The sequence below is a fragment of the Histomonas meleagridis genome, assembly GCF_020186115.1.
Source record: "Histomonas meleagridis strain 2922-C6/04-10x chromosome Unknown contig_44, whole genome shotgun sequence".
Classification (NCBI taxonomy): domain Eukaryota; phylum Parabasalia; order Tritrichomonadida; family Dientamoebidae; genus Histomonas; species Histomonas meleagridis.
This window is the reverse complement of record NW_027150887.1, coordinates 1-143,820: the sequence shown is the minus strand read 5'-3', so window position 1 is coordinate 143,820 and position 143,820 is coordinate 1. Positions and strand designations below refer to the sequence as shown.

General features: G+C 27.7%; 30 protein-coding genes across 30 annotated transcripts; 16 read left to right on the top strand and 14 right to left on the bottom strand.

Moving 5' to 3' along the window:
* Window positions 1-6,049: 6,049 nt before the first annotated feature.
* On the bottom strand, window positions 6,050-11,074 carry GO595_006368 (selective LIM binding factor; the record flags this gene model as incomplete). The annotated part of the gene is made up of 1 exon (XM_067919713.1): window positions 6,050-11,074. One exon carries the CDS (start codon window positions 11,072-11,074, stop codon window positions 6,050-6,052), a length of 5,025 nt encoding a protein of 1,674 aa, XP_067773246.1.
* A 12,077-nt stretch (window positions 11,075-23,151) lies between these two features.
* On the top strand, window positions 23,152-24,672 carry GO595_006367 (RhoGAP domain containing protein; the record flags this gene model as incomplete). Its single annotated transcript, XM_067919712.1, has 1 exon — window positions 23,152-24,672. One exon carries the CDS (start codon window positions 23,152-23,154, stop codon window positions 24,670-24,672), a length of 1,521 nt encoding a protein of 506 aa, XP_067773245.1.
* Window positions 24,673-28,179: 3,507 nt separating this feature from the next.
* GO595_006366 (uncharacterized protein) lies at window positions 28,180-29,454 on the top strand (the record flags this gene model as incomplete). Its single annotated transcript, XM_067919711.1, has 1 exon — window positions 28,180-29,454. The coding sequence occupies one exon, from the start codon at window positions 28,180-28,182 to the stop codon at window positions 29,452-29,454; it is 1,275 nt and encodes a 424-aa protein (XP_067773244.1).
* Window positions 29,455-29,671: 217 nt separating this feature from the next.
* GO595_006365 (uncharacterized protein) lies at window positions 29,672-30,091 on the top strand (the record flags this gene model as incomplete). The annotated part of the gene is made up of 1 exon (XM_067919710.1): window positions 29,672-30,091. The coding sequence occupies one exon, from the start codon at window positions 29,672-29,674 to the stop codon at window positions 30,089-30,091; it is 420 nt and encodes a 139-aa protein (XP_067773243.1).
* A 138-nt stretch (window positions 30,092-30,229) lies between these two features.
* On the bottom strand, window positions 30,230-33,019 carry GO595_006364 (cilia- and flagella-associated protein 70; the record flags this gene model as incomplete). The annotated part of the gene is made up of 1 exon (XM_067919709.1): window positions 30,230-33,019. The coding sequence occupies one exon, from the start codon at window positions 33,017-33,019 to the stop codon at window positions 30,230-30,232; it is 2,790 nt and encodes a 929-aa protein (XP_067773242.1).
* A 3,560-nt stretch (window positions 33,020-36,579) lies between these two features.
* On the top strand, window positions 36,580-37,761 carry GO595_006363 (chitobiosyldiphosphodolichol beta-mannosyltransferase; the record flags this gene model as incomplete). Its single annotated transcript, XM_067919708.1, has 1 exon — window positions 36,580-37,761. The coding sequence occupies one exon, from the start codon at window positions 36,580-36,582 to the stop codon at window positions 37,759-37,761; it is 1,182 nt and encodes a 393-aa protein (XP_067773241.1).
* Window positions 37,762-44,249: 6,488 nt separating this feature from the next.
* GO595_006362 (MIZ zinc finger family protein) lies at window positions 44,250-45,371 on the bottom strand (the record flags this gene model as incomplete). Its single annotated transcript, XM_067919706.1, has 1 exon — window positions 44,250-45,371. The coding sequence occupies one exon, from the start codon at window positions 45,369-45,371 to the stop codon at window positions 44,250-44,252; it is 1,122 nt and encodes a 373-aa protein (XP_067773240.1).
* Window positions 45,372-51,733: 6,362 nt separating this feature from the next.
* GO595_006361 (DNA-directed RNA polymerase I II and III subunit RPABC5) lies at window positions 51,734-51,967 on the top strand (the record flags this gene model as incomplete). The annotated part of the gene is made up of 1 exon (XM_067919705.1): window positions 51,734-51,967. One exon carries the CDS (start codon window positions 51,734-51,736, stop codon window positions 51,965-51,967), a length of 234 nt encoding a protein of 77 aa, XP_067773239.1.
* Window positions 51,968-52,139: 172 nt separating this feature from the next.
* Window positions 52,140-52,433, top strand: GO595_006360 (activated RNA polymerase II transcriptional coactivator p15-like; the record flags this gene model as incomplete). The annotated part of the gene is made up of 1 exon (XM_067919704.1): window positions 52,140-52,433. One exon carries the CDS (start codon window positions 52,140-52,142, stop codon window positions 52,431-52,433), a length of 294 nt encoding a protein of 97 aa, XP_067773238.1.
* A 1,050-nt stretch (window positions 52,434-53,483) lies between these two features.
* GO595_006359 (uncharacterized protein) lies at window positions 53,484-54,665 on the bottom strand (the record flags this gene model as incomplete). Its single annotated transcript, XM_067919703.1, has 1 exon — window positions 53,484-54,665. The coding sequence occupies one exon, from the start codon at window positions 54,663-54,665 to the stop codon at window positions 53,484-53,486; it is 1,182 nt and encodes a 393-aa protein (XP_067773237.1).
* A 223-nt stretch (window positions 54,666-54,888) lies between these two features.
* On the top strand, window positions 54,889-55,350 carry GO595_006358 (D-tyrosyl-tRNA(Tyr) deacylase; the record flags this gene model as incomplete). Its single annotated transcript, XM_067919702.1, has 1 exon — window positions 54,889-55,350. One exon carries the CDS (start codon window positions 54,889-54,891, stop codon window positions 55,348-55,350), a length of 462 nt encoding a protein of 153 aa, XP_067773236.1.
* A 381-nt stretch (window positions 55,351-55,731) lies between these two features.
* Window positions 55,732-56,094, bottom strand: GO595_006357 (Thioredoxin family protein; the record flags this gene model as incomplete). Its single annotated transcript, XM_067919701.1, has 1 exon — window positions 55,732-56,094. One exon carries the CDS (start codon window positions 56,092-56,094, stop codon window positions 55,732-55,734), a length of 363 nt encoding a protein of 120 aa, XP_067773235.1.
* Window positions 56,095-56,342: 248 nt separating this feature from the next.
* GO595_006356 (Ubiquitin-40S ribosomal protein S27a) lies at window positions 56,343-56,771 on the bottom strand (the record flags this gene model as incomplete). Its single annotated transcript, XM_067919700.1, has 1 exon — window positions 56,343-56,771. One exon carries the CDS (start codon window positions 56,769-56,771, stop codon window positions 56,343-56,345), a length of 429 nt encoding a protein of 142 aa, XP_067773234.1.
* A 9,258-nt stretch (window positions 56,772-66,029) lies between these two features.
* On the top strand, window positions 66,030-66,623 carry GO595_006355 (vacuolar protein sorting-associated protein 8-like; the record flags this gene model as incomplete). The annotated part of the gene is made up of 1 exon (XM_067919699.1): window positions 66,030-66,623. One exon carries the CDS (start codon window positions 66,030-66,032, stop codon window positions 66,621-66,623), a length of 594 nt encoding a protein of 197 aa, XP_067773233.1.
* A 697-nt stretch (window positions 66,624-67,320) lies between these two features.
* Window positions 67,321-68,202, top strand: GO595_006354 (uncharacterized protein; the record flags this gene model as incomplete). Its single annotated transcript, XM_067919698.1, has 1 exon — window positions 67,321-68,202. The coding sequence occupies one exon, from the start codon at window positions 67,321-67,323 to the stop codon at window positions 68,200-68,202; it is 882 nt and encodes a 293-aa protein (XP_067773232.1).
* Window positions 68,203-69,065: 863 nt separating this feature from the next.
* Window positions 69,066-70,754, bottom strand: GO595_006353 (dnaK protein; the record flags this gene model as incomplete). Its single annotated transcript, XM_067919697.1, has 1 exon — window positions 69,066-70,754. One exon carries the CDS (start codon window positions 70,752-70,754, stop codon window positions 69,066-69,068), a length of 1,689 nt encoding a protein of 562 aa, XP_067773231.1.
* An 8,633-nt stretch (window positions 70,755-79,387) lies between these two features.
* GO595_006352 (uncharacterized protein) lies at window positions 79,388-79,822 on the top strand (the record flags this gene model as incomplete). Its single annotated transcript, XM_067919695.1, has 1 exon — window positions 79,388-79,822. One exon carries the CDS (start codon window positions 79,388-79,390, stop codon window positions 79,820-79,822), a length of 435 nt encoding a protein of 144 aa, XP_067773230.1.
* Window positions 79,823-82,859: 3,037 nt separating this feature from the next.
* On the bottom strand, window positions 82,860-83,615 carry GO595_006351 (40S ribosomal protein S3a; the record flags this gene model as incomplete). Its single annotated transcript, XM_067919694.1, has 1 exon — window positions 82,860-83,615. One exon carries the CDS (start codon window positions 83,613-83,615, stop codon window positions 82,860-82,862), a length of 756 nt encoding a protein of 251 aa, XP_067773229.1.
* Window positions 83,616-94,231: 10,616 nt separating this feature from the next.
* On the top strand, window positions 94,232-94,552 carry GO595_006350 (60S ribosomal protein L22-1; the record flags this gene model as incomplete). Its single annotated transcript, XM_067919693.1, has 1 exon — window positions 94,232-94,552. The coding sequence occupies one exon, from the start codon at window positions 94,232-94,234 to the stop codon at window positions 94,550-94,552; it is 321 nt and encodes a 106-aa protein (XP_067773228.1).
* Window positions 94,553-107,978: 13,426 nt separating this feature from the next.
* GO595_006349 (Glucose-6-phosphate isomerase) lies at window positions 107,979-109,598 on the bottom strand (the record flags this gene model as incomplete). The annotated part of the gene is made up of 1 exon (XM_067919692.1): window positions 107,979-109,598. The coding sequence occupies one exon, from the start codon at window positions 109,596-109,598 to the stop codon at window positions 107,979-107,981; it is 1,620 nt and encodes a 539-aa protein (XP_067773227.1).
* Window positions 109,599-110,076: 478 nt separating this feature from the next.
* Window positions 110,077-112,333, top strand: GO595_006348 (uncharacterized protein; the record flags this gene model as incomplete). The annotated part of the gene is made up of 2 exons (XM_067919691.1): window positions 110,077-112,182; window positions 112,313-112,333. 2 exons carry the CDS (start codon window positions 110,077-110,079, stop codon window positions 112,331-112,333), a joined length of 2,127 nt encoding a protein of 708 aa, XP_067773226.1.
* A 6,371-nt stretch (window positions 112,334-118,704) lies between these two features.
* Window positions 118,705-119,727, top strand: GO595_006347 (vacuolar protein sorting-associated protein vps13; the record flags this gene model as incomplete). Its single annotated transcript, XM_067919690.1, has 1 exon — window positions 118,705-119,727. One exon carries the CDS (start codon window positions 118,705-118,707, stop codon window positions 119,725-119,727), a length of 1,023 nt encoding a protein of 340 aa, XP_067773225.1.
* Window positions 119,728-119,894: 167 nt separating this feature from the next.
* On the bottom strand, window positions 119,895-121,070 carry GO595_006346 (methionine gamma-lyase; the record flags this gene model as incomplete). Its single annotated transcript, XM_067919689.1, has 1 exon — window positions 119,895-121,070. The coding sequence occupies one exon, from the start codon at window positions 121,068-121,070 to the stop codon at window positions 119,895-119,897; it is 1,176 nt and encodes a 391-aa protein (XP_067773224.1).
* A 676-nt stretch (window positions 121,071-121,746) lies between these two features.
* GO595_006345 (transcription elongation factor SPT4) lies at window positions 121,747-122,112 on the bottom strand (the record flags this gene model as incomplete). Its single annotated transcript, XM_067919688.1, has 1 exon — window positions 121,747-122,112. One exon carries the CDS (start codon window positions 122,110-122,112, stop codon window positions 121,747-121,749), a length of 366 nt encoding a protein of 121 aa, XP_067773223.1.
* A 998-nt stretch (window positions 122,113-123,110) lies between these two features.
* Window positions 123,111-123,443, bottom strand: GO595_006344 (dynein light chain Tctex-type 1; the record flags this gene model as incomplete). Its single annotated transcript, XM_067919687.1, has 1 exon — window positions 123,111-123,443. The coding sequence occupies one exon, from the start codon at window positions 123,441-123,443 to the stop codon at window positions 123,111-123,113; it is 333 nt and encodes a 110-aa protein (XP_067773222.1).
* A 315-nt stretch (window positions 123,444-123,758) lies between these two features.
* GO595_006343 (small GTP-binding protein) lies at window positions 123,759-124,343 on the bottom strand (the record flags this gene model as incomplete). The annotated part of the gene is made up of 1 exon (XM_067919686.1): window positions 123,759-124,343. One exon carries the CDS (start codon window positions 124,341-124,343, stop codon window positions 123,759-123,761), a length of 585 nt encoding a protein of 194 aa, XP_067773221.1.
* Window positions 124,344-125,045: 702 nt separating this feature from the next.
* Window positions 125,046-126,086, bottom strand: GO595_006342 (CAMK family protein kinase; the record flags this gene model as incomplete). Its single annotated transcript, XM_067919684.1, has 1 exon — window positions 125,046-126,086. The coding sequence occupies one exon, from the start codon at window positions 126,084-126,086 to the stop codon at window positions 125,046-125,048; it is 1,041 nt and encodes a 346-aa protein (XP_067773220.1).
* Window positions 126,087-126,653: 567 nt separating this feature from the next.
* On the top strand, window positions 126,654-127,691 carry GO595_006341 (uncharacterized protein; the record flags this gene model as incomplete). Its single annotated transcript, XM_067919683.1, has 1 exon — window positions 126,654-127,691. One exon carries the CDS (start codon window positions 126,654-126,656, stop codon window positions 127,689-127,691), a length of 1,038 nt encoding a protein of 345 aa, XP_067773219.1.
* An 865-nt stretch (window positions 127,692-128,556) lies between these two features.
* Window positions 128,557-129,075, top strand: GO595_006340 (uncharacterized protein; the record flags this gene model as incomplete). The annotated part of the gene is made up of 1 exon (XM_067919682.1): window positions 128,557-129,075. The coding sequence occupies one exon, from the start codon at window positions 128,557-128,559 to the stop codon at window positions 129,073-129,075; it is 519 nt and encodes a 172-aa protein (XP_067773218.1).
* Window positions 129,076-133,793: 4,718 nt separating this feature from the next.
* On the top strand, window positions 133,794-136,673 carry GO595_006339 (uncharacterized protein; the record flags this gene model as incomplete). Its single annotated transcript, XM_067919681.1, has 1 exon — window positions 133,794-136,673. The coding sequence occupies one exon, from the start codon at window positions 133,794-133,796 to the stop codon at window positions 136,671-136,673; it is 2,880 nt and encodes a 959-aa protein (XP_067773217.1).
* Window positions 136,674-143,820: the final 7,147 nt, after the last annotated feature.

The following is a 143,820-nucleotide window of genomic DNA, read 5'->3' as shown; positions in this document are numbered from 1 at the left end:
TCCATCAGCATCAGAATTTTGTTCATTAATATTTTCAGCAGTTAAATCGAAATATATAAAAACTTATTTAAACTTTTTGACGTCAACATTAATTGAAAGTAATATTAACCCAAAAATTTATTATCCAATTGGTAAAAATGAACCGATTTATCAAACAACATTACCAAAGAATTGTTTTAATAATAATAATGGGTTTTTAATAAAATTCATATTAAAAGTTGACACTAATATATTATCATTAAATAATTCTCTTATACAAGTTCTTTCATTAGAAAGTTCTAATAATACATCGTTTTCATTGTTTTTATGTTTAAACTCTTTATATGCAAAATATGAGTATTCAAGTTTAAGAACAATTGTTCGACTTTGTGATTGTTTTCGTTGGGATAAATGGACAACAGTAATGATAAATGTAAAAACAGTTAATGAAAACTCTGTAACTTTAACAACGTTTTTAAATAATAATTTAAAAGCTGATTCTGATTTTTGTCCAATTCATTTGAAAAATAACATTAATTTAATAATTGGTGGTATTAATGTAAATAATAAAGAAAATAAATATAAAAATCGAATTTTTGGATTAATTGGTGATATAAAAATTTATCCGGAAAGTTATAATGTTAAAAACTTTAAAGAATCAAATTTAAGTAATAATTATATTTTTGATTTACAAACAATTAAAACTAATAATGAAATCCATTCAATTAAATCATTACCTTTAGCAATTATAGAATGTAAATGTATTAAAACATTTATCGAATTCTTTAAAGAACCTAAAAATATTACAAAAGAAACTTCACGATGTGTATTCACTATATTAAAAGAATTATTAATTTATAATGAAGAAGCACAATTAACATTTGAATATACAAAAGAATTATATCAATATTTATTAAATTCACCTGAACTTTTAGATTATTATTTATTCCATTCATTATTAATGATTTATGATGTAATAACATATGAAAACCTTAAAATCGAATGGTTCGATCAATTAATATTTAATTGTCTTTTATGGTCACAAAGTAATATAACTACGTTTTCTAAAATATTACTTTTATATTCCATTGAAATTATACCACAGAATTTAAAACATTTAAAAAATAAATCATATTTTAAGTTATTTTTAAGTGATTATTTAAATAATTATTCTAAATTTAATGATAATATTAAGAAATTATATATTATCATATTAAAGAAACTTGCATTAATTTATTTGGATGATAATGATATAATTGACTTATTCCAAGAATGTGCTTCTTGTACTATAAAAGAACAAATATTTTCATTACTTGATATCATTAATATAATTTCATCTAAATTAAAAACAATTCCAACAATTTCAAATCAAATTGTTCCATTATTTAAATTATTAGAGTTTTCTGATTCAGATATTTATGAACCATTAATAATAACAATTCATGAATTAGTACCAAATTTATTCCATACTTATAGTTATGTAATTTATGATATGATTAATAATAATATTAAAAAACAATTATTTAATTCATTGTTAACGAAAATTAAACTTTATCCAAATCTTTATATATTATTATGTATATTAGCTAATGAAATATCAAAAGAAAGCAAAGAAAAAATTTCGGAAAAATTGCCGAAATTAATTAATAAAGATATTTATTTATGTAAAGATTGGTTTGTATGGCCAATAACTTTATGTTTTAATGTAGATGAAATATATAAACATCATGTTTGTATATTCTTAGCACATTTTGCTATTAATGAAATGAATAGTATATCAAAAATTGTTAATTTTTTATCATTATTTTCGAATAACAATGATTTAATTTATAAGTTCTTAAATAATATTTTTGCTATAATTAATAAAAAACAAACTTCGTTATCACAAGAATGTTGTATAAATTGTGCCGAGAATGTTTTCTTTCATTTATATTCAACAAATTATACAAATGAATTAATTAAAGAATATAATAATTCTTTGTTTTGTGATGAAATAATTAAAAATGATCAAAAACAAAATAATTTATTTGTTTTTAATAACATTGAACAACTTTATAATATAACACAATATGATATTAATCAATTAAAACATAAATTTCAATTAACTTTAACAGAAAACAAAACTTATAAAGATATAAACTTAATGAGATTATGTTTACAATTTGCACAACAAAAACAAACAAATAAAACTTTAAACATCCAAATGATAATTGAGTTTTTACTTAATAAAAATAATTCACAAGAAATTAAATTCATAAATGAAATTGATCAAATCATCGATCAAATGTTTAATACCTTTCGAACTAAATTCGTGACAAATTTCGAAGATTTTAAAGCAGAAACAATACGAAAAATTAATTTCGCAAAACATTTTCTTGAGAAACTTCAAACAGAAAAAATTGCATCAACAATTAACTTAATGAAATTCCAAAACAATTCTAAAATTATTAAAACTAATTCCACATTACTTAGAGATTATACATTTTGTCAATATTACACACAACCAAAACTTAAATTAAAGAATTTCCATCAACATTATCAATTTGATGAGAATAATAATATAATATATGAACAAAAATGTATATTATATACATTCTCAACAATTAAAGAATGTAAATTTATTTTGGACTCACAAAAGATTCAACTTTTACATAAATTTAATTGTGATATTATCCAAATAAAAGACATTGAAATGATATTAAAGAAAGCTCAGCCTTCTTTTCTAGAGATATTTTGTAAGTCAGGAAAATCATTTTTAATTGATTTTTCACCAACTTCGACTAAAAAGATTTGTCAATTAATAAATATAACACCAAAACAATTTTTCCAAAATTGGACACGTTCATTACAATCTAATTTCGAATATATTATGTTATTAAATTTGTTTTCAGGACGTACATTAAACAATCCTGATATATATCCAATATTTCCATCAGTAATTTCATCATTTGATGTCTATAAACCTAAAACGAATATTAAAGCTTCAATATCAAATCCGAAAATTGATTTACATTCAATTGATATTGAGAATGTAATAAATGATAAATCGTTAGCGCCCGAATATTTTTATATGCCCGAAATAATTAAAGGCAAATTACCGAAATGGGCTCCGACAATGTTTCATTTTGTGTATATGCATCGTAAAATTCTCGAATCTTCTGAGATATCTTCACAATTACCGAATTGGATTGATTCTGTTTTTGGTATAAATTCGAAACCTTTAATGCATAAAATTTTGTTTAATAAATTACATGGAAATAAATTCGTTTCTAAGTCTATTAAACGTTTACAATATCATTTAAACTTAAGAAAGAAAATTATTAAATCATTCATAATCCCAAATAATAATAATAATGAAATCATTTTAATCATAATTACGAATATGAATACAATTCGTTTCTTTTCTTTATTAAATAATAGATTACAAAAACTTTCGAAATTTAAATCTGTTTTTATATCTAAAGATTCGAAATATTTTCTATTAAATGATTCTTTGATAATAATAAAAAATAATGAAATTAATATATATAATAAAAATGGACTTAAAAAAACTTTTTTGTTAAATTATTCGATAATAAATCATTCGAATAATACATTAATTTATAGTAAAAATTATAACATTTATTTATATAATTTATTAGATAATAATGTTCCGAATATAATTTATAGAGCGAAATCACAAATTTCTTGTATCGAATTAAATAACATATTTCATGTTATCGCGTTTGGTACTTTCGATTGTTTGATTCATATCATTAATAGTGAAAATGGTTCTGATGTTACAACATTCGATTTAAATGGAGAACTCGCCGAAGATATTATAATCACTGATTGTTGGGGCTTCATAGTAATACGAACTGATAAACATTTAATTGTTTTGAACATAAATGGAAATTTGATCCAAAAAATTTCAATTTCATATAAAATTATGAATTGGTTTAAGATTTCGTCTGTCGACGGATTCGATTACATTTGCGTCCAAAACGAAAACGGCGACTTCGGAGTGTTCGAAGTGATTGAGCCTGCGATTGTTTCCTTCTTATGTAAAGAAGAAAATAAGAAAATTGTCGGAATTTGCTACAACAGCATTTTAAAGTGTTTCGTGTTGTTGGATGATAGTAACGAACTGATATTTTTGCCGTTTGAACTTCCGAATGCATTTCCATTTGAACAATAATTTATAAATATTAATATTTTTTTTTTTTCATTTAATAAGTCTTAAAAAAATTCATAAAAATTAAAGTAAATAAAAATTTTTTGGATTTTCTTTTAGATAAAAGAAAAAAAGTTCAGAAAATTATTAGTAAGTGAAAGTTTATTTCAGAGAAAAATATTTTTCAATAAAATAACAAAAATATATTTTTACTTTTTCAATTATTTCATTTATCTTCATCCACGCCATTTGTTATTCCAAACCAAGAAATTGAAGTCTGGAGTTGTCAATCCGTATACCCACGGATTCCACAAGAAATAACCAAACAAAGCAGCTGTCATCACAGCGCATAGCATAAAGCCTCTAATTTTCGGTGGCAATTCTTTTTCTATTATATTACATAAGTTATAAATACCAAACAACAAAGGAATTGCATAATGATACAAAAACATATCTCTTTTAATCAACGAAAACGGCAAATACGAAAACAAATAACCCATCAACAACGAAAACGTTATACTATCGAAGTCTTTTCTCAAAGCACATCTCAAAAGATTTAAAACAATACCTATAAAAACAGGATACCACAACAACACATTGCCCATACACATTATATGTTTACCATTTTGCGTCCAATACAATACCCATTTACTTGTGAACAATGGCCACGTATACCATTTAGACGCATAAGGATGTGTATTACCGACATTCATATTCGTGCGATGCATTTGAAGAATTAATGATATAATACGTATGAAAAGTGGTGACGCAGAATGACGTTGTTCCCAATTTGGATTAGTTCGATTTACTAACCCAGTACGAACATAACTTGGAATATCTAAATCAGAATTTGGTAAATATGGTAAAACTGATAAATGAATTGTATAACATATTAAATGTATTATACCAACTAATAAAACAAGAACGATACATCTGAAAATTGAACTGTAGAATTGAATTGTTCTGAATTCTTTGACGCGAAATTGGTGAAGAAGAGAAAGTAAGACAATGCCTCCTGACGTGTATTTACAGGAAGCTACACAACCAAGACATATGCCTTCGAAAATTAGACAGAAAAGATTGGGATAACGATCAAATAAATAAATTGAAAAAATTGCTAAACATGAAAAGAAATGTAAAATACCATCACTAAGAATATGACGTGCTTCAACTATAAGCATAAGGTCAGATGTAACTAATGCTGCACCTACAAACGATGTAAAATGTGAACACCCTATAGTACGCATAATTATATATGATAACGGAACACAAAGACCACCAAAGAAAGCTGGTGTCATTCGAAGGGAAACATATATCATAGAAGGATAACGATTATCTCCTATTTCTCCAAAATTAAAACTACCATCATAACCTGCATATTTGGCTACACCAGCCATAATGAGTTTGGCGAGAGGTGGATGGATATCAAAGAAATATTCTCCTTTAATATAATAATTAGTAAAACTTCCAAAATGAAATTCATCAAAAACTACGCAGTTAGGAAATTGTATTCTAAATACACGTGTGAGCATACCAATAGCTGTGAAAAATAGAACAGCAACGGCATCAGTTGCATCTAAATTTAAAGGCTTTGATTTTTTTGGGAAAATATTTGATAATATTCTTCTAGCTGTTTTAATGTTTATGTCACGGATACCAGGACGTCCAGAATCTAAGTTTATTGAAGTGGGGAGATCTGAACCCTCGCTTGAAGACATTTGACTTTTTCAGTTATTATCTGGTCACCGAAAACAACATTTTACAAATGAAGGAATTCATATACACATTGATATCATCATAAAATTTTATTTCCAGAAGACAATTTCTAAATTATGAATTTCAAATAAAAGAATCAAATGATTTAAAACAATTTCTTTCTTTGCATGAAATTTCAAATGTTTACTTTTTACATCAAAATTATGCGCCAGCGGTTTGAGGCGAATTACAACAAGGACATCTTCCAACTTTTGCAATATATTTACCCCAATCACTTCTGTTCGCTACAGCACCGCATGCAGTACATCTTGTCGGGTTAATGACCGGCAAACCCGTAATACAACAACATTCGAAATTTGATTTACAATATACACAAGATAAACATGCAACAAAAATATTTTTCCCGCATTTTGGACATTTTGTCAAAGGTAATTTAGGTTCATATTCACCACTTACTGCCTTTTCCAAAACCAAATCATTTGCATGATTTAGATCATCTGAATTGATCGAAACATTTTTCCTTAAACAGAATTCTTTCGGTATGTCAGTTTGGTCATATTTACTGTGGTCAATTCCATCACTATTTGAAATATCTCCAGTATTAATAACTTCAACAATATCAACAAAAGTATTATAAAAAACTAAAGCAGCTTCCAAATTGTTTTGTCTTTCCATTGTATTACCCGCTTTGAAAAACAAGAAATCTGCTGGTAATACATCGCAATATCTTAATAATGACAAAACAACATTTGAATAAATCTGATTTAATTGGTATTTTTGACATGTATCTTGTTGACATAATAAGTGTATAGCGTATGTGAAATGTTTTAATTTGTTATAATTTGAGTTATTTGCAGAATAATTATTTAATATCTTAAAGAACATTTGTCGTAACAAATAAAACGAGTTATTAATTTCATCATAATTAGGCACGTTATAAATGATTGTTTGACACAAGATTATATAAGATGGGATATTATTTGAATTAGCACTTGGAGAATATTTTGCCAATATTGATATTGCTTCATAATACTTCTCCTGGTTAATTAATTCTTGTGCATATAACATTGTATATTTTTCTAAATATTGTTCTCCTTCTTTCTGTGCATTACTTAAGCACGTTTGCCAATCGCCTTTTTGAGCCAGAATATTCAATGCTTTATCGATCTGCCCGATTTCAATCAAACCGCTTGTGTTTTGGTTCTGTGCCAAATACTGCTGATATTCGATTTGGAATTGTTTTTGTTCGTCGGGTTCCAAATAACCTGACAAACGAGCAGCGTCATCCCACATTCCGCCAGCCTTATAAATTTCGAAGGCATCTGGGTATAATTCGATACCTTCTAATATCTTTGCTAAAGAAGCATGTCTTTTCTCGTTAAGAAGTATTTGTGCAACTTCATTCACTACATCAGCCAAACGATTTTGTCGAAATGTTAAAGTGATTTTAACAACGCGTTCTAATACTTGATCATATTGAGCTAACCCACCACAATCGTCAGGTGTTAAAGATAAATAAGTATCAATAGCTTCATCATATTTTCCATTTTGTTCTAATTTAACAGCGATTTCAAGTTTATTACTGTTATTATTATCTAACGATTTCTTTAATGATTTTGTGTTATTATTTATAGGTATATCATTAATACCATATTTTAATGCAATTTTTTGTGCATCTGAATACATATTATTATGTATATACATTTCGATTACTTCACGTGGTTGATCAGCTAATAGATAATGTTCTTCTGCTTCTTTTAATTTACCTTGCGCTTCTAAATTAACAGCGAATTTCATATGCGCTTGTTTTAATGTGTTTTGATTTAATGCCTTACAATATTGCATAATGTTTTGCGCTAATTCATTTAATCCATTTTCACATGAATATATTAAGACTTCATTAACAAGTTTAAGCTTTTGTAATAAGTTAACACCTGATTGTCCGCCATTATCGATAGCCCAATGTGCTGCGACTTTAATTTCCGATTCTTTTGTGCCATTTTGTTTGGCTACACGTAATGCATCTTTCCATTTCTTTTCTTGCTCATACATAAATAATGCTTTCTCCCATTCGCCTGAACGTATATAATAAGATTCGGCATCTGTTAATCGGCCATCTCTTTCAGATTGTTGAGCTAATGTAATTAATTGACTTTTATCATTACTAAACTTGTTTGTTAATCTTAAAACATTCGAATTATCGCCGATTTTTTGATACATTTCAATTGCTAATTCAGGCTTATTAATTGAAACATAAATGTTTTCGGCCGTTTTTCTTGTTTGTGATTTCTTTTCTAATTTCTTGGCTGTTTCTATAAAGATTTGTTCCATTTGATTATATTTAAATTGTTTCTTACCAATTCGTAAAGCTTCATCAATTTTATTATGTGTTAAATATAATTCGATTAATTCTTTATGTGCGTCAACAGTTAAAAATAAATCTTCAGCTGTATTAACATCATTAATTGAAGCAAAATATCGGCCAACACGTAAATATTGTAATTTAAGTTCTTGTCGTAATTGAACATTAGATGCTATTGATTGTAATATGTTCGCTGCTTGATTCCATTGTTGTGATCTTAAACTACAATTTAACGCTAATGAATAATCACCACTTTCAATATAATGTTGAATCGCCACATCATTTTGTCCTTGTGATACTAAATAATCAGCCCATTCTTTTTCTATTTCTATTACTGTTTCAGGACTTGATACTTTCGATAATTCTAATGCGCGATAATATGAATGACCTTTACGATATGCTTCTAATGCCTCTTTAACTTTACCAAGTTTCTCAAAGATTTGTCCTGCGTAATCGAATTTATTTGATTTAATTAATGAGTTTGCAACTTGATTTAATATTTGTGGATTAACTTTATCATTATTCGATGAATTTAATAATATATCAGCTGCTAATTGAGGTTTATCTCCTTGTAAACATAAATCAATAGCTTCATTAATTTCACCAAAACGAACTTTTAATCGCGCAGCAATTTGATATTGTCCAGTAGATATTAAATGTTTGAAATATTCTTCACGTAATTCATTTGATTTAGAAGGACAACGAGTTTCTACTAAATCAAATAATTCATTCCACATATGCATTGTTTTATACATATTAATTGCTTCATTTAATTGATCATGTTCTATATAACAATATTCAGCTTGTTTAAAATTACTTTGTAACATTGCAATTTTAGCTTGAACATTATAATCATTAATTCCATATTTTTTAATTAATTTATTAATCTTATGTAAGAATCTTGATTTAGGTAAATTACCTAAATTAGAATATGAGATTTCAGCTATGAAATAATCATGATTTAACATTGATATATTAGCTAATTCTTCCCATAATGAATTAAAATCATTTTTGTTCTCCATTTTTAATAAGATTTTTGCAGCTTTTAATAATTCATTGTTTTCCATTGCTGATGAAAATGCTATAAATGTTCCATCTAATGGGAAATTTTGTGTGTTTCCATTGTTTTGTATTATAACTGAAGTCTTTATACCTTTTCGTATAATATCTACAACATCACCATCAATTTCATAAGTTTTAACTTCATCTGGTGATGTAGGTGAATACCATACATAAAGAGTTTTCTTACTTTGTGCTACAATTACATTCCCTTGTGGTACCCATTGAGCATAAACGCAAGAATTAATTAAACTACTTAAAGATTTTGTTGTTAAATTATATAAATAAAGTGAACGTTTCGAATCTCTAAATAATATCATTGTACCAGTAATATTTAATTCAAGGAAATCAATTTTATTATTAATTTGAATGTTTGCTATATTTAACATTGATTCTAAATTCATAATTCGAATTGTTTTAGAATCTATTAAATACGCAATGATTTTCGAGTTATTTTTCCCTATTTTAGAATTAAAACATAATGATAGTAAATAAGGACTTGCATATTGTGTAGATATTGTAGTTAATGGTAAACTTTTACCAAATTCGATTATAATTAATTCTCCTAAATTCCAAACTAATACTGCAATATCATCAATAAAGATAAACTTCTCTTTTATAACATCAGAATCAGTTAATGAAGCAGATAATTCGCATATTTTCCCAGATTCAGTATCACCAAATAAAAAAGATTGCGTAGTTCGTGATATTACATAACGATCATGTTGGAAGATCGTATTTAAGATTCGATAATCACTTTTTAATGATAATTCTTTTTTATCATTTAATTTAATGATTTTGATTTGTGAACTTGTAACATGAATTACTTCAAATAAATTCTTATATCGAAATGATCCAATTGAAGCAGTTATAATATATAATCCTCCAGTTACAGATGAAACAGCAATTTTAGATCCATCAGGTGACCATTCGATATCAGGAATAGAATATAATCCTTCAAATTCGAGTTTGGATTGTTGTTGCCATGTCTGTAAATTATTGGAATACGTAAATGTTAATAATACATCTTTCCCTGCAACTATAGCTGTGTTGCCACTTGGATCAAATGAAGCTGCGGTAAAACTTCGATATTCTGTCTGATTAGAAAAGTCTACATGTGATATAGAACTTCCATTAGAATCACAAAAATTAATTTGTAAATCAGATCCTGTTGATAGTATTTGTGATCCCCATGCTAATGCAATTGGTGGTACTGTGGTTTGCATTGCTACTATACGTGAATGTGTTTCTAAGTTGACAATAAATATATTTCCATCAAGATGTCCAATGACAACGGAATTCATTCGTGGTGCATTGACAATCTTAATGGTAGCACTCCCATGACGATAAAGTTCGGTGCTCTTCTTTAACTTGGTTAAGCCACATAATACTGTTCCATCACTTAAACTATAGACAAAATCAGTGGGATTATTTAATGGCCAACATACACATAAGACTGGACACTTTTGAGAAAAACGTAACGTGATTTTCTTGCGAGAATCTGGCGAATTGGATGGCCCAACATCATATACAGCAACTGCATAGTCTGATTGTGAAATTGCAAAACGACAACTATCGGGTGCCCATGATAAATCAGTAATTGAAAATGTACGTGTGGAATTTTCGTCGCGTGGTTTAATGGGAAAACGACTAAGTTCATTGGTTGAAGTTTTGACTAATGTAACAAATCTATCTGCAGTTGCAACCGCAAGACGTTCACAATCTGGTGACCATCTTATACAAATAATACGCTTTTCATTTGAATTTGACGCAGGAATTACTGGGGAATTAATATCAAACTTCATGGTATTATTTGGGGCCGTTAGTTGCTACTAACGAATTTATTGTAATAAACGGTCGAATGAAAAAAGTGACAATATCATTTCATATAAAATGTGTGAAGAAAAATTTTATCAAGCATTAAAAGCATTTGTTCAATGGCAAATCAAACACAAAATTTTTAATATCAATGCAAAATATGTTCATGTAAAAAATTGGGTGTTTTATATTCTATTTTGGAGTTTTACAAAAATTATTGTTAATGCACTTCATTGGGCTTCAAGTAAAGGTTACACAGAAATTACAAAAGTATTTCTTGAACAAGAAGGAATTAATATAAATGAGAAAGATATTGATTTCCTTTCTTTGAAATTTGCTTTATTTACTTAATTTTTTCAAATAATATTTGGAAATTATTTAAATTATTTTGGACAGCTCTTATGCATGCATCTTATAAAGGTCACATAGAAATAGTTAAATTACTTCTTGAGCAAACAGGAATTGATATTAATATTAAAAATATTTATTTGTTTTGTTTAATTTTTGTTTTGATTATTGAATATTTCAAAATAATATTTGGAAATTGTTCAAGTTATTTAACATAGCACTTGTTTTAGCATCTGAAAAAGGTAATACAGAAATTGTTAAATTACTTCTTGAAAAAGAAAAAAATGTTCATAATACGAATAATATATTTTTGTTTTGTTCAATATTGTTTTCTGTAAATTGATGTTTATAAATAATATTTGGCAATTATTTATGAAATTTTGGGCTTCATTTATTTTGTCATCTCAAAATGGGCATACTGAAATAGTTAAGTTGCTTATTGAATATGAAAAAGTTGATATCAAAACTTTAACTAATGTTTGTTATTTTTGTTTGTCTTTTTCAAAGTTTTTGGATTTTAAAATTATATTTAGTGTATATTCATTTATTGTTGCATGTAGTAATGGACATACTGAAATAGTCAAATTATTTATTGAGCAAAATGAAAATTATATTAATGTTAAAGATAAATTTTGTTTCTTTCATTTAAAATTTATTTCATCATTTTTATATTTCAAAAAAATATTTGGAAATATCTCAAAATATTTGTTACGGCACTTATAATTGCATCTCAAAATGGATATATTGAAATTGTTAAATTACTTCTTAATCATCAAAGTATTAACATTAATGCCCAAGATGTTAATTTATTTTGTTTTACATTTATTTCAATTCTTCGAGATTTAAAAATAATTTTTGGAAATTATTGACATTATTAGCAACAGCACTTATGAGAGCATCCACAAATAATCACATAGAAATTGTTCAATTACTACTTAAACAAGAAGGAATTGATATTAATATTAAAAATAATAAATATTTTAATCATTTAATATATCAAAATAAGATTTGGATATTGTTATTAATATTTCAAACAGCACTTATGATTGCGTCTCAAAATGGTTACTCAGAAATAGTAAAATTACTTCTTCCAAAAGAAGAAAAATAAACAAAAAAAATTATTGAAATAAGAAACAAAACAATTAAAAAATTTTGTTTTATTTAAGGTAACTCGCAGAAATTACTGATTAAAAACTATTTTTATATATTTCGTATTTTCATATGAAATAATTTGCTCTAAAATATTATTCATTGATCCATTGATCATCTTCATTCGCAATATATTCATCGAATTTTCCATTAATGATTGCATTTTCACTTGATTTATCCGTTTGATCACTTAAAAATTCTTTCGAATTTGATGATTTCGATTTCGAATTTTGAATTTTGTTTTTGTTTTTACGAACAACAAATATAATAATTCCAATAATTATAAGTATTATAATAACAGAACAGCAAATGATTCCAATCAAAACATTCGTCGGAATTGATTTATCACTTGTTGATGTTTCATTAGGAGAAAAAGTAAAGAAGTTAGAATAATATATATAATACGTGGAAAATATATAAATCGTATAATCATAATAAACAAATTCGGTATAAACACGTGTAAATATCGAATCAATTATAGTATTAAATACCGTATTCGAAATAAATGCTCCAAATGTTTGCGTTTGAGTAATAGTTAATGTATACGTAAATGAAAATGCTTCACTTAAAATATTTGACGTAGCAAATGTACTTGATTTGGTATATGTATTGCTTTGTGTGTATGTATTTGATTGTGAATATATATTCGATTTAGTATATGTATTATTTTGTGTGTATGTATTTGACTGTGAATATGTATTTGTTTGTGAATATGTATTCGATTTAGTATATGTATTACTTTGTGTGTATGTATTTGACTGTGAATATGTGTGCGTTGGCCATAGATATTGTTCGCATTCTCCATCTGGTGTTCCTTTGGATACACTAAGTGCTCCGAATGATGATCCGTTATATAAATCTGATGTCATTACACTTCGTGTTTGTACATTACTAAAAGCATCTGAACCGAAATTTGGCGCTTTATTACCCATAAAATAAATACAATTTAAACTACTGCAGTTTGAAAATGCATATTGTCCAATTGATATTACACCTTCGCCAATGATAACTGTTTCCAATTGTGTACATAAATAAAATGCAGAAGTTCCAATTGACATAACTGAATTTGGAATTTTAATATTTGTTAATGACGAACAAGAATAAAATGCAGAATCTGAAATTATTATTACACTTTCGCCAATGATAACTGTTTCCAATTGTGAACATTCATAAAATGCAGAAGCACCAATTGACATAACTGAATTTGGAATTGTAATATTTGTTAATGACTTACATCCATAAAATGCATAATCATTAATTGATGTAACTGAATCTGGAATTGTAAACGATGAAAGAGAAATTGCTCTTGGACAACAAATAACTGTTGCAAAATATTTGTCATAAAGAATTTCATTATCATCACTTGAATAACACCTGTTTTCTTTTGATACTATAATCATTTGAAGATTCACACATTCTCTAAAAGCGCCAGATTCAATTGAAGTAACTTGATCACCAATTTCTATTGTTTTTAATGAATTCCATCCAGAAAAATCATTAGATTTAATTTCTTCAACACCACTCTCAATTATAATAATTTCTGCTTCATCTTTATATGTATCTTTTTCTGTATATTCTGCTGAAGAAGATATTGAAAGTGTTCTGGTTCCTGTATTATATATTTCAAATGTTTGAACAAAAAAGAAAACAAATAAAAAAAGAAAAATTTTATGTTCAAACTTTTCTTGATTTCTAATATTTTGAAAAATTGTTTTTATTAAAGAAATAAAAACAAATAACAAAATATTCGAAATATTTGAAAACCTTTTAACGATTTCATAAATTAAAGAAAAACATTTCATAGAAATATTCGAATGAAATTGTTTTGAAGTTTTAATGAATGAAAATGCTGAATCATAAGAAAATGAAATTTTTTTATCCATAAAGAAAGAAAAATGTTCCATTGGTGATAAACAACTTGAAAAACTTTCAAAAATTTTGTGGTTAGCTTGTGTTAAACCATCAAAAAAATAATGTTTTTGAAAAAGTAAGATGGAATTGCTTGTTTCATGAAAAACTGGAAGACATAATACATTCCCATAAGAACTTGGAGATGGCTCAGTCTTAAATTTTTGCTTTTGTGAAAATATTTTTTTATTATTTAATATTGAATTTTCTGATTGACTTGGTAAACTGTTTAGAAGATCTATTAACGTTGGTGGGAAGGACAATATCCAAATAAACATGGGTGTAGAGTCCTGGGCAAATTAAGATATATTTCGAACGTTAATTCACCATTTTAACGTTTTTTTGTTGAAAGTTTTTTTGCTTAATTCTTCAAAATTATGCTCTACTAATGTAAGGACGAGTTCTTACCGGTATTTATATAAGAAACGTTTCAGCATAAAATATATAATGCTTGATATCTGATTATTTTAATGATTCTTTAAAAGTGAATGTGGCATTTCATAAACTCTAAGTGTATGTCAATGCCACCTGGTTGCTGTTCCTAAAATTTTGAAAAATGGAGAAGGCAAAAGGCTGGAGAATAGAACTTCGGAGATATATTTATATAATCAAAATTGTATTATACATTCAATATTTTCAATTCAGATCTTATCTACGATACAAAAAGTTACTTTTTAGCCATGTTTGAATGCTCATGAGCATCGTATACGACATGTGATATGGAAATGCGTTACCAATTTAAATACTTTATATTTTATAACAAGGTGGGTTGGCTTTGCAGACAATCAAAACAATGAACATTTTACAAAAATTTTTTATTTAACAAATTAAACAAATGTATTATTAATAAGAACAGTTCCAGAAACAAATCTTTCTTTTGCCATTTGTGCCACGAAATCACCGAGAGAATTCCGGAACTTAATTGCTTCTTCTGTTTCTTTTGGTGATGCAAATGCCACTTCAGCACTTAATGTTTCATTTGTATCCAATCCCAAATCGATATTAAATCCGTCAAATATTGGTGTAAATCTAATTACTGCAACGTCGTTAATATATCCAATGTTAGTAAAGTTACCACCAATTCTTTTTATACATTTCTTATTATCTTCTTTGCAATGTATTAACACATGGACGCTATCGAATGATTCCGGAACTTTTTCTATGATAAACCGTCTCACGTCATTGAATTTTTCGAATTTGAATTTCGGCCAATTTTCCACGAAATTTGGCTTTGAAATGTTATTAAATGTTTGAGTAAAAGCAAAACCTTTATATAAAAGCCGTTCAAAGTTTGGAGTTCCTTCAGATTTAATGATACTTTTAATACGTTTTCCAGCACCAGGTGCAAATGATATAACAGAAGTACCATTTCCATAAAAGTCTTGTGCTTCACATCCTTGTACTAAGAATTCCTTAGAGAATGGATGCGGCAAGACAACCACATAAATTAATATCATTAACATAAATAATAAACAAAACATTTTATGTTTTAATTGGATTTTTATATTTGTTATATGATGTATATTAAATGAAATATATAAAACGAAAACAAACACAACAAATAAAGGCAAAAATTCGCCAAGAATTCCAGGTGAATAACATGCAAAGCCGACAATGAATTTATACGTAAATGAGACAAAGAAAGTCATTGGTAATGTTTGTAATAATGTGATGAATATTTTGATTTGCTTTGGAATGAATTTGATGAATATCTTAGGAATAAGGCCTAAAAAGAATATTATTGATATATCAAATTTAGATGTTAATAAAAGTATTAATGACTCAATGATAATTGATGACATAAAACGTTCTTCATCTTTAATATTAGAAAACCCAAATAAAAACATCGATGAAAATCCATAAAAACATAAAAAGAAGAAATTAATTAATAAAGAATTTGCATAACTTAAAGTGTTAAACTTATATAATATTAATGCCATTATAAAATAACAAATGAAAACTAATAAAATGATAAAAATGGATTTAAACAAACTTCTTAAAATATTCAAAAATTTCATCTTAAGAATTGGTATAATTAAAAGAATTATTAATGTAAATATCATTATTTTATATGTATCTTTTTCTATAGCAATTATAAAAGGTGAAATACCAAATCCAATTACATCTTTTCCTTGTGTATTTGTTGGTTTATACTTATAAATAAAATCTGATAGTATATTTCCAACATAATCTATATCTCCAAAACGTGAAACATTATCCATTACTGTGTGATAATAAGTAGGATTACCAAAAAAGACTCCTTGTAGTCCAGATATACCAACTTTTTCGTAAACATCAATATCACTATAAGATTTCACTAGTGAAGTATGATAAATGTCAGTGAAAAGTGTACATATTATTGAGCCATATACTTTTGACATGGCTTTAACTATATTAGATGAGTTCTTTGTGTGCGTTATGAAGACGAATGGTCGAAATGTGCCTAAAGCTTCAAGATTAATGACTTCACCTTTTAAATCTAAATCATTAACAAATTTGGATGAACCATGCAAACCTAATTCTTCAGAACCACATATAAGGAAACAGATGTTATATGTGAGTGGGTCAGTGGAAGAAATAATGGTATTTATTAGTTCAAGAATTATTGCACAATTGATTCCATCATCATAAGAACCAATTGCATGAGGATGGGAGTCGATGTGGGCTGAAAAAAGTAGTGGAGGTGATGTGCAATTCCTTACAGTAACATTAATTAGAATATTGGGAAAATATGTAAGATATTCATTAACATGAGTTTGTGAGTTAAGAGCAAATTCACCATCATATATGTTGTATGAGAAAATAACTTCAGGATGATTACTCATTTTTTTTGAAATTTGTTGAAGTTCTTCGATAAAATATGATATAGAATAATTGTAATGTTTCGTGCCAATACCGCGTGACCCAGAAGCTAGAATTTTATGGTAATTGTATGCTCTTGTAGAATTAAATTGTGATTTAGGTTTGAAATTATTTAGTATTTTTCCCTCCGTTATTAAATGAATAAATGTAAAAATATTAAAAATCATCAATAAAGTTAAAAAGTATGTAATGTAGATTTTCATTTCGGAATTTATGCCGATCGTAAAATTAACGGTCATGGATCAGGGCGGCCTGGTAATGAATTATGCGGAATTCCAAATGAACCAAAGACCAATCACAAAAGAACGTATATCAAAAAATGCTATTGCTCCAAAAATGCGTAAAATTAATAATTATCCAAAAATTAAAAAAATATCTTACCAATTTAAATGGAAGTCAATTCCAGTTTATATTTATTTTCCACTATTACTTGTTTTTGCATACATTTTCTTTTACTTTGCAAAGCAAAAAAATTCTTTTTCATTTGAAAAATCAGATCCAAATGTATTCAAGTTATCTTCTTTAATTGATGAAAATTTAAAAAAAATTCCAATTGATTCACAAGTGATAACTCTTGTAATAAATTGGATACAAGAGAGTCTTCTTTTTTCTTTTTTAATTAAATTTAATGGAAGTCATTTTTCTTCATTTCTTCTATCATTTTCCATTTTATCCGATGCCCTCATAACAAGCAATTCCTTTTCATATTCAATAATCTATTTACTTTTTGAAATTTACCTACTTTGTTTACAATCATTTTTCCAACGACAAAACATTGAAAACAAATCAACTTTTTTAATGTTTATAATCACATCTTTTCTCACCTCTTTGAGGATAGAATTTATTTATTTATTTATTCCAATTATTGTTATGTTTTTTGGATGTGCATTTACACTTTATAATATAATTTTCTTGATTTGCTGTATAATAATAAGCTTTTCCATTGTAATGATATTTGATCATACAATTGGTGTTCCTCCAATTTCACTTGATTCCATCAACAAAAATAAACTTTTTTATCTGTTTGAAAATATGGATTCGAATTCAATCATAATTTTATTTTGTTTAATTCCAATTCTTTGGTGTTTTATGAGATTGGTACCAAAAAAGATTCATATATTACTATTTTCTTTAGTTTTGACTGCTTTTATGCTTTTGATTATTCCAATTTCTTCTGTTTCCGAAAGATATATAACACGAATTGTATTAATTCGTTTACTATTAACACAAACTTCAATGTTCATAATTTCCCATCAAAAACAAATAATATCATTAATATTTTCGAGTTTAGTTATTTCATTAATGTTTCTTTCATTTTTTTCTGAATTTTCGAAATTTTCTATCTACAATTTAGCAGATAAATTAATTATATTGTATCGAAAACGAATTAAATAAATTTTTGCTCTTTGTTAAAATTCAAAAGTTTTATCTTATGTTGCATGATTCATTTGTATCGGATCATAAGCATAATTTGTGATATTATTAAAAGATTTGCAAAATGAAAAATGGGATTTAATAAATTTTTATACAAATTGATCAATTTGTTCATATAAAATTGTTGCTTTTATTGCAAAAATATGTTTATGCCACATTAATTCTCTTTACTTTTTACAATAAATTGTGCAAAACAAATTGTTATCAATTAATAATTTTTGCAAATTAAAATAATTTAAAACTCTCTTTAGTTCGATTTTGATTATTAACAGTATATGCTTCATTTCCATTTCTTCTTGAAAATGAAGATCTGATGTTTATAGAAGATAATTAGAATTTTCGTTCGTACTTTTTTCACGAATTATTTTTATTATTTCTGTGTAAACTTCTTGTCGTGCAATTTGTTTTGCTGTCAAATATTGTGAAAGCATATTCCAAATTATTAAAACATATTATAAATTATTAAAACATATTTTAAATTATTCAAATGAATATATTTTGCATTAACATCAATTCCTTTATCTAAAAGTAATTTTACTATTTCTATATTATTATTTCTAACTGCTATATGAAGTGCTGTTTCAAATTATTAAAACATATTTCAAATTATTAAAACATATATAAAATTATTGAAATAAATATTTTTTGCATTAACATCAATTCCTTTTTGTTCTAAAACATATTTCACAAGTTCAATATTTTCTGATTCTAAAGCAAATAATATAATATTTTTTGGAATTTGATTCTTTCGAAGAAAACATTTAACGAGATACAAATTTCCATTTATTGCTGATTCATTTATATTATCAGCATTAACATTAATTCCTTTTTCTTCCAAAAATGCTAAAATTTCATAATTATCTTTTTTAATACAAAAACTTATCAAATCATTTGTATCTTCAGACATTTTTGGATATGATTGTATTTTTTTCTAATTTATTATCATAAAGATATTTAAAGATATCATTTAGATGAAATTCAATTGCTGTTTCATATGCACCTTCAAATGATGAATGATTTTGTTCACATAAATGAATGATTTCTTCATTCCTACCAGCAACTGCATATTTACCTGTTTTATATACATTTGCACCATTCATAAGTAGATATTTAAAACATTTAACAGAAGAAAAAAATGCTGTATAATCAATTAATGTAACATTTTCTTTATTAATAAATGAACATATTTCATAAAGTGATTGTTCAATTGTTTGATTAAAATCAAAATTACTTTGTGATGATATTTCTTGAAGTTTTTCGATTTCATCATTTCGAATTATTTGTGCAATTTCATTTGGATTATGTCCTTCTTTAATTAATTTCTTATGTAGTGCAAAATCATTTTTTGATAGTTCTTCATAATTTTTAAAAAAGTATTTTTCTATTGGATCGTTTCTATTAAACCTAAATGCCAAATGATTTTGGTTTTTGTTTTCTTCTTCTGTTTTATAATGTGCAAAATATTGTGAATTAATATTTTTAGTAATATTTTTATCAATTAAATTTTGTTCGATTAGTTGCTCGATTAAATAATATGATTCTTGTGTGTTATTTGTAGATATACGTTTGATAAAAATTGATATTAGTTTAACAATATTTTGATTAATTTCTTCTTCTTTAGTTTGAAGTGCTTTTAAAAAATTTATGTAAATATCAAATATGTGTGTTCGTGATGAAGATGCATTATATACGATGTTACTTATTATAGTATTAATTTGAATCGAATAATTCCAATATTTTTTAACGGACGGCTGAAAGTTTTCTTTTGTCAAACTGAATACGGCTTTCTCAAGCTCAATTAGGAATTTCAAGCAGGTGGATGCACCATTCAACTTTTTATCTCCTGTGCTTATGGTAGTAATATCATTATTAGACATGTGTTCAGGAAAGAACTTAACCGACTTTTTTTTACAACGTTTTTTTCTATTTTCCATCGTTTTCTCATTTCATTTGATGCCAAAAGTAATTTTTATGATAAAGTTATGCACTGCATTGTGATTACAATTAAATGTAAAACTTAATATATTTGAAATTTGAAAGCACATGAGTAATATGAAATAAAAAGAATTGATAAATGTATCTCAAGTCTGTATTTTAAAGATAATTTGCAAATTGTATTTGTGTATATATTCATTCGATAAAATTGAAGATTTCGCTAAAATACACGAATTAAAAAAAAATCATCACATAAATTCAATGATTGAGAATCGTTTTAATCAGAAAAAAATGTATCGTTTGTCCCAATATACCCTGATGTCTTTCCAATTCGCGATTTTTACGACCGTTAAAAACCGTTTCTCTCAATATGAATACTTTCTGTCTGAAAGAAAATAAATGAATAAATGTTTTATCCATAGATTGACCAAGACTCTTGGATTATATTGGGTTGCAGGTGTTCCCATGCCCAAACCATGCATTGTGCTGCTTGTAATTTGGTAAATTTTTTTTCATTGTTTTGATTGTACTCTTTTCGAAACAGATAACGTGCTGTAGCCTTCAAACACCCGAAGACCCTTCAATCTAATGGTTGAAATTCATCAGTCATACCGGGTGGTATGAAATATAATTTATTCTTCAGAGTTTCTGCCAAATCGATAATTGATTGACATTTGTGGGCTTTATATGAGTCAAGTAACAAATGTATAGGATCTTCGTCATTGAAGTGTTGCCGGAGGAACAGTAAATACTCATAAAACGTTTCCTCAGTGGTCCATCTGTTTTTTGAGTGGGTGGACATGTGAGGTGAAACATCACTAATTTGTGTTGTTTCTACAAGATCAGTCTTTCCTTTTGCTATAAAGTAAAGGGGAATTTTGGTTCCATCTGAACGTATGCTCGCCATAACAGTTATCGATGCCTTCGGTGAAGAATTTAAGTTGATCGATATTCCATCAGATCCTTTTTCTGCCCAAGTTACCATACCATTTGGAAAACACTTCCAGCATGTTTCATCCACATTGACAATTCTACTATGATCAACAGAAGTAAGAAGGGTTATGTATTGTATCGATCCAATTAGATTTTTTCTTTATCAGTCACATTTGGTCTCCTTTTAGGATGTAAAACCATAGAAGAGAGATGGTTTCTCTTCTTAAAATCTGCGATAAATTGGTGTGAAACTAGAAAATCTTTCGTTTCTTTAAAATTAGTTATATCTTGATATTTTGTTAGATATGCATTCATAGCGATTATTATGAAGTCTTCATTGGTAAATACAAAACTTGGTTGTAAAAAACAATCGACAATAAAATCCTTAATTGATTGTTCTTCTATGGCTGTAAATATCCTATGACCACTTCCATGATCATTATTCCATGGTCTCCAAGCAGGATTATGCTTTAATTTATCTTTCCAGGATCTTAGTGTGGAATCAGGAATTTTACTTGTTTGTGCAATCTTAGAAATTCTTGGGTATCCTCTTGAAATTTGAGTTATAACACATTCGAGCATTGGCCTTTTTTTGTAATTCGTGTAGTCTTTATGGGGTTTTCCTGGAAATATATTGCTGTGCATAGTGGCCACACTAGGCCGTTTACTATTTTTTGAATACTATAAACGGTCGTAAAAATCGCGAATTGGAAAGACATCAGGGTATTTCAAGAATATGTACATAAAAAACAGAAACTATTTTATTGAATATAAATTATTAATCAGGTTAAATAAGTATTAAGGTATTACGAAAATTATTATATCATTTATTTTTTCATTAAATTAATAAATAAATTAATCATAATTAATTGGAATAAATAACAAAAAGCGATTCTATGATAAAATTTCAATATTTCTATTTCTTATCAACCCAAAAATCATTTAATTTGGCTGTTTTCAAGGATGCAAAACGAAAGTTAATGTTCTATATATGTATTAATATATAAATAAGTGTTTCGGTAATTTTGTTTATTGATTTCACATAAAATTGACAGTTTTTATGCACAATTACTTTTTAGATGTAATATTTTCAAACTTTGCAATTTAAAACTATATAGAAATAAGTCTAATAACTCGACCAGAATTGATATGTTTATGCAAAAATTAATAAAATTTAAATAGAATTAAAAAATATACATATTTTACAATTTATTTAAATTGATTTTATTTCAATTATTGTTTATTTATGTTTTCATAAATTTTTTATTTCCAGGACAAAAAGTTCGTTAACAAAAGCAAACTCAATTTTTTTGTCTTTTTAAGCTGACAATTTTATTTTCATTGAATAATTGGTAACAATTCAGAAAAAATTCAATATAGAACTATGTAAACAATTGAATATATCTCCAACGTTCCAACAGGGATTTGATCCCAAATGGCTGTTTCAACAGTGACCATCCATTTCCCCTTTGCTTCAAGCAAGCACTTAAGCAAAATGAGAGTACATGTTACAAGTAATACTCTTGTTAGTGATGTTATACAAGCATCCATTAATTTTCTAGGAGAATCCTTCACTTCTGATCCAACCCTTTACGGCTTATTTTTAAAACCACACAACAAATGGCTTTTCCCGTCAATTCGTTTTTCAGAGTATAGAGATTCTTTCAAACCAGATCATTCTTCAATTATTGAATTTCGTTATAGAAATCCAAGGAAAGTCATAATAACATTTATCACATACCGTGTTAGTCTTCTTTGTGATCCAGACATGAAAATAGAAAATCTTGTTTATCGGTGCCTCCATATTCTTCGCAAGAAACACCCTGCAGCCTCTAACTGTTTATCCAATTCACTTTTTAAAGGCAGGAATAAGATCGATCAGTCTCAGAAAGCTCATACGTTATTTTCCAATGATACTGAAGAACCTAATCTTCTTTTAAAAAGAGAAATTATTCCAACTGAAAGTGGAGCTCAGAACACCATTTTTGAGGGCAATATATCCACAGCGCTAGAAATTGATAATAATCAATATGAAGTTCCCTTCTTTTTCACCAAACTTCTTGAACTTATTAATGAAAAGCGTGATCAGGTTGGCATATACAGGCGTTCTAGCACTGGTGAAGTTGTTTCATCAATTGTCTCAAAGATTGAATCAATTCGAGATCATGACGAACTTACAGAATTCCTCAAAACGCAGCAAGCGCATGATCTTGCGAGCATTGTTAAGTATTATCTTCGTCACATCACGGAGCCACTTTTCCCATCGTACCTATCGTCCGCGTTCAAAACGGCACTTCGACAAAACAAAGTTGAAACTCTTATGATTCTCAAAGTCTTAATTCATTCTTTACCTACCGCTCATTATAATCTTCTTAAAGCCCTTTCTGAGCATCTTAACTATGTATCAATGTCACCACTCAATCAGATGCCATTAAAAAATCTTGCGATATGTATTGGCCCCACATTTATCCGCACCAAAGTCCATGGCGCAGTTATCTTAGCCGAAACCACAGCGATCCAAACCATTGCGCAATTGATTTTCGAGAACTGGCGACATATCTTCTTTAATGAGCCATGTTTCTTAGATACACATCGTGGAACACTTACTACTAATTATGAAGCAAGTGATGGAAACATCATCGAAAAAGGAAAAGAAGTAAATCTGATAAAAACAGAAGCGGAAATGTGGTCGATCGAATACGAAGGACGAAATTATCTTATACCGCAAAAGATAGTGAAAGTTACGCCGAAAGTACTCGTCGGACCTTTTCGGAATTGGACAAACATAGGCTCAATGAAGATGCATTCGTTTAAATATTTGGAGCCTGATCAAAACCAATTGTTCAATGAAAAAGCAAACGAGAAAACTTTGGACTTGTTGAAGAACAAAATGAACGAGTTGGACGATATAGAAAAAAGATTAATGGAAATGTTGGAGGTAATAGATGAGGACCCTGGAAATGAGGAGAAAAGAAAAGAAATAGCACAAATTATAGAGCATTTATGTAAAATATAAAATGTCGATGTTTGTGAATAAAAACAATTTGGTATACACATAAGATTGGGAAATCAGGATCATCGTTGACGTATCGTTTGCCATTTTTCATCATCGATGATATTTTACCGTTATTTAATGATGAACCATCGATCAATGATATTGAACGTTCTACATTTTTATATCGTACATATCAAAAAGTGGATGAACAAAAACGATATAACTTTAAAATGTACGTTAATTCCTGTTAACGTTTGAGCTGGTGACATTTGTTGCATAAAAGTACATACTTTTTGAATTTAAACAGTCGATGATTTGTATTCAATACCAAAATTGAAAACAATTCAGAAGTCCAACGATCAAAAACAAACAAAAAAATTTTTTAGAATAGAAAGACTTTCAATGGTCAACTGGTAAAACCGCTGAGAAGCAAATTTCTTCAAATCTTTTTTTTTTTCATGGACTCTATATTTTTTGTTCTTAAAAGCTTAGTGGCCTTTTTGTATGCGTATCCGTTTTCCACAATGTATTTAGATATTCTTTTATCGAGTTTTTCTGTCCAATTTGGTTCTTATTCAATTTTCGTATGCATTTTCTTCTTCTTCAGTAAATCTAATAAGTACGACACTTTGAAATTAATGAAACTCTTTTAAATATAATTATTTCATAACTTCTTTAAAAATCTTGAGTGTTCGGGGGTGGGGGGGTGGGGGTGGTTTCGAATAAATTACTAACAATTTCTTTATTAAATTCTGTTTTTAATGGACTTGCGATAACCACATCAAACATTTGTAATAAGTGAGTAAAGTGACCAGGAAAAGAAATTACATCTACATTAAATAGCCAAAAAATAAGATTTGCTTCGAAATTCCAGCGCGAAGAGTGTCTCATCAACAAATAATAATAATGGCTCTTCTTTTAACTCATCAGGTAAACGAAGCCTATGTATTGAAACCTCTGAAACAAAAGTTATGGCATAATAAGTATATAATTTTTTGTCATGACACCTGTATTGTTACTTCCAAAATATACAAAATCAAAAAGTTGTGTTGGATCTTTCAATGTTTTTTTGCGTGGTAATATAATTGGTGGTTTTTGCTATTCCCCATGACCATTTACTGTAATTCCACCGGTGATTGATACATATTATACATAATCTCTCTTAAGCATTATCTCAAAATGAATAAACCATGATAAAATGGTATTTCGATCAATGTAACCTTCAAGCTATATGTAGTTCTTGACTTCTGACGATTTTTTTGATAAATTATTCCGATTACTAATAATCAAAATGATTTCAATCATTGATGTAATTTTGAAATTATAGGCCGGCCCTTAAATTTTTGATTGCCAAATCCGAAATTAATAATAATGAAATGATCAAATTTGCTTATTTTTTTGTGCCATTATTGAATTATACATACTAATTTTGCTATCAGTATCATATGTCATTCGATATGTTAGAATTACTTAATTAGTATTCTAAGTTGAGCTACAATGTAATTCGTTTGGTGGTACCACGCCCATTCGTGCCAAATTTAAATATCATTCAATTAGATAACTATCATATTGTTGCCCAAAACGGTTATGTTCAGAAAAACGTGACCGATACTCATTTTTGATATAAAGTATTGAATTTGGCTTTACCCATGGATTGGGTTTTCATTATCCCATTAAAGTGGGAAAAATTGGCATCATTATATTGATTCTCAACTCAATAGTTACAGGAAAAATATAAATTTTTCAAATGAAAATAATTTAAATATATATATATAATTACAACACACCAGATATTCATACACAACAGATTAAACAATGTGGCTTTGTCGATAACTATCTTACATTTTTGTTGATCCAATATTTAAAATGAAAAGATATCCTTTTGAAAATTCAAATTAAACTAAACTTTAGTTTTTACTTGATGTAGCATTGCGGCGATTGCAGCACTCACGAAATTCGGTCATTGATTCAAATAGTTTTTGAATATCATCTGTTGATTCCATCCAAAATTCTTGAGGAGATGAAGTTGTAGAGAAAGTAATTCTTACTAAAAAGTGGTCCTTTTCATCAACTTCATATGATTTTATCATATTTCCGCGACATTCAAAAACTGTTCCTTCAAAATTACCTTTAATAGTCATTCTTTTACGGTAAAAATCAAGGTTGAGAGTCCTTTTGACATTTCCGACAATGAATTGCTTCTGTGTTATCTCAAAAGTGATTAAATGAGATCCAAGTTTATCAGTTGGCCTTTCGTAAAGATCCAAATTTTGCGATGCAATTTTAGATCCTTCCAGTGCCTTTTCAGCATTAAAAGCATCTGGAAAAGGAACAAAAGGACAGGTTTTCATCATAGACATCACCAAAGTAACCCATTTTGGCAATAAAAATTGAATAAAAATAATTTGTCATCTTTGTTTATTATCAAATATTTCCTACAACTTCTATCGTATTTGTATTTCTAACAATCCCTATAAAAAGATAGAAAAATATATATAAATATTGCAATATTGATTTATAATCATAAAAATAATTCATCAAATTAATGAAAAAAATCAAGGCATGAAGTATCTTTCATTTTTTTTTATATGTGATTGAATGAATTAAGTTACTCCTTTGAGTTGCTTACTTCGATCTCTGAGAAAGCAAAAAACGAAACAAATGAAATTACCCAAAGAATCAAAAAGATAAAGAAGGTTTCAAAAGAATTTTGTCCGTATGAAAAGCAGTAAGTCATTTTTTGATAATCAGAAGCGTAATCTTGATTGTATCCTTGTGTAACTGAATCATTATTGAAAAGGACATAACGTTGAATTTTCAGATTATTAATTTGTTGATGTTCAATAGATGTTGCAATCAAAGCAACGCCGTTTAGAATAAAACTAATGAATGTTGAAACAATATATACTGAAAAAAAATAGTCTTCATAATGAATTTGGAGATTAAATAATGATTTAAACCCAAACGAAGCAGAAACCAATGAAGATATTATTATCAAAAGGCCTAAAATTAAATTTCCAGCACCATTAGCATTTAAAAAAATTTTTTGAGAAACAAGAACAATCCAGTAAATTGTGTAAGCAGTAACTCCAACTGGAAGTAAAAGCAATATCATCCAAATAAATCTTCTAATATAATGTACATTCAAAGTTCTGATTTCCATGTGAAAAGATCACAGATAACATTAAACGTTCTTTTCATAAAAAAGAAAAAAAAAAAAAAAACTTTTGGAAATCACAGTATACTAAACAAAACAGCTACCACGACAATTGATTCTAAAAATATTTCTTATTATATATTTTTGCGAATTTGAAATTTCTTTGATTTTTTTAATTAATCACATTAAAGTTAGGAAACTTAAAGAATAGAATAAAATGAATAAACTTAAGGTCAACATTATTATATATAGGGATATTAAATTATTTCGGAGAAAAAGTATCATGTTTTGATACCCAATTGCCACCAGAATTTTGACAGTTGTTTATATTCAAAAATACCACTTTTTGTCAGACCATAAAAGAATTCAAAATGTCCAACGAGGACTTTGAGATCTTCGACTCTTCACTCAACGTGCATTACGAAGGAAAACACCTTACTTTCAAGTGCCCTGTAAAAATTTCAGAAGAAACAAAAAATGGAATTCGAAAAATTCAAAACAATATAAATAGTGTAATTATTGCTCCAAAACTCAAGGCTAACAAAGAATGGCAACTTAGAGGTGGAAACTCCCAACAACGTCTTGAAGTTTTAAAATATATTTTAAGTCATACACTAAATAGAGATGGCAAACCTTTATTCGACCCAAGCAAAGTATATCCATTTCCTATTAAATACCTAAAATATATGAATTATGGAATTACAAGTAGCACTGTTCCGGATGATTTATCGAAACCAGAATTTGCAGACTTAAATATTGATAAATGGAGCAAAATTCAAAAGCAACCAACACCAGACCTAAGCCAATACACACTTCCTCTGGTTTTAGATTTTATGTATTCCACTATTATTATCTCATTATTTGGAAACGAAGAAGATCTCGATCAATTCGAAGAACTAAAGCGAGAACAAGAAGTAGACAAGAAAATAATCATTGAGCTAAACATTCCTATCCGCGTTCCAGTTGTCATCAAGCGCATTCCCGGATACAAATATGAATTTACATTTGCTGACTATTGTCAACACAAAGCCCAAGAAATTTGTGATCAAATTACAAAGCTAATAATACCTACAGTTAACAAATACACCACATTAGTTACCGTATATTCAAATGTTGATCAAGCCGAGAAAAAAGCCATTGAAAAGCTGACAACATCACTTAAAGATGTAGATGTGGTTGTTGTTCAAGACGAGACCACAATCGAAGAAGATCTTGCTAAATCTTATGTGCTTTTTATTTCACATGACATGTCGGAGGAAGTCAAAAGTGAAATTCAAAAAATTTCAAAGGATTACTTCGAAAATATTCGTCTTTTACAATGCTCGAGATGCCAATGTTTCTACTCACCAACGCAAACTGGCGAGGAATGTATAACAGGAAGGCATAAAGGACACCAAATTCCATTTGATAATGGTGAAATGGAAATGTTCGATGTTAACGAAGAAACAGGTGAACCAGAAACATATATCAATATGTCATGTTGTGGAGAGGTTCTTAAGGATTGTAGTGATCCTGAAATGTGTTGCGAAACGGTAAATAATGGAAAACATATCGAATCTCCAAACCCAGAAATTAAATCTGAAATGATATTCCTGGACAAGATCCCTGATGTTTCGTCATCAATCAATGACGAACCAAATAACTAAACACAACAAAATTATTTTTTTTAACAAGAACAAATTCAAAATTAACGTTAATTTCTTGTCTTAAAATTGAATGTGAATAGCTGTTGAGAAAAAGTTTATTGCCTCAAAAACTTCAATGACCGGGATCCACTTTTTGGGGCGAATTTTTTTCCCCGTTTTGAATTTTGATATAAAAAAAGTCGGTTTCAATCGTTTTGTATATTGACGGTTTTCCAAAATGTTTTTCTTGTCTTTCGCAATTCTTACTTTGTCATTATCAAATTCGAAGGAAAAGGATGAAATATCGGTAAAGAAAGAAAAGATCAAAAAGAGAGAACTTCTTGAAGAAATTTATAAAAAAGAATCAAAAGACGATAAAGATAAAGAAGATGAAAAATCACATAAAAGCGACGACGACGACGACAAAGAAGGATTTACTGGTTTTATGAAGTCAACACCTGGAGTAATTATGATAATTATTGCTGCTTTATTAATCTTGTTTGGCATCGGAATAACAATCTATTGCTTGTTCCGAAAGAACATAATATCTTTTCAGTCTTGTCATTGTTGCAAAAAGAAAGTTGATTCAATGGATCAATATGGGCAAGTTATTTTGGATGACTCTGATGATCAAGAATTTATCCTTCAACCACTCTAAAGCTTATTCACTAAATCAAACCATAGTATGTAAATTTTGATTTTAAATTCAAATCAATTTGCATTTCCATTTCATAAAGTGAAGTTGATTAATTCCTCAAAAATTTCATATTTCGTATATATATAAACAATTTACTCATTAATTGATTTTTTCTTCCAATGATTTATGACAATCGTTTTCAATGATTTCCTTTAATTCATTTATACAATCATTTGTTGTCTCATTCAATTCCAATTTTTCATATTTTTCTACAATTTCACCGATTAGCATAAAATCTCTTAGCTTTAGTCTTGTTGCCAAACACACTGCTTGTTGGCCCTCTACAAATCTCTTTTCCAAAGCGCACACTAAAGCGATGTAACCCCAAGTGATTGGCTCCCATTTATCCAATATGTTTGCTTGTGTAAACGAAGCCTCTGCCTCATTTAGGTCATTATTTCTTAGACAACAAATTCCTAAGCATATCCACGCGATTGATATTTCCATATTTTGGACAACATACATTAATAAGTTATATGCCTTCTCATAATATTCTTTCTTAATGTATATGATACTTAACATTAGACATACTTCTGGATCAGGCTTATTCGAAACAGCTAAAATTTGTTCGAAATTTGTTTGCGCTTTATTATAATCAGTTGACTCATAATAAAATTTCCCAATTGTTTTCATGATATTAATATCTTCGCAATCAATTTCAAGTGCTTCTTTTAAGTATTCTTGTGAGCGTTGATATTCTTTATTAAGTTGTGTAAGTTTCGCTAATAGTATTAATAATTCTTTGGAGCGTTGGTTTTGTAATTGTTCTTTAACTAACATTATCTCCGATAAATATGTGTCATTAACTGATAATAAATTACGAGCAGCAATTAAATATGGTGACGTAGAGAGTTGTGATGATAAATGTGATACTTTAGCTAAGTATTCATCACTTTTGGTGGACTCAATTAATTGATATAAAATGGATAAACAAACTATGATGGTTGGATCATTTGGATCTCGTTCTAATAACATATTAAGTAAAACAATGCAATCTTCTTTGTTATCATTCTTGGCTAAATTTGCACAAAAACCTAAAATAGAGGGTGGAAAGTTATAATTAATAGAAATGGACTTAGCAAAATAGTCTAATGATTTGGGTGAATGAATACTATTATAATATAATGCTACTTCAAATGCCCATTGTGAATTAAGTGGCTCTAATTCACATCGGCGAAGATATAATGATTCAATATCATATAACGAAAAATAAAAACTGGATTCAATTCGTTTCGTAATATGATATACATCAATAGCAGGAGGAAGAGGTAAAGGTCTGGGATACGTTAAGTGGAACCTATCGTTGACGGTTTTGTTGAGGTTTACAATTAAAAATGATCGGAGTTCGGATAGAAAAGCATCAGTAATCTTGAAGTCTGTGTCGCTTTTGGAATGATATACTTGTTTGACTATTTCAACTATGGAAGGTTTGAGTTCTTCTTTAATAACTGTTCGTAATGAATCGAAATTTGATCCTTCATTATGAGCAATTGTAAGTCTTTCAATGGCTCTTTTGATTTGATGACAAAATTCTTCAGTAGCATTAGCAAGTCGATCTTTATGAAATTTTGGTAAAGGTTTAATGATTTCTTCAGGCGTTTTAGTTGATGCTGGCGTAGCAGGTCTAGGAATTAATGGCTTTGAAAATGTAATTTCAAGTTTAACTTGAGTTGTAGATTCTTCAAAATAATCTGTATTAGGATCAAAGTTAAGAATTGATTGTAACTGTGCTAAAATCTTTTTGTCTTTAGCTGTTAGAGCTTTTGGTTTTTTGTTGCTAGTAATGTTATTCGAAGAACTACTTGGAAAGATATTACTTTTGCTTTTGGTAGCTGAGGTGCCCCTACGAAGCGACACTTTTTTCCTGGAATCCGTTTGTTCTGGCGGGAAACCGTTTGGTGTAAATGAGGGTGCCTCGAAATTATGTTCTTCAAATTGTTTGTCTCTCAGAAGTGGAATTGTTAATGGGAAATGTGATCTTCCTGGCTTAATAAAATTAGAAATTGGTACTTCAGCAACGCCAAAAAGTGCTCCATATTGTTCTTGTTGGATACCAAGTGGTTGAAGAAGAGCATTTATTTCAGGTCTCAAGTAAAATTTAAGCGTTTGTTCTTCTTCAGCTTCTTTTTTAACCTTTTCTACTCCTTCAGAAGAAACAAAAATTTTTTGTATGGAATTAAATTGAATTGATGCATCAGATGCATCCGGTGTATTCGATACAAACCTCCCATTTTCCCAAACTAATACTTGGCCATCAGGAAATTGGGTTGCAAGAGAATATGTGAAAATATGAGTTGCATAATTATTCGGTTGAGTTGTACTATTTATAATTGCCAGAGGAGGCATATTTATTGATGATATGTTAAATGTTGTTATCATCGAGTTATCACATTCTTCTTGTGTAAAAAGTGGTGTCAGCCATGTACATTCTATGTTTAGCTTAATTCCTTCTGGAGATAAAACGTTTTGACCTTCTGGTAATAATTTCCCCTCTATTGATGATGAATATGAATTATTAAAAATGAGTTCATCAAAGTTAAAAATAAAATTTGCAATTTGTGTTTGCTTCCTCATATCATAAGAGCAAATGTACAAAAAGAATTCGAGTGGATTGGATAAGAGACAATTGATTGTTTGAGGATAAATTGATATTTGATATGTTTCCGAAAAATCAAATTTTACTTTCTCATTTGGTTTGAATAATGGAGAAAGTGAATCTGATAAATGTGTTGGAAATAGAATTGATGCTGCTAAAAATTGTTGAGTGCCAAGTTCTGTAAGAAATTTTAAACCTTCGACAAAATTGATTGTCACCCTTAAATCAACTGTTTTTTGTTCAATGATAAGTGGAGATATCTCAGAGGTTGAACCAGAAGGAGATTGAATCATTGAGAAATAAACGTTATTTGATTTGATAAGGTTACTAAAAAATGGAGAACGTTAAATTCTTTTTTCACCATAAACCACTGAAAGAGGCATCCTTTTGGAATCGACCAAATTGTTATAGAAAATTCATTGTATACTTTACAAAAATCCTTAAGACCAAATTTGTAAATGCGTTCATTAATTAACATTCACAGCGATAATTGAAGTAACACAATAGCTACACCAGAACTAAATACTGAGCAGAAGCCTAAGTCTACCTTAGAAAACATGAGATTGAAAATTATTATTCATAACCAACAATTAGAAATGAAATCGCAGTAAAAAAAGCAGCGAAGCATTTCTTGCATTATAAGTATGAGATTACTATTTTATAATTTCAGTGCAAAATAAAAAGAATTTAAAATTAATTCCCTAAAATGTTCAAAATCTTGAAATAAACAAATAAATTTGCTTAAAGTCCGATTTAGTTGTATTCTTAAATTGTGAACATTGTCAATCAATTTAAGGAAAATGAAAGATACGATAAATATTAGCATAAATTTTATAATGAAATCAATGCCTTAAAGGCACAGTAATAAAACATATGATCAAGGTGGTAATCCAAATTATAATTAAAATTTATATCATATTACCAAAAAATAAAGAACTTAATAAAATGAAAAACATGTTATAAAACAAGCCTCTGAAGGGAAATTAAAAACATATTCTAAATAAAATAAAGTATATTTTAAATTTTCAATTTTTTTGTCATACTCAAAATCTGACTATTAAATGACATGGTTTGTTAATAACTGGCACTTCAATGGAAGTCATTTGAGTTTAGCATTGGTTGATTTCCTGATGTGTCTTTTCCGCTGAAATAACCGCTGATATAATCCTTTTTTACTGTTAAACGGTTTTCAATGATTCTACGGCCGTAGAAAAATTCCTCTGAAATGGCTTTTTAATTATCTGGTCTGCCCTTCAATAATTGAGCTGATTTTTTGGGGTTGAAAGGATAACCTCCAAAATATATTCAAATCAAAAAAATTAACCACACCCTCTAAACATGTCTTAAAATAAATTTTATTTGTCATGAACAAATCAATATCATAAAATACTGTGGAATTATTCTCAATATTTGGTAATATAATTAAATTTAAAAAAGATTAATATGAAATCATTTAGAAAAAAAGATATTAATATTGATGTTTTTTGACAAATTTGAATAATTCCCTTCAAATAACTTTAATGAGCAAACCATTGCGCAAGAACCCTTTCTCTGTTGCAGAAGATATTCAGATATACAATCACGTGTCCAAAAATGGGCCATGCAATTGGGGTATAGTTGCAGCACAACTTTCAAGAACTCCAAAACAATGTCGAGAAAGATGGAACGGGCATTTGAATCCATCAATAAATAAGGGACCTTGGACTCATATGGAAGATTGCATTTTAGCTGAAAAGCAAAGAATTCTCGGAAACAAATGGGCAGAAATTGCAAAATTCCTCCCTGGAAGAACAGATACAATTGTGAAAAACAGATGGAATACATCTGTTAAGCATCGGCTTGCTGAATTTCGTTCTGTTAGTGAACCAAATCGTTTTCAAGTCACCCAAGATATATCTAGGTGGCTTGAGCAATTCCAAAAAGGAAGCTTTGCATCAGCTGAATTTTCTCCAAGCTTGTCATGTGTCACAATTGCTCCTTTGATCACTCAAAAAAAATGAAAAATGCGATAAACTAAAAATGGATCCTCCTTAATCGCTTGTTAATATTCTTTTCGTTGGCGTTGATTTTTAAAATTTATGTGAAAATTTAGTTTAAATTTATCTTATGTAATGACAAAATATTTTGTTTAGCAAATGTTTGTATTTTACGCTCAATGTCTTGTAAGATAAAAAAAAATTGTATACAAGGATAGAGCATATTGTCAATAATTTTATGGAGTTCCAAAGAAGGACTTAAATTTTTTAATAATGACTATGCTTAAAATTTGCTAATATACTACAGTGTTTAAAAAGTGATTTTAGGAGAAATCAATTTTTATCATCTTTTTTATATATAATTTAAAATTTGATTTATCCCATGCTTGAGATTAAATGAATAATAGAAACAGTAGAAGTGTGCTTAAATACATTCTCTTTTACTAATAATCACCTACATGTATAAATAAAAACGACATGTAGTACAATGTTTTTGTACGTTAATTTGTCACTTTCTTATTGCTTTTGCCCTTTGAGTGTTTATCTTCAATCCCATTTTTAAAAAGACTGTTTCATTATTATTATTTATTTTATAAATACTAATAATCATTATAAAAAAAAAGTAAAAATGTAAAGTAAATATAACCTTCTATTAAATATGAATACAATGCATTAATTTATTGGTTTTAGATAATAAAATACAAAATTGTTTTAATAAGAAGAAACATTTATTTTATTAATATATGAGTAAATATTATATGTAATTTCTTCTGAATCAAAGATTAAATATTTCATACATGAAAACCGTTTAGATCTAGACACTTTTTTAATACATTTTAATGAAGACAGTTTCCAAATACATTAATAAACTTTTACATTTTTTTCGAATTTAATGAAACACAAGTTTTTCAGATATCTGTTCCATATCAACAACATAAATTTTTAACGACATTTGAACGACAAAATTCAAGAGATCTTCGAGGAGAATTTGAAAGTACGATCACATTTCCATATTCACGAATAATTGGGAAAATTTATAGTGATGAAACGCCCAAAATTATATATATTGTTAATAATTTTATTCCACGTCTTAAAACAATTTTTTCTATTTCATTTGAAGAACATTTTCCAATATCAATTAAAACGAGTTATTTTACTACATTTAATAAATATACATTTAAAGAAAATTTCTATTTTACTACAGGTACATCAAATGATCAATTTCGTCGTATTTTTCATAGTTCGACGACAATTTTTAATAATAAATATTCTATTCGATTTGAAACATTTCATGGATTAAATTTAATTTTGGTTGAAACATTTCTTCATCACCCGATTAATATTGGATTTAATAGTATTTATAATTGGAAAGACAAACGAATTTCAGATTCACGATTTTTTTAGTAATTTTCACATTAAAAAATATTGAAATTATTCCAATTTTCTCATATCTTGATCGATCGATTGAATTCGTCATGAAACATCAAATTCAAGACAAACTTCAATATGGAATTCTTGTTGGTTTTGAAAATATTGGATATGAAACAGATTTTAATAGTGTTATTGGTATTAAATATCAACATAATGATCGAACTAATTTCAAATTTATAGGGAATAATCAAAAAAAATTTCACTTGAAATTCGAATGAAATATCAAGAAATTCTTTCAATGAAATTTATGAGTTCATTTGATTTCAAAGAGTTTGAAAGTAAATATGGAGCTAATATTATTTTTGAATTAAAGAGATCATAAATTCAAAATAAAAAAATATTTTCTAATTTTCTAATTTTTTCATTTTTTGATTTTTTTTTTTAATTTTTCATTTTGTCACTTTTCACCAATTCATAAACTTCGAAATAAAAAAAATCAATTTTTCATGCCAAATTATGTCGTTATAGTTTTAGGAGATATTGGACGAAGTCCTCGTATGCAAAATCATTGTGTTTGTCTTTCACATCTTCCAGAGTCAGAAGTTCATGTTGTTGGCTATACTGAAAGTCAAATTTTTTCAGAACTATCAGAATCTAAAAATGTTCACATTCATCGAATTCGTCCATTTATTGATTTACCACGTTATTTATTTCCGATATATGCACCAATTAAAATTTTATGGTTATTTTTACAATTACTTACATTATTTATTCGACTTCCAAGATTTGAGTTAATAGTTTCACAAAATCCACCGAGTATTCCGACCATTCCATTTTGTCTTTTATTAAAGTTCTTTAAAGGCCAACGTTATGTCATTGACTGGCACAATCTTGGATATTCGTTATTAAAAGTTCACAAAGTTCCAAATATTATTATTAAAATTTCTAAATATTTAGAAATCTTTTTTGGACGTTTTGCAGATGGACATATTACAGTTACTAAATCACTTCAAGAATTTTTACTGAATGAAAACATTCAAAGCACAGTTGTCTATGATCGTCCGTCGCCACTGTTTCGTTATTGTCCCGAGTTACGAACGCGTTATTCTGAAGAATTAAATATTAATTCAGAAGACATTTGGGTCATCACATCTACATCGTGGACGCCAGACGAAGATATTAACATTTTATTAACAGCATCTGATTATTTAGAAGAAATTCTCGAAGGTAATTCGCGAAGTCTTTCATTCATCATCACCGGGATTGGTCCCGGGCGTCGCTCATTCGAAAGCGAAGTTAAAGGACGTAATTACCGAAACATTTCATTTTATTTTGAATTTCTTCAATATGAAAAATATGCAGAGCTACTTGGTACGTGCGATGTTGGAGTTTCTCTTCATAAGTCATCATCAGGGATCGATTTACCTATGAAAGGCCTCGATATGATTGGTGCAGGTTTACCGCTTTTGTCGATTGAATATCAAAGCATCAGAGAACTTGTTGAAGAAGGCGAAAACGGACTTCTTTTCAACGATGGGAAAGAACTAAGTGAAATCATTCGGAAGCTTTTTGTTAGTAACGAAATTTCTATTGAAGGACTACGCGAAGGAAGCATCAAATCAGGACGAAAGAAATGGACCGAAGAATGGAACTTACACGCAAAAGGAGTTTTCTTTGTTAAGGATTAAATAAACAAAAATTATATCATTCAAAGGAAACTTTATAAAATTATTTGATTTTTTTTTTTCTTTTTTTTTTTTTATACATAAAAGTGGCATTTTAAATGGAATCTCAAGCAAAAAGCGAAATTCATGAAAACGAATTGGAAAATTAATATATATTAAAAATTTAATTTTTAATTTAAACAAAGAAAATATTATTCAAACTTCAAAATCAATTATGAGCAAATTTGATAATATTTATCCATTTTGTTAAAACTAATCAAATTTCAAATAATATTTTACCTTATGCATCAGAATCTGGAAACATTGAAATTGTTAAATATATTTTAAATCAAAAAGGAAATGATATTAATGGTAAAGAAATTTATTTATTTTATTTGAAATTTATTTAAATAATTTTTTATTTTGAAACAATATTTGGAGATTATTTAAATTATTTAATACAGCACTTATGAAAGCATCTGAATATGGTCATATTGAAGTAGTTAAATTGCTTCTTGAACAAAAAGGTATTGATATTAATGCTAAAAATATATATTTGTTTTATTTTAATATTTCAAATTTTTATAATCTCTTCGATACAGCATCCTTAACCTAAAAATATTGTTGAAAAATATAATATTTTAAATATTGCAAGATTTGGAGTTTGAGGAACTTTTTTAACATTCTTCAAAATCTTATGATTTTTCAATTATAATCTTGATAGCAGCCATACTGTTGAGGACGATATGGTAAAGGTGCTTATGTCTAGTAATAATTTTTTGCTATTTATTCAAGAAGGAATTGATATTAATGCTAACTTCTATCTTAATCTTTAAATAAAAATCTTTCACAAAAAGATTTTGTTTCTGCTAGAATCAGCAGTTGTTCTGCATTTATAGGTGTTAAATATTGGGAAATAGTTTGACTGAAGTAAATTTAAGACCTCATTTTCACCAAGCTGTGAACTATCTTCAAAATGGAGCACCCCATAGTTAAATATGAACGACACCCAAAAAAGGGCGGCACTCAAAATTACAAAAAAAATCACAAATTTTTCAATATCTGCATATTTTTTGAGGCCCGTTGACCCTATTTTGGATAATGTTCCTGATTATTTAGATAAAATCAAAAAACCAATGGACCTCCAAACAGTAATTACACACTTGGAAGATGGAACATATCAGACAATAGACGAGTGGAAAAAAGACGTAAATTTAATTTGGAAAAATGCCATGAGTTATCATCTTGAAGGATCATACATATTCTCTATTGCAAAAGAACTTTCTGATGTATTCAAAAAATTATGTGAAGGAATACCAAAATCTGAAATAGAAATGTGGACAAACAAAATTCGAAAGACACAAGCAAAATTGGTTAAATTGATAAATTCAAAACCAGGTTTAATTGAAAAATCTGCATCACTCAATGCTTCGAAGCAGCGCCCAACCAAAATACTTCTTAGACAAAAAACAAATTAATATATTAATAAATTTTTTTTTAATTTTTTATCGACCAATCCAACTTATTTGGCCCAATAGCCCAAGCATGCATGAACAATATATTCTCATATTTTATTATGTTCTTCTTTTTTTTTGGAATCTGAATAAGTTTTATTTTTCTGCGTTTTGGCGGAAAATAGAAAAGAGCTGTGAAAGGCACTTTTAATTGGGTTACTAATAGTATTTATCAAGCATTACCATACATTAATTGTTTTTTGCTTCGTTTTTGGCGCTAAAAGAACCCGTTTATTTTCTGCATGACCAATAATATTACAACCCTATTTCAACAGAGTTTGTTTGGATAGAGAATGGAAGTGCTTCATGCTTTATACAACGAAATTCCGATTATTTATGGTTCAATTGAAGCCGAATCACTTCTTAAAATCATTAAACAGATATATTTCATCAGAGAACCAATAGAAAATATTGATGATTATGTGCTTCCATTAAAGTTTATCCAAGTATTATCTCAATTGAAAAACAAAAAACCAACATTACAGCCATCAAGTGAATCATCACCCAGCGAAATAGAAGAAAAAAGTAAGTATGAAATTATTGAAGATTTTTTTAAATCAAGTCTTATACTTACAACTGAATTTCTTACAACTTTCATTAAGGCTAATCAATCACCTATTGTTATTGAGACAATTTATTGTTTTGCTGATTGGATTTCTTCAGAAGGACAGAATGTCGAGAGTGGTAAAAAAGATAATAGTAATCTCATTACTATTTTAAAATCACTCATCCGCATAGCCAACTCTTCAGATGTTCAAATCAAAGTTCTTCTTTGTCAAACCATTTTACATTATTTAATCACATTAGATTCTCCAGATCTACTTAATTCAATAACATCCAATTTCCATGATGAAGCTTTTGCACCCATTTACTTTTTCATTAATGATTCTTCTTCTCAAGAGAAGAAAACCAAATCCAAATCCCAATTTAACAAAATATCATTGTTAAAACATTTTGACATATTTGGGATATTACTTAACCAATGGCTTCCAATAACACAAAGGTACTTTTCTAAAAGTATTTATAGCTATTGTTGTACCGTTATGTTCCAGCAAAACATAAAATTCATCGAAGAATATCATCAATCATTTCATTCGACCTTAACGTTCTTCACTGGCACTTTTTGGGACTTTTTAATTAAATTATATCAAAACACACAAAAATCAACATTATTAGAGCAAAAAAAGATAACAAAATATATTATTGAAGAAGCTAAAGATCAAGCAGTTTATGACTTCTTTCAAAACCTTAATAATGAAAATCCAGAAACCAATTCTAAATCACGATATTATCAACTTATTTATTATTTAGAGAAATCCTTAGGTAATCAAAATGATTTTATTAATCAAAACAATGAAAGTCGTGATTTAACAATTAATAATTTAAATTTATTAAACTTTGATTTAAAAGAATTATCTAAAAAATTAGTATCTAATATAATTGATGAGAATTATATTGGACCAATTTCATTATTAACATTAAAAGCCAAAAACGATGATGATATCTTTGATAACATGAATGATTTGATAACATTTTTAGAAGATTTTATATGGAATCCAATTTATAGTGTCTATGCTGTAAAGATATTAAATTCGGTTGTCAAACGTAATCATATTGAACCCATTTTTTATATCGACCAATGTTTTAAGAATAAATATCATCAAATATCACAAATTATCCTTAACTCAAGTAACAATTATAAAATAATAATCGAAATGATTGAATTTGCGAAATTAACAATTTCATGTTACTTTAAATATCAATCACAAATCGAAAATATTCCGGAATTTGTATCGATTTTAGTTTTCGATTATTTTCCGAAAGCAGTTTTTCGTAAGTTTGAATCAAACATTGTTAAATGGAAAGTTTTGACAAAGTTAATTGAATTATTATTAGATTTTTCAATTGTTAATAAGGAATCAGTTGAAAGAATTCATGAAGATCAACATTTCATTAATTCATTGTTAACTATAATTTGTCATGCAGCTTCTTCTATCGGTCAAATCACTACATCAAAAGAAATAATTACTTTCGAAGACAAAGAATTAGAATATAAAAAAGCAATTATTTTCGAAACATCGGCTTTAAAGCTTCTTCAATATATATTAACAGCTAATATCCAAAATGGTAATAAAGTAACACTTTTATATAAGAAATTATTTGATGAAAAATCGTTTTCATCAACTTTATGTCAATATTTAATACATTTCTTAACATATCAACAAAAAGAAGCAACAGAATTACGTTCATTTTCATTAATGGTCATTAACTTATTATGTGTTTTGGCATCAACAATTGGATCAGTATCAATCAATGCATTTTATCCTGAAGAATGTCAAAAGATACTTGAAAGTAATATAAAGAATAATCTTTTTAATTCCAAAAATGACAATGAAAGTCTTCAAGAATTTTGTAATGAAATCGAATTCATTTCATCAGCTATTGAAACACAGCCTACTTTTGCTTATGGCTTTATACAAAAACAAGCGCGTTTTATATTAGATGTCTTTTTTGATAATATTATTGATCAAGATAATTTATTAAATTTATCTTTATCAAGGTTTTTAGCACAAATATATATTAATCTTAATTCTAATTCTGATTTAATCATACAAGAAAAATTATTAAAAACCGCTGATGTTTCAAAAACTTTAAACACTGATAAAAATTGGGATAAAATTAAAGAATATATGGAAACTAAAGTTGTTGATGAAAAAGAAGATATAAAAATAATTGGAATTAAATCCAATTTTTTAAATGCTTTTATATGTTCAATATTAAATGATCCAAGATTTATAAAATCAGATGGTAATGAATTAAATGAAACTTTATTAAATCCATTTTCGAAAACTAAACCAATATCACAATCAATTTCCGAACAATTAATAGAAATTATAAATAGTTTTTACTTTTTGGATATTGATGAAAGTTTTGAGCCTTATAAAATTGATTTCCAAAAGTTCCGAAGTATTTCTATGAATTTAAATGAAAATAATTTTTATCTTGATACTGAATTAATGCAATGGTATTTCTTAAATGAGCCAACATTTAATATCCAATTCATTAAATCAGTAAATAATTCACTTTATTATACTGATATATTAACGAAATATATATCATCTATTTATTCATATCTAAAAGCAATTGAATATATCTCAAACAAAAGCAAAAATGACAAAATTTTAAAAGATATATTAACATATATCGGGGATCCATTATTTGGACTCCTTAATGCTATTTTTGATTATTCATTTATACCAGAATCAACAATTAATTTAGTTTGTGAATTTACTGAATATTGTTTTAAGTTATGTTCTAAATTTGATATATCAAATATCGATTCAATGTTAAAATCAGACTTTTTAATTATCATAACTCGTTATATTCCTACGACAACGAATTCGATGATATTTAAAATACTTACATTATTCTTCCATAATCAAAAAGATTGTACTATATTTGATAGAGAAATATTATCAGTTTTATTAAATAATTGTTTAGATTATATCATGAAAACACAAAACTCTGATGCAATCGAAACCTTATTAGAGATCACGTTATTATTTAAAGATCAATTAAAACTTCATAAGAATTATACAGTGAAGTTAATATCCGCTTTAAGAATGTATATATCAACACCAATTGGGCCGAACTTATTAAATTTAATAACATATCATTGTAAATATTCACATGAATTTAATGTCGATGAAATCTTATATATCATTGAATCATTTTCTAATCTTAACGATAAGAAATCGATACTATGGCCTTATATCTATTCATTTTTCTTAGTTTTGCCTAATGATTATAATGGCACATGGCGTTATATCATAAATCACTTTCATATTATTTCATTCTTCTTGAATGAAATAACAGTAAAAGATTCGCTTTTACCAATATATCGAACTAAGTATATATTAACTGAATTATTTGCGCATATTATTGACTCATTTTATATTTTGGAATCTCAAAGTTCTTCTTTATTACAATCATTATATGAATTAATATATAACACAATGAAAAACGCAATTTCTTATTTGACAGATACTTCCGAAAAAATTAATGAGCATTTATATCATTGGGAGAAATTAAACGCAACAACTTATTGTATTTTGATTCTCCAAAATTGTTATTTGATATTAAACTCAATTATCGAAGGTCCGAATTCATCAATTCCTGAGTTTAAAGATACGGATAAAAGTATTTTCGATTATACAGCAAATTTGTTCGACATCTTCGACAAGATTTTGTCGGATATGAATAAGAAAGAAAAACCTGATAAAGAAATATTCGTAATAATAGTTACAACTTACGATATGGCATATAGAGTGTTCCAAATGAACTTGACAATAGAAAATAGACGTACAGACGCAATAAGCAGAAATTTGGACGAAATAGAAAAGAAAATTGGGGAAATAGAAGGAAAATTGGGAGATGAAGTAAAGAAATTCGTGGATGGGCTTTTCTTCCAAAATAAAGCAAGACAAGAATAAAATATTAATTTAATAAGTTATGTCATAAAAATCTGAATGTGCTCACTGAGAACATGTGTGTCGTATGCAATACATTCTCATAATGATGTGAAATGGATTTGTATGATTTTCCTTATCGAAATTTCGATTAATTCAATAGTTTATTATAAATGTGATGTTGCTTTTGATATTTCAAATTCATAAATGAATTAATGTTTGCAAACATTCATGGTACAGAGATAAAGTTTCTTGGCTTTGTATACCAAATTCGTACGTGTAACTATTGATTTTTTTTTTTTTTTTTTTTTTGCTCGAATGGTGATTTTAGATCAGTTTTAAAATTTTACTAAAATATCAATTTGCATTCATCAACAATATGTAATATGTATTAAATCTTTTCTCAGTTTGCAATTTATGTAAAAAATATATATAAAATTCACATTCAAACAAAACAAAATTTTGATAATTATTTATTAAGAAATTCTTCAACTAGAAATTTATCTCACACATCCGTTTTATTTTACCATCATCTGTTCATTGGTGACACAATTCCAAGGAAATTTGTATCGATTCTTAAATCTTCGGCGGTCATTATCTTTCTGCAGATTGGGCACTGCCAATTATTTGTTCTTATTGCGCTGCATAAGAAACCAGACAGATCAAAGCATTCCGCATGCGTACAATTAATACCTCTCGCGGGATGTGTTATGATCTTCCTTGTGAGCGGGCATATACCGTTTGGCGGCTGAGCGTTTATAAGAGTCGCTTGGGCGAACTCTGGGGTGACTTCCCTCTCATTGATTATTTGTCGGATCAAATGTGGTATGGAAACGCGCCTCATCCACTTGACAATGGCAACCATCGGCATCATTGGCTCAACGGAGATGATCTTTATGGTCTCTTTCCGATTTATGAAATTTGACATATCATGCCAAGGTGTTCGGCTCTGAAGGGAAATAACGATGTCGTCAAGCTGGAACACAACGCGGTGGATCTCATCTTGGCGATAAAATGGTATAAATTGAAGAATTGGTACTGATGATACTGGAGGAGCGGAAAGAGAAATAACATATGGAGTTTGGAGTGAATTACCTTGGACTATAATAGGCCCAAATGGATTGGATAAATCTGTTGATACTTCAAATAAACATGATGGCGAATAATCATTAACAAATTGTTTGACATCTGGTGGAAGTTGATGAACTTGGACAGGTTCTTCTGGAAGTCCTACCTGTTGTGGTTCTTCACTTTCAACTGATAATAGTTTTTTTAACTTAGCTGAAAATTGAATTAATAAATTATGTTGATTTTGTCCAAACGTTTCTAAAAAAATTATGAGGCGATTCACAAGAATGTGTTTGTTTCCACCAGTAGGGAGTGAATAGTCACGAAGAAGCTCACGAAGTTGAGTAATTGACAAAAGTGAAATTCCGCGTGCAAGTAATGGTATATTATTGGCTTGATGTGATGCTTTAAAACTTCCAAAAATGTCTTCGATTTGGTTGGCTTTTGGTTGATTTGCGTGATGGTCAAATGGAGGAGGGGAATAAGTTCGTGGTAATATATTACTTCTATGTACTTGTGGCATAGGAGTGATAGAAACAACACGATTTCGAGCGCTAACTGGTACAGGCCTTTTTACTTGCATTTTTATTTACGATTTCAATTTTGAAACAATAAACGGTGTATTCCACTTTTTGATTGGCCAAACGCTTCAACCTTCTCAAAGCTTTTCGCCAGAAATTTGACACAAAATTTTGGAATCTGGGATTATTTCTGAGATGCTTCGAAATTATGAATTAATTATGAAAAAAATTTAGATGAGAACTAGTTGGTCTAACATGAAAAAATGGTATTTTAATGACAAGTTATGAAATTTATAATTCACTTTATAAGACTAGAAACCATCAAATAAATTTATATTATTCTTCTATATTTTATTTAATTAGCATTGTTTGTAAATTTATTAAAACTACATTATGAAAATTCATTATGCTAAAAAGATATTTAAATTTTTTATTATCTAAATTTTCAGAACATTACAATAAATTGAATAGTTTATATTATCGGGTGTCTTTCATTTGTATAGTTTATTTTAAAGTGGTACCGATTTTCAAGATTGGCTTTTAAGAGAAGAAAATCAAAGTTCTCTTTTGGGATGATTTTAATCATTAAATGTCCAAAATAAGGTTGGAAAGATGGGGAAGAAGTTGTCTTGGTTTGAACATAAAGTTTTTTATGTTTGTCATAAATCGTTCATAAATATGAAATCAATAATTCATTTATCAACAAGTATATAAAAGATAAAATTAATTCGCTTCTAATAAATTCTTAAAATGTGTTTGATTTAGTAAATGTATTTATTATCTATATGTATTAGTATTCTTACTAATATTCCTTTAGGTACATTACGTTCATCAAATGTCGTTTCATTAGATAAATCTGAAGTCATCAAATATTGGACTCCTCAGCCTTTAAAGGTATTTGAACCAACCCACAAAATAAATACATTTTAAATTAATGAATAATGTGGAATCCTAAAATTTTTTTTGATATTCATTTTGAAAACCGTTAACTTGTTCCACTCATAAATCAAATAATGGAAAGCACCACTTTGCCTCCATCGACAATGTTAAAAATATATGACCAATCAGTATGTGAGAACCAATATATTGACATTGATGTGCCTCTTGATCAATTTGGAAAATTTGCAAACTTTTTCATCCCAAATTTAAAATCATTAATTCAGATTTATAACAAGGAAAAAAACAACTTTCCTCAAGCAGTAGAAAATTGCAAATCAATGATGCTTCATCTTAAATCTTTTCTTCATGATCAAACATTTGATAAGTTAATTGACAAAACAACAGAATTACTTGAAAGGATCAACACAGATCAAGAAAAGAAGATGGAAGAAATACGTGAAATAACATATAAAATTTTTAATCTTTATGATATGAGAATTCGAAGGGCTCAAATTCAGTTGACATTGATTACAAACAGACAGAACAAAACAAGGGAAGTTATACAAGCACAAGAAGCAATCAACAAACATGTCAGTGGGTATTTACAGACAATGAGTTTATCAGATGAAAATACACACGATCCTCTTTTAGTCACAGTAAATGCTTGTAAAGAGTTTGAAAAGTATTTGAAAGTACATAACAAACTTTGTTCATGTGCTAAGGAAGCTGTGGTTTATGCAGTTCCATGTAATTGTCCTTGCTATTGTTTGCAATGTTGGAATAATGCAAATAAAAATGAAAATATTTGTCCAACATGTGCAAAACCAATAACACAATTTGTTGAATTAAAACAATAAACAAAATTATGATCATAACTTTTTGTTTAATCTAATTTTAGATTTATTTGGTTATTCAGTCATAAAATGATTTTTCACAATATGCACAAGTAAATAATAAATATTTGCAAGACGTGGATTATTTATCATGTTGTCCTTCAAAAAGAATGGTTGCTGTATTTGTGATGGAAAAATCAATAAGATTGCTAAATGATAAAAGTTCCAAATCGTGTATTATTTTTAGGTTAAGGATGCTATATATAAGAGATTATAAAAATGTTGATGTCATGAATTTTTGACTGATTTCAATAATACTTTTTTGGAATTGTTGGAATATTTCCTATGTGGTAATGTTATGTATTAGAATATTTGTAATTACAGTGAAATGTTGAATAAAATATGAAGGTGCAATAAAAGTATTTTTTAAAAAAAATTCCAAAATGTGTTTAATTTGCTTTAATATTAATTTTCAATATTGAAAAAAGTAGTAAAATGTTGTTTCTTTTAGAAATTTTATTTATCCAAAAACTGATAATTTCAGTTGCTCAACTCTAGTTAATTTCTTTTTTGCTCAAGAAGTAATTTAACTATTTCTGTATATCCTCCATTTGATGCCCAAATAAGTGCTGTATTAAATAATTTAAATAATTTCTAAATATTATTTTGAAATATAAAATTATTAAAATAAAAATTATCTTTAGTATTAACATCAATTGATTCCCTTTTGTTCAAGAAGTAATTTAACGATTTCTATGTGATTATGTAAAGTTGCTAACATAAGTGCTGTTCTAAATATTATAAGTAATTTCCAAATATTATTTTGAAATAGAAAATTATTAAAATAAATTTTATATAAAACAAATAAATATCTTTAGCATTAGTATCAATACCTTCTTGTTTAAGAAGCAATTTAACTATGTCTACGTGACCAGACAATGCTGCATTCATAAGTGCTGTTCTAAATATTATAAGTAATTTCCAAATATTATTTGGAAATATCAAATGATTAAGTTAAATATTAAATCAAACAAATAAATATCTTTAGCATTAGTATCAATTCCTTCTTTTTCAAGAAGTAATTTAACTATTTCTATATGACCTTTTTGAGATGCATACATAAGTGGTGGATAAAATAATTTAAATAATCTCCAAATGTTATTTTGAAATTCTAAATTAATAAAATAAATATTAAATAAAACAAATAAATATCTTTAGTATTAATATCAATTCCTTCATGTTCAAGAAGTAATTTAACCATTTCAATTTGATTACATGAAGTTGCTTCCGTAAGTGCTGACCAAAATAATTTAAATAATCTCCAAATGTTATTTTGAAATTCTAAATTAATAAAAAAATATTAAATAAAACAAATAAATATCTTTACTATTAATATCAATTCCTTTTTGTTCAAGAAGTAATTTAACTACTTCAATATGACCATATTCAGATGCTTTCATAAGTGCTGTATTAAATAATTTAAATAATCTCCAAATATTGTTTCAAAATAAAAAATTATTTAAATAAATTTCAAATAAAATAAATAAATTTCTTTACCATTAATATCATTTCCTTTTTGATTTAAAATATATTTAACAATTTCAATGTTTCCAGATTCTGATGCATAAGGTAAAATATTATTTGAAATTTGATTAGTTTTAACAAAATGGATAAATATTATCAAATTTGCTCATAATTGATTTTGAAGTTTGAATAATATTTTCTTTATTTAAATTAAAAATTAAATTTTTAATATATATTAATTTTCCAATTCGTTTTCATGAATTTCGCTTTTTGCTTGAGATTCCATTTAAAATGCCACTTTTATGTATAATGTATAGTTTACATAATCGTTATCATCATCAAGATCAAATTTATCAATAAGAAATTTTTGAGTTGAATTGGAAATTTAATCTTTTATATATTTGTGGATATTATTACTTTAAAATTTATGTTATCAATTTTGAATCAATTAAGAATAATACAAAAATTTCATTCATCATCATAAGTATTTTTATAAAATGAAAAAAAGAGAAAAAAAAAAATCAAATAATTTTATAAAGTTTCCTTTGAATGATATAATTTTTGTTTATTTAATCCTTAACAAAGAAAACTCCTTTTGCGTGTAAGTTCCATTCTTCGGTCCATTTCTTTCGTCCTGATTTGATGCTTCCTTCGCGTAGTCCTTCAATAGAAATTTCGTTACTAACAAAAAAGCTTCCGAATGATTTCACTTAGTTCTTTCCCATCGTTGAAAAGAAGTCCGTTTTCGCCTTCTTCAACAAGTTCTCTGATGCTTTGATATTCAATCGACAAAAGCGGTAAACCTGCACCAATCATATCGAGGCCTTTCATAGGTAAATCGATCCCTGATGATGACTTATGAAGAGAAACTCCAACATCGCACGTACCAAGTAGCTCTGCATATTTTTTCATATTGAAGAAATTCAAAATAAAATGAAATGTTTCGGTAATTACGTCCTTTAACTTCGCTTTCGAATGAGCGACGCCCGGGACCAATCCCGGTGATGATGAATGAAAGACTTCGCGAATTACCTTCGAGAATTTCTTCTAAATAATCAGATGCTGTTAATAAAATGTTAATATCTTCGTCTGGCGTCCACGATGTAGATGTGATGACCCAAATGTCTTCTGAATTAATATTTAATTCTTCAGAATAACGCGTTCGTAACTCGGGACAATAACGAAACAGTGGCGACGGACGATCATAGACAACTGTGCTTTGAATGTTTTCATTCAGTAAAAATTCTTGAAGTGATTTAGTAACTGTAATATGTCCATCTGCAAAACGTCCAAAAAAGATTTCTAAATATTTAGAAATTTTAATAATAATATTTGGAACTTTGTGAACTTTTAATAACGAATATCCAAGATTGTGCCAGTCAATGACATAACGTTGGCCTTTAAAGAACTTTAATAAAAGACAAAATGGAATGGTCGGAATACTCGGTGGATTTTGTGAAACTATTAACTCAAATCTTGGAAGTCGAATAAATAATGTAAGTAATTGTAAAAATAACCATAAAATTTTAATTGGTGCATATATCGGAAATAAATAACGTGGTAAATCAATAAATGGACGAATTCGATGAATGTGAACATTTTTAGATTCTGATAGTTCTGAAAAAATTTGACTTTCAGTATAGCCAACAACATGAACTTCTGACTCTGGAAGATGTGAAAGACAAACACAATGATTTTGCATACGAGGACTTCGTCCAATATCTCCTAAAACTATAACGACATAATTTGGCATGAAAAATTGATTTTTTTTATTTCGAAGTTTATGAATTGGTGAAAAGTGACAAAATGAAAAATTAAAAAAAAAAATTAAAAAATGAAAAAATTAGAAAATTAGAAAATATTTTTTTATTTTGAATTTATGATCTCTTTAATTCAAAAATAATATTAGCTCCATATTTACTTTCAAACTCTTTGAAATCAAATGAACTCATAAATTTCATTGAAAGAATTTCTTGATATTTCATTCGAATTTCAAGTGAAATTTTTTTTTGATTATTCCCTATAAATTTGAAATTAGTTCGATCATTATGTTGATATTTAATACCAATAACACTATTAAAATCTGTTTCATATCCAATATTTTCAAAACCAACAAGAATTCCATATTGAAGTTTGTCTTGAATTTGATGTTTCATGACGAATTCAATCGATCGATCAAGATATGAGAAAATTGGAATAATTTCAATATTTTTAATGTGAAAATTACTAAAAAATCGTGAATCTGAAATTCGTTTGTCTTTCCAATTATAAATACTATTAAATCCAATATTAATCGGGTGATGAAGAAATGTTTCAACCAAAATTAAATTTAATCCATGAAATGTTTCAAATCGAATAGAATATTTATTATTAAAAATTGTCGTCGAACTATGAAAAAATACGACGAAATTGATCATTTGATGTACCTGTAGTAAAATAGAAATTTTCTTTAAATGTATATTTATTAAATGTAGTAAAATAACTCGTTTTAATTGATATTGGAAAATGTTCTTCAAATGAAATAGAAAAAATTGTTTTAAGACGTGGAATAAAATTATTAACAATATATATAATTTTGGGCGTTTCATCACTATAAATTTTTCCCAATTATTCGTGAATATGGAAATGTGATCGTACTTTCAAATTCTCCTCGAAGATCTCTTGAATTTTGTCGTTCAAATGTCGTTAAAAATTTATGTTGTTGATATGGAACAGATATCTGAAAAACTTGTGTTTCATTAAATTCGAAAAAATGTAAAAGTTTATTAATGTATTTGGAAACTGTCTTCATTAAAATGTATTAAAAAAGTGTCTAGATCTAAACGGTTTTCATGTATGAAATATTTTATCTTTGATTCAGAAGAAATTACATATAATATTTACTCATATATTAATAAAATAAATGTTTCTTCTTATTAAAACAATTTTGTATTTTATTATCTAAAACCAATAAATTAATGCATTGTATTCATATTTAATAGAAGGTTTCTTTTACTTTACATTTTTACTTTTTTTTTGATATTTACATTCAGAATTTATATTTTGATATTAACTAAAGAATTAATATTGGTGTCAATTTCTCCTAAGGTTTTGGTGGTGTTTTTTGGATAATTAAGGGTACCCCGAAAGGGTAAAAATTGTGAATTAAGGGAAAAAATTGTTCGTTGGTCAATCATTCAAAATCTTCAATGATCATTCCAGTAAGGTGCTTCACATGCGGTAACATCATCGGAAATAAGTGGGACGAATATCTCCGTCTTGTACAAGAAAATCCAAATAACAAGGGAGCAGCTCTTGATAAGCTCGGTTTAAAACGCTATTGTTGCCGTAGGATGCTTCTTGCTCACGTTGACCTTATAGATCGTATGCTTCATTACACAAGAACTGATGCAAGTGTTGGAAATGATGTTGATTCTGAATAAAACCGATCTTTTGTGATTCTTTTTTTTATTAATGATGCTTTAGTTGGGCCAACAAAACATGCTTTCGTAAATAAGAAAACCTTTAAAGACAAGTTAAATTCGAAATTTGCGCATTTTCATAATACGTTGAGTTTTCCGGGGGTAATTTTTACCCTTTGGAGGAGATAGCACGATGTCTGATAAAGAAGAAGCTGAAGGAGTGAAATCAGTTCGTGATTATTCAAAAAAGGTCAAGAAAGAAACACAGTTTGTAATTCCAATTGCAGAAACGTCAAATAGTAAAAAGCTGGTCACAATATCTCAATTCCATGGAAAGACAAGAATAGACATCAGAGAACATTATCTCAAAGATGATGAATGGCTTCCAACAAAGAAGGGCATCAATCTTGACGTTGATCAATGGAAGAAACTTCGTGAAATAATGCCTTTGGTTGATGAAGGAATTGAAGAATTTGAAAATAATTAAAGCATTTATTGATTTTTGAAATTAAACATTCCATCTAGAATACTCTTTTGTTTTTTAATTTCTGTAGCAACTTGTGATCTATTACACCAATCCAAAAGATCGGTATCTTTTTCCAACATACATTTATACTTTGCAATGAGGAAATCAGCGGTTTCCTTTGACTTGTTTTCCAGGGCTTTTAAGTAAAATCTGCTAAAATTGACTAATGGCAATTCAAGAATTTTTTCGCATTTCAAAGACTCTGGAATGGATTCTCCAATGTTTTGTATAAAAGCTTTCGCATGCTTCAGACCGGTGTTTGAAATTGTTGAAAGAATTAACATACATCTGCAAATTATATATTGTGAAATTTTGATCATTTGTTCTTTGTTTTCTTGGTAATAAAGGATCCATTTCCATTGCAAACGAATAAGATTTGAAATTGTTTCTTCCCATTCAGATACATCATCGCTATTCGTAAGAATTTGGATTAAGAAAGATTGGGAATTTGAAAAATAATTTGCTTTACTCGCTATATATGCTTCTTTTTTCAAGATAGTATTGGTGCTTTTTGAGAATAAATAAGATAAATTTTGGCAAAACTTAAAATATTCTGGACAAGCTGCATCAGGAGTAGATAAATCAAAAAACGAGAAAAATAATTCTTTCAATACTGTTTTGATGGTTGTTGCATCTTGTGGGAAAAGGTCGATTGATCTTGAAGCGCAAACAGAAGCATATTTCCAGTGATTATTTTGAGCAAGTAAAATTGCTAATTTCATGTAAAGAATCATTGCATCGTCAATCCTATTTTCTTTTTTTAATTTACGAATTATTACTTGCATTCTTTCTACTGCAGCATATGCATCACCAGATTGTACAAGCTGAACAACCTGTTCCATTGCTAGAAACCGTTTAAATCCAAAGACAGAAGAAAATGCTGAAGAATCATTATTTTATAATTTTATTAAATGAACATAAAAACTGAGCATAAAATTTCGTATAATTTCATAAATTGCGAGTTCCATCATTAAAAAACAAATTATATTTAATAACTTTACTAACAAAACATCAGAAAATATGATATCTCTTATTAATCACATAAATCAATGCTACCAAAAACAATAAGAATATACATCTAAAACTGGAATTACTTAATTCCAACTTCATTGCCGACAAGTACGCTAAGTCTCCTCCTTTCTTTAAGTCTTCCAACGGGAACTTATTAATGAAGTCGTCTGGTAAACAACTAAAAACACTTGTCAAGTATCTCATCGAAGCTTCTTTATGCTTCGAATGTACTTCGACCCAACCATCTAAGAAGGAAGCGCTTGTTTCTCTTCTTTTCGATGATTCTCGTATTATTATTCCGCATGCAAAAGGCGGAGCGTTCGGAAATATTTCGAATATTTGCGAAGCTAAATCTTTAACATCAACAACAGTAAGTTTCTTGACTATTGGAAATAGAACTGAAGCAACATGTTTATCGCGATGCGTTTTAATGCGTAACAAAAGTTCTTGAAGTCGAACATAATGCGCTGCTGTCGTTCGATATATCTTTTGGCGATTAAACGCATTGGCAATTAAATGAGATGAACAAATTGATACATTCGTAGATGTGACATCGAAATTTAATAATTCGGGTAAAAATAATTCAAGAAGTTGATGACTCATAAGTGGATCTAAGTGCGAAATACTGTTACTCAGTGTGGCTTCGCCCGATAAAAAACATATAATAGGTCCAACTTGTGATATTTGTGAATGTGTAAATGTAAATAATTCGGGAATTAGAAGATCTGGACGATTCTTAATAATGATGGATGCAAGTAACAAAGGACCTGTTGAAAATAGATTGTCGTCTGTTGATGATTCAATTAATTTGGATGTCAAAGGTTGAATGTCAATGGGATCAAAGGTGGACACAACACGTTGAATCGAACTGACAAATTCGGAATCAACTTTGTCTTGAATAAAATTTAGTTGCTTTTGAAGTTCGGATTCATATTTTTCGGTGGAAAGTTTGTTTTTTTCTTCAAAAAACTTTTTAAAATCTGGTAATATGTTTTGGTCTGTTTCTTTAACAACTTCGTTTATGATTTCGGCAAGTTCTGTTATGGATGAAATTTGAGTATTTTCAATTCTTTGAAGAAAACTTTTTACAAGAGGACTTTGATGGTTTTCTTTTTGATCAACTTCTTCCTCGGCTTCTTTAGTTTCGTCATGAAGTGAATCAAACCGATTTACATGAGCCATATTTCGTGGAGAAGAATAAATTTTTGTAATCGCCCGACCAAATAAAAACACAAAGACAAAAAAAATCGAAGATCCTCTGGTTTTATTTATGTTTAATAACTAACATTGTGGAAATGTTGAAAGCAAGAATAGTTTCAACTATGAGTTAATGTGTTTATAGCATAAGTTTGAAATCAATTTTTTTTTCTTCCATGAAAAAATAAACGTTCTCTGGCCGATCTAAATGAAGTTGATTCTTCAATTTGCTGAAACTGGGTCTGTTGTTGTTGGTGAAGAAACTGTTGGACAGATTGGTCGTGGTGTCGTATGTTTGGTTGGAATTCACAAAGATGACACTGATGAAGATTTAGAATGGACAGTGAATAAACTATTATCATTTAAGTGCTTTGATGGAGATGATGGCACACCAAATCAAAAAACAATCAGGGATATAAATGGAGAAATTCTATTAGTTTCACAATTTACTTTGCATGCTCGTCTGGGTTCTGGAAGAAGACCAGACTTTAGCCATTCTATGGGCGGCGAAAAAGCAAGGGCAGAGTTTCAAAAATTTGTGGACAAAGTTAAGGAAGCTTATGCACCAGAAAAGGTTCAAACTGGTGAATTCGGCGCAATGATGAAAGTTCACATAGTTAATGATGGCCCTATTACGTATACATTCGACTCGTTCAATAAGGCACAATAAAAGTTTTGATTATCTAAAAAAAAATTGAGTTTCTAATTTATGTTATATTAAAATTAATTTAAAAGAAGTATTTTAGTGGATAAATGCATTTTAATTTTTATAAATTTCTAAAAAACGCGAAATGAATTAAAAAAATAATGATGTTTCTCAAGTTTAACATGATACAAAAGAAATAAAATACATACCATAAAGAAACCAGCTAAAAGCTATTGGTAATTTCTGATTGTTTTTTGTGTTAGTAACAATTTAAATTTTCAGCGTTTAAGGTTTTTCTTCTAAAGATGTAAAAAATGGCGAAAAAGTAAACTTAATGCACTTCAAATAAGAGTGTTTACGTTTGGCGATTTTGTTAAAAAAAAAATCAAGAGGCAGGAATAAAATTTACTTGGAATGCTTAAGAATAACATCACGAAGTGCGGTGTTATCAAGCCCCTGGATTTCGTCAACTTGGATTGGACCCTTTTGGCTATCAACTCCTTTGAAAAGTCGAACATTAGGAATTCCGGAAATTCCGTAATATTCAGCAAGCTCAGGGTTGTCGTCAACGTCTATCTTGATAAACTTAACTTTTGGATTTTCAGAAGCCATTTGTGGTAACATACCAGCTAGACGACGGCATGGAGCGCACCATTGTGCCCAAAAGTTTGCGACAACGAGATCATTAGACTGCTCAACAAGTGTTTTGAAGGCTTCAAAGTTTCCTTGAAAGTTGGTGATGTTTTCGCTTTCAGGTTTGGATGACATTCGTTTTTGACAAACCGCTGAAACCGTTTATTTGGACCTCATCTGACAAATTCATAAAATGGTGTCATCTTTATATTTTCCTTTTAAAACCCATTAAAACATATCCAAATCTTCAAAACAAAACTAATTAAAGTGAAACAAATTAGTATAATTTATTTAACAAAATTAATTTTATAATATCGATTTAAGAATTAACCTTAGCCAAAAAAAACAACATGAAAATAATAGATTTTAATATATGTGGCTATTTACTTTGTAATTGTAAGGTGGCAATTGCCGCAATAGAGACGGCCATCTTTATGTTTGGCCATGAAACAACCCTTGCAGTTTTCACATTCTTTGCGTTGTGGTTCAACAGAGCCATCCTTACCAATCTTGAATAACTTGAGGAGCTTCATCTTTTCCTTCTTGCGTGTATGTGGAACCCTCTTCTTTGTTGTGAAACTCTTCTTCTTCCTCTTCTTCTTCTTACCACCATCACATTCTGGGATGTCATAAAGAATTGAGTCTTCTTCAATTTCGTAATCTTGAAGAGTGAATTCATTTTCTAATTCTTGGCCAGCAAAAACAAGGAAGCCATCTGTATGAATCATTGACTTGATCTCCTCGACTGAGCTTGAGGATTCAACATTCAAACAGATTTGCTTTCCTTCGTTTGTCTTGACGAACAACCTCATCGAAAAGGTCGATTTCACAAGCTTTGTTTGGTCTAACCTTGTGGCCTTACGACATGTGATATTAAAAATAATGATTTTTTACTGGCTGTTATATTTAAGTATCTTGTTGATTATAAACCATATGCAATAATTGAAATACTCCATACTATAATGTAGGGAAATCAATATTTATTTATATTAAAATTTGCAAGAGAACCGGGTCAACACGGACACGTACTTGCAAAACAGCATCAAATTTGTAATTATTCCCTGTATAACAAAATTCTCTATGAATAGTGCTATTTTTATGTCAAGTTTTTGTGTTACGTTTAAATGCTTTTTTGATATTTTTGAAGTAATTGAATTAATTCGTCATAATTTTTAGAGGTTGCAATCACAAGTGCTGTTTGAAATGTTTTATATAATTTCCAAATATTATTTAGAAATATCAAATTATTCACATAAATTTTAAAAAAAATAAATAATTATCACTAGCATTAATATCAATTCCTTCTTGTTCAATAAGTAATTTAACTGTTTCGATTTTATTATTTCTAGCTGCCCACATAAGTGCTGTATTAAATAATATAAATAAACTCCAAATATTAGATTGAAATATCAAATTATTAAAACAAATTTTAAATAAAACAATAAAATATCTTTAGTATTAATATCAATTCCTTTTAGTTCAAGAAGTAAATGAACTATTTCTCTGTGGTCACACATCGATGCATACATAAGTGCTGTTCTAAATAATTTAAATAATTTCCAAATATTATTTTCAAATATTAAAATATTAAAATAAATTCTTTCAAATAAAACAAATAAATATCCTTAACATTAATATCAATTCCTTTCTTCTCAAGAAGTAATTTAACAATTTCTGTATTACCTTTATAAGATGCCCTCATAAGAGGTGTTTCAAATTATTTGAATAATTTCCAAATATTATTTAGAAATAAAAAATTATTAAATTAAATATCAAAAAAACCCAATAAACATCTATAGTATTAATATCAATTCCTTCTTGATCAAGAAGTAATTTAACAATATCTTTGTGACCAAATTGAGATGCAGCAATTAATGGAGTCCAAAATTATTTAAACAAATTCCAAATATAATTATGAAATATATGTTCCAAATAAAATATATTAATCTCTTTAGCATTAATATCAATTCCTTCGTGCTTAAGCAGTAATTTCGCAATTTCAGGTTCTTTTTCAATAGCTGTTGAAAGGGCAGTATGAAGTTTTATAAACAAATCATGAATAATATATTATAACGAATTATTATTAAAATAAAATTTAAATAAAACAAATAAACATCTTTTGCATTTATATCAATACCTTCTTGTTCAAGTAGTAATTTAGCAATGTCAATATGACCACATTCTGATGCTAAAATAAGAGGTGTTCTAAACAATTTGAGAAGAATTCACAAATGATTATATAAAGCAAAATTTTTTGAAAATTCTTTATCTCTTGTATTAATATCAATTCCTTTTTGTTCAAGAAGTAATTTAATACCATAAAAGTTTTGATTTATTACAGCAATTGTTAATGGAGCCCAAAACAATTTATATAAATTCCAAATTATTATTATAAATATCATATTATTATTATAAAATTTTTATAGACAAAATAAATATCAAACAAAATAATAAAATATCTTTCGCATTTATATCAATGTTTTTTTGATTGAGAAGAAATTTAACAAGTTTATTGTCATGTGATTCTTCTGCCATCCATAGTAATGTTTGAAATTATATCAACAAAATCCAAATTATTTAATTAAATTTCAAGTTATTAATATATACATTATATAAAGTGAACAAAAGTCTTTTGCATTAACATCAATATTTTTTTGTTCAAGAAGTAATGCAACACATTCAATAAAATGTATTTGGACAGCTTTCATAAGTGGTGTATATTATAAATTTAATAAATTCCATATTTAAAAAATAAAATTTATAAAATCAATAAAAACAGCATCTCTTTCATTAATATCAACATCTTCTATTTGGAGAATGAATTTTATTGTTTCAATATTTCCTGATTCAATAGCTTTAAATAATAAATTTTTATACATTTTTTTATTCTCAATGAAATATTTTAAAAGATATGTATTTCCTAAGTATGCAATTTCTTTTAATATATTCTCATTAACTTTTTTATTGTTTTGTATTAAAAATATAAAAATTTCATAATTATTATATTTGATACAAATCTTTTTCAGCATTTCATCCAACATTTCATTTTTATTTGAGACATCATCGCTTTGTATTATATCCTCTAGATCTTGAATTTTTTTATCATAAAAATAATGGAAAATATTATTTTTACGAAACTTAATTGCTGTTTTATAAGCTTTTTTATATGAAGCTTTATTATTTTCACACAAATGAATAATTTCTATATTTCCTCCGACAATTGCATATTTTAATGTAACTGCAATATTTGCACCATTTATTAATAAATATTTGAAACATTGTACTGATCCGAAAAATGCTGCATAATCAATTAATGTAACATTTTCATGATTAATAAAGTCACACTTTTCATAAAGTGATGGTTCAATTGTTTGATTAAAATTAAAATTCGCTTGTGTTGATATTTCTTGAAATTTTTCTATTTCATCATTTCGTATTATTTTGGTAATTTCATTTGTGTTGACTCCTTCTTTTATTAATTGCTTATGAAGTTTCCAATTATCTTTTGATAACTCATTGATGTTAGCCAAAAATTGATATTGAAATGGAAGAGGTATAACTTGTGACATAATAAGTGTTTCTTCTATAGTAAGATGATGTGAAAAATAGTATGATAACCTTTGATAACCATTGAAATCAAACTCATACTGAACCAATCCTTGTTCAATCATTTGTTCATATAAACAAAATGATTCTTGGGAAAAAATGTTGAATAAATAGTTTGCAAAAACTTCTATAATTTTTATGTCATTTTGTATTTGTTTATCAATGTAACAAATAAACTTTATATATAAACTTGGATTTAACTTCCTTATTACAAACGTTATATAAATTAATTTACAAAGAAGAACATCAAAAGTAAGTGGTAAACTAGAATCAAATAGATTTATGATAGATTGAGCAGAAGTTTCAAAATTTTCTTCATTCAACCCATAAATAGTGGATTCCAAGCTTGTTAGCATTTGTAGTTCGTCCATTAGAAAAAAATGCTTTGAGATGTAAACAATTTATTTTTGAAAAGTAAAAAAGTTCGTACAAAAAAAATTTAAAACGAATATTTTTTGTGGGATTCAACTATATATATATATATATGTATGAAGTCATATTTTTAACTTTCTTATATATACATTTTTGATAAAGAGTAAAATTACTAAAAATAGGAAAGCTTCTCTCTTCATTTCTTTTTCCTGAGAAATGAAACTATTTTCATAATGATATACATATATTATAAAAAGTTAATTTAAACTCACTTAGATATATTCAACTTAAATATTTAACATTTTTATATCATTGTTATTAATTTTCTTGCTAATAAAACTAAAAATAAAAAGGTGTATTATCAAATTTCTTAGTTAAACATAATAATTTTTGAATTTGTAATATATATATTGTTAATATAAAGATATTTTAAATTCTAATTTAATGCAATTGTAAATCAAGTCTAGTTAATTCATAATGTGATTGTAGGGAAAACATAGTTAATAATGATGGAAACAGAAGGCTCAGATCAGATTTTTTTCTTTGTTCCTCATTCTTTTCCAATGGATTCTCCGAAAAAATATAATATACCAGACATATACTCTAGTTCATTATGTGTTGATCCAAATATATAGTTTATCAGTTATCTGATATTACCATATGGTACAGAACAATTAAATTGTCTTCATAGGTATGGCAATCTGGTACAAAACCATGCTGATATAATTGTTGCTCATATTCGAATTTAAAATATTACAAATTTTTATATTTTTTGAAAAACCTATAGATTTTAAAATTGGATGAGAAATTTTAGTAGAAAAGAAAAAATCAATAAAAAAACTATAAAAAAATCTTCGAGACTTTTATCGTGTATTGAGTACATGGAAACAATACAGAAACTAGAAGAAATCATTTATATTTTAGACAAAGATAATTTTGCTCAAACAATTGCATCAATTAAAGATCTTATTCATGATGACTTTTCACCTTACACTAAACTAACTCTTTGCCGCCTTATATATTTTGCTTTTCTAACACAAATGCAAGATTATCAACTATATTTAAGAAATATAAAAGAATTTGAAGAAACAACAAATCACAAAATATTTGAAAGGTTTGTACATTATATTCTTGGATTAAAATCACAAGAATCAGATTTTCTTTTAGAAAAAATGGTTCAATTAAACATATTTTCGCCAAGTTCAGTTATTAAAAAAGCAACTTTTTTTTTTGCACATTATATAGGAATTAAATTTAAGAGAGTACATAAAATTTTATGGTAATTATGAAGAACTTTCAAAGAATGATTGGGAATTACATAAAAAATTAATTAGAGAAGGACATAATCCAAATGAAATTGCGAAAATAATTCGAAATGATGAAATAGAAAAACTTCAAGAAATATCATCACAAACAAATTTTGATTTTAATCAAACAATTAAACCATCAGTTTATGAAAAATGTTCATTTATTAATAATGAATATGTTACATTAATTGTTTATGCAGTATTTTTTGGATCAGTTAAATGTTTTAAATATTTACTTATGAATGGTGCAAATATTGAAAATACATTAAACTATGCAATTGAAGGTGGAAATGTGGAAATTATTCATTTATGTGAACAAAATCATTCATATGCATATGAAGCTGCAATCCAATTTCATCGAAATGATATCTTTAAATATCTTTATGAAAACAAAATTGTTGAATTTTCTTCTGTAAGACATTAATTAATAATTTTATATTTTTTTCAGTTACAGAACTTACAAATTTTGAAATATTTAATAATAAATATAAAAAAAAAATGTTGTTTTAAATAAAATTTATTTTAATAATTTGATATTTCCAAATAATATTTGAAAACTATTTGAATTATTTAATACAGCACTTATTTGTGCATCTGAAAATGGTTATATAGAAATCGTTAAATTACTTCTTGAACAAGAAGGAATTGATGTTAATGTGAAAAATATTTATTCGTTTTATTTGATTTTTATTTAAATAATTTGATATTTCAAAATAATATTTGGAGATTATTTGAATTATTTAATACAGCACTTATGAATGCATCATCTTCAATTTATTATTATAATATAAGTATAGTTCAATTTCTTCTTGAACAAGAGGGAATTGATATTAATGCTAGGGATATTTATTTATTTTATATAATATTTGTTTTTATTATTTGGCATATTAAAACAATTTATGGAAAACATCTATTACATTTAGAACAGCACTTATGAAAGTAGTTTGGCACGTAAGGTCAGAAATGCTTCAATTACTTTTTAAACAAAAAATTATTGACATCAATGCTAAAGATATTCATATGATTTATTTAATATTATTTCCTATAATTTTATAATTAAATATAATATTTGGAAATTATTTTATAAAGCGTTAATATTTACAGTATTTCAGAATAGAAGAAGTACACTTAAGATACTTCTTGAACAAGAAGGAATTGATGTGAATTCCAAAGATATTAATTAATTTTACTTAAGATTTATTTTACATGTTTTATATTTCAAAGTCAAATTTGGAATCTATCATTATTTATTAGAACAGGACTTATGATTGCGTCTGAGAATAATAACACGTATGCTATAAAATTGCTTCTTGAACAAAAAGGAATTGATGTCAATGCTAAAAATGATTTCTTGTTTTTCTTAATATTGATTTTAGCCATTTTACTTTTCAAAATAAAATTTGGAAATTATTGAAACAATTTAAAACAGCTCTTATGCTAGCATCTGAAAAACGTTATGATTGGATTTATTAAATTTTAATAAAATTATGACAAAATTAACATCAGGTGATCTTCCTTAAAGAAAGCATCAGCTGAACTGTCCAATCCTTTACATTAGCAGGATTATATTGCCCATTAAAAATTTCTATCCATTTATAAAACGATCATATGATCATATGAAAAAACATAGAAAATGTGGAATTACAAAAATTGATCCATCCGATACTTATCACTGAAACTTTAAATGATCCATATTGGAAAAGAAAATAGAAAAAATTAAAAATAAAAATGAAAAATAACATTAAAAATATAATGATAGAAAGAATAATAAAACAAAAGAGAAAAAATATTTTTAATTTCGTTTAATATCATATTTTAAACTAAGGAAAGAGAAAATAGATTTTCATTTATAATAACATATCTAATTTTTTTAGAATCTTGAAAGTAAATAATTTTTTTAATACTTGCTATCATTAGATAATGCCCTAGAACATGCTAAAGGGATTTTTTATAGTGAAAAGTTTTCTAAAACATGAGAAGTTTTTTGATTTTGTCTTTTTCAACATTAATATTATAATATTTTGTGGTTTTTGCCTGCATAAAATTGTGAAGAAAAAAATCCGTCAGCAGATGAATGAAGAAAATGTTTTTGTTCAAACAGAATTAAAGGGCATCCAATTTAAAGACCCGCCTCTCTTATCTTGTTGTTCGTGTGGTTATTTTCTTTTCCTTTTTCCTGATGGTACAATTCAAGGTTTTGATTCAATGACTAATAAATCTATAATTCTTCCAAAAAATAATAGCAAAATTAAATTAGGATCTGTTACAGCAATTGCTGTAAATCCAGCTCACACTTTTGCCGCAACTGGTTACGAAGATGGTTCATTATTTTTTTATGATCTTACTGAAAACAAACTATTAAAATCACTAATCAAAGAAAGAAATGGTACCATAATTTTTTCTTCATTTATGAATGATACTACATACTTATGTTATGATTCAAATAGAGTAATTTCTGCATATAAGATTTCTTTATTTTCAACAATTTTTTCGAACGTCGCTACAATAAAAGAATCAATTTCCATTACAGCGCACAATGACATATTTCATTTTTCAATTCCTCGAATTTTCCAATGTATTGCACCACCAGCAAATACCAATGCTTTTTCACGATGTAATTCTCAAATATTTAAGGATTACATTGGTATTTCAACTCCAAAATCATTTACAATTGCAAGCATTACAAACACATTCAATCCAATAGTTGATTATCCTGTTTCAAATGCATATTTTGATTTTAATCTTATTTCACAAGAAAACATGGTTTGTGCTTTTGCAGGAGACAACAATCTTAAAGTTGTTAGTCTTATTTCAAATTCACAAATAGTTGAAATTCATAATCAACCACTCGAGAAAAAAGTCATCTTCTTATCATTTATATCAGGGTCCACTCTCGCGATTGTTTTTAATGATTACAGTTGTCTTCTTCTTCGTCCATTTGATAAAGTTGAACTCACGACGGTTATTAACGTTCAAGGCCGCTTTTTGAGTGACATTTCACGGTTTTATGTTGTCACAGATGAAAAAGTATGGAAGATCTCTATGGCCACCTTTGATGAGAAACTCGAAACCTTTTATAATTCTGGTAATTTCCATGGTGCAGTTGAGTTTTGTAAGCGAGCTATGAAAGATGAATTATTTGGAATTGTTGGGTTATCACAAAATTTACTTCAACGATGTTTATTTATCGAGAACAAAATCAGTGAGTTTTTATCCAAAATGTTACAAGAGCAATTGAAAGACGAGAGTAAAGTTAATGAAACAACTGATTTCATAATACAAGTTTCGAAAGATTTATCGTTATATAATTTTCTTATTGAAGAAGCATTACCTATCTATGAATCATATGGGTATTTAAAGACATTTTTATTAGCAGTGGTTAAAGCAGATTCGGATGCGAAATTCTTTATATATACTGAAAAGTTCGTCGGATCATTAATCGAAAATATAAACGATTCGACGATTATCGACTTTTTGTTAAAGCTTCCATCGTCGATCGTTCCCTTTGAAACGTTATTCAATTTTTGTATGAAGATTGAGAACTATTCGTTAATTTCAAGTTTGTGTTTACAACGGTTAAACGATCCTATTTCATGTTTATCTATTTTAGCCAATTTAAATGAATATCAAAAAATCAATGAAATTATCCTTAAAATCATACCACAAAATATACCATATTCTAATTTAATAATAAATTGGTTATTTTCATCTACTAAAGAAACTAAATATATATATTTTAGAGGACTAATGAAATTAAATAACATCGAATTCATTGAACGAATTTATGAATTTTTACGAAGTCAACAACAACAAATAATACCATTAGAACAATTTATTAACACATATATTTATATATTAGATTTAGAAAACATATCAGCGAAAAATGAGTTTTATAAATTAGCAGAAAAGTTTATCTTAAACACAAATATCCAATTATTAAATGTATCAATCAAATATTTAATCTCACGAATATTTACATTTGATTATATCGAACCTGATCAACGTGAATCGATATTATTATCGATATTAAACTCTGGCTTAAAAGTTGATGTCAAAGAAGAATTAATACCATTATGTCAACAATTTAAGTTTAATAATGTTAAACAATTTATATATACACAATCAGCTAAATATGAGAACATTATTCGTAATAATTTAATTGATGGTGGTGAAGATCCATTTTCATTTATCTTGAAGATATTACGACAAAACGATAGTTCTAAAGAAGGAATTAAAAACGCAATAATATTAAATGCGCCATTATTAATTACTAAAGACATCGATTCATTTATTGACATAATAATAAATAATTTCCCTGATATTCATAATCAAATTATAAATTCATTAACAGACTCATCAATTAAGAATTATTATTTAAAGTCATTATTTTCGAAGACAGTAAATCCAAACATTAATTATAATAGTGAAGATATTCATAATTATTTGGATTTCCTTTGTTGTTATTTCCCAAATGATTTCGTTTCATTTGTTTCTAATCATCCCGAAATTAATATTTCGGATTATTTAAACACATGTTTGAAATATGCAATGTTTGATGCATGCGCTGAAATTTATTATATCATTGGCGACTTCGAAAATAGTTGTTTATATCTTCGTAAATATTTCGAGTTTAAATTGATCGATTTCGTCGAACAAGATAATGATAATAATAATTCAGACGATGTTAATAAGGCAACGGATTTCGTTTTGTATTTCTTAACAAAGTATAAACATTTGGATTTCCAACAATTAATATTTTTATTAATAGAATCATTCGTTTTACCAATGTATAGTTGCCAAAATAATGAAAAACGTGAAATACTTTCAGAGGCTTTACGGAGAATTTGTAACTTCTCAACGGATAAATTACCATTCGAAGTTATCCTTCATAAAATTATTCGTGAATTCGCTCTTCTAAAAATCGATGTCGTTAGAAGTGCTCTCTGCGGGATTATCAATGACGTGAATTATGATATTGATACTATTACTGCACTCGCAAATTTGTTCGATAATGACGAAAGAAGATCTCAAGAAAAATATATATTACAAGCAATCGCAGGATGTAATTATAATGATACAAGATGCGGTACGTGCCATAAGTCGTTGATGGCTGGTTCGGATATAGTGACAACATTTCCTTGTGGTCATACTTTTCATCAAAATGATGAATGTTTGCCTGCTCAAATGTGCCCAATTTGTAACCCTGAGGTAAGATTGGATAAGGAACAAGTGGAACAACCAACAAAACGTACAAACATGATGCAAACTATGAGAGAATTAAGAATGTTCGAACATAGATTAAAACCAAGAGAATCTGGGTTGCCTTATGTTGAAAAGAAAGGGAACATTCAATTCGTGGGATCGGTGGAAGTCCTTTGAGAAGTAAAATTTTATTTTTCATCCTCCCTTTCAAATTTAGACATTTTTGTGTAAACTACTGAAAACAGTTTTCATTACTTGGTCGACCACTCTGTGCCAACCAACGGCAGTTGTTTTGATTCAAATGTGGCAAGGCCAAGCCCAATCTGACAACGATTATACACAAAAAGTCCCCACTTTTGAGGTATACCTCGTAACTACTTTATAACACTTTTCAGCAGCGATGTTTCTTTTAATGTTATAACATCCGATGTTACACCCGGTGATAATATTGAAAAAAAGAATAAAAATTGATATTTAAAATTAAAAAATGTTCATAAAAATTTTTATGATATAAAGAAATATTTTCGTTTTTAATATTGTGGTCGTTGTATAGCGTTCATTTAAATTTTGAAAAGGTGAAAGGATGATGATAAAAAACATAAAAAACAATTTTTTCCGAAAAAATACTTCTTTATAATAAAAATATTTATTTCTATTTCATGTCTCATGGTTAATATTTTATCTTTATCGTCAATTTTGAAGAAATTAATTGCCGCAGTTAAAACATAAATAATTTGGCCGAACGTTCTTCATTCAATAATTTATTGATGAGGTTTTCATCGTTTTCCGGTCAAATTTTGTGAACATTTCTGGTGTGGGGTCTAATGTGAAGTGATCTCAGATTAACGTTCTCTAGTTCAAAAGTGATTATAAAATGGAAGAATTCAACACGGTGACAGATGCAATTTCTTATGCTTTCAAGCATGAGGAAACCTCAATACTAAGTTTGGACAGGATCATTAATGTCCTTTCAGCACCAAACTTATTTTTGCGCCACAAATCCCAAACCCCCGTTGAACTCAGCAAAGTAATCACAAGGCGTAAAATATCTAGCACCCTATCCAGTTCAGACTTATTTGTTCGCGCAGGGCCGCCAAGGACTTGCTTATGGGCCCTTCGACCAAATAATCCTTTAATGCTTAGTAATAGCGCCATTTTAAACGCAATAGAGGAAGCCCTTATACAAAACGGTCCTCTAAACATCCAACAAATTGCAGAATTGACAGAACTTTCGGGATCAAATGTTTCTCTATTTCAAACATTTTTAGACGCTCATCCCAATGAATTCACTGCAGATGAGAATAAAGTCTATTGGTTTGCAAATCAGCCGCATCCAATTCAAATGAATTTTGATAATATTAACCAAGCACTTCTTTATGCACTTTCCTCGTTCCCTAATGGAGCTTCTGTAGAAGAGCTTCACTGGTATTTGTGCCTTTGCACTGTTGGTGGCGAGAAAAGGATTAAACGTCGATGCATATCACGCGAATTATCTCGAAGACAAGACCTCTTTGTACGTCTTTCACGAGCTCGTTACACTACTGTCAACAGCAAATACAACGTTCCATCCTCCTGCAACGTTGGCTACGACAATCAAAATTCATTTTTCCACATCACCTTACCAGAGAATATGGAACCATCTTCTTACTCATCATACACTGATGCGCCAGAGATAGAGTTCCAAGGTGCAACCGATGAACCATTTGATCCAATTAGTTTCTTTGATTGCAGTGATCCTTTCCAATTCTCTTTCTGAATTATAACAAACACAAAAACTTTTTGTCCACTTAAATGGATTAAATTAATTAAAGGTCTATACAAGCAAGAATTTGAGTTTTTAAATATTTTTTTTGTCTGTGTAATTTCCCAATACATTTTCATAAAAAAGCGGTTATTCTATTCAATTCCACCACATCCTTTGAAATTTCACTTGACAATTAACTGCATATTGAGCAGAATTTTTTGTATTAATTTCTGTACTTTATTTATTGTAAAAATATTTTCTGGTGCGGTTAAAAACATTCGGTTTTTTATTGTACCTTACAACTATTACTGAATAAGAATTGGAACGAGCATTTCGTTTCAGAGACAGATATTCAAAATTGTTAATAGTAAAGTTCATTTGGCGTGGATTAAACTGATTACGAACTTTGGAATCATTTCACAAAAAAATAAATAATTGAGTTTTTTATCAAGAAATAAATAATTAAATGATATTCGATAAAAAAATAATTAAATTTTATTTCAAAAAGTAAATAATTAAATCATTATATCAAGAAATAAATCTTATTTTTAGATATAAACAATTAAGCTTATTTCAAGAAATAAATAATTAAATATTATTTCAAGAAATAAATAATTAAATATTATTTTAAGAAATAAATAATTAAATCTTATTTCAAGAAATAAATAATTAAATCTTATATCAAGAAATAAATAATTAAATCTTATATTAAGAAATAAATAAATTGAATATCAAGAAATAAACAATAAAATCTTATTTTAAGAAATAAAAATTAAGCTTATTTCAGTAAAAATTAAACTTATTTTAGTTTGCCAAACCCTATTAACTCATTTTACGCAACCAAAAAATTCCACATATACAAATCAGTTACTATTTTATTTTTTACTTGTTTTCTTTTCCTGTTCTCTCATTGTTTTCACCAAACCGTCTATTAATTCGTAACCTTCGTTCACTTCGTTATCTGTCAATTCATTCAAAGATTTGCCTTCGAATCTTTCCGACAATTTCTTCACAGCGTCCAATTGCTTAGCAACTTCTCCATCTTCTATTTTGCTTGCTCCCAACACAACTTCCAAGTCCATCAAGAACGATCTAATTTTTTCTATTTTCTTCATTTTCAAATCGCGCGAATGGATAACTCTTAAAATTGCACTTGTTTGCGCGGCAATCATTTGATATGTATATTTATCATATGACATATCAATTATTCCGATGTTTTCGCATTTGTTTTCGTTCTTACACCATTCGACGGATTCGATTTGAGTTGTCCGTTGATGAATTCGAACAATTCCAAATGGTTTATCTGTATCTTCGAACGTCATGTTTGTTAAATTGGTTAACATGACTTTCTGGAGAATATTCGATGTGCCACGTGGAAGATCATTAAAGTCTCCTTTGATAGTTATCGTACGCGAACCTTGCGAATATTCACGAATGAATGGAAGGATTTCTCCATTACGTTCAGAAAGTTTATGATCTTCGGCAATAGTAATGTTGAGATTATAAAGATATGTCTTGGTTAAATACATTGGTGGATATGGAAGGGAATCAATAAGTTGAAGTCCAAAGTAAACAGTTCCAAATGCTATCGAATTTGTTGAGCTGAATTCTTTACGAATTACTGCACTACTGTTCTTGGAAGCAGAACGAATGACTTCCATAACAAATGGATATGCAGAACATCCTCCAATAACTTGGATTTCATTGAGTTCTCCAAGTGATTGCATTTGATTGATTCCGGTGTTGATAAGAGAAAATAAATCATTCAAATTTTCTGAGAGAATTTCAGAAAGATTTAAACGGTCGTATGATGTCTTGAGAAGTTTTTCTGACTTCTTAAGAGAGATGCCTTTCTTTTCTGAAACAAGTTTCTTGAAGTGATAGCCTCCAATGTGCTCATTCCAGAGGGTGACTTCTTGAGTGACATTAGTTTGGTTGTTATTCCAAACAAATGAAAATCCGTAAACTTTTGTAGAAGTGGAACCAACATCAATAAAAAGAACACGATATGGAGTACTTGAATTTAATTTCATGTAACGTGAATATTTGGTGGCTGAATATAATTGCGATAAAGCTTCTGTATCATCAACAATACCAAGAAGTGGAATGTCATGAATGGCACAAGCATTTGTAATGAACGATCGTTGTGGCGTAGTCCAAAATGCTGGAACAGTGATTAATAATCCATCTTGGATTGACTTCTTTTTAAAAATATGATCAATAAAAATTGCAAAAGCTTGGATAGGATGAACAATGCGCGAGGTCATAAATTCAGCAATGTTTCGTCCAAAGGTCATTGGTAAAAGAGAGAAACCTAATGATTCTTTTTTACACAAGATTCCAGCAGCAGATTTACCAAACTTTATTTCTGTGCTATTGAGTTGTTGTGGTGTTAAAGGACTTTCTGTATTATTTTGTGTTTTGAATGCAATTGATGTAGGCATGAGATCCTTATTATTAGGGAATTTGATTGGCATTGGATTACCATCTAACCCTACTTCTGCTGCTTTAAAGAATTCTGTACCAATATCGAGTGTGTAGAAATTGATCAGAAAGAAAAGCATTTATTTGGTCGAAGACCGTTAATTTCTATCCAAATCGGTTATTAACGGTTTCCCGGTTATCATCTCATAAATAGTAAAAATGAAATATTAGTTTTTAGTAAGTTGTATTATATTGGTGAAAGTACATGTATTTTTGAATTTGAATACAATATCTTTAAAAAATATAATTAATAACATTACTTTTATTTTGGTTTTATGGAACTTTGTACTTCCATTTCGTGCAGAAAATTAGCACATTCAGTGTGTCCACATAAAGAGGCAATTATGCTTGCTGTTATAAATTAAATGATCAAAAATAATCATTTAACAAAATAAATAAATATTACTTATGTTCGGATTAGCACCATGTTCGATAAGTAATTTTGCACATTTAATATTTCCTTTTCTAGCAGCCCACATCAATGCTGTTTGAAATAATTTAAATAAATATGAAATATTGCATTGAAATATCAAAAAATTGAAATAAACAATTAAGAAAACAAAAGAACATCTTTAACATCTAATTGAATTTCTTTTCGTTCAAGAAGTAATTTAAGTACTTCAATATGAGAATTTCCAGCTGCTAACATAAGTGAAGTCCAAAACAAAACACAAAAATTCCAAACATAAATTAAAAACTATATTAAAAATAATATATTAACATTTTTGGCATTTATATTAATTCCTTTTTGCTCAAGAAGAAATTTTACTATATCAACATAACCATTTTGAGATGCATATATTAGTGGAGTCGAAAATTATTTGAAAAAAATCCAAATGTTAAAATGAATCACCAAACAATTTATAATAACTGAAAACAAAATGAATTAATATCAGCAGAATTCACATTATGAATATGTTCATTTTTTCCAATAAAATATTTTACAAGTTCAATATTACCTGAATCAGCAGCATAAGCTATAACAGATTCATTTTCTATTTTATTTTCTAAAATACATTTAACAAGGAACAAATTACCAGAAATTAATGCATATTTTAATTCTTCATCACTTATTCCATATTTATTTCCACTCAAAAATTTTAAAATTTCGAAATTACAAAAATTTATACACATTACACGAAATGAAATTATATCTCTTTTTATATCACCATAAGAAAATAATAGATGAGCACTTAACACATCTTTATCTTTATATTCTTGATTAATATTTTCTAATTTATTCTCATAAATATAATGAAAGATATCATTTCGATGAAATTTAATAGCTACTTCATAAGAACCTTCAAAAGATAAATGACTTTGTTCACAAATTTTCACAATTTCAATGTTTCCACCAGCAACAGCATATTTACTTGTGTTTTCTAATATAGCATTATTCAGTAACAAATATTTAAAACATTTAATAGATCCAAAAAATGCAGCATAATTAACAAGAGAAATATTTCGATTACTAATGTATGAATATCTCTCATAAAGTGATGGTTGAATTTTTTGATTAAATTCAAATGATGGAGTTGATGAAATAATTTTTTGTAATTTCTCAATATTATCTTTCCGAATAACTTTTGCTATTTTTGATGGATTAACTCCTTTAGAAACAAACTTCTTATGAAGTTCCCAATTATTTTTTGAAAGCCTTTCGAGATTTGCTTTAAAATATTCGTAAAATGGATCAAAAATCAATTGTTGACTTTCTTTGATAGTATGATAATGCGCAAAATATATCGAATTTATACTTTCGGCTATTTTTGAATCAAGTAAATTTCGTTCAATCATTTTCTCAATTAGATAATAAGATTCTTGAGTCCGATTTTTAATGATAATTCGTCCAAAAACTTCAAAAATCATTGGATCGCCTTTGTTAATTTCTTCTGACTTTTTTTGGATAGATTGTAAATATGTAAAATATGTGGATTCAGTTTCCCTTTGAGCTGAAAATGCAGAATAAATAAAAATGCAAATAGTAAATTTTGATGAACAAGGAAAATTTTCGTCAAATAAATTCATTGTCCGTTGAACAGAAGATTCAATATTTATTGTATCAAGATTGAAAATTATATTTTCAAGTTCTTCTAGGATGAAATGGTTGCTATTCTTACTTTTTTCATTTTCCATTCGAATGGCTGTATGATTCAAAATTCATGTAAAACCGTAATTTTAATTAAAATCGATCACAAAACAGGAATAACACATATATAAATATTTTGTATCAAAGTTTATGTTTATATATGAATAAAAAGAATTATGATTACATTCATGACCATAAAAATTTGGCTGAAACGAAATGGTTTATGATGTTTTTGGTGACGAGCTCGTTGTGTGAAACCCCCATTTTGCGGTTTTTGAACGATAGGAAATTTGATGCGGAGCGATTGTTTTATAATCAAAAAGTTGGAGGCTATAGATGAAAATTCATTGATTCTCCCATTTGTAAAGTATTTAAAAAGTGACTTATTTACAAAAAACAAAGCTCAAATAATCAGACATTGAGTCAATTCATTTAATATTTTGAATTGCGACCGTTTATAAAAACAGCCAACTTTCTATCGGCACATATCGTTACGGTTAATTAGCACAAATCCCAAACAAAAAAAAACATGGACACAGGCAATGTTAGATACACCCAATTACCCAACTAATCCTTGAAGAATAAGTATTTCTGCTGTAGCAAAGACATAGAACAAAGGTACTGGAGCTCAACTTTTGTTCAAACAAAATTCATGATATTCTGATAAATGAAACCAATATGACAAGTATATGAACTTAATCAAAAATGATGAATGCTTAGGTTCTAAGTTCATTTTTTAATGTTTAAGTTTTGTATTTGCTTTCCTACCAAAAATGTTTTTTAAATATCGATTTTTTATTCCTAATTGAATACTTTACATTCTTTTATAAAAACTTTTTAAGTAAAAAAATAATTGCTTAATGGAATCTAATAAAGCTATTCAAGACATTGGGGATCAATGGATTTCCCTTCTTGCTATCAACGCCTGTAATCAGACAGGTATGAATGGTGAATCTATCAATTCTCGTTTATCATCTATCAAAGATTTCAAAGAAGGAAAAGCTATTATTTCAAAAGCAATAAAATCAATGTACGATTATACACCACAAATTGCAGCACAAGCGTTTCAATCATTAAACAAAATAATTTTTGAATTTGCGAATAATCATTATTTTCCTTCACTTTTTTCAAAGATTCTTAAAGCAGCGCATACAATTTTTACATTTCCTTTTACAGCCCACAATAAAAGCAAAACACTTCATACTCAATCAATTTCAAATACACAGGAGATCACAAAACTTGAAAAGTTAAGTTGTGAAGTTTTCGAACATCTTTCCAACATTCTTGAAATAGCAGTTAAATCACCTGATGTAAATCTTCAATTAATATCACAAGATTCAATAACCATTACTTTCCGAATGCTTCAACATGATCAACCATCACAAGTTCGTAGTTCAGCAGCACGTATTATCACAGCATTTTCGCTTTCGACTCAAAATTGTAACATCATCATTGACACTTTTTGGCAAGAATTTTCGAAATGTAAAAAAGATGATGACTTTCGTAATTTTTCCTCGATCATTGATGGCATTGTCAACATCCATTTATCACTTACATCCACTGAGAATTCTGCTGTTGCAAATTCATTTCTCAAATCATTTATTAATTCATCAAAAAAGATGACACGTGGTGTTCTTCGAATGCAATTTCTTGATGCCTTAATATCCATTATTCGACGTTTAAACTCAAGTTCATGTTCAGCAGATTCAAATGTTGCTTATAACCAAAATTTAATTGAAATTTGGAATATTGTTGACAAATGGTCAACCAAGTCCAAACACACCAATTTCTGCTATAAGTTTATGCAAAATTTACTTAATTGTTCGACCAATTCATTTTATGAATTTGATCGAGTTAATCATTTTCTTGAACAATTATTAATATATGGCTCTAAAAGTAGCGGCGAATTTTTAAGTTTAATCATTGATTTTGTTAAATCAGCAAAACAACAATACATTGATTCCGATGATTTTAAGAATTCGGTTTCGACAATGATATTACCATTTATGTTTCCTCTTAAAGATCAAGTTAAAGGCGTTCGGTTTAAGAATAATGAAGGAATCAATTCATCATCCAAATTAATATATGAGATTGGGTTAAAAGACATTAATTTAATGATTGAATTCATTGATTCGATATTTAATAATTCGATACAAAACTTAAAAGTTACTGAAAGTCAAAAACATTTAAAGCAAATATGTTATAAATCATTAAGTTTAATCACACAAAAAGAACCTGAAATCATAAAAAATTATAATGAAAAATTCAACAAATTAACACAACCAATTTTATTTGATATAAATAATGAGAATTTTATTAATGTAATTGGAACATTTCCTATTATTCATCCAATAGAATCCAAAAACTGTTTAATTATATGTGAAAACTTATTGAATTTTATTTTAATGAATAAGAATAAAAAAGAAGAAATTGATTCTGCTATAAAATCATTAAATGATTATATAATAAATTATATTAATTTAAATGAAAATATTTTAATGCCAATTAAATTTATCAAACAAATAATTAAAACAATTCCAATTTTCGATAATAATAATTTGGATATATTTTTATTAAATATTAAATATGTAACTAAATTAACAAAATCATTTATCCAAATGTTAAATAATGAAAATAATAACATTGATAATATTGATAATAATTCTTTATTAACAGAAAAAGAATGGCTTAAGTTTAGACATAAAATCGATAAATATTGTTTCCCTTGTTTATTAGTTGATATTAATGAAATTAAATCTAAAACATTAAAATATTTGAATTTATTTGATTGTGAAATTATTAATAAATTAGAAACAAAAATTTTATCGACTGAATATTATTCATTAAATAAATTATGTAAAAATAATAATAATATATTACAATTAATTGATACATTATATGAAGAACATAAAATGTTATCGAACATGTTATTTAATTTCTTTATTGATTTTTATGTTAAAAATAATATGAAATTTTCACAAACTTTAAATAAAACTTCATTAATATGTTTAAGTAAATTATGTAAAGAAGAAAATGAAAAATCGGAATTATTCTTTAAACAATTATTTAATATATTAATTAATTATCCAAATTCAAATGACGTAATTTTCGTATTTGAAAATTTAACATCAAAGTTATGGATATTATTATTTAATACATTAAATAAATGGATTGAATCAAGTAATAAAACTTATAATAATTATTGGAAACAAATTGTTACAATTTATTATCATATCTCAAAACAAAAAGAATTTAAAGATGAATTACAAAGCAACAAAGAACTCCAACAATTTTATATTAATTTCTTTAAATATTTCTTAAATAATAATTCGAATTTAAATGAAGATTTTAATATAAATGAAAAAATATTTCAAACAATACAAATTTATATTGAAAATGTATCTAATCATATAATAATTAATAATGAAAATGAATTTGATCAATTTATTAATTCATTAAATATTATTGCACCTTATCAAAAGTCTAATGAATTCACTCCGTCATTTCCTTATTCATTTTTATCATCATTAAATTCGATCTTTAAATATCATTTCATAAAAGAAATTTCGAATTTTATTAAATTACTTCAATATATAATTAACTTTTCTAAGTCATTAAATAATGATGAACATGTACAATATATAATATGTCAATTATTTACTACGATCATTATTAATAATCCAATTTTTATTGAAGAAATGTTTAAATTAAACTTTATAAATAATGAAATAATATTAACTTCTTATATATTATCTATAACAAATTCATATGAATATTATAAAAATGATTTTAATGATAAATATCAAAAAGGTTTATCAATACTATTTGCTATATTATTATTAAATATTACAAATGAAAAGTTTTTACCAAGACAAGCAATCTTTAAATTAATGTCTTTAATGATTATTAATCGAAATGATTTCTTTTTATCTGAAATACCAAAAGGTTTAATAATGCCATTAACATCACAAACTAAAACAGGTCAAATTATTCAAACAAAACAATTTATAAATTTCGCATCTAAAAATATTAAAGATTTTATAATATTTGAAGCGTTTGAATTATTATCAAATAATTTCCAACATATTAATTCATCGAAAATCCCAATTTTAACAAACTTAATTGAATTTATTCCAATATTTTATTCTAATACTAAACTTAAAGAATGTGTTTTAATATTATTAACAATATCAACAAAATGTGATAATAATGATATATTAATATCAGAACTTATAAAGAAATTATGGATAAGTTTTATAACACAATTAAAGTTAAAGAACAAAAATAAAATCATAAAAATTATTAAATATATAATAAAATTTTCAACTAAACAAAAAGAATTTAAATCAATTGAAACAGAAATATCTATTATAGTATTAAGTTATATATTTAATATATTTCCTAAAGAAACTTCGGAATATTTAATTGATATAATATTAAAGAAATTTGATTTTAAATTACCAAATTTAACACAATTTAATGAATTCTTAAATGAGGCAAAAGTTGATTTTAATCCAACTAAAGAAGAAATTATTTCATCGAATGCATTAAGTCAAATATTATTAATGATAAATGATCGAAATGAATTTTTAGAATTATTTTCAACACAAATTCCATTATTATTAATATATTCGATTATTAATAAATCAAATGAGTTATTTTATATTGGAAAATTCCATCCATTATTAGACTCTTTATTAGATTCAACATTATTTCGATTTACTAAAAACATTTCGGAGTTTTCGACGAAGAATTTAGAATTATTACAACAAAAGAATTTAATGTTAAATGCTTCAACATTAAATAAGTCATATATTATTAAATTAGAAGAAAAAGAAAACATTCGAAATGTATTATCATATGATAATGATTTAATACAATTAATCATTAATTTGTTTAATGAAATATTTCCGAATTTCATTGAGAACTTTTTATCTAAATTAATTCCTTTAACATTTCAAATAAAACCAAATTATGACCGAATCATTGAACCATTTTTAATATTAATAACATTAACGAAATCATTATCAATTAATTCATATTATTATTTATTATTATATTTATTAAATGTCTTTAAGAATAAAGAAACTATAGTTATTGATTGTTGTATTGATTGTATATATAAACATTTAATAACTACAAATGATATAAATGATGAAAAAACATTTCCAACGTTAATAATATTTATAATATTATTATCAATGAATGATTTAAAGTCAAGTTTAATCATCCATATAATGAAATTAATTAAAAAAATCATTAATTTAATCATTCAAAACAATAACAAAAATGAATTAATCGAAAAAATCATAAATTATTTAAATAAATTTAGTGGAGAAAATTATATAATTTCTATATTCATACATTATATCTCTGAATCATTAACTTTCGGAGATAATTTCATCAAAGAAATTATTTTATGTTTATATTCATTCTCTAAAATTTATAAAAGTGATGATAATTTATGTGAACTTTTATCATTGTTACTTGACGCTACTCGTTATTTCATAGGTCAAAAATGTGGAAGACCTATCGATAAAGTTTTGGATGAAATAAAATTCGAAACTTTCGATGAATTTGCGGAAATTTTCGTTTCCAAATTTGATAATGAGAAACAAATTGTTTTCGCATTAAGTTTTATATGTAATATGATCAAATGTTATAAGAACGTCGACTTAAATAAAGATACAACTTCGATATTAATGATAAACTCAATCATAAAATATTCGAAAGTTAAACTAAATAATATTTTCATACAAAATTTAATAAAATTCATTTCGTTGGTTTCATTGACATGTAATGATATAGGAAAAGAATTGGCCCCTTTGATAATCGTCGAGTTGATGAAGAAAAACGATTTCGATGTTGCGCCGGAAATATTTTGTTATTCTTTGTTGACGCCGAAATTCGTCACCGCAAAGTTTAAACAATATAACTATTACTTGGATCACGAGAAGACAATTGTGGACCCGTCATGTTTGCCACAGTTCCAAACTTATAACTTGCCCGGAATTGAGGAATCGATCGTAAATGACTTGTGGAAGTTAATCGAAAAAATGATTAACAAAAATGAAATGAAATTTTCTATAAATAAAGAAACAAAATAAGTTGTGGATTAGAAATTGAATCTTTGTTGTGATTTTTAGTAATTTATTGATGTTAAATGCAATCGATATAACTTGTGACAACTTAAATTATGCATTTGTTTATGAATAATTTTTTTTATTCGTTTCAAGAAAATGGTCAAATTATTTTATGAAGTATTGAATTTTTGAATGTTTAATCGGCCAGTATCAATTCAAATATAAACTTTTTCAATGACAAAAAAATGAGTCTTCAAAATCATTGCTCACTTAATGCTTTGAAGCCTAATAAAAAATAAAATTGGCAATATTTATTTGTATGTTTATGATTCATATCAAATGTTTATGAAAAGGAATATTAAAAAAACGTTGGACATTTTGCTGCTAGAGTCATTGAAAATGATTGTCAATTTTCAAAACATAAACGTCCATTTTTACACAAATTTGTCATAAAAATACGATACTTTTTCATTCAATTTATCACCGTTGAATTGATAACCGCTGAATTTTTGCCTAAATTTTTGTAATTTTTTTATTTACAATGAATCAAACTCTTCTCACGAATTCAGCAAAAAATATAGAATCAGAAGACGTGCTCATACAAAATGATAATGAGTCAAATCCTTTCAATAAAGCTTATGATCCAGAAGTCCATTTTGATCCTCCAATCAACGACTTATCTTCTTCAATAGAACCACTTTCACAAAACTTTGAACCAGATACAGAGTATGTTGATGTGGAACAACTTGAACAACAACAACAATCAGGAACTTTGGGAACATTGAAAAAAGGAATCAAAAATGGATTTGAAATTGCTGATTACGTTACTGGAACTGTAGTTTCTAAAACTGGTGAAGTACTTGCTCCAGTAACTTCAGCTGTTGCTCCAGTAATCAATGATATTGGAAAAATGATTGTTGACACTTCTTCTAAAGTCAACAAAGCTGTTTGGGACTTCTTGTCAGGTTTAAATTAATGCCCAATATAGGAAATCAAATTTATCATAAATAATTAATTTTTTCAATCGTTTTTTAATAAATATCTTATTTAAAAAATATCCATGAATCAATGATTTTTACCAATCAAAGAGATTAAGGTCAAAGAGATTAAATTTTACATAAAATTAACCTGATGACTTACCATATAATAATTGGCTGTTCATCAAAACAAATTTCCACTAAATTTCTCTATAGGGAAAACATAAAAATATATATTACATTTAACCAAAATCAAGACTATAGGGAAAACCAAGAACATTATATTGCCAGAAATGATTATTTCACATCATATATTAATCCGATGAAAATCACAATAGTTGAAGCAGCTATATAAACTTTAGTGAAATTATTTAAATCAGCTCATTAAAAATGTATGAATATGAGCTTGAAAGTAATGCGTTCAGAGAATGGCCTTTATTAACATCAGTAATAATTGGAAAGTCAGTGGTAAATATAAATAATGGCGCATTTGCATCATGTAAAAAATTAGAATATGTACAATTTCCAGAAAAATTAATGAGAGGAATTGGAGAAATTGCATTTTATGAATGTATTTCATTAGTTAATATTACAATTCGTTTTCACTTCTATTATGAATTAAATTATGCATTTGCTTATTGTAATAATTTAGAAACAATTTTTATTGGTGAAAATGTTAATTATATTGGCTCTTGTGCATTTATTAATTATATATCACTTAAATGTATTCATTTTAATGGAGAAATTTCACCAGAAAACAAAATGATATATTTGTTAAAATAAATGCGACAATAGTTATGACATTAGAAACATATCAAAATGAAACATTTGGAAATATGAATGTTGCTAAGGGAACAACACTTGACGAATGTATCCCGCCAACACTCACATTCACATAAAGTGATACATTTCGTCTTATTGGTGTTTTTCTGACTTTTATACATTAGTTGTCACTGATGTTGCACCAAAAGATAATTCGATATCAAATGAATTGTTAATTGGTATTATATCTTTATAAACCGAAAAAAGTCGGTCATAATTTTTCTTTGATTAAAAAGTGCGCCGTAAACATTTAAATTTTGAAAAGGCTTTCAATTTCATAACAAAAATTCAAATGTTAAAGGGAAACAATGAATTTTGATTCCAATGAATCTTTATAACCATCGGCTTTTTCAGCACATAATTCCATTTAAGATAAAAGCCAAAAATGAGTGATGAAATTAAAATTTCAATAGAATGGTTGCCAGGCGCTGTTCTCCCTGTGAGGACAAGCAGATTTGTCACAGTACGCCATCTAATCAACTTTTTACAATTTTCATGTTTTCCCGATGAAAAAATGTATTTATTCTATAATGATGAACTATTAGATCCTTCAAGAACCTTGCAAACGCAAGGAATTACAAATGGAGATGTAGTCAAATGTAAAATAATCCAAGATAAAGAAATATATAATAAAATATTTTTTTCATATAATCAATCAGTTCAAAATGAAATAGCACGTATTGCTGATTTGATAGGAGATAAAGAAAGCGTTGAAAAAAATTTATCAAGTTCAAGTTCTTATTCATCATATTCTGATTGCGATCCATACCAATATATATCTAGTGATAATACTGATATGTCAACATCAAAAGATATACCATCAGATCCTCTACCAATAATTTGGGGGAACGATATGTTCGATCAAAATACAACATCTGGGTAATAACTGAAATAATTAATTTGGTGAAACGTGTAATAATGTATATGTATCATATATATTGCGAAAAACTTCATATAGGGTAAATATAATTTTATGGAAAGTTTTGCTATATTGAGAACAACTTTATCTCAAAATTTGAATATGATTGGCAGTTTAATTGTTAATTGAATTTTGAATTTGATTTTCAATATGATCGGTTTATATTTGTGAGATATTGTCCGGAACCAACGCTGACAGCAAAATCTTCATAGAAAAAATTGTGTGATTTTCAACACAACGCCCCAAAAAAAGAAGTTTTTGTCAATTTTAAATGCACGAAAAACAACCAAAAAACCTGACTCCAGAAAAATGGGTTATAAAATGTAAATCATTCAAATTTCGAAGTTCACATAGGAACACCTTTTTTTAATTGGCGATAATAATTTACTCCCATAACATAATCATCAACAGCTCTAATGAATAAGTGTTAATAAAAAAATCATAGTACATAATGCATCATAATTAATTCCAAAAAATCCTTAATGCAATAAAGATCAAATTATAGAACTTTATATGAATTCAATCAAAGCATCATCATCAATAAGAAAAGTTCATGAAAAAATATAAATATTATTGCATTTGATTTTAGAAAAATATTATTTCAACCTTTTATCTGCCTTCGAATGAAGCTAATTACGCTTTTACTCAAATAGATTTAAAATAATAATAAAATTCCCTTATAGAATATATTTAATGTATTATTCAAATTTCCAAGTATTTTATAAGAAATTCTTCAAAAACAAATCAAAAATAAGCCAATAAAATATGAAAAAAAATTCACATTTCTATACCTATATATAATATGAACATATCATAAATTTTCAACATAAAAAGACTTTTCATTCAGATGCAGATTTAATACAAATATTTGAGGCTCAAAATGGCAATAGGATCATATTGCAATATGATGTAATACATACAAACATCCTATCGTTTTTTTTTTTTTTTTCATTTTCAGAAAAAAGTGGCTATTGCTAAAATAAGTTATCATGGAAAATGCATTCATAAAATCAAATCAGACAGCGTTTTAGCTGATTTGTATCTTTCTGGAGCTCTTTCAGATTTTTGGAAGCTACAAATTCAAACAGGAGTTAATTCATCTTATTGCATTTGTCTTAATTGTTATCATCAATTTGCAAATACACAAAAAGAGTGTTCAAGAACAGAATTAGAATACTTCACACTTTCTTTATGACTTTGTTTATCCTTTTAACATTTTATGTTTTGAATGTAAAAAACGTTTTGAATGTCCCAAAAAGTTCATAGAGCTCTATTCAAAAAGTGAAATAAGAATTTTACTTAGTTTCTTCGGTTTTGGCTTCTTCCTCGACTGGGCGAGCGACTTCAGCAGCCTTTGTGACTGCGCGTCCTTGATGGAGCTTCTTAAGCTCTTCGCTGCTGAATGTTGGTGCTTTAATAACCTTAATCTTTGTAACATATACGTTATCAACCTGCATGATGGTCTTGCATTTCTCAACAATTGCTTTTTCAATGGTTTCGTTGACAATTGTGTTGCACAATTCTGGAATTGTTGACTTTCCAATTGTCTCTTTCATGATGGCAATACATGCGTCTCTGATTTCACGCTTCTTGGATTGTTGTGCATAGCATGCTTTTTTGTTAGGGTTTAACTTCTTGGTGAAGCCAATGCTGAAAGCGCGAAGAATGTATCCATCAGCTGTACGAACATCAACTTGAGCATTGATGAGTGTACGATACTTACGGAGGAGGGAAGAGAGCTTATCGTTTGTGAGTCTCATTCCAGCAAAAACTGTTAAAACATCATTGTTTTGAACATCAACTGATTTCCAGCTGAAGAGACGGTATGCATGTGATTGTTCATCAACAAGATCACCATGGGAAAGTTCGAAAACACGGTTGTTGAGGTAATCGGCTGGTGTCTTACCACGAGCACATTTGTGTGAAACTGTGAATCCAATGTCACGTTTTGAAAAGAACCCTGGGACGAAAACGTGGCGCCATTCCTTTTTAAGGAAAGTATCTTGCTTGATCTTTTTTGAGGCCTTGCCCTTTTGCTGAGCCTTACCCATTTTCCAAAAGGATGGACCACAACCGCTCTATCGTTAGTATGAGTAAACATCGGAAAACTAAATGTGATAATTAACGGTCGACACCAATCAAGATCTTGATTGGAGCAACTATCCAAAAGTACACATCAAATTTTCTTCATATGTATAAAACCCCTTGAAAAGAAACACTGAAATCACCATTTTTTAATCAAATAAAAAATAAAAAAAAAATTTAATTCAAAATATATAGGAATAGGAATATCTCGAAAATCATTCATTAAATTAATGTCAAACATGAATAATTAATACAACTTATATTTTAAACAGAAATAATTATTTTTTAATGAAATTAACTTTGAAATCTCGAGATTCTATTGGTTTATTTTGTTCAATTTTATTGTCAAATATATAACTAAAAATATCATTTCGATGAAATTCAATCGCTGTTTCAAGTGTATCTTTAAATGATTAATTATTTTGTTCGCATAAATGAACTATTTCAAGATTTCCATCTGCAATTGCATATTTACCTGTTTTATCTAATTTTGCTCCATTCATAAAGTGATGGTTTAATTATTTAATCAAAATTAAAATTGTTTTTAAAGTTTTTCTATTTCATCATTTCGAATTATTTTCTCAATTTCATTTGGATTAACTCTTTCTTTGACGTATTGCTTATGAAGTTCCCAATCATTCTTTGAAAGTTTATCATAATTACCATAGAATTATTTTGTTATTGTTCATTGTTACTTAAAGGCGTCATTAAATATTGTTGGAATCGATGAATCGCAGAATAACAAATTGATATACAATGATAATCAATAAATCCAATATTTTTCATTGTTATTTTGTCCGAACATAAATTCATTAAATGAATGTTTCTCACTCGAAAGTATTCGAATATGTATCCTTTGATGTACGTAATGTTTATTTACGTTCTTCATATTCATTTCATATAAAGAAACAGATTAATGATTCAAACCATTTTCCTGATTCGAATAATAATCGTCCTAATTTCGGATATATAATAATATAGACAGATGAATAAAGTCTAATGCCTTCATTACATTTACCTAAGTATACACGCGCTTTAGAAAATGCTTCGATGTCATTACTCTTCTTTAATATACGGATCGGCTGCTTGAATACGATATTCATTAGGGAAATTATAATTAATAATGTTTTGCTCAATATGTTTTTCTTGAGCTAGTCGTAATACTGCATCCCATTGTTCATAATTCGCATATATTTTTAATGCTTCTTCATTAATTCCAACTTCTTCAAGTTCTTTTACCTTTTTTTCAAATTATTAAAACATATTTCAAATTATTTAAACAAATTATAAATTATTAAATAATATTCCAAATTATACAAATGAATAGTTTTTGCATTAACATCAATTCCTTTATCTAAAAGTAATTTTACTATTTCTATATTTTTATTTCTAACTGCTATATGAAGTGCTGTTTCAAATTATTAAAACATATATAAAATTATTAAAACATATTATAAATTATTAAAACATATTCTAAATTATTAAAACATATTCTAAATTATTAAAACATATATAAAATTATTTAAACAAATTCTTGTTGCATTAACATCAATTCCTTTTTCTTCCAAAAATATTAAAATTTCATAATTATCTTTTTTAATGCAAAAACTTATCAAATCATTTGCACCTTCAGACATTTTCGGTATTGATTGTATTTTTTCTAATTTATTTGCATAAATATATTTAAAGATATCATTTTGATGAAATTCTATTGCTGTTTCATATGCACCTTCAAATGATGAATGATTTTGTTCACACAAATGAATAATTTCTTCATTTCCGCCTACAACTGCGTATTTACCTGTATTTTTTACATTTGAACCATTCATAAGTAAATATTTAAAACATTTAACTGATCCAAAAAATGCTGCATAATCAATTAATGTAACATTTTTATGATTAATAAATGAACAGCTTTCATAAATTGATGGCTGAATTTTTTGGTTAAAATCAAAATTTGTTTGTGATGATATTTCTTGAAGTTTTTCTAATTCATCATTTCGAATTATTTTTGATATTTCATTCGGATTAATTCCTTCTTTAATTAGTTTCTTATGAAGTTCCCAATCATTCTTTGAAAGTTCTTCATAATTTTTTTTAAATATATTCAATAGAGTCATAATTTCCTAATTCGTTAATTGTTTCATTTTGCATGTATTGTATAAAATATCCTATAGAATCATTTGAATGTTCGATATTTTTAATGATTTTTTTATCAAGTAAATTATCTTCAATCATTTTTGTAAGAAGATAATATGATTCTTGTGTATTTTTACAAACAAGAAAATGTCCATATATATCAAAAATGTCAATATCTTTATGAATGTTCATTTCTAGTTTTTTGATTTCTTTAAGAAAATCCAAATATAAATCAATATCTTTCATTCGTATGATAATAATTGCATATGTAATCCTAACTATAATTAAATTAAAAGAGAATGGATAAATATTATCAAATTTACTCATGATTGATTTTGAAGATTGAATAATATTTTCTTTATTTAAATTGAATATTAAATTCTTAATATATAAGAATGTTTCCAATTCGTTTTCATGAATTTCGCTTTTTGCTTGAGATTCCATTTAAAATGCCACTAATGTATAATGTATAGTTTACACAATCGTTTTTATCTCACATTATTAAGAAACTTTTGAAATTCTTCTGACTTTTCTCGATAAGAAATATCAGATTTATAAATCTTTTATCCACATGTGAGTGTTATCAATTTAATTACTTATGTTGCATAAATTGAACATTTAATTTTGTAATCAGGCGATTATTACTTCTGATTTGATTTTGAATTCAGCAGTTGACGAGAAATATCAACAAAAATATTTCCAAAAGCAGATCAAAACAAAATTGTATTTCATAATAAAATTTATTTATAAAATCAAACATTTCAATAACATTAATACTATTCGAATTCATCCCATCTAAAGATTTCATGACAAACACTTTCGTCACTGCATCTTTTTACGAACTCTTTTTCACATCCAATTAAAGACATAATTCCATTTGCGAACTTACTCCATAATTTACTTTGGTTTTCCAGCACCAAAAATCTCGAGAAGTTATTGTTGAAAACTATTTTATGATTTAAGAACAAAAATGTTGGTAAAACATCTTCGCAATTTGCAAACAACAATGTTGTACGAAATATAAAATTCGAAATTTCTCCTTTCGTATTACTTTTCATTTTATTTTTAACATGATCTGTTATAACTTTTAATTTCTTTTGGAAGAGAATAATTAATTTTAATCTTTTCCCAAATCCATAACTTCTAAGAGTCGAAAATGTTTGACTTACAATTGCTAAATATTTCATTTTAATACATTCTTCATATTTCTTTCTTTCTTTTATCCATATGTTTTCTTTCCAACAATTTAAAATGTTCTTAAATTTGTTTTTAATTTCATCAAATTTTAAACCTTTTCGAAATTCGACAATATCCAAAACATTACAAAACAAATCAAATAATGAATCATTCGGAATCTTTATGTCATTAACAATCGAATCAATTACTGTTGAAATTTTGATTCTCAAATTGTTTTCGAGATTATCTTTGATGAATTTCCGTGAAAATGTATGGAAAAGTGTTCGCAAACCAATTTCTAACGCTTGATTCATATTCCGTAATTTGAAATATTCTTCTTGCGCTATAATTGCTTGTTCAACATTCAAAAAATTTGTTTTATATTTCTCTAAAAGTTTATTTAATAGGTAAACATAAAGTTTTTGATTTGTTTTATATTTATTTATCATGTTTAAGATATTAATCGAATTGTTTTTACATGAAATTTGTTTCCATAGTCGTGAATAATCATCGCTTTCATTTATTTGGTCAATATGTGGATATTTTAACCCAAATAATTCAGAGCATGTTGAATTAAATTCATTATCTTTACTAAGCTTTGGGAAAAATGGAATTAAATAAGGTTGAAATGAATATGTAAATTGAAGCTTTTTCTTTTTATCATAATAGTTGTTAAAATCACTAGATCGTGACATTATTTCAGTGAACTGAAATATACTGTATTCACTCATAAGTAATGTTATATCATTTCTATGAGATACACGTTCAGGATATAATTCATTTCGATTATTATTATTATTATTTTGAGGTGAGTTCAAAAATAATTCAACAAATGAAATAACATCATTTTTATATTCGTTATTTACATTTTGTAAAAATTTAATGTAAAGATCATTGAAATCATTTGACGGGAAAAGTGTCAACGAATCCTTTTGTAAAATAAACGGTTCCAACAGAATTTGATTTACAAAATTGTCATAAAATTCCGGTTCTACAGCAAAAACATCGTAAAAACTAATAAAGGCTTTAAGGTGGTTCTCAGATAAATCAAAAAGTGCAGTTTGTATTGATTTATATGTCATGTTGATAAAGGATTGATATGGAATTTCATTTGTTCGGATTATGGCAAAAGATAAAATACGCGTAGATAAAAAATTCCATAAACTACTATAAAATGACATAGCGGAATTGAAATAGGATGTAAGTAAATGCGATGAAAAAATGAAATTTTGTGATATTTTGAAAAAATTGGTAAGATAAACAAGAGCTATGCTGGATTGACGTTTTGGTATAAAATGAGAAAAAATAGATGGAAAAGTGCAATATGAAAAAACAAAAATTTCTGAAAAGTCAAGATAAAAATATTTTATGGTTGCAAGTGCAAATGTTTCGGGATTTGATAAGGCAGCTGAAAGTTCGAATGTAAGATTCTGTACAAATAAAGGTGAATATTTTTTATGAATAATTTTTGGATCTTCATATATTATTTTGAGAAGAGAAGGAGCAGATGGTACATCAAAAAATGTATTGCTTTCATTCAGGTAAAGTTTTAATAAACCCATCCCATTAAGATAGAAAAGATTTCGTAAGTAAATTTGATTGAACTGATTATTTGCATTTACCATAGATTTTCCCATTGAATACTCAAAAAATGGGCGATATAATTCGATTTCTTTAATTTTATTAATAATTTTTTGTTCATTTGTATCTGATTCGTCTTGTTGACTCATTAATTGTTCATTTGTTCAAAATTTCTGTGCAGACGGTTAACATGAAATGACTTAACGTCTGTTGCACTACTTTTTCATAAGTTTATTGTATAAGTGGTGGCAATTACCAAAACCGTTACAGGCAATTATCGGTGATTCCGATGTTTTTATTTTAATTTCATGCTCAATCACGGCTGTATCTATGAGAACAACGATGACGATTGAAGAAGAACAAAATAGCTAAAAAATTGAATAAAAGACTTCAAAGATCATAAATAAGATTAACATTCAAGGGAGCTTAAAGGCAAAAAACATGGAGTCACAGAAAAGCTCTAAAGAAATCCCTATTCAACATACAAAAATATTTTTATTCTGTTCAAAAAAATTATACACATTCTATAATAAAAAAAATTCAATTCCTCTTTTTTTTAATGAATTTTAAAGAATAATTTGAATAAAGTCTTTGATTTACTGTTTTGTTGTTAATTATTTTTATGAAGATTTCAAAAAAAAGATACTAAAAAATTAAAACAAAATCATGATTATTAATTGTGTTTTTATACTCCTACTAGGTTCATTATTTAACCCTTAAAACATCAATTTTATGTTAAAATTATAATTCACTACTAATTTTTAATGGTTTTATTTTTAAATATTTTAGAAATTTGTACACTCGAATTAGAATATTTCTTTCCAGATGATACTTCTGATAAGAGTAAAGCATATGGTTTACATGCTGTTTCACTAAATTTAAAAGATTCTGAGTTAAAACAATGTGCATTTGGGGAAGAATCAAGATTTGTTTCACTAGATTATACTGATAATAATGATTTTAAAACAAAATTTTCTAACATGGAAAAACTAAAATCATTATCAGCATTTCCATTAAATCCGATAAATTATGATGAAGCTAGGATAATTCATGATTACTTATTTTATCCAAAATTTACTCAAAACTTTGATTCTGAAATTAACAAAGGGAAAATTACTGATTATTTTAAGTGTACATTTAATTTTTTTAAAAGAGGATTTGATAAATTAGCAAATGTGGGGTATAGAACAGTTTATAAAGCATCAAAAGATCTTGACCCAAAACTATTCAAACAGAATAGTCATGTTTCAACAAGAGCATTCACATTAGTTTATTTTTCTTTTGATTCGGTTTGTACTGATGATATAACTTTGATATTTAAAATTACTGCAAGACGGAATTTGAAATTTCTTAAGGATTTAAATAAGAAAAATTTAGATACAATGTTGTTCCCTCCAGCAACTCGTTTTGTAGTAACCAAAGATCCTCATGCTTTGATTTGTCTAAATATATATGGTTCATTACAGTGCTCAGCCTATTATGGTGTGCCCGCGCTAAGATACACATGTAAAGCAATGATTGTTGAGTTAGAAGAAATTGATGAAGACTATGGTCCGATCATTTTTGAAGAACTTCATACACCTACTCCTACAAAATCATATATATATACAAAAAAGAGTACATCAACATATTCAGGATTTACACCTGTTGAGCTGAATTTTTCTGAACTAGATGATTACTCTGAGGATTATCCAGACGTGCCTTCAAAAGAAGAAAAATTAAAATCAAAATATATATATATAATTGTTGCTCCTGTAATTACAATAATTCTTTTATTAATTGTGGCTTTCATTCTTTATTTATGTAGGAAATCTGCATTAAAAGATACAAATACACATAATTCGATGTAATAGAAGTAAGAATTAATAAACATGAAAGATGTACAAAAAATAAATAAAAAATTAAATTTTAACAATTTTTGTCATAAAAATAATTTTTTTATTTGAAAATATGAAAGTGGAAAAAAAAGTGATGAATATAAATAATTTATTAAAATTTTACCGAAACATTAATGTTTAAATAAAAATATAACATTTTGATGTTTTGCTATTTCTTGTGCAAATTATTTCCATTTACACTGCCTCTCTAACCAAATTCATAGGTTGTACAAAATTTACATTTACATTTTGCCCAAAAATGGATAAATTTCATACATAGCACATTACCGAAAGCATTTGGGACTTCATCTGATATCGAAAGCATTAAAAATGTAAATTAATTATGTATTTCCTTTTGATGTCAAACAATGTATCATTGTTGTTAATAATGCCTGGAATAGGGTACAAATTGACAACATTTCAAAATCGAAGGCCATTTTGTAATCTACTTTGGCACTTGTTCAAAATTTCTTGTGGCACTAACTCAGAAACAGAATCCAATATGACTCTAATAGGAATAATTGGATAATCAGTTTCATTAACAGAAATATTATCAGATATTACCTGGTCTAAGACTTAGCATCAAAAAAAATAATTTCTCTTGAATTTGATCCCCTGAAACTTTGAAGCAACTTTAGTTGAATTAATTATGATATCTTCATCAGGTGCTTTCATACATGTGATAGAAATCAAAAGTAAAATTTTTTGACAGAATTAATTAGTAAAACATGAAACATTTCAATAAATGGATCTATTTTTTATTTAGAATTAGAGGTATACCTCTAACAACAACTTTTATATTATTAGAGTTTAAATTTGGTATAAATATCTCAAATACTTGTTGTATTATAGATATACAAATTTGTAAAACACATTAAAGAGCCAATTGCTTCAACTGATACCAATTTTCAATATTATCAGCAGCAGGTGTTTTTTCATTTAAAAGATCTTTTCGAAATTAATTTCAAACTTTACTTATGGATTCTATATAACCATTTACATCGATTTTACAACCTGGATACCTTTACACGTCATTTGTTTGATAGCTTTGATGAAACGCTTTCCGGATCTGCACTAACTCCAGATACACACGTTTTGAAAGATGTCATTATGTTTATATCAAATGTCACATAAATTCCTACAGGAACCTGTAGGTTAGAACTATCAATCATTCATTATTTCAATATATATTTTGAATAATATTGAATAGGGGTGATGTCATTTTAATACAAAAACCTGAGCAATATATCGAAAAATTGGATTATTACTATTAAAAATATCACAAGAAGTTAGAACCGTGTAAATCTAAGGATATAAAATCGTTGTTTCTTGATATCATTTTCGTTCTTACAGTATTATGATGAAATTAAAAGTGAATATAATAAACAAATATCAGATGTAAACTCACAAAAACAATTAAATGAAATTGTTACAAATGCAGAAAATGAATCAAATGAAAATGAAAAAACACAAAAAACACAAAAATGCATTTCGACTTAATGTAGAATAAAATATTATTAATCATTAACAAATTTTAAATAAAGCATTAAATCATTATGATAAATATTATCTTTAGTATTGATATAAATTTCCTTTAAAACCAAGAATATATTTAGAAAGCTCAATGTTTCCTGATTTTAAAGAAGAAATTAAAATTGTTTTAGGAATTGAATAATATTTTGAAGAAAAATTATTAGTGATACACTTGAATCAACTAAATTATGTATAATCATTTGCTACAGAAAATAAAACACTTCTTGTTCGGTAATCTTAGATATTTATTTAATGAAAAAATCAATGATAATCTTTATTTATTTCTTTTTCTGTTAAATTTTAAAGAATTATAAAGATCATTTCTTTGAGCTGAAAAAGCATAGTATATCAAATTACAAATAACACTATTAAATGAATAAGAGAGATTCAATTCAAATTTATATATTGTTTCTAGAAACTGATTCCATAATATTTTCATCACTTATATTGAAAATAATCTTAAGATTCTGTTTCGTGCTATTTATCATGCAAAGTGGTTTATGCAAAAAACTGGCAACGACCAGATAAATCATGAAAAAGTTAAAAATCAGAGATCTTGATTAACGGTCTCAAGTACACCCCATTGGAATTTTGAATGTGAATTCTCATTTTTTGATATAAGTGCTGTATTAAATATTTTCGATATTTTCCATATATATTTTAGATACTATATTGCTAAAAATAAAATAAAATTTGAATCAATTTTGGGTTCTACAACCTCTGAAAAACTATAAGATGAAAGAAATAAAGTACAATATGGTTTTTATGACTAAAAAATATTCTTATATTCAGCTAGAAAAATAGAATTAATATCTATTTCGTTTATTTTACTGGATGCTTGCTCCCTGTTCGTTATAAAAGTTTCCTTTGCAAATTTAAATAAATTTTTAACATATTCATTTCCAACTTTTAAAAATGTTTAACAAATCCATTAAACAAATTAACAACACTCAAATTTAATACTTAGCACACAACAGATAACAAAATTAAATTGCATTAAAAAATCAAAGATATGCATAAACACTAAATAAAGTACATCCATTGATCATCGTCTTCCTTTGCCATTTCTCCAATAGTTTTCAACATTTCATGTTGTTCTTGTTGCTTATGTATATCGGAGCCAAATAAGTCACTCAGTCTTTCGTTCATTCCCGAGTATGAATTATCTTTTTTACCTATTCTGAACAACCAAATTATAACTCCAACAATAATCAGAACTATTGCTATTGATCCACATATTATACAGATGAGCACTCCTCTGTCCAAAACAGGTACATCACTCGTGTAATACAGAGATGGAAATACAATTGTGTAATAGCCTGAATAAAAGCTAATGATCGTCGTCATGCGAATGACGAATACTCATAAAATATCAAGGTCGAACCTGACAAATGCTGTGAACGGAAGATTTGTGTAACACAAGTGAACTTATGTCGGATGAATATATAGTGAAAAAGTGAGCGAAGCACCAATGAATTGGACTCCGTGAACGAGTTTGATTGAGAAAATGTATTGGAATTCGAAAATGTATTTGATTGTGAATATGTATTTGACTGAGTATATGTATTCAATTGTGAAAATGTATTCGTAGAGAAATTAAGTCGAACATTAATGACTTTTCCTATGTTATCTGCTTTGTCAACTGGAGCAACATGAAGATATCTTTGATAGAAAATGTCTTCAGTAGTAAATTTAATAGTATTATTATATGCTATGTATGACATAGTTTCTAGATCATATTTAGAGTTTTCATTAATCATATATTTATAATATTTCATTCCTGTAGTAACATTAACATCAGCTTCTGAATTATCAATTTCTTTGCCTTCACTATTATATGAACTATTGTTATATTGCTAATTACTGGTTTTGCTTTGTCATGCGAATTGTGATGTTCTTCAAACTCGTGTTCAGTAGTCCTTTGCTTAAGATAAAATATAGTGTTAGCAAGGACTTTCCTTTCAAATTCTGTTGCACTACAATTGCTGTGTCCTGTTTGGATCATTGCTGTGTTTCCATACGTCGTAAGATAAAAATTTTCTGTTTCAGATATTTGACTGGTGCTATCGGAAAACGAATACCAAATATCTCCAGTGGCATTTTGCTTCGCTGTATGAGAAAGGTAAATTTGTTGCTTCGAACTTGATCCAGATTATCAATTTTGCATTGGCTGAAGAAAATTCATTTTTATTCGAATCATTTGATCACATTCCTTTCAAATTTTTCATAGTGCTTTCTCAATATCAAACCGTTGGTCGTTTGCTGTGGCCTTTTTAATGTCTGCTGTTTACAAGATCGACTGCGCATCACCAATCTCAGACAAGGTTTTCTCACTTCAAGACTTTGTTGAATACCTCCAAAAGAAGATGAAGGTTCAAAAGCTTGTTAACAATCTTAAAAATAAAGTTACAATCGAAGCTGATGCAAAGGAAAGCAAGATTAATATCACATGCAATGTCAAATATTCCAAGCGTGCAGTTCGTTACTATGCCCGTAAGTTCCTTCAGAAGCAAGGTTTCCATGAACGTTATAGGGTTATCTCAACAGCAAAGGATACTTATGAACTTCGTACATATGGCCCAACATCCAAAGAGTAAATAAATTTTTGGAGTTTTGAATTTCTATAATTTTTAATTTTATTACCATGGTCTTTAAGACTTATTATTGACACACTAAGCTTTCCTTTATGACAACCTTGATCTTATGAATAATTTACGAAAATAATTGTGATCAGTGAAATACCCATTGGTATATCTATAAAGAATCATATTATTTAATTGAGAAAATGATTGAACAAAATTTGGTTGATAAAAATATTACTAAAAATATTAATTCAAAATATTTTGCACACTATAAAATAGAAACAGAAAACAAACAAAATAAATATCGAGATCCATTTGAAAATAATTTTTTTGAAAAATTATGAAAAACTTTCAAAGAATGATTTTGAACTTCTTAAGAAGTATATTAAATGAGGACATAATCCCAATACTATTGCAAAAACAATTCGAAACGATGAAGTAGAAAAACTTCAAGAAATATCATCACAAACAAATTTTGACTTTAATCAAACAATTAAGCCATCACTTTATGAAAGATGTTCATTTATTAATAATGAATATGTTACATTAATTGATTATGCAGCATTTTTTGGATCTGTTAAATGTTTTAAATATTTACTTATGAATGGCTCCGATATAGAAAATACATTAAACTATGCAATTGCAGGTGGAAATGTGGAAATTATTCATTTGTGTGAACAAAATCATTCATCATTTGAAGGTGCATATGAAACAGCAATAGAATTTCATCGAAATGAAATTTTTTATTATATTTATGAAAATAAAATAGTTGAAATTAAAACATTAGAAAAATTAGGTAGAAAATGTATTTTATATGATAATTATGAAATTTTAACATTTTTGGAAGAAAAAGGAATAAAAATTAACAATTATATTATAAACGAATCAGCAAGAAATGGAAATTTGTATCTCGTTAAATGTTTCCTTCGAAAGAATCAAATTCCAAAAAATATTTTGAATCAGAAAATATTGAACTCGTGAAATATGTTTTAGAACAAAAAGAAATTGATGTTAATGCAAAAACTATTCATTTTAATAATTTTGTATATGTTTTAATAATTTGGAATATGTTTTAATAATTTGGAATATGTTTTAATAATTTGGAATATGTTTTAATAATTTGATATATATATTTTAACGATATTTGACAGATATTCAAATTGCGCAGCAAAAAAGTTACACAGAAATATTAAATTTACTTTAAAATTCACTCACACTTAATGGTGATTATTCATTTTCTTCCTGTACTTTATTGAAAAACATCATAGAGTTTGGAATACCAAACTTAGTAACTTCAATTGGAACAGGAAACATCTTTTTGATTGTAGTACAATTGGTTTTTATTTATAGTGAATGACATCAAAACTTGCAAGTTGATGAAAATCACCCCACAACCCTCTAAAGAAATTAAAATCGTACTAAATAAACAAAATATGCATATTTTTAGCATGGAGATTTCAAATTAAAATTTGAAAATTTCAGAAGATGCATTTATAAGTGGGTGTTGGTGTTGGTGTGATAAATTTTTTCTTCCATATAGAAACAGTTTATATATTTATTATGAAAAACAATTTTAAATTTAAATTAATTTATTTTTAATACTTTTTTGAATTAATATATTGTGCCTGAACATATTTAAGAAACAAAAACAATTTTTATAATTTTTTTCATGCAATGACAAACCCTTTTTAGGAGTTAAACTACATTAAAATGCTTATTCTCTTTTTATTTATGAAAAACAATACAAAACAAAAGCATCTACATTATTTTACTGAAATCATTATTTTCCAGGAAAATCAGTTCCGAAATACAACGGGTATCTTATAGTAATTCGTTATTTCCCAGAGTTATATCCTCCAAGAATGTGGATATTTGGAAATCGTTCTGCTTTTCTGTTTATTATTTGGTTTTATGCAGATGATATCTTATTTTGAATTTAAATTCTAAATTCTCTTCTTCTTTAATTCAGAATTTTTTTCTCCACTTTATCTAAAATTTAGTTTTTCCATAAAATCAAAAAAATCACAATAAATATATATTTATTAACTATCAGACAAACAATTCAGGAATTTATATGTACTTACAAAAGTATCAATCAAAGATTGATCAGGTCCAAGTATTGAAGTTACGAAAGCGATTTTATCATTTTTATCATTTAGTATTTGGTTAACAACATGCAAACAATTAACTAAAGTTATATTACTAATGATTCCTTCGTCTTGATATTTGTTCAATGGCATCGCGACGAATTTGATTGTTAAATTTGCGTATTCGCTTTTAATTTCGTTGGGCATATTATCAAATACGGAAAAAATAAATCCGAAAATGTTATCGAACTCATAAATATCTGTATCTATATCAGGCACCTTCAAAACAAAACTTATGAATTGTTCAATTGGAAATGTATTTAATTCTCTTTCAAGTGATACAGCAGCTGATATTAAATTATCATTTAAATATTTTTCGATTCTTGTTTTGTTTTGATTTAATGATAACCTTTTCATAACTGCGTTCCATGAAAGATCCTTATAATTCATAACAATCATAGGTTGTATACTTACAATTGTTTTCATTATAAATGTTGCTTCATTTGCTACAGAAGCTTCATCAATTTCAATTGACTCTATCGACTTTTTGATTAAGTATTCAATATTTTCTGGTTGTAATATATCACCCCACTTTTTGAGAGTCTCTGCCAACAACAGAAAAGCGAAACTTTTTAAATAGTCTATTTGTGAGTCCAAAAGTGGCATTGAAATTTCAATGACTTTTTTGACAATTTCTGTCATTTCTGGGATTTCTACGTTTAACATTATTGACCTCAATAATTCAGAACATGAATCCAATGCACTTCTATCGTTTTCGTCATGAGTTTGTAAAATATTATTTATCGTTCTTAATGAAACATTTGCGAAATAAATTGGGTCAATAAATATATAACCATAAATTAAAACGATTATATCAATACAAACATTGATAATTTCTAAATCTTGATCGTTATCGAAATATACCTTCAAACAATCCACGATTATTTGAAATGTTTCGAATTGTTTAATTTCATTAATAATTGGTAACACTAATTCAAGCGAATGCAACAAGTAAGAAATCGATTGATAACTATGTTTTTCGAATATCACTTTTATTGCCTCATTAAAGTAAGGGATCAATTCCAACAATTGATAAGAATTAATTAAACAAGCTATTGTACGTAATGCGTAATCTTGGATTTGTACATTTTGTAATTGTTGAATTATTATGTTGATTTTGGATAATATCAAATCTTTATATTTATCTTTATATGTCATCGATATTATACCAAGACATATATATAATTGTTGTGTAATTTCTTCTTCGGTTTCAGTATCAAATAGTTTGAAGATTATCGGAACAAATGCTTCTGATTCATTAGGATATATTGGTATTAATGAAGAGATACAATTACACGCGGAACTTCGTAATTGTTCATTTGGCGCTGTTGTTAAAAACGTGGAAATACAATTAAATGTAAATGGTAATCGTTGAATCGTTATTGGATTTCGTTGTTTAATGATTAAAACTAAAATTTGTAAAAACGCAATTTGTTCATTAATTGTACCATTTTTTAAATATGAAATAATGAGCTCGAATTCATTTGAAATTAATTCTTCCGAATTATTATTACCAAAGTTTAAAATAGAGATAAATGAATATGAGATTACAAGTGAATATTGTTCGCGTTCATATGGATTTTCATATAATAATTGGAATAATACTTGTATAGTAATTTTGCATAGCTCATCAAATCGTAACTCAATCGAATTAGAGATTATATCTGTTAATTCAGTAAATGTCGAATATGCAAAATTTCGCACTTGAATATTTGGGTATTTAAAACATTCAAGAAAGATATCAATTAACTCATTAAATTCGCCACAACGGACTGCTAACGATGATAATATTGACAAAACAGTGCAAACATTTGGCGGTGATGGATTAGTTAAAAGAATATTTATCTTTTCTTTGCAGATCGTTAAACATTCCGTGTATGGAATTTTCATTAAAATTGGTAAAAATGAATTCGTTTTTTTTGTGGATTCATCAATCTCATGTGAAAAAAAGCGTATACTTAACTCAATGAAACGATCTAAAATAGGTATGATCAATTGAGGTTCAGGGTCATACGATAGAAGACGTTTGTTAACGTAATCTTTGAATATAATGCACTGAGTGTACGTTAAATTGGGCAGCATCAAGTTTTGGATGATTTCAAGTGTTGGACAAAATAACTCAACAACATCAATTTTATGGATGATGAAAAATGTAATAATCGTCAAAAAATTGGACGTGTGAACATAATTTGGATCATAGAATATCTCTTCAAAAAATTTGTGGATTTGTGGATAAAAAAATGTTAATGGTTCAATAGAATTAGTAACAAAATATGAAATGGATAAAAGACAAAAAGCTGCAAAACGTATGTCAGAATCAGCATTCTCTAGTCCGAATTTTATATTATCATATAAAACGGATAAGACTTTGGGGTTATATAATTCTTTTGGTATAAGAGTTAGATAAGTATTGAAAACATTAAGATAAAATTCTGTAATTTCTGTTGGATTAATTAAAAAATCTTCTAATTCAGGCCATGCAATATGACAAAAGTTAAGAACAAGAGTAATAATATCTGAGAGAAATGACAACGTGTATTTGTCTTTTCCAACCTTTATCATTTGCATTAAAGATTTTTGAATAAATTCAATTTGAGATTTATTGAGCTCTGATATTGTAAAATGAAGGCACTTTATGAGGTTAATGAGTACTGATTTTTGAATATAAATTTCTTGATATTGGAAATATGTTGAAATAAAAATTACTATTGATTCTGGATGATGATGCATTTCGTTTAGTTTTTCGCTGCAATCATTAATCGAATTTTGGTCAAATAACTGAAGTTGCCTCAATAAATTCACGAGGCTTTGACACTGTTCCTCCATGTTGGCCTCCTTGTGATGTTACTCAAAAAGTTGTTATTTCATAAGTGTCAAAAAATAATTGATATAAAAGTAATATAACGACGACACCAATTATGGAAATCCGTTTTGAATGTTGTCATGAATTTATTATGAAATTTTTTGCCATTCTCAAAAATTGAATGCTTTACAATTAATTTTGTCAAAATTCTAAGTTTGCGATAAATTTTGGATAACTGCCAAAGTTCTGGATCAAAAATTGTATTGAAATTGAAAGGGGGTCCGCTCAGCGGACGAAGTCAGATGGGGCAAAAATGTTCAATTAATTTTGCATAAACTAATTAGTGATTTAAGTTTTTAATTATCAGAATTGGTTATATCGTAAATAAAATCAACATTTATATGAAATACAAATGCGGAATCACAACTAATTGGTTTAAATTGTAATAGAATAATTTTTATTATTGAACCATATACTCATTACTTCAGCTTACACAAAATTAACCCTGAAATACGCGTTTGAATAAGCAAAGTCAAAAATCAATATTTATCCAAGATAATTAAACTCAAAAACAACTAGAAATAATTAGTTTTCACGTATAGATAAAAGTGACTAGCAGGCAAATATTCATGGTACACATTACTATTCATACAACTTTGAATATGTTGTTATTTTTGAGACTTGTATATAATTTTTGCGTTTACTCTATTTGCCTTGTTAGTGCTCTTGGATATTATTATTTTTTTGAAGAATATTTTTAAAAATAATAATAATAAGTTCAGATTTTAAATTGTATTCCGCTTGATAAATTTATTTAGAATATGTTTGTATGGTTTTGACTTTTCTCAGTTGGCAGAAAATAATTTTTTAATTCAAAAAACATTTTATTTATTGATATTTGGGAAATTTGATTTGATCAAATCATTGATTATGGAAAAAAGAACAATTTAAATGATCACCATAAACAACGTATGCGAGCAAAAATTGTTTCCGAAGCAAGTTCAAACTGGCAAAAAGATTATGTTGTAAGTAAAAAGTGCCAGCAAATGAAAAATGAAAAAAAATCCATAAATCCTTTTAATCAAAATCGGATAAACAGAAGTGACATCCAAAAAGAATTAACTTTCCAATATGATCGAGGTAAGCAGAATAATTTAGATATTTTTTTTGAAATATCAGTTCAAAATCTTTTTTCTGAAGATCCAAACACATGTTTATATGCACTTCATGATGCTATTCTATCTTTAAGATTAAAACCAAATTTAGCAGAAAAAATAACAGAAAAAGAAATTACTTTAATTCAACAATGGTGTTTTTTAGAAAACACTCCAATTCAACCGCTTGCATATAATTTTTTATCTGCTCTATTTAAATGTGATCGGAATGATATATTAATGTTTTTTGATCAAAATTTCGTTTCATTCTCAATTCAAAAACTTCCTTTATTAGCAGTAATCGATTTTTTTGATATACTTTTTAGTCACTCATCTGATTTTTACCAACAAATGATTGAATTTGGGTTTCCACACATTTTAATTTCCCTTACTTATCAAACAGAAAACTTACCAGAACAGCTATCATATGTACTTTATTTGCTTAGGTATTTTTCTGGGTTAATAGAGCTATCAAAAGATGAATGGCTTCGAATTTTAAATTTAATTGAGAAAATATCTCCTTATGTTTCTCCGAAAGAAATATCAAAGATCGTTCAATTCATACAAAGTATACCAAATCTACATGTCCAAGAAACTATAGTTAGAAGTCCAATTTATGACTTTTTAATAAAAAATTTTGGATCAAACGATTTTTTAAACGTTCGTCGAGATATTCTGAATTATTTTACAATCCTATCAAAAAGTCCAAATATTTCAGAGCTTTTAATTTCCAAAAAGATAATAATTTTTTTAACCAACATTTTGCTTGATATCAACAAATATATTTATAAAGAAATAGATCAGTTTCAATCTGTTGATATAATAACAAATTTTTGTGCACATTCAAATGAAATTATATATCAAATCTTAGAATCATCATTTTTTAATTGGGTTAAAATGAGTATTGAAGAAGGTTCTTATCAACAAAGGAAACTTTCAAGTCGATTCATCTCAATGATAATCATTGTAGCACATTCAGATAATCGAATTTTAGATTCGTTAAGTATATTAAATCCTTTTAAAGATATCATTGACTTAGTTGAAGGAAATGATGTCGAAATGATAACATGTTCATTAAAGAGTTTATATCATTCTTGGAAATATGCACTTCAAACTAAAGATCCGCATCCGTTTTATAGGTATTCACTTGAATATTTCGAAGATGATGAGCTACAAAATGCAATTCATGATTTGTTTATGTTGAAGGATGAAAACATTAACGAATTGTTACAAGAAATTGGCACATTATATAAGGAATATAAATTCGAATGTTAATAAAATACAATTAAATTTTTATGTTTATCATGTGTTAATTTTGGATGAATATAAGTCTAAATTTCAAATTCATATAGAAAATGTGACTTTTGTAACAGTTTGCAAAATTAAAAAAAAAGTTGAATGGTAAATCGAAATTTTAACTAAAATTGAGTTTGAACTTTTGTTATATTCGAAATTTATTATAATAATATTAGAATTCAACATAATATTTGGAAATTATTTAAAATATTCGAAACAGCAATGACAATTGCATCTATGTATAGTTATGTAAAAATAGTTAAAGTACTTCTTGAACAAGAAGGAATTGATATTAATGCAAAAGATACTGATATTTTCATCTAGATTGATACAGTTTCTGTGAAAATTGGATAGTTTATTAATAGAACCTATTCCAACCATAATGGAAGGAACAGTAAATTTCGTTAATTAAATATTGAATTCATTAATTTAATGTTTAAAAATGATTTTTGGAAATTATTTAATTTATTTTAAACATTATTAATGTTTGCAACTGAAAAGAAGTATGCAGATATCATTAAATTACTATTTAAGGAAAAAAAAAATCGACACAAGATCAAGGATTTAAACATTTCAAATTATTTAAAACAGCACTTATGTTAGCATCAAGAAATGATCATAGTGAAATAGTTATATTACTTCTTGAACAAGAAGGAATTGAATTTAATGCTAAAGATTAAATTTATTGTAAATTTGCATTGGGAAATATAGAATTTACGTCAAATATAATTAAAATTAAAAGTATTCATGATTAACAATAAAAATATAATTTGGAACGCAAACAAAGGAAAATATATTTTTAATAATATTTCAAATTAACTTATGAGATAATTTCAAAATATACAACAAAACAAACAATTTATTTAAATATATAAGAATATATCAGCAGAGCCACCTCCTTTGAGGTTAAATGACATTATCTTTGTCATATTTTGAATTTGTGAATATCTTTGTCTTGGCACGAAACCAACAGCATTTAACTTAAAGTGCGTATGGCATTCATCCAAGAACGACACGAAGTTATTTAAGAAATCAGATTGTCCGCATTTAGCTGCATGATTTTTCATTATTGCAGCCTCGCACTTTTTAAATAAAACCGAACATTCTATCGGCGCCTGATAACTTTTTGAGATCTTTTTAACCGCCTTTTTAATATTTGATGCGAAATTAAAACACGTTGAAATCAAAACGTTTTGCGGTGTAATCTTATCAAATTTGTAAACGAAGAAAATTGAATCGTTTCTGATCGACACTCGTTTGATGCCGGTGATTTCGTCCATTTTCATGATCATTGCTCTCACGAACGAAGCGAATACATTAGGGTTCGTGTTTTCAGCGAATTTATGATAACCCAATAATTTTACTGAGAAAATTACGAACTTATCATTTTCGAATTTTAAGTCAGGATCATTTTCATTTTCGAAACACGGGAAAACTTGTTTAAAAATGTTTAAATTTTGCGAATCATCTATTTGGAAATTTAAATCTTCGATTAAAATGAATGACTTCAATGTGAAGAAACCATTTTTAGCCCTATAATTGGGTATAATTAAAGCAGATTTATCATCATCGGAAATAATTTTATTAAATTCTTTTATTGAATTTGTTGTTTGTAATTCACTTATTACTTTTAATATATCAATTGTATGAATTACACCGAAATCGATTTGATTTAACGTTTTATATTTTAAATTTCCATAATTTCTTTGTGCCATTTTTGTACTAAATTTAATTTGGTTTTTATCAGAAGTAACAATTATTATATTTAAAGGTATATCCTCATTAAGGTAATAAGGCATTACCATATTAATATATTGAGTTTTATTACAAAACTCATTGTATAGAATTATATGTTCATTATATATATATGAAGCATAAAGTTCGAAAGTTATCACTAAAAACAACGAAAAAATAAAAACTACAATCATCATAAATAAAATATATGAAAATTGTATCGTGAAAATTAATTTCTCATAAAAAATAGGAGTATCATTTTCGAAGAAGTTATTATAAAATGTATAAACAATTTCTTTTAATTGTGTTATAGAAAAATCATGTGGAGAATTAGTTAAAAAAGACACAATGATATATAATGATTCTTTAGGTATATAAGATATAAATCCTAAAGTATCATCATTTTGACACAAATAATTAAAATGAATATCAGTCTTTTCACTCATAGGTATTATTTGGAATGTTATATTTTGATTAGAGAAATATAACAATTCCGAAAAAGATAAATATCCTAAATGACTATGTAAATAACCTAAACTTTGATTCTCAAATAACGTCACATTATTACTTAATAATTTTAAATATTCATATGAAAATATCCATATTAATACAAATGAAATAATTAAAATAAATAATTTTAATATATAATAAAATGTGGTTTCCCATTCAACATAATTAAATTGTCGTGGAATGATTATTTCTTTAATTGGTTTAATATTAAAATATGAAATAATTTTTTGTTTAGAGAAAAATTGAAATTGATAAAATATTTTATGAATTTTATTGGTATAAGTTGTTGTAATATAAAAAAATATTATAACACAAATTAAAATGAATAAAATCAAAAAAAATATTTCCGGAATTTTAATTATATCGAAATAACTATGGAAATTATATTCGAATTCATTATTTTGATCAAAAATATATTTAAATATATCATATATTGTTAAATTATAATTACGATTTTCATAAAATGAAATTCGATCATTTAAATATTCCTCAATTAAATCATTAATAATTGTATCATTATAACTATTATGAAAAATATCGAAGTTTTTAATTACGTTCCAATTACTTAATGATTCATTATAATATTTACCAATAGTCACATTTGGATAAAACTCAGTAATCGAAATAGACAAAGAAGAAATGAATAAACGAATTCGATTAAATTGTTCATAAGTAGAAATATCATTATTACAAAAATAAGAAGGAAAAATCAAAAAAAGTATTCCGAAAAGTAAAATTAATATTATTAAATATATATATACATTTGATATATTATTTGAATTTTGTTCATTTCTAATCGAATTATATAACATTTCGATTTCATTATTGTTCGGATATTGTTCTTCCATAACTTGTAATCGATTCTCGATTAGAAATCGAAGCTTCCCGATCTTTGCTGATATTTGTGGTAATCGTGCGTAATTCGATAAATATGTTTCTTCCCAAAATGTTTTTTTTAATGTGAAAAATTTTTCGATTTTTTGTTTTATCAATTCTAAATTTGGTCTTCCTTCACATAATGTAACAACAAACTTTAATAACTGTAGAAAAAAAAGTTCACTAAATAATCCGCTGTGTGATGATCTTTTATATGAATCATAAACAGGTTTTAATTCTGGTGGTTCATATGATATAATCGCTCGAACTATCATTCGTTTATATAATGTCGGAATAGAATCAAAATTTATGTTACGAATGATTTGATATGCATCAGGCATTCCTGAGATTAACTTAGACAGAAGTAAATAATATCCGCCTTTCAATCGTCGAATGTGAATTCGGATAACATAGAGAATGATTGATAATATAAATGAGACAATAAGTAAAACTATCAAAATTTGAAATGAGGAACCATCAGAGGATAAAATTCGTGCAAACGTGGTAAAAAATGAAAAAAATTGATAAAATTGTAGCAAAACCGTTAAAACCGCTGACATGTAAACTTGCTGAAAACAAAAAAACATAATTCCAATGCCTTGAAGCATCAATGAGATATAAATAATTGATGACGAGCCAGAGACAAATGGGAGAATTTGATGGGAAACTATAAACATAAAAATTGTAATAAGTGATTGGATTGTACTTTGCGTAAAAAAGATATGTGTAATTGGATACGGTGAAATAGAACAAAAAACTGATACAAAGAAAAAGAATAAAAGAAGACATACATTTGAAAATAGTAATAAATAATATAAAAATGTATAATTGGATAATTGACTATAATAACGTGAAAAAAATATAAAAGCAATTGGTGAATACATGGGCATCACATAGAAAACTAAGGCTGATAATGTTTTTGTATGAATAAAATGTGATATTTCACGGGTAAGAATAATAACAAGTTGAAAAATAATAAATATCAATATAACTAAATTTGTTATAGCAAAGAAACTTGAGATTGTTGTTGATTCATTTGGACTTGGATTAACACCGATAAAAATAAGAAATAATGACTTCTCGAATCCTATTGACTGACTTTCTTTAGCTGACTGTGGAAGCGTAAAAATAAAATCACAGATGATAAGCAAAAATAGAAAGAGATATGAAAAAAATTGATTCAAAATTTGATGCTTCCATAAAAAATAATTAATATCATTCATAAGACGTGAAATTCGGCCCAGCCCAGCAATTTTCCTTTTGGTTTTAGGCTTGGTATTTGTTAATTGCTGGTTCATAGCGAAAGATATTGCTTGTACCTTACTTGTAATTTTGATAAGTTTATAAAATATTAGGGGTGCCCTGTTACAGATATGTAAATCATTTAATTAACAGTGGTCTTATTCAATTTTGATGCATAGAATTGAATTTTTTGAATGGCATTTTCCTGAAAGATATGGAAATTGATTTAGATTTCCCAAATTGGCTACCAGATGCAAATGAAAAAGCTGCTTATCTATGGCAAGAACAAGTGATCGAAATGTCATCATTAACGCCAAGTGGAGAAATTAATTCTTTAAACTTTCAATTTGAAATACCAATAATTCAAATTCCAAAACCAGATCTCTCTCTTCTTCAGAATTTAGATTTAATAGGGTTGGTTTCTAAATCGTTAATAATTCGAAATTTATTAGTTTATTCTCATCTTAAATCTTATCTATTCACACTTTTTCATAATAAACTTCTTCAGCATTATAATTGTAGATATCCAAAACGTGATCAAATTATTACCGAAATTGAAATGTTTGTTGAATCAATCAAAGAATTAAACAAAAAGCTTGAAAATGCAATTCAAAAAGAATTTAATTTAACTCCAAAATTTAAAGAAAAATGCTTCAAAAAGATCGAAGAGTGGCAAAATGAAATCATTAACACATTTTTCTTTTCGAGAAATATTTCACAAAAAATTACAGAAAACGATCTACAAGAACTGTCAGACAAAACAAATATTTCAGCATTAAAACTAAGCGAAATTATAAGGAAAAGAAAGTACCAAATTCGGAAATGGGCAAAGGAAAGACAGAACACTCCGCACTGGCTGCCAAGTAATGTAACAGAGGAAATGTTACTCAACTTTGCTATGAGTTGAATGTTTATTTTAACTTGAGCTATGAATAAACTTAAAAATAAATTATTATTTATAAATGATCATATATTTTACTTCAATTTAAGTATATAAATTGTAAAATGCATTATTTGATTATAGAAAGAAAAAAGAAATTTAAAATTATGTTAATCCAGTTTTTTGAATATTCAAATTTGGAAACATGCTTTGATATCATTAGCATGATAAATTTATTAAACTATTTGATTTACTTTCCATTAGAATCAGGATTCAGGATCCTGAGTTTTAGATCTAAAAAATTTTTTTATTTTTGCACTTTTTGAGGGTCTCTTTGTTTAATAATAAAATTAATAAAATAATACAGTGGTAAATAATAGAAACGATACGCCCCAAGATGGTCTTCTTATGGATGCACTTTTTCAAAATCTTCCATAATACAATATTTTGAAGTATTTACTTCTGTTCCATGGAATCCACTAATCAAATTTGGTAATCTAAAATTTTTTGAAAACATTCGGTTCGCGAACTGTGTTTTAATCATGATAAAAATTTATCGAAGCAAAATTATTGGAATTACATAATACGTACTTTGATATTCTATGCTTAACTTTTTTATAATTTCTGTGTATTTCTCATTGAGAAATTTTCAATTTTCTATTTGTTTGCTTCGCTCCTCAAATACGCGAAGCAAATTCTAGAAATATATAGAAATCAGAATAAACACAAAAATCGATTACCATATTAATGTTATGAAGAAGTCTTTTGTTGATTCAACAATTTAATGCTTATTTTATCTTTACTTAGAGAACTCGAAGACGTATTGTTTTGCCTGTGCGTTATATTCTCTCTTAGCATTAATATCCTTAATTTCTGGATAAGCGTTTTCTACCTTAGCGTTATTATAAATATCATTAAGAATTGCTTCTGCTTCGTAGTACTCTCCTTCGATTGCGAGTTGCTTCAACACTTCTGCCGCTGTACCCTTCACGTTTGGCTTTTCGGCAAGTTTCTTCACAATTTCGGCGGATATCTTATTGACGCCAGACGCAGCGAGTTTTCCGTCCTGTACTCCGGGTTGGTCATAAGCGTTGATGTCCATGAATGCCGCGAGGAATGAAACGATTCTTTCTTCCAATGCAATCATCATACCGAATGTGAATTCGTTACGTTCATGGAATGATGATGTAATGAATGGCCTCTTGTTCTTCAACAACGCCTTCTCAGTGCCTTTAAGGAATGCAAGTAATTGACGGCCCATTGAACCTGCTTGTGCATTGTAGTAATCGTTCTCGCGCTTCTCGAATGAGATTAAACGAACAAAACAATCGCCGAGGCCTTTTTGTACTTGTTGCATGAAGGAATGTTGTTCGCCTGTTCCAACGCCTCCAAAGACTGTTTGGCCAACACGTGCTTCAGTGCCATCGACTTTGTATTCCTTACCTAAGGATTCCATGTATAATTGTTGGAGGTAATGTGCATATTCGCGCATAAATTCACTGTAGCAAAGAACAATCATGTTCTTGAAGCCATTGATTTGTGAGTTCTTGTCGATAATGGCAGCAAGTAATGCGGCGGGATTCTCAGTTGGACGACGTGTCAAGCAATCCATATGTGACATACCTTTGATGAAGGCTGCGAAGTCAAGATGTGCAAAGGCGCATGGAACCATGCCGATTTCGGAGCAAACAGAGGTACGACCACCGGTATCAATTTCCATATGCCAATCACGGATGAATTTCTTGTCCTTGGCAATCTTGTCAAGAAGTGAATCAGCAATGGTAACACAAGCGTTGTGTTCACCAACTGGGAGATTCTTGGATTCACACATCGACATCCAGGTGTGCATGTTACCGGCTGTTTCGGAGGTGGTACCACTCTTGGAAAGATGAACCATGATGGATTTCTCAATGTTGATGGATTTGACAATTTGATGATACATGTCAGAATCAGTGTTGGAAATGAAGTAGATCTTGAATGGAAGGTTAGCAGTGGTGTTGTAATCCATACCATACTTGGCAATGATAAGCATTAATGGACCAAGATATGAACCACCAATTCCGTTGAAGATAATGGTTTCATACTTGTCAGCATTGGATGGCTTGATTTCACCAGATTCAACTTTCCTGGCAAAGTCAAGAGTTTCTTCCCAAAGTTTGAGGGTATGAGCAAGTGACTTGCCCTTAACCTTTTCTTCAACCATTCTCAAGTTGTAGTGATCAACTTGACGATCTTCGGATTCGGCAACAACTGCTGTATGGTTAACAATTTCACCATTTTCCATTCTTTCTATTAATTTGAGAGCTTTTTCAATCTTTGGTTGTTGTTCAGCCATAACATCTGGGATGCTCTTGAAAACATTTTCAAAGTGGATGTCAAGTCTGAAACCAGATTCGTTATCTACGAAAGTTTCGGTCATGAAGAGTGATATGGCCACTCAAATTTTGAGAGGAAAATGGTCGGCTAATTCAGACAGAAATTTTACATTTGCATTCAATTTTTTAGCGTGCAATCATGCCTTGTGGAAAATTACTTTTTATTTAAAATCTTCTGTCCTAAATGGAGATAATAAAAATTTTTATTAAGAAAATAGAAGTAACTTATGAAATGCAACTTCTTGGTCTGCTAATATTTTAAATTATTTTTGAACAATTTAAGATTGATCAAAAAATTGTTGCGAAATTATTTGATAAATGAGGAACATTCATTAAGGTAACAGGGAACATCGTATTTTTTTGTTGTTTCCGAAAAATTTTAGAGATAATTGCGATTGCTTTTGGCATGCCAAAAAAAACATTTTGAAATGCTTTTAATCGTGAAGCACAAATTTGTGTGAATTCATAAAAGAACTTTTCTGACATGCTCTTTCAAAAAGTCAAACCAACAAAGGGTTTCAGATGGTTTTCGAATCTCTTGTTTCAACTGTTCTATCATATATTTTAGATAAATATGTTGACCGCATTGACACCAAAAGTCTTAAAATCGCTTTGCTTTCAGGAAAAGTATCTTTAGAGAATTTATTAATAAAAAAATCTGCATTAATCGAACACCAGCTACCCCTTGAGGTTTCACAAGGGCTAATCAGCAGTTTGTTTTTAAAAGTTCCTTATATGAAACTTAAAACTTCTCCATGCGAAGTTGAAATTAATCAAATTTTTTTACTTGGAAAAATTGTTGGCCGTGTTTTAATTGAGGGGGATTCAGCATCTACAATCAGTCAATATGGTGAGCTTGATGCTTCGCTAAAAGAACAAAATGTTTCTTCAGGCGATTTACTTGGCGGGCTAGTTGGCACAATTATTAACAACTTAAGAGTAAATATCACTGATATTCATATTCGAGTTGAACATCACATTGGAAACAAACGTGTTGCTTTTGGAATCATTATCCCGTCAATATCCGTTTTTACTGTTGATGAAAACATGAAAGAAGTCTTTGTTCCAACAACCCCTAATGTTCTCAGGAAAGTTGTTTCACTTAAAGGTCTTTCGATATATTTAGATACTGATACACAATCATTTGATGATTCTACAAATTTCAAAGCGAAGATGAAAGAAGCAATTTCAAGTGAACACCAATTTATTTTACACAACTTTTCTATACAAGGTGTTCTTGTTCATAATATCAAAGAAGTTTTAGACTTTTCAAACTTGCTGAAATTCTCTACTAATATTATTAATCTTTCACTTAGTTCATCACAATACAGAGTTATAAGAGAACTTCAAATGGAACAAACGCGATTCAATCGAAGAAGATTCTTTTCAAGTTGTGGAAAACCAAATAGAGAACCTCGGTCTCCACGTTCATCAGGGCTATGGTGGCGATTCTTTTATAATTGTACAATCAAAAAGAGAAATCCAATTGTTTTCGATCCAAAGACAGCATTAACTTTCTTAAAGAATAGGAAAAAGTATCTAAAAGATTTATCAACAATGTTAACAAAGCCAAACCCGAAAAAGGACCAAGAAGAACTTGATAAATTACAAGAAAAGTTTGGAACTGATGTTGTAATTCTTTTACGATTATATGCTAAGAGAATTACAGAAACGCAAATGTTTAAAGATAAAGCTCTTAAGTTACAAAAAGAAGAACTTGAAGAATTAGCAGCTGGAAAACCGAAAATTAATGAAGCACAAACAAATAAGAATTTAATTGAATTTGTTATATCTGCATTGAAAGTTTCATTGAATCTGAATGATAAAGATAAGTTAGCAACATTTAACCTTAATCTATTTAAAGGAAGTCTATTACAAGAAGGCGATATAATAAATATTGATGGAACAATTAATGAATTATTACTATTAAATAATACTTCAAATGATAAAGCAATTTTCAAACTAACTAAAAATGAAAAAATGGATAATTGTTGCTTATTAAAATTATCTAACAATAAGGCTACAAATGAACAAAGTTTAAAGGTGAATTGTACTCAATCAGAATTTTTCGCAGATTTTAGTTTAATCGATCAAATTCAAGCGTTTCTGAATGCTTCTTCAGGTATTCAACAAGAAGAAGGTGCACCAGAGAAAGTTAAAAGAGATAATACAATACCAGAAATAGAAGATCTTTTAGCAGCGCATAAAAATTTTTTGGTTGATATACATTTTGATTCACCATCAATTACTGTTCCTACAGCACAACCAATTTCTATAGATTTCGGTAATATTGATATAACAAATGTTCCATATAATGAGCCACGTTCAGTTGATAAAGTTGATTCATACTTTGATCAATTTTTACTTAAAATTACAGGGTTTCAAATTAAGGTTAATGATCATTTTCTATGTAATCCAGTTGAATTTAATGTTTCACTTTATCAATCATTTATTCAGTTACGTTCTATTGGAATGACTCGACTTTCATTATATATTCCTGCAATTCAATTTGAATTATTCCGTGAAGATTATTTGTCTATATTATCAATAACAGACATATTACCTAAAAATGATAATTTATCAACATATGAAGAAGAAGAAAAACAAAATAATAATAACAAGAAAATTGTATCAAAACAAACACAACCTTCACAATCATCAATAATTTTAGATTGTAAATTTGGTAAAATTTCATTAAATTTAATGGATTCAATCACAAATTCATCTTGTATGTATTCTGAAATTAATAACATTAAAGCAAATATGTCATCAATTTTAACAAAAACAGAAGCTTCATTTTTATTACAATTTATTTTAATAAAAGGTTCTCAAGAAAAAGAAATTGTGAATTTCGGTACAAATGAACAATCTGCAATTAACATGGAATTATTAAAAGTTGAAAATGATATTAAATTATCTTTAGAAACTGCTCGTCCAACAATTTTTATTGATTTACAATGGATTCCATCAATTCTTAAATTCGTTGAAATACCACAAAAAGAACAACAAAGTAATGTTATAACGAATAATAAAGTACACAAGCAAACAGAACAACAAGTACAAACTAAAAGAGAAATGAATCAATTTATTATTGAACAAATATTACAAAGACATCCGATTTTAAGAATTAATATTCAAATAGCTGCACCAACAATAATTATACCATTTGAAAATTCTTCATTTTCAGTTTCATTTGGTTCATTTTTAATAAAAACTAATGATCCAATTCCTCGAAATATAAATGATACAAATTCATTTTATGATCGTTTCCAAATAGAATTTTCTGGTTTCGAATTGAAATCAGGAGATGAATATTTATGTACACCATTTTCTTCTAAAATCAAGTTTGATAAATCATTTATAGAAATTAAATCAATTGAAATGTTTAAATTAATGTTCGAATTATCTAAAATACAACTTAAATTGAAAAAGCAACAATTAATAAAAATTCTTTCACTTGTTGATCAATTTAAGAATTTAATTCCTAAGTCTCAATCAAATAACACAGAAATTATTGAAAATGATAAAAATGAACAAACTCAATCAAATCAATCAAGTCAACCTAAGTCAATTCCATCATTTTTAGCAAAAATCGCATTACAACAATTTGAAATTACTCTTTTAAATAGTGACGATTCTATTCAAAGTCATTTTTTACTTAAAGACTTATTTTTAAATGTAGTAATGTTACCATCAAATATAAATGCAAATGTTAAACTTCAATCATTATCAGCTACTTCAAATGATAAAACATTATTAAGTATTGGTAACATTAATAAAAATGCAATTGATTTTGTATACAAAGGAAAAGATAATACGCATGAAATTAATTGTTCAATTATTGATCCAATTGCAAGTTTAGACTTCAGATGGATATTTGAATTACAACAATTCTTTGAAATAAAACCAAAAGTTGAAGAAATTCCTTCTAATTCTATAACTAAAGAAAATGTTATTGTAATTACTGAAGTTATAGAAGAAGTTGATAATAAACCAATTCAAATACCAAATGTAATTGGAAAGTTATCAATTACAAATCCAAGTGTTTCATTAATTGTTTTAGATAAACAAAATTCTCCAATTAAATTAGGAGTATCATTTAATGAAATCAAAGGTAATTTTAATGAAGATCAATCAGGAACATTTTGTTTTGAGAATTTCCAAATTAATATAAATGAAAGATATTTATTAAGTCCTTTTTCAGCAAATGCAAAAATTAATTTTGGAAATTCAATTTTTGTTGATTTAGATATTAAAGAAATTCTTTTAGCATTCCAATCAACTGATTATCAATTATTAATGGAAATCATTGAATATATTCCCGCTGTTTTATTACCTCAAAAATCTATAACTCAATCAAATCAACAAAAACAAATAACTAAAACTCAAAATAAAAATCAAAACGGAATATTTGGATTAAAATTTAATCTTAATCATATTGGATTTTCTATCAAAGAAAAAGAACAAAATCTTATTGATTTTAATTTTAATTCAATATATGTTTTAATAGATCCAAATGGATCAATTAATGTTAAATTGGATTCATTTATTTCAAGTGATTTTATTACTTCTAATTCAGGTGATTTTATATCAATGAAATATCCATTAAATATTAAAATGGATAAAGAAAAAATGGAAGTAATATTACCTTCACATACGGAAATTAAGTTAAAACAAGAAGTATTACAAAAAATTATTTCGATATTAATTCCAACAAATGAACAAATTCTTGATTATGTCAAACCTCAATCAAAACAAACAAAGAAAGTTATTCAAAAGCAAAATAATTCAAATAAAACAAATTTAATTTTGGTAAAATTAGAAGATTTTAATGTTTACTTTTCAAATAATGAAAGTGATTATGGAAAATTTTCACTCGAAAAAATTGATTTAGAAATGAAATCTGTTGGAAATGTTTCAACAATTACAATAAATGTTATAAAGCCTTTGTTTTTAATGTTCCAAACACCTCTTCTTGAAACGAAATCATTAAGTGTTAAATATTCAAATGATTTTATTGGATTTCGAACAGATGAAATTAATGTTAATTGTAATTATAATGATATTATGAAATTTGTTGAGTTTTTCACAAAATTAATTCCTCAAAAGCAACAAACAAATGCTGTTGTTAAAAAAGAACCAAAACCAATTTCATTTCCATCATATTCTTATCAAGTTGATATAAATAAATTAAATATTTCGATTCTTCCGAATAATTTTTCAATTATTTTTGATAAATTTGTAATTAATTCAGAATCACCACAAAAACTTTCAATTTTATTAAATTTGTTGTCATTTAATACGAATGATTTTACTATTTTATCATTAACGAAAATGAATATTCCTGTTCTCTTAGATTTAAATAAAAGCCCACCAAAACTTAAAGAAAATGCTGATGAATCTATTCTTTCGCAATATCAAAATATTGATTATGATATTTTACATGGCGTTGATATTAAATTATCATTTGATTCTATTAGTTTTATATATGATAATGAAACACTTTTATCGTTATGTGAATTAATAAAAGGATTAATGAATCTTAAACCAAAGAATAATGAAAAAAGAATTGAAGAAAAAGAAGAACTTTCACCATTTGAATTTAATGTTAAATTTGATGCTATGATTCATCAAATTAATATTTCATTCCGTCAAGAAATTACTAATTTAATAATATCAAATATTTCATTTTTGATGTTAAATGATGATAAAAAAGTTCAAATTAGATCAATATCTTGTGCTGAAATTGGAAAAGAAAATCAATTATATCCTTTAGAAATGATTTCTTCTAAAAATGAAACAAATGTAATTGAGTTAGAAATGAAACATGATAAAATTCAAGCTTCAATTAATTCATTACAAATCTTTGTTAATTATAAATTATTAACAAATATAATTTCTATTATAATGCAATGTCCATTTTTAACATATCAATTTACCGAAAAAGAAGAAACAGATCAAATTCAACCACAAAATAATAATGAAGTTATTGAAAAGAAATCTCTATCAATTGATCTTAAAATTAATAATTTTTCAGTAAATTTACCTGTTCAATTTGGTATTACAAATGATATTCTTAAGGCAACACTTACATTTCAATTTAAATCAAATGATTCTACATTGTTTTTGTCATTGGATTCACTTGATTGTCAATTCTTCCAATACAAAGGAACTATATATCCTCCATTTATATCTGGTATAAATCTTGGGTTCTTAAAAGATCGAAATACAATTAGTATTTATACTGAACCTGCTTCTATTTCTATTTGTATATGTGATATTACATCAATCTTTTTATTATACAAAGGAATTATGAATTTTATAAGTTCATTAAATTTACCTAATTCAAATAAACAAAATAATAACAATAAGAAATCAAATAACAATAATGAAATTAATGATATTAATAATTTAATAATAAATATAAATACAAATGAAATCAAAATTAATTTAAATAGAGAAAGATTAAGTGGAATTTCTTTATTTAGAACACAAATTAATCCAATTCATGGTACATTAGATTTGTCTAAAGAAGTTTCTCTTGATATAGATATTCATTCATTCGATTTTTTAAATGAAGGTTCATCACAATGGAGAATGATTCTTGAACCAATGGTTATGCGAATTATATTCCAATTAGGTAATCCATTAAAATTTGCTGTTGATTTCCAAACTCCATTAAATATAAATATTTCTTCACGTGCAGTACAATCACTTTTGAATTATATTCAAGAAATAAATGAATCAATAAATTCAAATAAAATTCCAATTCAAGAAATTCCTAAATATCAAATAATAAATGCAACAGGAATTAAAATTGATGTTTTTGTAACATCTCAAATTACATTATTACCAAATACATCAAAAGAATTTACTATAAATGAAGAAACTCCAATTAAAATTTTCATTGAAAAACAAAAACCTGTCGAAGTAATTGCGTCTAAATTATATTATCCTAATTTTATAACTCGATCAATAGTTGTTTTTAAGCAAAAAACTACAAAAGGTATAAAATTAATAATTTCATCATTAATACAAATTCAAAATAAAACAAATGTAACACTTTATCTTATGATACAAAAGAAATGGAAGAAATTCGAAAAAGTAATTCAATTACCTGCTAAATCAACATCATCTTTACCATATACAGTTATACCAACTGAACCATTTGCATTAACTGATAATTCTGAATTAACATCATTTAAACATTCGACATTTTTATTAAAGAACATTAAAAAACAATCAGATTTAATTCCTTCTATCATTAATAAAAAGCCAATAAATTTAGTATTATATGCTAAATATCAATCAACAACGAATATATTAAACTTAAGAATTGAACCACAAGCTGAATTACATAATAATATTCCATTACCTTTAACAGTACATTTATTTAAATCAAATTCTGAATTCATAATTCAGCCATATCAATCAGTTAGTGTATTAGATTTAGATATTACTTCTAAACAATTCGAAGCATATTATGCAATTTCTAAAGGACCAATGAGTAAAAAGACATCTGTTCCTATTAAGAAGAATATAATATCACCTATTAAAATATCAGTTATTGAAGCTCAAGCATGTTCAGTATCATTTGCTGTAGAAGCTACTAAAAAGCCTAAATGTCAACAAGTACATTTTAATTATTATCCACCAACAGTTGTATTTAATCAATCGCATAAGAATTTATATTGTATTGATATTAATTATAATCAAATATTAACACAATTCTTCCCTCGAATAGAAGGTGCAAATCAAAACGATGATGGAATTCTATTCTTTAGTCATGATGCATATTTTTCAAATAAGAAGAAAAAAGAAAATGAAAATAGATTACCAATGAAAGTATTTATGAATAAAATCGAAAATATTTCAGTAAATACAATAGAATGTACGACAAGTAATGTTTCTGATCCTTTATTAATACAAAACAATCAAAATCAAAATCTTTTTACTCCTCTTTTTTATAATATAAAATCGAATGAACCTTTCTCACATTCGACAATTGTTACTATTACTCCATATTTAAGATTAAGAAATGATTTTCCATTTCCAATTTATTTACAACCAATTCATGAAAATCAATTAATTGGTGACTTAATATGTTTCGAACCTGGAAAATTAATACAAATTGATATAGCATCGAAAAGTTTTGAATATGGATTAAAATTTGATCCAAATATATCCGATTATATAAAAATAATTTTATCGGATCCAATTCATACGACATTTATATTTGATAAACATTTGATTGAAATTAATATCCAAATTGTTAAAACTGAAATTCATACATATCTAAAGCCTGCATTACTTCCACAACCATTAATGATAACTAATCTTATACAAGACGAAAAAATCAAAATTTCACAAATGAATACAAATTGTTATAATGAAATTTATCCAGAAGCAACAACAATTTTTGCTTATAAAGATCCATTTGGTATACCAAATCTTAATTTATTTATCAAAGATAAAAAATATGAACTTAATTTAACGAATATTAATGAGCCGATTCAAATTGATGATTTATTATTTTATGAAATTATATTAAATGAAGATCGTACAAAGACAATTATAATATCAAATGAACCAATAGAACAAGACAAGCCAAAACAATTTGAATTTAAGCTTAAATTACCACTTATAGAATTAACTTTACTTGATCATGAATCTAATGAAATTGCATTATTATCATTAAATGGAATCCAATTTGAGTTTAATAGTTCTCAATTTATCGAAATGAATTTCATTATGCATTCTTTACAACTTGATGATTTACATCCTTTAGCTGTATTAAGAGTAGCGGCAGCAGGTTATCCACAAACGGACGAAGAAAATCTTGTAGAATTTAAGTCAACAATGTTCCAAAACACAGCATTATTTACTGCATGTAAAGATATTTCTTTAACAATTGAGCCGATAATATTATTTTTAGATTTAGCATTTATCTCTGATATACTTTATTTCTTACAATATGAATTACTTTTAACTAATACCAAAAACACAAAAATTGAACCACCGAAACCAATTTCCGAAATTTCTAATAAAGCATCTGATCCATTTACAGCCAAATATTTTATTATCAATCAAATCGTTACCACATTATTTATTCGATCTAAAACTACACGACCAAATCGTTTTCCAAATTCGATGTTAGCGCTTAGAGTTATACCTGATATTACTAATGGACATATAGTATTACCTGCATTTGAGTTTGAAGAATGTACAATGAGTCAATCATATGTTCAAAAAGAAATTATATCTCCAATTATTAAATCCGGGATTTCACAAGGAGTTAAACTTCTTTTTAAGACTGATATCTTTATGGCGTCAACAGGTAATAAGTCTTCAAACTTTGCTAAGTCTGGAAACAAAATCGATATTCAATCAATGGGTTCAACTGTTTTGTTTTCAACTGGTGAAGCAGCGTTAAATGTTGCATCGAAACTTTTACATTTCGTTTCATTCGATTCCGGTGGTGGAATTAATAGAGTTAATACTACTGCTAAACAAGCATTTACTGGTGGAATCGATTCCTTCAAAAATAATATCGTTGATGGTTTTACTGGAATTATAATGCAGCCAATAAGAATGGCTAAAGAGCATGGCGCAATTGGCGCTTTTCTTGGTATCGGAAAAGGTTTAATTGGAGTGGTAACAAAACCTATAGCTGGAATTGTCGATGTGGGACTCGGCTCATTCTCAGCAGCGCGCAAATTCTTTTCTGGCCAAGATGAAGATGTAATACCGCCAGTAAGATTGCCGAGGGCAATGCCAATGATAGATGTAGAAGAAGCTTTTAAGGATATACATATTGATAATATTGAGAAATTTAAAGATTTTATGGACGGAGCACAATTCGCATTTCAAATATATAGAAATGGGCTATATGAAGAAAGAATAGAAATGTTCGTGATGGATTTAAAGTCAAAAAATTGGTTCGCATTAACTCAGAGATATTTATTCGTTGTAAATAATGAGTTGGATGTGGTAGAAAGTATAGAGCTAAAGGATGTAAAGGGGCTGAAGCGTGACGGAACAAAAGCGAAAATTGTTGCAAATGCAGTAATAAAGGATAAGGAAATAGAGATAGAGTTCACATCTATGAATGAAGCAAACTCATTTTTGGACTTAGCACGATACAAATCAATGTCATTGTCAATAGGTGAATAGAAAAACTAAAGAACTTATTTTGAAACTTGTTTTATAAACGTTTTGCATGGATTTCAAATTCAAAAAGTTTTCTATTTTTTAATAAACAAAAGAAACAAATAAACGATACAACTGAAGTATTATAACACTTACAAACTATTAAAAAAAGAAATCTTTCAAAACCTAATTTAATTAACTTTTTCGAAAGCTTGCTTGAGGTCATTGATGATATCATTGATGTCTTCAATGCCTACTGAAAGTCTGCACATGCCATCAGTGATTCCATCCTTATGACGTTCTTCAGCTGAAACGCAAGCGTGGGTCATTGTTGCTGGGTGTTGAATCAATGATTCACATCCTCCAAGTGATACAGCGAGAGTGATAAGTTTAAGGTTATCCAAAAGTGCCTTTCCGGCTTCAATTCCTCCCTTTAACTCAAATGACATCATAGAGCCAAAGGTGTTCATTTGCTTCTTGGCAATATCGTGGCCTGGATGAGTTGGAAGTCCTGGGTAGTAAACATGTTCAACCTTTGGATTAGCTGCAAGATATTCTGCAACCTTTTGTGCGTTTTCTGCAGCACGCTTAACACGAAGTTCAAGTGTCATAAGACCACGAACAACAAGAAATGCATCATGTGGTGAAAGAACAGATCCGGTGATATCTTTGATACCTTCGCCCTTGATCCTTGCAATGTGTTCAGCTTTGCCACAGACACAGCCACCAACAACATCAGTGTGACCATTGATGTATTTGGTCATTGAATGAACAACAAGATCAACACCATGTTCAATTGGACGTGTAACAATTGGTGATGAGAAAGTGTTATCAGCAATGACTAAAACACCTGGTTGTGAATGAGCTTCTTCAACAACTCGCTTATGTTCAATGATTTTCATTGTTGGATTGGCTGGGGTTTCGTAGTATACAATCTTTGTATTTGGCTTGAGGTGCTTTTTAACTTCTCCTGGGATAGATGTATCAATGAAATCAACTTCAACACCAAATTTCCTTAATTGATGCTCAAATAAGGAAACTGTACATCCATAAAGAGTACCATCACTGATGACATGGTCTCCTGCTTTAACAAATGTAAGGACAGTGGAAGCAATAGCACCCATTCCTGATGATGTAACTGCACATGCTTCTGCACCTTCAAGGTTTGCAATCCTTCCTTCTAAATAACAAATGGTTGGGTTTCCAAGTCTTGTGTAGATATATCCTTTTTCTTTTCCAGCGAATCTGTCACCACCTTGGTTACAGTTATCAAACTTAAACGTAGATGTCTGGTAGATTGGTGGAACAACGGCTCCGAATTGGTCGTGCTGTTCATTTGAGTGAAGGCATCTTGTGGAAATATCCATGAAAATGAGTATGTGAAGTCAACCGACAGTTCTCATCGATTTCAGAATTTTGAATTAAACAATGAAACTATCGTTTTTGTCAAATTTTTGTTTCGTGTATTCCAAGAGATAGAAAAGTTATTATCCTTAGCTTGTTTAACATTTTTTAAATATCATAGTAATCCTTTTTATAATATTTTTATTTATTATGGGCGCTGAAAACAGATGGAGATAAATGTTTTTTTTCCTTTTCTGTTTTGAAAAACGACTAAAAATTTTGTTTCAATGTATTGAAAATTTCAAAGCGTTGACCAATAACCCACATCAGGCGTGTTAAAATTAACGTTCGTTCTAATTGTGCAATTTTAACGTTTTCGGGTGAGATGCAATGTGCAAAATCTTGTTTTTAATTGCTTCTTTTTATTGTTGTATTTTATGAATAATAATAAATTGTATCTTTTATTTGGGTTAATGGAAAAAATAAATTGTAATTACATATATATGATTTTTATAGATAACTAAGAGTGCCTATTTCATATATGAAATAAGAAAATAACTCATATAAAAAAGAGAATTAAAATATATTTCTATGAAATTCATTAAGAACTGTACTATAATAAAATAATATGAGCTTTTTTATGGAATGCAGAATTGTTCTAAAATTTCTTGCTGTATACCTGAGCATTAAACATACTTATTACTTACTAATTTCTTTTGATGCCTTTTCAACCCATTCTGGAAATGGTCTTTTGTTTCTTTTAAGTTGATCTATTATATTCTTTGTTACTTCGCCATCATTATAAAGAGTATACAAGCCAACAACATTTGTATTGTACCTTTGCCATTTAGCGCACCATGAGATTTCTGGTTTGAAAATTGCAAGCATTCCGGAAAAACTTGCACTTGTACATTCTTTCCACTTAAAATTGTCGAATCGACAATTTGGGCAGTTAAGATCACTAGAACAACCCTTCCACCAATCTGTTGTTTGTATAAGTCCGCATCCAATACAAGCGCGACATTTTCTTAAATCCTGGGGAATTTCTATTTCAATATCATCCATGGCTTTGCGTCAACCAAAAATTAAAATTTTTTAAACGATTTTCGTATTAAACAAACCTAGTCAATTCTGGTGTTTGTTTTTTGGTCTGATTTTAACGGTCACCATGAATAAAAATTTATAAATTTATAAAATGGAATCAGATGAAATGGAATTTATTGGAACAGAAGATTATAACAAAGATATTCCTGTTGACCCGGCACCAAAAGTCAATGTCCCTCAGTCTGGAAAAGTTTTCTCTCTTTTCGTTGGATTTAAAGTTGTTCCATTTTTCATTTATTTATTTGGCTGGATTTTCTGCCCATGGACAATATTCCAGTGGGTACTGACAATAGTTTCTGCAGCTGCTGACTTTTGGTTTACAAAAAATGTTGCTGGCCGATTAATTTTAGGAATGAGATGGTCAAACTCAGTAAATGAAGATGGAGAAAGTAAGTGGCTATTTGAATATGCTAATGTTGAAATTTCTGACAAAAATGGTCAAAGAAAAACATTTTGGATTTTATTATACTCGGCTACATTAATTTGGGCTATTTTTGGTTTCTTCTCTCTTATCAAATTTAATTTTGGGTGGTTCTTTGTTGTTGTTATTACGTTTTCTTTGTCACTATCGAATGCATGGGGATTTATGAAATGTGACAGATCAATCAAAGGAGATATAGAAAAAGGTGCAGCTAACTTCTTCAGAGATCAATTTTTGCCGTACTTAGCAGGAAAAGCTCAAACTTCATTTTCCCAAAATAATGAAAATGAAAATATTGTTTAGAAGAATTTTACAATGTTTTTAAGATTCTCTTTTGTTTTTTGTCTTTGTAATTCAATATGATTAAAAATTAAAGCTATCTTAATTTTATTAATAAATTCAAAATTAAATTTCTTTTTTTTTATAAACATAAAGTTAACAGTAACCCAAACTTGCATAGTCCCCTAAAATCATAGAAAATAGTTTGTGATAATATATATTAAAAGATTTAAAAAAATGGAATTAATTTTAGGTACGTTTAATATTTAAGACCCCAAACTGTGGTGATGCACTGCATGGTGTCATTGACCCATTGGTTTGTAACACTTCCATCATTTTGTGGATCCCAAAGTGACATTGTAACTGTATGAACGCCATTGCTTCTCTTTGATAAAACCAAGCAGTTGGCCAAATATTTGAAAGGTTGGAATTTCTTATCGCTGAGTTTTTTCAAGATATCACGAATAATTTCTTCGCACCAACCTTTAACATTTTCAGCTTTATATATCTTATCCTCAAGATGACTTTTAACAGTTTCGTTGATGATTTCTTGAATCTGATCTTTCAAGTCCCCAAAACTGGTTTCGGCCATTCCGAAAAAATTGTCAAAACCGTTTATTTTTAAAATGATCACTTTTCTTCATTTTTAGCTCTCTGGGATAGACTGAAGCAACACTAATTTCATTTTCTTGACCTAAACATTATTTAAATTCACTACATATCTAAATAGAAAGTATTTATTTAAAATTTGCAAATTTCAAATGTTTGCCATGAAATATTTTAAGCTTGTCCGAGCTATTTACAATTTAAAACTTTTTTAAATTTGATTTACATGGTTAGCGTGTGTTTATAAAAAACTTCACATTCAATTATGAAATTATCCAACCCGTTAGTTCATTTTGTTTACTCAGCAGCATGGTTTCTTCTCAGTTGTTTCATTTTGTTCATCATTGACTTCGACAAACTCAGTTGTTTCGGGCTCATAGCATAATCCTTCAAGCTCAACTACCTTTCTGAACATTTCAACAATGTTCTCACCTGTTTTTGCTGATGTTTCGATATAAAATCTTGCGCCTATTTTTTTGGCGAAATCATTAATTTCATCCATATCACATTGATATTCTTCTTCTGGAAGATCTTTCTTATTTCCTACAAGGATAAGGGCGATGTCCTCTGGTGCCTTTTGTTCGATCAATGAATAAAATTGTGATAAAGCGTCGAATGTTGATTTTCTTGTCAAATCAAAAACGAGAAAGGCAACTCCAGCACCGTTGAAATACATGGGTGCCAAACTCCTATATCTTTCTTGACCAGCTGTATCCCAAATGTTAAAAACGACTGCTTTTGATTCCGTTTCGATTTTAACAGATAAATTTGCGGCGCCAATTGTAGCAAAAGTGCTTTCATTAAATGTACCATGGACAATTCTCTGTGCAATGCATGTTTTTCCGACACTTGCATCGCCAACCAAAATTGCTTTCAGAGAAACCATTTGACAGCAGACGGTTCAAACCGTAAGTGGAACACCTTCCTGATCCTTTAGGTCTCAAAAAGTTGATACAACCGCCCATAAAAACGAGCTCTGAATTCTGCCGCTTTTTCGGATTTGAGAACAAAAACGTTGAAACGTTTCACTGAAATATTTTACAGACAAAATACTTTCGTTAAATAAAAAGTTGAAATTACATATGTATGTCAAGTCGAATTTATATTAGATGAATTCGCCATAATCATGTGAACATGCAAAATCATAAAAGCTTTTTAGAAAATTTGAAACTCGATTTGTTCGATTTATTTTTTTCTTCATAATCATCTGATGATAATTTGTGTATTTGAAATTCCTTTAACAAAATATATCCAAGAAGTAAATGTGCACATCAAAATGATATTAATACTGTGCTGGGTAAAAAAATAAAATGAAATTTGTAAAAAAATTTAAGGGATGAGAAATCTGTCATCAAAAAAAAAAAAATATCAAATTGAATTCGTTCCAAAAAAATTTACTACAATCATCAATTCATGAACATTTCTATAGTTTACAAAAAAGTACGCATGGGGTGGGCCTAACAAGGTCGACATCAGTCATTGTTCCATTATATTTACACGTTTTTAGCTAAAAGTTAAGCGAATTGAATGTCTAAATAATACATCATACATTAACTTAGTATTGTATTTTACTGAAAAAAAGAAAAAACTACTCGATTAAAATCGATTCATTATCGCTTTTCCGCGTCAAAGGAGGAAGAATTTCCTCCGATGTAATACTAGACAACGATCTCTTTCTGCATCTGAAACTTACCCATTGGAAGTTATTTGCCGAAAGAGTATTTTTATTATTTTGTCTTTGTTGAAATGTATTCATTGCGCTATTTAATTTAATGCCTGATCCAGTGGAATAGTTCTGTGTTATTTTTCCGTGTGTCAGTAGGTTTCGTTTGCGCGATACTAATGATGAATATTTCCCAATTGATGTATTCTTATAAATTTGTGAACAAGAATGAACTGTATCTGTATTAAGCCATATGTGAGTAAGAATTTGATTGGCTGAGATTCGTTTGGATGGATCTACTTTAAGCATTAAATGTACAAGATTAGCTGCAAGTGGTGGAAATGTGGGCGGAAACTGTATGCGTCCTGCTATGATTTGTTGTGTAGCAATTTGGATATTATGTGTGTTCCATGGAAGTTCGCCAGATAACATTGCATATAAAACAACTCCACAAGACCAAACATCGGCTTTGCTGCCAACATATGGTTGATGGAGAATGGTTTCTGGAGCAGTATATTCAATGGAACCGCAATATGTGGTCAATAATGGAATTGGATTTAAAGAACAGATTCCAAAGTCTATAAGCTTGACTTGATAACTACTGTTGACGATAATGTTTTCTGGTTTGATATCTCTATGTGTAATATTATGTTCATTCATATATACAAGAACATTTGCTAATTGCGTAATGATTTTCTTGGCATCAGGTTCGTGGATCCCATGATTGGTATTGATTAGTTTAAGCAAATCTTGGCCTTCGCAAAACTCCATGAAGATGTAAAAATTTTCATTGTCCTCAAAGAAATCTAAATACTTAACAATGTTTGGGTGGGACATTTTAAGGAGACCTTTAAGCTTGACATCGTAATCAACAATTTGATTTTCTTCTAAATAAGATTTTGAGATAGATTTCATGCAACATTTCAATCCATCATATATACGAGTGGCTAGGTGCACCCTTCCCATTGATCCCTCACCAATTTTTTGGTGAATTTTATAATCTTCCATGTGAGTTTTCCTTCTTTCCATTTTGCTTCTGTTGTAATGGTTCTTTCAAAAGATCAGATTTCGGTTTTACTCAAATTTATATACTTTATAAATCTTTACTGAACTTCCCAATTAAATGGCATTTGCCACGACCGCGTGGTCCTGCACTGAATTAAAAAAATCAAGAATATAACTGTTTTTTAAAAAATGCAAGAAATTTTATCAAAAACGCACATTAGATATCATTAATTTAGAAAAAATAGTAAGTATATACGAAAAATATTAAAAATATGATCATGGAATCAGTAATTTTCATGATCAAAAATCAAAATAAACTAAAAATACAAAAATTACTTAATGTTTAAAATAAAAAGTCATGACCCAAATTATTTTTGTTTTCTTCCTTTTTTTAACCAAATTTTTTTCTTCTGCGATTTCTTGAAAAAGTTACGGACATTTATATTCTGGGTATTTTTTGAATGTTTTACACATATAACGATTTTATTCGATTTCGAGTAATTATTTGACCAGAAATTAAAATCTGGAATGCGAATTTTTTTTTATCTTTTATCTTTTTTAGTAGCATCAGATGAATCACAGGAAAATGCTGCAATTCAAAATCTCCATTTTTATTCATTAGATGAATACAAACAAGAAATTGCAAATATTTCAAATAACCATCTTTTAGTTGTTTTACATACATCTGAAGAAGTAACAACAGAGTCACACAAAACAATATTCTTTGCTAATGCTACAGGAATACTTGCTAAAAATAATCCTGGCGTTTTTACATTCGGAATAGTAATAACTCCCAATACCAAAAATGATTTTGTTTCATTACACTTGAAAGGGATTCCACAGGAGTATGAAGTAAATATCGATTATGATAAGCGACTTCATGAAACTACATATTCAATAATTAAAGGTTCGTTACACATTTTCAGATTATACCGACGGAAAATGAAAGAAAACAAAAATGCAGAAATTGCCTCATTAAAGAAACGTATGCGTTCACTTCGTAAACAGATAATTGCGTTTGGCGTCGATAAACCAGAATCTGAACAATTCCGCAAAGAACTTCAAAAACTTGAAGAAGAATATCTTCTCACTGTTAAAGACTCCAAGAAGGAGATCAAGAAGCTTAAGCTTAGCTACAAAATGGACGGATTTCTTTCTAAAGTGCAAAAGCGAATGGACGTAAAGCGACTTGAAAAACAAATTAAAGAAAAACTTACTGAAGAAGAACTTGAAGCGATCAAAGAGAAGAAGAACCAAAAAGAAAGTAAAGAAGTAAAAAGAATCATTAAAAGGCTAAAAGCGAGTAAGAAAATTCTCGGCGTTGTGTCTAAGGCAGGTTCAATAGCAGGAGGACTTATGGATAAGTTCAAGGGCGGCATTGGAAAGTTAAAGAACTTTTTTGAAGATTTGAAAGAGGCAGCAAAAGAACAACAAAATACAGACAATGATGAAGAAGATGATTTTGAAGATGATGAAGAAGATTTCGAAGATGAAAATGAGGAAAATCAAGAAAACGATGAGAGTAATGTAAATGATAAGAAAGAAAAAGATGAAAACGAACTTTAAAAGAATACAAAAATATAGTAAAACCAAACAGTTAACTATTTATTTAAAATGATATTATTGTTATTATGTAAAAGTAAAAACTCAAACAATTCCTTCATTTTACTCAAGTTAACCTTTTTATAAAACGTTTGCGCAAACGATAGATAAATTATAAAACTCTATCGTAGTTTTGAAATTTCTGGCAACATTTTTTGGAACGTTTTTTTGTGGGCAAGTCGAACGGAGAGAATTCCCATCAAGGGTTTCTTTCATACAGTTGTGCATTTTATTAATGTGAAATTCAGTTAGCAACACATAATCTCCTTCAAAGAATTTGACTTGTACTACTATCTCTTGGAAAAAATAATTTTTACTCTAAATGAAAATAACACTCTTAAATCTGTTGAAACAACTATAAGTTTGTCATGTGGCAATTTTGTAACTTATTAATATTTTAAATTTTGTTCATTGATTTATTCAGCATTTCATAAATGATTCTCACCTTTACTTTAGATTTTTTTAAGAGATTGAAATTAAAGAAAAGAAATAAATATTAGCAACAGTGGATGCATCAAAGAATTTGCACGCTTTATGCTTGGCTTAGAATCACAATTTCTAGAAAAGATTATTGAGATGGATGATTTAAAGACATCATCAATGTTTCACCTCGAATGGTAAATACTTTTGATATTTTCAGAGTAAATATATATTTGAAAATCTTTATTATTTGCATGATTTATAAATAAAAATTCAAAATATTTATATGGGTTGTACTGATGTTAGTTAGTCTTTTGCTCACGGTAAAATAAAGAAGTTGAGTAAATGAAAATTTGTTTTAATTACTTGAATTGACTAAGTTTGTTCAGTATAAGCTCAACAAAAAGTAATGTCTTGGTATGATTACCCAAGGGAAAGGATTCCACGCTCATATTCGCCAAGAGGTTACCCAGACAGGGGAAATACAGGATATTTCCCAGAGAGAAGCGCATCAAAAAATCAATCTCAAATGAGAGAATATAATCCACCGCCGCCATCAAATAACAGTTCCAACCACAAATATCGTGATATTCCTGATGTACCAGAATTTAATCGCGAAAAGCTGCAAGCACAAAAAGATGTTATCCTTCAATCAATTATTCCAATTGATGATTTCGAACAAAGTCATCCTTTGAATGAAATTCTTCAGAAGAGTGTTGCTAACCAACAAAAAATTGTTGAAACCTTAAAAGAACTGACAACGATTCTTGGATCTGCAGATGGTTTTATATCTAATTCACAAGAAATTGTGTCAGCAGAAATTCAAGCAGAAATAATTAGAAATAACTTAGATACAAATTACCAATTTGCTGAGGAATTAAGCGGACAATTCGGAAGTTCTATTGATGACTTTTTCCCAAATGTGTAAAGATTAATATTCAATTTCATTTTTTTATATAGAGCTTTTAAACTAATTTGTGATGGAAATGAATATGAGCCACCACCATAAAAACATATAATTATTAAATTAAATTAATAAAGAATTAAATAAAATCAATATTAATATTTCTCAAAAAAACTCTAAATTAGCTACTAGGCAATAAGGGCGCAAAACTGATTACGGTGTAGAGATATATTTTTAAAATTTATGAAAATATAATAATAATTTAGAGAGAATTTTCTACTATTTTTAAAGCCTTGTTTTCTTTTGGAATAACGTGTTGAAATAATAATGATTCAGTTATGAATCAAATTCCAGAATTTAGTACCAATCATTATTTTTTTGGGAAGCCCATCTAAACCGAAAAATAATCGTTACAACGACATTGATCAAACTTTTTGTAATAAAACAGATTTATAAATTGCAGAAAAAGCCGTTAAGTTTTTCTTTGTTTGTCCCAGGACAACCTCCTCATGTCTAACTTTTTGAGAGGAAGTATCGGTCCACTCAAGCAAAATTTTGGATATCAAGTTGTTTTCTTCATCAATTTAAATGGAGTCCGCGATTATGGATAAGAAGCAAAAAACAAGCAATGCTGAAATTCTAAAGTCTCTTCATTGTATTATTTTTAATCTCAATAATGATGAAATCGAAGCTTCAGCACATGTTGCAATGAAAAAATTTAGTTTGAATTTTTCTTATTCTTTTAATCTTATTTTATGCAATTTAATTTATTCATCATTTGTTTCGCAAACAAATGATCCCAATGTTTATTTTCATTTCTTAAAATCAATTGATAAAAAAGAAAAAGAATTTGGAAATGTTAATCCAAACGTCATAGATCTTTTTACAAGAATTCTTTTAAATAAAAAAACGCAAGAAGCATTTTATTTACTTGAGGGAATGATTCAAAATAAATTAATAGATCCAAATATTGTAAAGGAAAGCAATCCGTTATATTTTGCACATTATCTTAATGAAGATGAAATCAAACAAATAGATTCTACTACACCTCTTGTCAAACAGTTCTTTTCAGACCTTGATAAGCTTAAAAATGATAATTGGAAATATCATAAGGAACTAATAAAACAAGGAATAAATCCCAAAGAAATTGCGCAAGTTATTAGAGATGATAATGATGAAAAACTACAAATTTTAGCATCACAAAAACGTTTTGATTTTAATCAAAGAATTCAGCCATCTCTTTATGAGAAATGTACTTTTATTAACAACAATAATGTTTCACTTGTTGATTATGCTGCTTTTTATGGATCACTTAAATGTTTCAAATTTTTAATGTTAAATGGTTCACGTATAATGAACAGTGGCAAATATTCAGTTGTAGGAGGAAACCTTGAAATATTTCATATTTGTGAACAAAATCATTCACCTTTTGATGGGGCATATGAAGCAGCAATTGAGTTTCATCGTAATGATATCTTTAAATATATTTTTGAAAACAAAATTCAAAAAATAGAAAGTTTATCTAAGTTAGGAGAGAAATGTATAGCAATGGATAATTATGAGCTTTTATGGTTTTTAGAAGAAAATGGAATGAAAATTGATGATTTCATTATTAATGAATCAGCAAAAGTAGGAAATATACTTCTTGTTAAATATTTCATTGAAGGAAAACAAATTCCTGAAGATGTTTTGGTTTCTGCAACATTGTCTGAAAATGTCGAACTTACTAAATATCTTTTAGAAGAAGAAGGCGTTAACTCTAACTCGGGAAACATTTATTTGTTTAATTTAAAGTTTGTTTTATTTATTTAATGTCTCAAAATATTTTTTGGAATTTATTTAAATCATTTTTGACACCACTTATGTGTGCATCTCAAATTGGTAATACAGAAATTGTAAAATTACTTCTCGCTCAAAAAGACATCATTGTAAATATTGTAAATGTTTATTCGTTACATTTAATGTTCTTTTTAATTTTTTGATGTTTAACAATAATATTCGGAATTTATTATTAATATTTTTGACTTCCCTTATGTTTGCTTGTAGATATGGTCATGTAGATATTGTTAAATTACTTCTTGAACAAGAAGGTATTAATATTAATTTCCAAGATGTCTTTTTTCTTTATTCTATATAATATGTTTCAACAATTTTGGGTTTCAATAAAAAATTTGGCGTTTACATATTTTATTTAAATCAGCACTTAATTATGCAACTGAATATAATTATATAGAAATAGTTAAATTACTTCTTTCACAAAATGACATTAATGTAAATGCAACTAATATTTCATTAAATAATTTATAATTTTATTCAATCGCTTGATGTTACTAAATTTGATTTAGAATTACTTTCAATTGCTTTGGACACCGCTTTTATATTCTTGTGAAAAAGGGTCAATTGAAATCGTGAAATTACTTCTTGAGCAAAAAGATATAGATGTTAATGCTAAAAATATTTATTTGTTTTATATAAAATCTATTTGAATGTTTTGGTGTTTTATTCTTGTATTTGGAATGACAGCACTTCATTTAGCTGCAAGAAATGGTCATGTTGAAATTGTTGAACTACTTCTTAAACATGAAGGAATTTCAATCAATGTTGTGAATATTTATTTTCTTTTTTATAATGTTTTTTTAAGTTTTTCTTTGTTTTATTTTTCTTTTTGGAATTTGTTCATATAAAATGAAACAGCACTTATGCTTGCTTCTCAAATCGGTCATATTGAAATAGTTAAATTACTCCTCAAACAAAAAGGAATTTATTTAAATGCTAGAAATGTTTACTTATAATGTTTATAATATATTTACTTGATTTAACGTTTTTTAATCATTTTCGGAATTAATTTAAATCAAATAAAACTGCAATAACAATCGCACAAGAAAAAGGAAAAACAGAAATTGCTCAATTGCTACTTGATTATGAAAAAGATTACGGACAATAAAATGCTTTAAACATAAATAAACAATTTAATTTAATAATTTTTTCAATTTAAATAACTCATCCAATAAAAGAGTTAATATTTGATAAAAACACGAATATTGTGTTTCTGAAATACAGGATTGGTATAAAAATGAAGTATAGGTTTTTCTGAAACATGTTTTCAAAGCTGCCATTATCGTTTCTATCAGCCGTTCATAAATGACAAACCTTTTTTTTAAGGTTTACATAAAATAACATCACAAAAATTGATAGCATAAATTCGAACGATAGATTCAATTTTGTTAACCGTACAGACAAATTCTTCACTCGGAAATTTTCTTTTATTATTAATGACTCACAACGAATTCTGGTAGAAAAAAACGTACAAAGATGTAATTTCCCAAAGAAATTGATAAATTTCAATATGTATTTACATAGAATTATTCCTCAAAACATTCAAATGAAATTTCATTTTCATATTCAACAATGATACTAAAGTCAACAAAACAGTTGAATGACACATAAAAAATTTACAAATTATATTCCTTTACGGATCAAACAAAAAATTTAAATGTTAAAACAGTTTTCTTCAAACAAAGAGAAAAACTAAAACGTATGCACACGCAAGGAGCACTTCTATTGGTTCGAAATGGTGCAATACTTTAAACGATGATATAACATTTGATACTTCTTATAACATAACTAAATGGTTTCCTAGTGCACTGTAATTAGTTACTATATTTAAACAAGTGGTTTCTGATAAAGAAAATTATTACACATATCATGAATCAATGATATGTTCTAGACTTATAAGTTGCAGAATAACTTAACAAATAATGTTAAGAAAATTGTTTACTGTATTTATAGCTATATGTGATGCAGTTCATAAAATAATTTACTTTTCTTCAATATTAATTATTGCTTGAAGCATTTGGAATATTCCAATTATTGATTAATCAAAAATTTACATAAAACAAAAAACTTAATAAACGAATAATAAGAAGCAATCAAACATAATGAGAATATAAAATAATAAAAGAAGAAGAGAAAATTTGTGCCAATAATTTTATAAAACTAATGGAATAACTTTTAAACCAAAAAGGACACAAATCAAAGTGTTCAAGAAGGGCTTATAAGAAAATTCCATTGTAAAACCAATTTAATTTTTTGTTGCCTGATAAAAACTAATAAGAGCTGAATTTTCATGTAATACTTTATCTCCAAAAAATTAAGTTTCTTTGATATGCTTGAATGTATGGTTCAGAAGTGTATTTATTTTTTTCTTAATTTCACAAGAGTTACTGATATCAGCTAAGAATTTGCTTGTAAGTTTAAATTTTATTAGATAACATTTACAATTAAGAGTTAATATGAAACAATATATTTATGATAATATTATTAAAAGTTTTTTAACTACATGTTATTCGTGCCATTAGGAGCATCGCCAAATTTCTACTTCATAAGTTTATTTGGGGAGTAAATTTCCTTCTAACAATGAAGGAGATATTTTTACGGCTTTTGGAGCGTGTAAAATCAACAAAAATTGGAAAATGACTCCTCAAATTGAATTTTTCAAAGGATTATATTCAACAGAAACTGATTTCTCTCTCATATATTCAATAGCCATCAGAATTTTCATAAGGCCCTAATGATGCAAAATGGCGTCATATGTAGATTTTTTAATAATGTTTCCAATCTTTGTTGTATCCATACTTTCTCTTCCTCTATACAATGAAGAATGCGACTTTAAATGTTGGATCAGAAAGTTGAATATTACAATTGATCAAATCCAAACAAATTTTTCAACATCATTTCTTGGGATGGATTTTGGATTTAATATCACAGTTTTCGACCTTCTTATCAACAACCTTGATCTTACAGATATAAAAGCAACATTTACTCCAGATCCTCAAAAAGTTGAAAAAGGTATTATTGTTAATGTTGTTTTATCTGCTGAAGCCAAAGGAGATGTTCATGTTAACCAAACAGAAGGAGGCGACTTCATCAACTTAGCAGGAAAATTTGATGCAATTGCATCTAAAACTGCTATTCAATTAGGTCTTGAATTCGTTAAAGGTCCTGATGGTCTCATTGAAACTGTTGATGCCATTGCCGACACATGTAATGTTCAAATTGGTTCTTTAACAGCAGATATAACAATTCCTACAGAAGAATGGCTTCAATGGCTTGTTGATCTTCTCAAAGATCCCATCATTGATCTTCTTAAAGATTATATTGGTCCAATGGTATGTAAATCAGCTCCTGCAGCAATTGGTGATGCCATGACCAAAGTTTTCAATATGACAAACACTGTTATTCGACCATTCCTTAATGAAACCTCGCCCATACTTATCCCTGTTGGGTCCAATATGTATGATCTTCGTAAATCACCAATTATTAATGCGGTCCGATTTCTCTCATCCAAACTTATAGGCATTAATGGACCATTAAATCTTAATGTCCTTATGAATAAGTTTTCAAACAACACTGGCTTTATTAGTATTCGCCAACTTATCCAACAATTTGGAGTATCAATGCCATTTAAGTTTAGTGTACCAATCCAATCATTAAATGCATCGATTAACTTATCACTTAATGAACTTAACTTTTCAGGCATGAACACATGGAATGAGTTTAATTTCATTGATCCAATTGATGCATATACACTTGACACACATACGGGTATGGAAGAATTGGGAATTAACTTAAGTTTCACAATCAATGTCAGTGCTGATGGATCAATCATTAGTACCGGCGAAACATTTTTATCAGAAGCAGGAGATTTAGATATGATATTACATAACAACTCGATGAATATGCGCTTACAAGTTGCATCGCCAGTAGGCGCAGGTGTTAATTATACGAATACACAATGTACTGATATTAATTGTTTAAAGAATTTACTATCTACAGAAGGTACAGGCTCAACATATTTGAAATTTATTACATCGATTGAAAGTATTAATTTAATAGCAAGCAAACAAGACATGGAAGTTAAAATCCGAGAGTTTATTAATAACATTGTTAAATTATTTGTTGAGAATTATCGGGAAATAATTCCACCATTTTTAAATTCATATATTAATACATATGTATTACAAATAGTTAATGAAAAATTAAATCAACTTTTAATTAATGAAAATGATTGTCCTTATTTACCAGATCCACCATATAATGAATTTGTAGCATGGACAACACTTTTAGCTGTTGGCGTTGGCGCAGGATTAGTTTTTATTATGTTAATAATTGTATTAATAGTACAAAAATGTCGAAAGAACGAAACCAATTTAAATTCATCATTAATGACGTCGATTAATGAAGATGGAATGTATACCAATGAAACTACAGATATTAAATCATCATCGAATACATACAGTTTAATAATGTCACCCAAGTTATCAATATTTGTACGAATATTAATGCCATTTTTAATCTGTATGAACATTGCATTATTTGTCTCATCTAATACAGGCATTGGAGCATCTGTTTTTATTAAGTTTGCAGTCGGATCAAAGATAGTTTCATTACCATCAATGTTTGATTTTGGTTTAATTAATTCTATAGTTGATATGTGGAAAGCTAAAGCATATGCGTTATCAATTCTTGTAGCAGTCATGTCATGTGCATGGCCATATTTGAAGTTATTATTAATGTTATTAATATGGATATTACCCACCAAAATCTTAAGTAAGAAACGTCGTGAAAGTTTCCTTAAATTACTTGATGCGTTAGGTAAATGGTCATTATTAGATTCATATGTCATGATCTTAATGTTAGTAGCATTTAATATGAAATTAAAGATACCAGAAGTCGAAGATGATATTAATGGCGACTTTACAATCTTCTTATGGGTATATCCAGCATATGGATTTGTTACATTAATGATTGGTACATTATTCTCATTATTATTATCACATATAATATTGGCTATCGATCGTTATGTCGATGATTCTATGGAAGATATCGATACTGATGAAGAAAAAGTCACTTTGTTTAAGTTATGTAAAAGTGGCTTCTTACGATGGTTTACAACGATTATGTTATTTGGAGTCTTTTTCGCTATTATTGCAGGAATTTATTTCAAGTCATTTTCATTTAACTTTGTAGGCTTATTAGGTTGGGCTATGAGTTTAATACCAATTGCAAATTATAATGAATATTCAGTATTAAACTTAGCAATCGATTTACCTGAAGCAGCAGAATATCCAAATTCATTTGGGTTACGATTCACACAAGTATTATATCTTATTGTAACCATAGTAATGCCAATGATACATATTTTGACAATGATAATATTATGGTTAACTCCATTAAAACGTAAAATACAAAAAGGTTTATATAAAACTTGCGAAGTTATGTACGCATGGAGTTGTTTGGACGTGTTCGTAATCGCAGTGTTAGCAGCTGTGCTCGAAATCTCACAATTCGCACAGTTTATGGTCGGAGACAAATGCGATATGATAGACCCAATAGTGCAACAATACTTTAGCCAAGAAGAATATGTTAAAGGGCACGAGACTTGCTTCCAAGTGATTACAGTGCTACTAAAGGGCGCGTACATAATGGTTGGCGCAGCGGTGATGCACGACTTGACAACAATTGTGGTGAACATCGTGGCAAGAAGATCATTGGAGGGAAAGAAGGAGGACGAAATGGAAAATGATAAAACCAGCCAAAAAGGTATCGAATATAACGCTTAAGAAGTAACGAATTTGTTTTGATTTGCGATTTTAATGTTTGTTATTTTACGGAAAATAATAAACAAATTGTTGTATCCAAACGTTTTTTTTTTGTTGTTCTTCATGTGAATGTATAACAGTGAGATAAAGTTAACGGCGAAGAATGATCCAATGGTCAATGCAAATGAAACGAAAACTTGGAAGTGACATCACAGCGGAATTTCACATCTAATCAAACAGTCTGTTTATGAAAGATGTGCATATGTTGATCAAATGGCATTTATTGGTTATGCAGCATTTTTTGGATCAGTTAAATGTTTTAAATAATTCTTGGTTAGTGAATAAGGGTAAATATGCATTTGAAGGAGGAAATCTTGAAATTATTCATTTGTGTGAAAATAAAAATAGATGAAATTATTTATGATTTAATTAAAAGGCATAATGTTTTTTTCAAAATGCTTCTTTGCGAAGTTCGCACTTAGTGTTGCAACTTTCAAGAAGAAATATCGTATAATACATTTGATAATTTCTGAGCAAAGGGGAATTAATTTCTTGGAACCATCATAATCTGTTAAAAATATATATTCTAACCTATTTATACTATATATTAAACTCGACTTGTGATTTCCACCCATCGTATATAGCGATCATCCTGGATATATAACATATATACATAGTTACATCTATGATTAATAAAAAACTAAGAATAATATCATAATTAGCACGAGATAAATTTATTCTTTCATTCCAAAAAGTGGCAAAAATCGACTTTTGCATGGTTTATATCGAACGATAGATACAACGATAAGTGACGATAGGAGCGAATTTGAATGATGGTAAATATTATCAAAATTTTACCCTTTTCTTGATAAGATACGTTATTTATTTTCATCATTGTAATTCGTCAACAGCCAAATTAAATGATTCTTGGTTTGTTAAAATATAAAAATATTGATATTTTATCATAGAATCGTGATTAAGTTATTTATTCTCAAATGATTATATGAAATCTTGATTTTTTTGAATTTATGAATTTATTGAAAAAATAAATGATGTTATTTTCGAGATACCTTAATGATGTACTTATATAACCTGATTAATAATTTATTATCAATGAAATAGTTTCTGTGTAAGTACACATTCTTGAGATATCTTAGTATATACGATACATTTTTTTCATTGAAAAAACGATTAGTGATCATTGAATTTATTCGATGATTTTTTTTTTCTTTTTTGTATTAGCAAAATGTTCAATTTTATTGAATGCATATATATACAAATGCAATTTGCACATTATCTTCAAAATACTGACTTGAGATGCATTTATCGATTCCTTTCGTCTCATATTACTCATGTGCTGGTTGGACGGGAAATGGTCCTCGGATTTTGTTGTAAAAATACGATACAGTGATTTCTAAACATTGGTGGTTATTTTCTTAAGACGACGATCACGAAGGTTTTACGTATTCAATATTCCCTATCGTAGATATAACCGTTGCTACTGGACGATATATTTTTTTCTGTGAATTATCGTTCATCTGTCAGAATAATTATGCAAAGGGACCCTTCATCGAACGTTAAAAATTAAAAAAGAATTGTTGAATAATCCACAATTATCAAAGCAATTGAATAAACGTAACAAATCCATGACCAAATGACATCTTTTCAGAAAGTTATGTATCAAGTTTCTCAATCAGATGAAAAATTCATAAAATGGGCTTCTAGGGTTCAGCTTATACCAAGTGTAAACCAGATGCGAATATGTAAAAGATGCTGCGGGCTTATGGATGTCTTTTATTCACCATTTGTCCCTGATGGTGCTATTTGGAGATGCAGCGATTATCAATGCTCAACGACATATTCTATCAGAGGTTACTCATGGGCATCCAATTCAACATTATTACTTAAAAAAATAGCCCAAATAATTGCATTTTGGGCAGATGATAGAACAGTCAAAGATACAGCCAAAGACCTTAATTTGAATCCAAAAACAATCACAAGCTTTTTTCAAAAATTTAGGAGTTTTGCGATGCAACATTATCTTAATGATATTGCATTGCATTATCTTGGCGAAACCAATGGTATTGTACAAATTGATAAATCTCACTTCTTTAAAGCCATATATAATCGTGGTTCATCATTGAGTAAACCTCAAATATGGGTATTTGGGAATTGACTCACAAGCAAATCGAGTAGCATTGCAAGTATGTGAAGATCGTACTGCTAAAACATTAATTCAAATTATTCAATCGGTAGTGTATCCAAATTTAACAATCTGGAGTGACCAATGGAAATCATATGAAAACATTCAGACATATGGATTTGATCATGAGACTGTGAACCACAAAGAAAATTTCTTTGACCCCCTTACAGGTGTCAATACACAAAAAATTGAAGCAACATGGAATGTTGTCAAAAAATGGCTCATTAAAAAATCTTATACCAATAGGGAATGGTTAGATTCTTACCTCCATGAATTTTGCTTCAGGATAAACTTGGCATCAACATTTGCTCATTGCTGGAATGCAATAGTTAATGAGGTTGAGGAATGAATTTCAAAAAATAAGTAAAAACCCATTTTGAAAAATTATTGTTAAAAACAAATATCTTATTAGATCTGTTGGTCAATGCACAGATAATCGATAAGTAACAACCAGCATATATTGGGGTGATGTGTATAATATCATTTGGCTTGTTGTATAGTTCTGATGGTTAATGAGAGTGATGCATTCCTATCAACTGCATTGACTTTATTTTTTAACTGTTCATAGCTAGACTTGATAACTTTGATGACCACAACTATTTCAAATAAAAAACAACAAATATTTTTACAACTAAATCCGAGAACCATTTCCCGTCCAACCCATGTGCTTTCAAATTTTAAATATACTCCATTTTTCAATTAATTTGACATTCTAAACTGAGTTTATGAATCTGGGCTGTCGGTTTTATTGAAATTCGTTTGAAATAAAGACGATAAGCGATGGTTCTCAGAAAACATGTTTCCAAAATCCTCAGAATTTCTGAAAAGGTATCAGAATTATTTTATTGAAAATTACTTTTTGAGCAGCCCAATTTTATTTTGCATGAAAATTTTCAACTTTGTCAAAAAAACATGGGTTGCAAAAATTTTTTTCAATTTTATTTTTCGGTCTCCCCAACTTAGTACACCACCGTCCATATGGTGGTGGGGTTTTTTTGTTCCACTTCGCTAATTTCTTCAAAATATATTGTTGTTCGGATTCAGTAAATTCCTTTAACCTTTGTTGAAGCCATCGAAGTGTACATTTTGCACTATGTGCAGGTGCACCGTTTTGAATAAAGATGTAATTATTTGAGTTTAAATTTAACATTCCGCTGGAAATAATGTTTTTTTCGATAATTTACAGCATCAATTGAAGTATCACGATTAACCAAATTACTTTTGAAGTTCAATCCAATGGCAGCATAAATCATTATGCCGTTTTGAAATTTGCTTAAATTAGAATATATTGATACATTATTCCTCCCAGATATGTACCAGACGTATTTTTTATCTGATTCCTGGCAAAATCTACTCTCATCTGAATGAATAAATTTTTCAACTTCAATTTGATTTCCAATCAAAGACCAACAAAATTTTAAACGATTTTCTTTTTGAATTCCGTTTAAGTTTGGACGCTTTTTTGGCGGCCTATATTTGTAACCAATAAAACTTAAAGCTTCGGATAATGTGGATTTTGATACTCGTGTTTTTGTTTGCATATAAATTTCATCCCCTATCTGTTCTAAAGTATGTCTTCCATTTTTACTGAGTATATCATCAATAATTTTTAATTTATTCTCATTCATTGGATTCAGGTCTTCCTAGAGGTTTAGCATGGCACATGTAATCCTGGCCATTATCAATAGAAGTATAAACTTTTCTAATCAAATCATGACTGATATGTTTTCCATTAAAATTCTGCTGCCTAGCTTCATGTTGCGACATACCTAGACTTTTAAACGTTGCTATTGCTTGAATTCGTGTCTTTTTTGAATCGATATCTTTTTTATATTTGATTGACATTGGAAAAATGTTTTGCATTTTTTACTTATATTTTGTATAGTTTATTAGTGTCACTTTTGATAACTTTTTGAACAATACAAATTTATAAACTGTAATGTTGTTAATTTCTCTATTTTTCCGAATATGAGTCAATACCACGGTTTTGAGTACGATACGAGCTGATTGAGTGATTTTTATACGTCCACTTCAAATTTGACTTTGAACCGCTTGAACATGTAGCATGATATCAATAACTTAAAATCCGATTATAATCGTATATGGAGTTCATCATACGATCTTGATATTATAGATATATAATATATAAATACATAGTTGCATCTATAATTAATAAAAAACTAAGAATATTATCATAAGAAATTAAAAATTCAGAGATTATTTGGGCAATGATGAAATATCATTTATTTAATTACATAAAATCTTGATATTAAATTCTTTTCAAACCTATCTAAAATATTAATAAACTCAAAAAAATCCAAATATATTGATGGCATATTAATGTAAATGTCCTATATAAGTTATTTTCGATATGTGAATGCACATTCGGGCATATATTACCTATTAACCTAATTCAAATTTAGGTATCCCAAATAAAATTAAAGATGTACACACACACACACAGCGCTATGTGAGCTTCGTGCTACGCACTCGCTCCCACTCGCGCTACATAAACTAAAGGATGAACGGCTAAAATCGATTGAATTCTCATAAATCGGTTGGTTTTGATTGAAAGTAATAAAATATATTTAAATTCATGATGACATTTATATTTAAAATGTGTGAGGCATGACAAACTAACTAACTAACTAACTAAAAAAGTTATTAGCTAAAGGAAATTCGGAAAAGCTGAGTGAGTTTCTCCATTTTAGTGATTTGACGTGAATATTGCAAGTTTACGGGAGTTGCTGACTATAACGGATGGATTGTTGTTAATCCTATGTGGATTTTAGTGTTTGGAGCTTAAAGTTGTTATTAACTGAGGTTTTGAATGTAAAAAGTACCTTTTAATTTTCAAAGATGTTTTTTTAACCCTTTTTTTAACCCTTTTTTTTAACCCTTTACGAATCGGAGAAAATGAGCATTTATTGAATGATTTAACGCAAAAGTTGACGGTTGATATATCGGTAAGAATTTGTTGTTAATCCTATGTAGATTTTAGTGTTTGGAGCTTAAAGTTGTTATTAACTGAGGTTTTGAATGTAAAAAGTACCTTTTAATTTTCAAAGATGTTTTTTTAACCCTTTTTTTAACCCTTTTTTTAACCCTTTACGAAACGGAGAAAATGAGCATTTTTTGAATGATTTAACGCAAAAGTTGAATGACAAAAAAATAAATTATTTTTAAACGAAACCGTAAAGTTTTTTGAATTTTGAATAATAAAGTGCAAAACTTGAATTATTAGTATCTCTGCAATAAACATGAGCAGAACCGCGCTTATCATAACAGATTGTTAATTTTCTGAATTTAATACCGTTCCAAAAGTAAAACGCATCTGTTTTATCATCATAATAATAATCTTCTAATTGATGATTGCCATACTTATTAACTTCAATTGAATCCTCGTTGATTTCGTCACACACACACACCCAGCGCTATGTGAGCTTCGTGCTACGCACTCGCTCCCACTCGCGCTACATAAACTAAAGGATGAACGGCTAAAATCGATTGAATTATCATAAATCGGTTGGTTTTGATTGAAAGTAATAAAATATATTTAAATTCATGATGACATTTATATTTAAAATGTGTGAGGCATGAATCCGGCTGAGTTGTTGTTAATACTATGTGGATTTTAGTGTTTTGTTGTTAATCCTATGTAGATTTTAGTGTTTGGAGCTTAAAGTTGTTATTAACTGAGGTTTTGAATGTAAAAAGTACCTTTTAATTTTCAAAGATGTTTTTTTAACCCTTTTTCTAACCCTTTTTTTAACCCTCAACGAAACGGAGAAAATGAGCATTTTTTGAAGGATTTAACGCAAAAGTTGAATGACAAAAAAATAAATTATTTTTAAACGAAACCGTAAAGTTTTTTTGATTTTGTAATATCATCCGAAAAACGCTTATTTTATCCGATTCGTTGAGGGTTAAAAAAAGGGTTCATTTTTTTATTTTTTTGACCCTCAAAAAATTTGTGTCACTTTTGGTGTCACTTTTTGTGTAAATTTTCATATCACATGTCTGTGTCACTTTTATATAAACATTTCACATAACATTTCTGTTTTTCATTTTCACATGTCGTTTCCGAAAAATCATTTCATATCACATGTCTTTTCATTTCATATAACATGTCAGTTGATGTCAAATTAACGTTCGTTAGTGATACGTTTACGAAAAATTAACTGACGGAGAAAATGACGGTTGATGAATTCGAACAACCGCTGAAAAAGTAGATTGTAATAAATAAACTTTTTTTAACGGATTTCGAAAAATTTTTTTTAACGGTTTTCTGTTTGATTTTTGGTATAAATTAACGGACGGAGAAAATGACGGTTGATGAATTTTAACGGTCGAGTAATTGTTGTAAAATGTGTTGTAAAAAATATTCGAATAGATAAAGAAAAATATCTACGATGAATGGCAAATGTAAAAATTTTTGAATTGACATTGAATTTAGTGGCAAAACGATTAATAATTGAATGAGTACTGAATAATTGGCGGGCAAAATGATTTGAATGAGTTCTGAAGAAGTTAATTTTGCATTGATGTCTTAAAACGCGTGTTTCGGTAGGTATATAATGCGGTCGGGAATGATCACGAGGTCCCTAGGGGCCCCGCCGGGGGCGGGGCCCCTAGGGACCTCGTGATCATTCCCGACCTTTACTTTTCACTGGGGGGATTTCCGGGGTCTTCGACCCCCGGAGGTGCCCTTCGGACCCCTCCGGAGGTCTCAGACCCCTTCAATCCCCCGAGTGTGCTCGCTCCGCTCGCAACAAAAATCAAAATGATTTTTGTGAGCCATACAATTCGATAGAAAATTTGAATGAGCATTCAATTTTGAGAGAACGCGAAACTTTTCATAGGAACGATAGCACTTTTTATGCCACTTTTCGCATAAACCTATCAAAAACCTCGTATAACCAGCACAAATTGTCCCCGGTCATGTTTGACCTAACATTTATCCTA